Here is a 141,059-nt window from a genome sequence, read left to right on the forward strand (position 1 = left end):
GTATAAAACTAGTACACCAGCTGATGAAGTCAGCATATGATAGATATACGTTTCCAGTTTCCGGAGTCCAGAGATATATACTGAGATAGAGGCAGACGATTCATATGATAGATCGATATAATATTTATTATATGGGGGGGGGTCAGTAACACGCGCTGATCGAGTCGCTCAGTGGGTCTGTGTAACTAGTAACTACAAAGCATCTAATTCCTCAGGATTGATGATCTTTTGCCAGATATAGATAAAAACGACTGCTGTCATATAAATAAGCGTTAACAGTCAGTAACCTCGCTTACCTAAACAGGAAAATTAAATGATGCAGATATGACGTACCAGTGCAAACAACAAACCCAGCTAGCCACCAATCTACTTCCTATTCCAAATTCCAAAATTCAATGCTACCCCCTTCCTAACCCCATATATAGCTATACACTGCTTGGTTTTTCCCACTCTCCTTTCCTCGATGTTATTTCCATCATGTAAAAGAAGCAATAATTGAAAACTCATGGAAAGTAAAAAAGCAGGAGTACGTACGGTTTCAAATTTTGAATTCAACTTAACCACTCTGTCCTGTTCGTCTCGTTTTTCGTTTTGCCTGTTTAAATTATACATATCTCTGGATATGAATCTGAAACAGTGAAACTGAATCTGATTCTTGAAATAATTGAACAGTACGTACTGTACAGTAAAAATAAATGAATCAGATGTTCGGGTCTTGAGAATGTATATTGTGGTGCACAGTTTTAATGGTGTACATGCGTGTAAGAAGTTAAGTAACTGTGAGAGAGATGCAAGAAGGAAAAGGACAATGGGGGTTGATTTCGTTGGAGATTTTCTTTCATTGATTAGCTATGGAGAGGAGAGAGAGAGAGAGAGACACACACACACACACAGTGACAGACACACAGACACAACACTGCTTCGTTAAACGATGACACAGAAAGATCGAAATCGAGAGAGAAGAATTGTCTGTCTCTCCATCCATCTACAGTACTCTACCTTTTTATTTCTGGGGTTCTTCCATCTTTGCTTTACGACTGAAACTGAATTTACATTTATTATCATAACCAAATGGGAAGAAAATGCATGTCTCTACTCTACACTGTTGAATTCAAACTGATCATGAGTCATGACGTAGCAAAGCTAGGTAGCTCAGAGCTCCCTCTTTAAACAATTGAATTATTTTATTTTCTGGGTGTACCTAAATGTTTCTGGTTCTGAATTTCTGATCAATGAGCAAGTAGAACAGAGCAGGCAGGTGATGGTACACACAGAGAGGTCCCACGTGCGCTGGAGACCCCCTCTGCTGGTTTGCAAAGAAAACAAAACAGGTCCAACGGTTCATGGTCCTTTTGGACTCACCACCGTACCATCAAAACCCTGTCGTTTACTCGACAAAGCTCCTAGACATGCATGTGCTGAGTAGTGAGTACTACTGCTTAATTGCTTATCATACATGGTAATAATATATTCATCGCGTTCTACTTTTAATAAGTTCACCTTAATCGGTACAGAGATCGGTTTTGCAGCGGACCTTTTGACCTACACAAAATTGTTGCACCGTTTAAACAGACCTGCATTTCTGCCGAAGTTTACATGTCCGATCCGAGCCTTTATGCAGTTATACTAATCAATTAGTGGCCGCTTTTTAACTGCAGTTAATTGTCACTCCAAATCAAACTACTTAAAGTCTTAAACGAGAAAAGATTCAAAGATATCATGTTGATCATTAATCTTCAGAACTACTACGAGCATTGATGTGACCCTTTAATCAGTAGGCTAGTGTTTGACAAATGGGAAGACTAGCCAAGGACCTTACTATACACTATACATCCAATTAATGGGTTTTTCGATTGCAGATCCGTGCAGTCATGTAACATTTCATATCAACATATGGCTAGCTAGCTAGGGTTGATGGATAAAGTAATTATATAGTACACACTCTAAGTCTGGGGTGTTATATATCGGATTGGTTGGACCGGCTCATTATGTCTCACACATAGTACGTATCGTAAACATTAACTAATTTAACTATTCTCAATTGCGGAATTTCAATAATTGGATGCACTATAAAATTTTGGATTTTTGGTCACATTCCTGTCATATTATCTCTCCTCCACCGCTCTACGGCTGTACCTAATCTCATACATCATTAAATTAACAGATCATCTGCGATAAATAGTAAACACCAGAAACCACACATTGTTGAGACCCACCAGCAAAGCAAACTATGTGAGTGATTAGTTACTATCACATATATGCCTTGCTTTATAATGATTGCATCAAAACCACATACATAACTGCTTTCTTTCTTTCTCTGTTTCTAAACAGCTAGCTAGCAAGCATGCAGATTTGTTCTGCATAATGCAGAATGGCCAGTCCAATCCAATCTAAATCTAATCCCAAGCTAACTTAACGATATTTGTCCATAATTGTTAATGCTGGCTATTGCGCATGTATCCTCTTACAAGTTCCAGTAGCAACACTGGTCTGGTTCACAGGCTTAAAGTTTCTTAAAACCAGCAAACGAGCTAGCCAGTGCTAGGCTAGGCTAGGCTAGCATCAGCGATTGGTCATTTCAGAGAATAAATAAAGGCTCTAAACTTTGCGCAGTAGAGTCGGATAATGCATCATAATGTGCATGCATGGAGTGATTGGTCAGTGATTCAGAAAGCTGAATTAACCTCATTCCCAAAGAGGTTCTTGAGCTGCTTGCTTTTTATAGACAAAGAAGAACCGCCCCTAATTTAACAAATGCGAATGGGCCACTCGTGTGAGAGTGCAAGCTTAAATCCGATGGACAAATAGGTGCTTTTTCTCCTAGCTAGCTTAGCTTGTTCTCGGTAGCAGCTGGTTCCTTCTTCCATCTTTTTGGTCAGTGTGGTAAATTGAGTCTTCTGCAATCAAACCCTAAATAATTACTGCAGTTTGTGCTTTCCATATTTGTTTTAGACGGATGGATTGTCCAAGTCTATTGCTTAATACCGCCAAATCAATGAGTTTGATCATAACTTCAGATGCCTCGGATTTTCACGAAATTACAACAATGGAGTTTGCCCTTTTTGTTTTTTTGGTGAATAGACTTCAATTAAAAAACACCCAAGGAAAAGCCCAAGGGGAAGGCCCAAAAAGACCAAATACACAGCAACAAAAGAGAGGAAAAATCATCCCTCCAACCAGTTCGACATGAACAAGACAAGGAAGGAGACCCTCAAACCAACCAAAAACCAAAAGAAAGGGACAGAGAACTCATGGAAGACCAGGCAACCTGTCACTTCTGAGGACTCGTAAGAGTGAAGGTGGTGGTCGATCGACCCATCTTTGCAGACCCACCTCCTTCTTGGCAATTAAGAGAAGCCGTCAAGTGTGATGGAGTATGCCCTTGGGTCGAGCCGTCGAGGACATAAAGCTTGTTTATTTACTCTGATTTTATAGTCGTGACATCATCCGTAACAGTTAAAGTGACAGTTATGAAATTGTTATGACTTTGAAACAGTAAATTATTCATGTAAGATAAAGAGAAAAATTCAGTCACCGTCTCCAAATTATGCTGCTAAGGCCAATTTGATATCCGAACTCTCAAAAGTATCAATGTGATACCCAAACACGTATTTTGACATCAAGGTGATACTTCCGTAAAAAATCCCTAATGGGGCCGTCTGTTTGCTGACGTGGCAAGCACGTGGGCCTAAAAAAAAGTAAAATGACCAATTTACCCTTTTTCAATTTATTTTTTTTCTTTTCATTTCTTTTTCTTCTTTCTCTTCTTCTTCTTCTTCTGGGATCCTTTAGCCAAACCGCCGCAACTTCCGCTGCAAGCTCCACCACCACATTTCCTTACTTACCTAACAACGTCATCAGCCACCAGCCACCCACCCCAATTTAATGATTTTAATCATACAATAGTACAATACAAGCCAATACAATTCGATAGCTCGATCAATCTAATCACGGTGAAATTGCTAAGCAAAGGCAGCGCCCAACCAACGAACTGGTCAACCAAGTTCCCAAGCATAACATGGTTCTGTCTTCCATTTGAAGTTATAGGAATTGAACAAACCACAGCACAAAGAGCACCGTATGCCACCGCAGCCTCTTGCCTCACCCCATAACCTTTGCAATTCAATTTCCAGACAAACAACATAACAAAAATAATTTCGGCTAGATTACATACATGATTTTTGCATGACTCGAATCGAAAGCAAAGCCATTTTAAAATCTGATCCCTAAATATAAATTGAGGCATAGTATGAAGCTACATACTTCCAATTTCAACACAGTAACTCACCAAGAGTTTCAGAGAGAGACTTTAACCTTGAAGAATCAGAAATATAACTAGAAAATAACCAAGAGTTTCTGCTTTGATGCTTGAGGAAGAGAGCAACCAAGAGTTTGAGGTTCTTCGATTGAAAACCCAGAAAGTAATGGAGATGTTCATAAGAGATCGATTAGAACATTGCTTCATCGTCTCCGATCTTGTCTCTGCCGCCTTCTTCGAGCCTCCCGGCGGCTGGTCCTCCCTCCACAAGCTAGCCGTTCTGCTTCTCTTCAATGTGAACACACCCAATCACAATCACAAACCCAATAACCATAACATCAACCATCCTCAATATCACACACCTAGAATTTACCACAAAAAAAAAAAAAAAAAATCTAATCTTTACCCAAGCTGTTGATGAACGCACGGCCACCGCCACCATCAAGGCCGCTCGACCACTTCCGACGCCACCTCCGCCAGCAGCTGCGCATAGCCCTCGACGTCGTCGTTTAATCTGAGTGACGACACTCCCCTCTGCCCCTGGTTCACAATTCGCCATTGGGGAGCAGCTGCGAGTGGGAAAACAACGGCGTCGTTTTGGGGATGGTGATCCTTGTCATCTTCGAAATCGACGGCTGCGGCGGCATCGTCGTCGTCGATGTTGGTGTCCGGATTGGCTGGTCGTGGAGGAGTACCAATAGGTCCTATGGATATGGAGGCATGGTGGATAGTGAAGAAATCAAGGATGAAGTTGGTGAGAGAGAGGAGACGGGGTCGAGAGAAGGAGAGAGAGCGAGAGACTGATAGCCTCCAAAGCCACAAAAACCCGAAAACCAGAACCGAGTGGGGGGGGGGGGGGGGAGAGATGGAGCTCTGTGCTTCGTTTTTATTATTATTATTATTTTAAATTAGTTAATAGTAAAAGACTATTATGCCCTTGATAAAAATATCACATAGGACCCCACGTGCTTGCCACGTCAGCAAACATACGGCCCCGTTAGGAATTTTTGACGGAAGTATCACATTGATGTCAAAATACGTGTTTGGGTATCACATTAGTATTTTTGAGAGTTCGGGTATCAAATTGACCTTGGCAACATAGTTTGGGGACGGTGACTGAATTTTTCTCTAAGATAAAATCTGCCCCTTTCTTATATTCAACAAACCTTGGCTGTCGCTGCTATCATTGAGCCTGCCTCCCCATATAGGCAATCACATATACCTTAGTCATGCAAGTCTAATCTAAATATCTAATCTAACCTTCAAGAAAAAATGCATAATTTCGCTAATTTACTATCTTAGATTTTATTTAACCAATTTGCTACTCTTCCGTCAAATTTACTACTTTAAACTTTCAACATTAATTAATTAAGCACCCTAAATTTTCAAACCTAGCCATTTGCTACAATAGGTATTCAAAATTAATTAATGTTTGGACGAAGAAATAGACGAATTAATATGACGAAAAAGTAGTAAATTGACTAATTTTAAAAACATAAGGTAGACAAGCAAATTGACTAATTGTCAAAATCTAAGTTAGCAAATTAACACTAAAGTAACAAAATTTTTTTTAAATTTGAAAAGAATTTCATTAATAATAAAACGATTACAACGAGTTATGGAGCTCAAATACTATTTATTATCAACTTCCAACAAGAAGATGATAATGAGAACCTTGCCCAGACGAGACTTCACACTCGAAATCTATACTGACAGTCCGACACACTAGACTTCACACTAGGGTAGCAAATTGGCGGCTAAACAAAAAAAAATGCAAAAAATGGAGTCTAAAGATTTCTTATCTTTGGGGCAACGGGAAGGTTTTTTAAGAGTAGGTGGTAGCCAACCCAATAAGTCTGGCCCATTTCGCCAGTCAAGGGGCCCATATCCGCATCCAATAAGTTACAGAAACTTTTTTGCATCGCTGATTGATTCGCTGCCACACCAGATTACTCATTGATTCACATCATGAAGACTCATGGGTATGGAGCCACAAGAGCCCACAAGTCACAGAAAAACAGTTCAGATTCAGAACAACGAGGCGCAGTGAAACAGTTGATGAACAAGCAGAGAAAATTGCATGGACAGCAGAAAAGCCGAGGAAAGACCTATGAGCATGACAGAAAATATAAACGGTAGGCAACCAAGCCTGCCGACATATCAAACTTGTCCACATTATTACAGAAGCTTATATTACGGTCAAGCTCAAAAACTAATTACAATGGCATTCAAAGGGCACTAGTCACAATTGTAGTGCGTTCGCCCAGTTTCTGTTGCAGATGATAAAGTATACGGGAAGATCTATGAAGAGCAAACAAAACGTAAAAGGATGTATGGCATACAAGCCCCTCCACTACTTTCCCTGCACCTATAGTCTAATGCACTCAGGAAATTGAATAGTCTTCAACTGAAGCAGAGGGATTAAGTACCTAAACAATGCTGACTGCTACAATATATGTAGCTGTATCCAGATCATAAGTACATTATATGCTTCAATTATGATTCATCATAATCATAGGCTACAAATCCAGAGTCCAACAATGAACAGAGTACAAGTAAATGGAGGGATCACAATCATAACCATCGTACAGAATTAGTTCAGCCTCTCTATCATTGTTCAGATTCTATGAACTTTTGATATCAGAAAGGTACTATTTGTAATAATGCAGCAAACACTAAACATCACTGGTCATCAATATATAAAACATTGAATTATAGAATCTATATCATAGAAAACATGTCCCATTTTATTCCACTCCACTCAGTCATATTCTTTTCTTTTTCGTTTTTTTTTTGGCAAACACTCGGTCATATTCTTTGACTCCCAATGTTTACATATGCTCCTAGAGAGTAACAGATACAAAAATTCAAAGGAACCTCTACAAACCTCTCTCTCAAACTTTCACACATTCATTATCTGAAATTTTTAATCGCAATTAGCATTGATCCATATCATCAAGAAACACAAAGTCTCAACTCATTTTTTACAAAATTTATATATTCAAATCACTCGATCATTTAGAAGGACAGCAAGGCAGGCAGCAAAAGAGAGAGGATATCAGGGTATCATACAGTAGATTTACTCAGCTAAGTTTGAGAACAGCCCTAATTTCAAACTGACCTCTTCAATCCCACATCAAGGACCTGGAATCGAATCAGAGGACGTGAATTCCAAATTTTGACTTCAATTCTGATCCTCTAATGATCACTTTTCAGTGCTAACATAATCTCAGATGATGAAGGATCTAGTTCCAAAGTAAGGTCCAGTTTAAAAGAGAAACAGCAATCCATCAAATTCAAATAATATGAGCAAGGGGTTGAAACGAGTGTATCTATATCATAATAAGTTCAGCAACAATGTCCTCGGCCCAAGAATGCCATAGAACTTGAAAAGAATTGTTCCCAAAATGTCCTAGCCCATATATGAAATCTATAATTACTCTACGAAACGTCAGGCCAACACATTTATCCAGAACCAGTGACACTATGCACAAAGATAACACAATGCCAATATCTGAATTACCATTGAAAATCATGTTAATCACGATTCTATACTTTGCGCAAACACGCACTTGATAAAACATGAGCAGACTGGGATGTAATTGATAATGCACTACCCTAAACCACCGCATACAGAATCATCTGAATATATATAGCTCTAGTCTGGTATGTTCACCTAGCTTAAACACAGGTAACAAAAGGGGGACTCAATGGTATGCAAATGCAGATCATCAAAATTTGACTATCATCATTTCCATATACAAATTTCAAGTTAATGACTAGAAGCCTCTGCAATCCAATCGCATCTCAATCAACATAGCATTAAACTCGCCATCACTAACCCTCAACATGTCCCTCAACGGAAGCGAAAAGCCGTGCTCAGCCAACAATCTGTGCCTAGGCTTAATCTTCCCCTCCAAACTAAACGAAAAGTACTGAGGAAACCTCTTGAGCTCCTTCACATCTTTCTTCATCTCTTGCACTAAATACTCGACTTTCGGCATGAAATTGTTGGGTATGCTTAAAGTCAACAGCGCCGGCGACCTTATCACCATGTTGGCCACCTCGGCGTGACTCAGCCCCAGACTCTGCAAATACTCAATCTTGGGCGAAAGGGTACCTCTAACGCTGGAGACCAATAGGACCGTGGTCTGGCACGTCACGCCCTTAAAACCTAGTTGGTGGGTCAGGAACTCCAAGGCGGGTCGGAGTTGGTTGCTGACGTCACAGACGAGGAGCCTGGGGCAGCGGATGATGGACTTGCGGATATCGTGGAAGGGGATATGGGCGTCGTGGAGGAGGAAGTCGAAGACGGGGTAGAGGTGGCAGTGGGGGTCCACGGTGAGGAGCTGGGGGTGCATGTCGAGGATGCGGCCCATGGCGGAGAGCTCGATGCCCATGGAGGAGAGGCAGTGCTCGACGGACTTGACGGAGGAGAGGGGGCAGGAGCGGAAGTCGGGGTTTAGATGGAGGGCTTTTTGGGGATTGACGTTGAGGTGGGTTTCGAGGTAGATGAGCTTTTCGCGGAAGAGGATGCCGGAGTCGGTTGGGTGGTGGTGGTGGAGGGAGAGGGAGGGGTAGATTGGGGAATTGAGAGTTGGGGTGAAGGAGTTGGAAGGGGTTTTGGAGGGTTTAGGAGATGGGGGGGTTAAGGAGGCTTGAGGGAGGAAGAGAGTGTGAGGTCGGAGTGTCATGGTGTGAGGTCGGAGGACGGTCTAGCGCGTACGCGGTGGAAGATCATCATGAGTCATGACCTTTTTTTTATCCAAGGCCCTCCTCCGATCAATTTTTTTGACATACGACACGTCGTCGGAATTATCTCACTTGATCATATGAGTTTTCTATTAAAAACCTTCCCTTCTTTGGTTGGTATGAGGTGTCACAAATCTTGTCAAGACACATCTAGTTAGTGATTTCATGTTATTATCTAATTTGTATCACTCATTTTTTAATCTTATTTGTTTGATTTTTCTTTTTCAAATGTTTGACTCGCCACTTACTTTTGTTTTATAATTCATATACATGAACCAGCATTGACCTTACATCGAATGAGTCAGCAATCATTATCTTATATTAATCGCCATTTAAAAATTCTTTTGAACATGCCAAATGATAAATTATTATGAGGTCTAAAATTGAAGGCTATTCACTTCGTTACGCCTCCATCCAACAACAGAAAAAGAATGTGTCTCCAATAAAAACTAATCTCATTGTAGGATTTACTTCCAAGTAAGTGCCTGGTTTTTGTTTTGCTCATGACCAAGGAACCAAACCAATGGAAACTTTACATCCAAGGAATTACAAGTGAGTAATTTAGTTAAACATGACCATACATTTCCATCTTTGAAATCCATTTCCCACCATTAGGTTGGTTCCTAAAATGACCTCAAAGGACTCCATCTTCTCAATTGAAACAGCACATAGAAACTGGACAAGACCGGAATTTCACAGAATTTAAGCTCCAAAACCCACCGACTATATATTAAACGGCCCGAAACCTCAGAGTACGAGGTTGCTCGGTGACACAGCACGGAGGCCAAGGGCAGAAATTAAAGACAATTGTTTGGTTGGTTTTGGAATTTCCGACGTTCCCGATTCTCCCGCGCTGTTTCGTTTACCGATTTTCGTGGCCACCCGGTCGTGTTATGTAAAGCTATTCGTAAGCTCTCACACACCCTTCTCTCTCTCTCTCTATGGCTTTTGAATAATCAATCTCCTATTGGCTGCCAATCTCTCTGTCCGAGCATTTCAGACGTTTGGATTTTCATTTTCTAATTTTGATTTCCCGGTAAGTTTCCCTTTTTGTGTTTTTTCATCTGATCCTTTTTCCCATTTACTATTTTTTGTTCATGGTTTCTTGGTTTAAGCCCGAATTATCAACAAGTCTCTGATTCTCTAAAGGGGTATTGGATTTTTTTGATCTGTCGGGTTACTTTGTTACCCCTTCTAGCTTCAATTCTCAAATGGAGTTTGGTTAAATTTTGTTTCTTTATATATCATGGCGTATACGATTTTAATCTCTCCGGTTAATTTCTCTGTACGATTGAATTTCTAGCCGGATCGGTTTTGCAAACTTGTCTGTTAATGCTTGATGAATTGTGAGCTAGAATTGTCAATTTTGTGGTGGATTGAATGTCATGAACAACAATATGTATGATTTTGTGGTAGGCTTTTGATTATTTTGGGATTTCGAAGAGGGGAATCACGAGTAAGGAAGGTGCAGAATGGGAAGGGTAAAGCTAAAGATAAAGAGGTTGGAGAATACAAATGGGCGTCAAGCAACTTATGCCAAAAGGAAGCATGGCATCATGAAAAAGGCTAATGAATTATCTATACTATGTGACATAGACATTGTCCTTCTTATGTTTTCCCCGACTGGGAAGCCTTCTTTATGCAGCGGAAAACGCAGGTATGCACATTTCATTCGAAGATTAACAATTTGTAGCATGAAGAGGATTATATAATCACACTAGTCTCTATGATTTCTTTTGGAAGCTATACAGGTTTCTCAGAATAGTTCAGACTTGTTAATCTAAAATCTTTCAGCTATTTGGGTTCCTTATCAAATTGTCTTCATTTCAATACTTACAATGCGGACCTAACAAAGCAAGGACTAAGGAGAAGGATGATTAAATATCTTTTGTACCGACTTCTAGAAGATGTGTGAGAAATAGAAGAGAAAACAATACAACATACCTTCGCATTTTAAATTTTCATGAGTTTTGAATAAGTCATACTGTTGTTCTTAGATGTAGAATAGCTCATATTTACTTGCAATGACCGAGATTGCTGTACATCACATACATGCACCGGCATATACATGATGTCTGTCTATCCTTAATAGCATAATGTTCGATGAGAAATTGAATATCCGCCTCCATCATCAGTGACTTTGTTCTTTTCTTTTTTGTTGTTGTGTTTAGTAGCATTGAAGAGGTTATAGCAAAGTTTTCCCAACTAACTCCACAGGAAAGAGCTAAAAGGTACAAAATATTTTTCACTGAATAAAAAAATCATTACTCCATTTGATCGAAAAGAGAATCCTCTCTAAGTTGCTTTTCTTTGGATTCAAACAGGAAACTGGAAAGCCTTGAAGTAAGTCCCTTGATTCATGCTGTTATCATCCTCTGTTTTTCTTTTTTGGATACGGCATATGTATCACTATTGCTATCTGTTACATAATTTTGTTCTTGTTGAGAGTTTAGGCACTGAAGAAAACATTCAAGAAGTTGGACCATGATGTGAATATACAAGAATTTTTGGGTACGAGGTATGTAGGCCTACAGTACAAGGTTAAAAATGTTTATCAAAAACTTTGTAATGAAAACTAATTTTCCTTTTCTTTTCTTGTTTGTTTCAGTTCTCAAACGGTTGAGGTAGGCATGCAAACCATTATTTTCCAGCATTAATTTTTTTTTTTTCAGACAAGTATCTTGATCTTAACTGTTCATGGTTGCAATTTTTTCCCCCGTCTCATATTATCTCTCTGCACAGGACTTGAGTAACCAATCTAGGTTATTGCAAACCCAACTTTCCGAAATAAAGAAGAGATTAAGGTGAATGCCAGAAAATTTGGGTCTGAGTTGTGTTTTCTGGTTACATTCACTTATATTGCTGTAGAACCCTGTGGTTAATGATCCCGTACTAATGTTATGCAAATCTTGAATTCTGCAGCTGTTGGATGAACCCTGATAAGATCAACAGTGTAGATCAGTTGGGGCAAATGGAAGATTCAATTAGAGAATCGCTTAACCAGATTCGAACACATAAGGTATCATACTGCTCCAGTTGTAGATCTCATTATAAGAAATTTAGCATGCCCTGTTGATATTAGGATTGCTGCTTAACAAGTATAGGGATTCAAACCACAGTATAATAAAAACTTGACACCATTTGACAATATAATGTATAATAACCTGAATATCTTCTTTTTTCATAGTTTCCAAATGCCATCAGATTGTGCTACTTTTACTTGCTTTCATTTACTTCTAGACCTTGTGATACTAGTGCTATGCTATCTATTGGCAGGAAAACTTACAAAAACAACAACTAATGTCATTAGAATGCACCAGTCAGGTAAAGAATTTCTTCTGATTTGAGTAAGCTCTTCTGATGTGTTATTTACATAATTATATGGTCCAAAGATTCAGTTTTTTATAATTCTCATCTTGCAGTTCCAAAATGGATTGCATATACCCTTCAGCATGAGTACTGAGCAACAACTCCAGCCTCTGCCATGGATTCCTAGTAATGAAAACCGGCATATCGTTTTACCAGAGGACCCGAACTTGCTTCCTCATAGGTGAGTTGTCTAAAAGTACATACTAGCATATAAGTTCTCCCAGGAATCCTAAGTTCACAACAAATATTAAAATAGACAAACTAACAGTTGATAAGAAAAGAATATGTATTTAATAACTTGTAACTCTTTACATGGATCTCGTTGGAAAACAAATGTAACTATCTGTATCAATGTCATTTTTTCAGGGATATAGAATGTTCTGCAAGTTCCTCCTTTGGCAGTTACTCTGGTTACCTTGGGACAGGAAAAAGTCCAGAGATTTCCAACTCTGGTCAGGAAAACGGTATTCTAAATGACTTGAGCAGAACTGCGCCACTGAGGCTACAGCTGGGCGGGCAGTTTTCCTCCTACCTTCCATACAATCTCAATATGTTGACCGATACAAAATTTCAACAACCCACAGAAATGAGTCCTCAAGAAAACCCTGTGGAATATCATGTTAATGGAAGCTTTGAAGCTCCTAGACCTGATTTTTTCGCTACCCAGCATAGTTGGGCATCTACATCTGGTCCCTGTGCTGTTACTATGTTTGACGAGCATTTATATTCCCAGGTCAGTTAATCTTGTATCTGGATTTCTTAGTAATTTTTTCTTGCTTGTTACTCTTATGGTAAGCCTATTGACTGATATCTGCCCTTCAATTTGAACTTTTACCTCCTGGAACTGTGTAAATGAAGATGTTACTTCTACCAAAAGATAAATTGTGCTCTTTTTCCTTTAGCTAAAATTAGTTTACTAGTTGTAACCAAAAAAAAAAAAAAAAAGTTTACTGGTGGTGTTAACCTTTTGTTAATATGTGTGGCTGGGGTGCCTTTTTCTCGCATAAAAATTGCCTATTGCGGAATGCTTTTCACATTTTATGACTATAATGTAATTGTTTAGAAGTAAACGGCAAAGTAAATATATTGTTTATTTCCCAACTCTTTCAGTAAGCACTTCTGCATTGTGCTGCTTACCCCATTCTTGTACGCTGTTTTCTGATACAATCTGGAAGTTTACTTTGCTCTACTGTAGTTGAAATCTTATAAACGTATCTTTATTGCTTGACGCAGCAGACAAACTAAGATATCCATGAGTGATTTTGTCGTTCATCCACTGATGGAGTTGCTGCAGCAGTTTGATGAGTGCTTGAGAAATGGAATCATATAAACGGTTTTCAGTTGTTATTTTTTGCCGTGGAAATATAGAAGGCAACCACCAAGCCTTGTCCAGCAGGAGCTCAGTTCAACAACCACATAACGGCCCTGTCATTCGTCAGTAGTCCCTTGCCATAAGGAAAGGATGGTGCTGATGCCTAGGAATGAGGCACCAAACTCTAAAAGTGAGATCATGTGTGTGTTATTATATATAATTATAGGTTCTATAGAGGTTTTTCTTTAGCTGCCTCCCCACTTTTCTTGGCTGCCAAGGTTGCTAGTGGCAGTTTAGAATGCTGCCTTCTCCTTGTTCCCTTTCAGTAATCTGAGCTTTGTAAATAAAAAGTAAATACATATTATATAATATAACAATATATACAATACAAAAAGCATAAACTCATTGGAAAAAAATTTCTACAACTTCCATGTTACTCTCTATATTAGACTGCAAATTGCCAAATTGTTTAATTCATTCCTCCTCAGAAGGATAAGCCTTTCTGGACTTTTCTAGTCTAGTAGGTGGACAAGGACTCATGAGATGCCCAGTGATTCAGGAACTTCCAGCGAAACATGAAAGTTGGGAATGGGTATCCTTGACTCTTCACCATTTAAAATTCACAGCTGAAAAAAAGATTTATTTTATTTTTTATTTTATCCAAGGCAGTGAAGAGGAACTTGGGAGTTGGGATTGGTACCTTGATGAAAAAAATTAACGAAGTGACTAAAGTGAATAACAGAGTTAAAGTTGAGTGACCAAGTGATATATTTAAAAAGTGAGTGACTAAAGTGTCGAATATGTAAAAGTTGAGTGACCATTTGTGATATTATCCTTACATCATATCTTTTTTTTTTCTGTTGTGAATGCAACTTTCCCCTCCAACCTTTTCCTTTCTACCTTTCCTATACATTGCTCACCACGTGTATTCCACTATCCATAAAAGTCAGATAATTAAGGGGCCGTGACCACTTACCCAATTTCAGCTTAAAAATTGGCCACTTACTCCACTAAGAGTTTTTTTAACCTCATTTACCCAATCTAACATCTACTGACAATTTTACCCATATTAATTAAATTGAAACTGCTCAATCTCTCCTCTCATTCTCTCTCTCTCTCTCTCTCTCTCTCTCTCTCTCTCTCTCTCTCTCTCTCTCTCTCTCTCTCTCTCTCTCTCTCTCTCTCTCTCTCTCTCTCTCTCTCTCTCTCTCTCTCTCTCTCTCTAAATTGAAACTGATCGATCTCCACTGGCGAAGAGCTGGAGCATCCACACCCGACCCGAGATAATCGCTAAGTACCAGATCCTCGAGCTGGTCTGATCCGGCTCCTACTCCGACGTCTACCGTGCCCGCCGTCTCGCCGACTACCTTAGCGTCGCTCTCAAGGAGGTCCACGACTACCAGACGACCTTCCGCAAAATCGAGGCCCTCCAGACGCTCCACGGCTGCCCCAACGTCGTCATTTTGTACTAGTACTTCCGGCTCGACGACGAGGACGCCGTGCTCATGCTCGAGTTTCTGGCCAGTGACCTGGAGACTGATCAAAGCGGCGAAGAAGAAGGTGGGCGGGATTGGCTGCGGTGAGGTCAAAAGGTGGATGCTGCAGATGTTGTCTGGGATCTACCCGTGTCATTGGAATATGATCGTGCATCTGGATTTGAAGCCGAGCAATTTGTTGATTGGGGAGGACGAAGTCGTTCTGTTTTTTTTTTTTGGTAAATTTGGCAGAAGAATGAAAAAAAAAGTTTTATTGAGTAGTTATACATGTCTATTGCGGGGCAATAATAATATTATTGGGAGGTAATAATATGAGTATTGAGGGGCAATAATATGCATATAAATTGATCAATTGTGCCTATAGTGTATTCATTTTGGTTTTGGGAGTTTATGCAATTCACTGAGGGCAATAATATGATTATTTGAGGCAATAATATGATTATTTGGAGGCAATAATATGAGTACTGGGGGGCAGTAATATGGTTACTGGGGGCAATAATATGATTACTGAGGGGTAATAATATGGTTATTGGGTATTTTTAGGGGGCAATAAATTCAGACGCCGGAATCTGGTTAACAGTCCGGTGGCAGGATTCCGGATTCCGGTCATCAGTCGCCGGATTCCGCGGCCAGCCACTGGTCACCGGAGCACAGCAAGGTGGAGGATGACTTTTCTCTCTAAGTGAGAAAGAAGGAGAGGGCAAAAAAGTCCCAAAAAAGAATAAAAAAAGAATTAATTGGGTAAATGGGAAATAATCTCTTAGAGTGTTTTGGGTAAATAGAGTTAAAAAAACTGTTAGTGGAGCAAGTGGGCAAATTTTAAGCTGAAATTGGGTAAATGAGCATTTCCCCGATAATTAATATACTCAAAAGACAACTTTTCAGTTTTCCTCTATACCCTTATTTAGTTTCATATACATTAAAACTCTTTACTTATTTCACGTTTATTAATTTCTTCAATTTCTTTCTAGGGTCCTTGACCAAAAGCCCCAAAATGAGCCAAAGTTATCCTACTTATCCCAGCAACAGATTTTTATTCCCCACTACCCAATTTAAATTAAAAAGACAATTTTACCCTCACTCAAATTAATAAATTACACCATATGCCATCTAGCTCTCTCTCCTCTCTCCCCTCCAATCTGACTCTCTCTCCTCTTCGATCTGACTCTCTCTCCTCTTCGATCTGATTCTCTCTCTCTCTCTCTCTCTCTCTCTCTCTCTCTCTCTCTCTCTCTCTCTCTCTCTCTCTCTCTCTCTCTCTCTCATCCGGCGATAGTCGTGCAGTCCAGAAGCCGGCGACGAGTTTGTGCAGCCCAGAAGACGGCGGCGAGTTCGTGCAGCCGGCGTCATCGATCGTACAGCCGGCGGCGAGTTCGTGCAGCGAGCTCGGAGCTCCTTTACGTCACCTCCGTGCAGCTAGGTCGGAGTTCCGGTTCGTGCAGCGAGCTCGGAGTTCGCGCCATCCATTGCCGGCGGCGAGTTCGTGCTGAAGACTGAAGTTACCGGTTGCTTGGCTTCGCCGATCACGAAATCAAAACCGCAGCTCATCTCCGGCGGGAATTGGCACTCGAGCTTGACCTCTGGTGCTCGACCCAGGCTCTCCGGCCTCGACACAGGCCGGTGGCAGAGGAGAACATGGATCTGGTATGCCGGTGGTGGAGGAGAACCACGATTTGGTGCCCAGAGCTTTTCTCTGGGTGCCCAAATCAACTTCTTTTTTTTTTTTTTGCTGTAAATTGGTTCAGAAGCCCAAAATGAAAAGAAAGAAAAAAAAAAGGTTCTATTGGGGCAATAGAGGCCTCTTAAAGATCTATTGGGGGGGCAATAGACGTCTATTGCGTCTATTGGGGGGCAATAGACGTTTTGAATTGACGTAATCTCCTCTTTTTTTTCTTTAATCAAAGTTTTATTTGTGTAATTTTAGGAAAATTAGTTCCCATTTCGGTAATCGAAACGTCTATTGGGGGGCAATACATGACTGATAGTCGTCTATTGGGGGGCAATACATGGTTGATAGTCGTCTATTGGAGGGCAATAGACGTCTATTAGGGGGCAATATACTATCGGGGCAATAGGCGTCTATTGGGGGGCAATAGGCGTCTATTGGGGGGCAATAGGGGGCAATAAAGGTCTATTGGGGGGCAATAGATATCTATTGGGGGCAAAAAAACCTTCCGGTGAGATTTTCAGCAAATTCCGGTGGGCGGAGGTCGGTGACCAGATTCCAGCGGCCGGTGACCGGATTCCGGCGAAATTTGACCGGATTCCGGCGAAAGTTGGCCGGATTCCGGCAACCGGTGACCGGATTCCGGCGAAGTCCCCTATGGTTTCTCTCTCTTCCATTCTCTCTCTCTCTCTCTCTAAGTAACAAAGGTGAGGGTAAAATGGTATTAAAAAAAAAAAAAAACAAAAAAAAAATCTTAATGGGGTATTAGGGAAGACCTCCTTAGAGTGTTTTGGGTAAGAGGGAATTAAAAAAACTTAGTGGGGTAAGTGGGAAAAAAATCTCTAAAAATGGTGTAAATGGACAAAAACCCTTCTTTCTATATAATCTGATTCAACTATAATTGATAATGTTCTTGAAGATGAGCACTTCGACATTGCTGCCTACAGTTGCCCAGTTGGGTTCGTAGTGACAACTTCTCCTAAGTGTAATTTGTAAAGGGTAGTTGTCTTCCCAGCATTGTCCAACCCAACTACCACAATCTTATACTCTTTTGGAAGGAACAATATGAAACAAAATCTGGATATGAATGCCCTCATCTTCTATCCCAAATCCAAAAATCAAAACTTCACCTAAAGACCCAAAATTTATGAGAAAAATGACATAACCCACTAACTTTGGAACCAAATAGCACCAAAAAATTGATACAGACATTTACATACATATCATTTCTAATTAACTAAATCAAGATTATTATCACAGAGCTAGTTAATAATTTACATGTCTTTCATCTGATCTAGCAGATTCATAAATGAAATTTGAATTTGGGGATTTGATTTAGAATACAAGTTTGGGGTTTTCACTGTTTTAAAAATCAGTCCTTAGACATGGGGAAATAGAAAGGAAAGAGCAGACTTTGCTTTCTTTGAGAATATAATTGAGTAAAAGTATACAAAAAGAAAAAAAAATTATGGAAAAAAAGAAGAAGAAGAAGAAATTGATAAAAGTGAAATAAGTAAAGAGTTTTAATGCAGATGAAAATAAATAGGGGTATATAGAAGAAAATTGAAAAATTGTCTTTTGATTATAATAATTATATGACTTTTATGGATAGTGAAATACACGTGGCGAGTAATGAATGTGAAATGTAGAAAGAGAAAGATTGGAGGGGAAGGTTGCTAGCATTCACCACAGAAAAAAGAAAAAAAGAAAAAAGAAGATAAGATGTAGGGAGAATATCACAAATGGTCACTCAACTTTTACATATTCGACACTTTGGTCACTCACCTTTTAAATGTACCATTTTGGTCACTCAACTTTAACTATGTTATTCACTTTAGTCCATTTGTTAATTTTTTTCATTAAAAAAAAATTATTTACCACAATGTCAATGATATTTTCGTCTAACCAATTGTGAAAAATTGAGAAATCTAAATTGGAATGATTTGAGAAAGTGATTAAAGTGAGACAAAATGCCATTGGGTGACTAAAGTGCTATATTTGAAAATTGAATAATAAAAGTGTCGAATAAGTCATAATTTAGTTACCATTTGTGAAATTGGAAGTATAAAGTTTCCTGTTATGGATTCTTTGGTTATTTTATTGTTGTTTAACTGGGATGAAATCTCGAGGCAATCGACCTTGAAAGGGCCATGAAGCTAAGGGACAATCGAAGAGACATTGAAAACTCGAAATGAAATGTCTCCGCAGATACGTTGTATTCAGTATCAACTTCCATCTCATCAAAAATCAGTTTACAGAAGTATTATTATTCCCTTTTGAAACATGATTTTACAGTAGCTAACTTGATCGAAATTTGCTTGCCTGTCACCATCTTGTAAAATACCCAATTTACCAAGTAGGGGATGAAAATGAAGAGTTTCACTCATGTTTTAACAAATATATATAATCTATTTGGTATAGGACGCTATTAGGTACAAGGTAGCTTACAGTTATATTTCTATAATTGACATTTTGATTTGATTATCCAACATTCTTTCATTCCAAACTAGTTGATTATTTACGTGTTTAGTAGAGATTAGTGAAACACTTTAGAATATCAAACTTGAATATGTTGAAATTTCTATAATGCTTCAAAGTAAGATTAGCCTGATGTATTTGATTGCCTTCTCCTGCCGCCAAGTTTTACTTTTGATCATCAAGCCTCAAATTATGTTCCTTTTCCAATGTGTCATTAAGATACGCTGAAATGCATAGACTAAACATTTGAATAACTTGCCAAAAAAAAACCATTTGAGATAAGAAGCAACAGATAATATAATTAGCACTTGATTCATTACTAGTAGAAAATGGGAAATATACATTTAGTCTCGAATAACAAAGTTCAAACATAGAGGACGACCTGTAATCAAAGCATGAGCTGATTACCATGGCCTTACTGTTAGTATAGGTTTGATGTATGTTGGCATTCCTAATACAAAAGCTAGAATCATAGGTCTACTAGAGTTATCAAGTGTAAACTGGAAGTGATATATGATCATACAATGCTCCAGCTGACTCTTCGATGCACTCCAGGTATGGGCATATGCATTTGCATTTCATTAAGGTCAATCTACATGCATACTGGGATTGCAATCTGTTCTGCAATCCCTATCAGATCAGGTTTCATTAAGTTCAATCTACATGCATACTGGGATTGCAATCTGTTCTGCAACCCCTGTCAGGTCAGGTTTCATTAAGGTCAATCTATATGCATACTGGGATTGCAATCTGTTCTGCAATCCCTGTCAGGTCAGGTCGTTGGATGTTATGTCTTCTTTTTCACGTTTTGTAAACATTCATTAGTTGCGTCTTAAAAGGATATTTCACTACATAATTTGTGCTGTTAAGACGTATCGTCTTCATTAAGGATAGAATCGGGTTTACTTGTTGAATATCTTTTTATGATTTGTTCCTTCCATATTAGGAGTTAATTAGGTTTTGGAGTCTTTATTGTCCAAGGTTTTAGGGGGAGTCTGATATACATATACAACGTGTTCAACCATTCATCTGTGACCTTGAGCCGAATAAGAATTTGTGCATCTATTGAGTCAAGATTTTTCATTTGTTTTTGTGACAAACCGTGTGCTTCAAATTCGAGTCTATGAACTACTTGTTCCATGCTTAAGTAGATCATTGAGTCAAACACATCCATCATTCATTACATTCTTCACATCAAGTGCTCTCGAGGTCAGTTGGAGTCGTTGATGTGCGTACAAGGTTGAAGGTTGAGGTCAGCACCTATCAACAAGTGAAGACAGTTCAAAGGTGGTAAAGATCTACAAGTACATGATCAGACAATCTACTAGTGTGTCTAGTAAGTAAGCCGAGGTCAGAGCTTTGGATTGTTTGTAAAGAACTTGTATTCTTTCATCTAGTGATTTGTTTTCATTAGGGTCTTTAACCTTAAAGGCCCCGCAGTTGTTTTCCTCATTTTTGAGGTTTTTACTGCGCAAACAATTCTGCTCTCTTGGTTGCTGTGTGTTTGTGATTATCTTGATTGCCTAGTTATCTTACTGCTATTTTGGGATCCATACCTGTGTTTCAATCCTGAGTATTGTCTGTTACGTTTTTGAATTGAAAGGAAGTGTGTTTTCTGCGAGAATAGCCTATTCACCCCCCCTCTAGGCATATTTGTTTCATCCTAGTATTTTCATTTGGTATCAGAGCAGGTTACTAAGGAATCTTAGTAAGGTCCGTGGGAAGGATGGAACGTGAGCGCGATCGAGCCTCGGGCTCGATTAATAGTCCTCCCTGGTTTGATGGGGAAGACTATTCTCAATGGAAAATCATGATGAGAGCTTTTCTTTACTCTCAAGATGAGAATATGTGGAATGTTGTTGAGAATGGGTGGGTTCATCCAACTAAACCTGAAAATCCTAAAGCTAGTGAATCCTCTGCTTCTAAAATGATTCCTAAACCAAGGGCTGAATGGAGTGAAACTGAAATTCGGGATTGTAATCATGATTTCAAGGCAAGGAATAGTTTGTTCACCGCCTTGTCAAAAAAGGAGAGAGTTAGGATCAGTCATTGTGAGACGGCCAAGAAAGCTTGGGATCTTCTCCAAGTTACTTATGAGGGAAATAAAAGGGTTAGAGCTCAAAAACTTCAGAGGTTGGTCTTAGAGTTTGAAAACATGTCAATGGGGACTGACGAGTCAATAGATGATTTCCATGCTAGACTTATCAATGTGACGAGTCAGTGTCATAGCCTTGGTGATCCGTTTGAGGAACATCGTATTGTTAAGAAATTTCTTAGGTCTCTTCCACCTAGTTTTCAGTCTAAGCAAACAGCCATAGAAGAAGCCCAAGACATTGACACCTATTCCTTAGATGAACTTGTGGGGAATCTCAAAACTTTTGAGATGAGGATCAATCCTGAAAAGAAGGTGAAAAGTGTTGCTTTTAATTCTGTCAAAAAGGAAGAAGACACTGAAGTCAGCACAGAAGACTTGGCCTATTTGACTAAACAGTTCAAAAAATTCTTCAAGTCTAGAAACTCTAGTGGTCAAGGCTCAAAAAATTCTTTTGACTCCAGTTCAAAACGCAGCTTGCCTTCTGAAAATTCTTTTGAAAGAAACTCCAAATCAAACAAAATTTTCCAAAAGAAAATCTTCAGTGAAAAACCTAAATGTTTTGAGTGTGGTGGGATTGGGCATCTAGCTGTTGACTGTGGAAATAAAAAGTATAGCTCACGTATGGGCAAAGCTTTGAAATCCACTTGGAGTGATAGTGAGTCAGATACTCACTCTGAGAATGAGGAAGAGAATCTTGCACTTACCTCAACTCTTCATAACGAATCCTCCCATGAATCAGACGATGAGGAGCATTCGGATGAAGAGATGGATGGTAAGTACAAAGAACTTTATGCAGCGTCCAAATCAATTCTCAAGAAAAACCATTTGCAAAGTGAAGAGATTGTCTTGATCAAAAGAGAGAAAAAGAAAGCTGAGGATAGGTTGGAGTCATGTATCAAAGAGTGGGAAAGTGAAAGATCTGACTTGGTTGATCAGGTAAAGACTCTTCAGGTAGAATTAAAATCTCAAACCTCTCTTGCTAGTTCTTTAGCTTCGGAAAACGAGTCTCTAAAGCTTGAGTTGGAAGATGCTCAGCAAAAGTTCTCTAAGTTCTCAATCGGGTCAGACAAAGTGTCTAAGATGATTGGAATGGGTAAACCTGATAATGACAAAAAGGGGTTAGGCTATAATGCTGGTGAGAATTCTAAACCTCTGAACTTTGTGAAAAGTTCAAGTGTGAGACAACCTGAGAAAGAAAGACGTGGTCTAGGGTTTAGCCCTTACAATCAAGTTAGATGTCCTAGCTTTGATAGAAATTCTTTTGTGCGTCAAGTCGGTCATTCATCGTGGTCTAGGAACTTTACACCTGTTTGTCATTATTGTGGGACACCTGGGCACATTCGCCCTAGGTGTAATCTGCTGCGAAGAGAGTCTCAAAGGTTGTGGAACTCAGAAAAAGAGAATAAGAAACTATCGTTGCAGACTAAACTGAAAGAACATCTGAGAGAGGTAAACAGGATTGCTAAACTTGTTTCAATCCCAAACAGCCTGGATCCGAAACTGAAACAAGTTTGGGTGAAAAAGGAGTCATATAATTGTTTTTCTTCGTATCTGAATGATTCTTCAGTGGGTTCTGAATTTGTTGATGCAACTTGCTTGTTTTCTTCCATATATCCTGATTCTAATGATTTTGAGGTTGTTGAAGCAACATGTTTAGTAGCATTGACAGCACTTTCAGCCAGAAGAGCAGACACTTGGTATGTTGATAGCGGATGCTCTAGGCATATGACAGGAGACAAGAGTTGGTTCGTCTCTTTTTCTGATGAGTACACTAGTGGGTCTGTCACGTTCGGTGACGGAAGGAAGGCAAAGGTTATAGGAAAAGGGATTGTTAACACTCCAGGTATCCCTAATCTGAAAAATGTTTTGTATGTTGAAGGTCTTCAGGCAAATCTCATCAGTGTAAGTCAGTTGAGTGATGATTATGAGGATGTTAACTTCAATAAACAGAGGTGTATTGTTCTTGGCAGTGATGGTAAGAGTATCATGGGTGGTGTAAGGTCAAAAGATAATTGCTATTGTGTGTATGCTAATGAGTCTGTTGTGTCTCAGGTTTGTTTGAAAGCTAAAACTTCTGATAATGTTCTTGAACTCTGGCATCGACGTTTAGGGCACGTGAACTACCAGGACATGCTAAAACTTTCAAGCAAAGAGAGTGTGAGAGGTCTACCGAACCTAAGTGGGAAACCAGATAAGGTGTGTGCGGGATGCAAGCTGGGTAAGCAATCCCGAGCAGCTCATAGTGCAATTAATGTTACAACGACTTCCCAGCCACTAGAGCTTATGCACATGGATCTTGTTGGTCCGTCTCAAACTGAAAGCATGGGAGGTAAGAAATACATACTGGTATTAGTTGATGATTTCTCTCGCTTCACTTGGGTTAATTTTTTAAGAGATAAATCTGATACGTTTAGCAGTTTTAAAGGTTTGTGTAATAGAATTCTCACTGAGAAACAATCCTCAAATTCTTGCATTGTTAGACTTAGGACTGATCATGGAACTGAATTTAAAAATGCATCTTTTGCAAATTATTGTGATGAACATGGTATTACACATGAATTTTCTGCTCCAATCACCCCACAACAAAATGGTGTTGTGGAGAGAAAGAACAGGATTCTTCTTGATATGGGGAGAGTATTGCTGCACTCTGCTGGATTAACTCCAAACTTCTGGGCAGAAGCAATTAGCACAGCGTGCTACACTGCAAACCGGGTGTTTCTTAGACCTGGTACTGACAAAACCTCATATGAATTGTGGAAAGGTAAGAAACCCACGGTGAGTCACTTAAAAGTCTTTGGAAGCCCATGTTTTATTTATCGTGATAGAGAATACCTTGCTAAGTTTGACGCACGAAGTGATAAAGGTATTTTTCTTGGATACTCTCCAAACAGTAGGGCTTACAGAGTTTATAACAAAAGAACATTGTCAGTTATGGAATCCATTAATGTAACAATTGATGATTCTATTGTGAATTCAGTGAGCTTGAGTACAGATGATGAACAGAGTTTTGGGAGCAAGGATGTTGTCACAATCAAGGAAGAAGAAGAAGGGTTGGTGGATGATCCAATTTTCGATCCTCAACCTTTGATGAGAAGAGGGTTCAAACAAGTGCAAAAGGATCATTCAACCTCTGACGTGATTGGAGATGTGAATGATGGAATTAAGACTAGAAGACAGGCAACAAGTGAGGTAAGTAGTGATGCTGCTCTTTTGTGTTTTATTAGTGAAAATAAAGAAATCATTGATCTCATGACTCATTTTGGATTTGTTTCCTTAATTGAACCAAAGAATGTTAAAGAAGCACTAAGTGATGATGATTGGATAAATGCCATGCAAGATGAATTGAATCAGTTTACTAGGAATGATGTTTGGTATCTTGTCCCTAGGCCTAGTGATGTGAATGTTATTGGAACAAAATGGATTTTCAAAAATAAAACTGATGAGGTTGGGAATATCACTAGAAATAAGGCTAGACTTGTTGCACAAGGGTACACTCAAGTAGAGGGACTTGACTTTGACGAGACTTTTGCCCCAGTTGCAAGACTCGAATCGGTAAGACTTCTTCTAGCTATAGCCTGCCACCTACGTTTTAAGTTATACCAAATGGATGTCAAAAGTGCCTTTCTTAATGGTCTCCTACAAGAGGAAGTCTATGTTGAACAACCTCAAGGATTCAAAGATCCCAGCAATCCTGATCATGTGTATAGGCTTAAGAAAGCCTTGTATGGGTTGAAGCAGGCTCCCAGAGCTTGGTATGAGCGTTTATCTACTTACTTGTTGGGTAAAGGGTACATTAGGGGAGCTGTAGACAGAACCTTGTTTGTAAAAAGAGATAAAAACCATGTGATGATTGCTCAAGTGTATGTTGATGACATTGTTTTTGGATCCACTTCTGAAACATTTGTGAAGGAATTCACTAGTGTGATGGAAAGTGAGTTTGAAATGAGCATGTGTGGTGAACTGAATTTCTTTCTTGGACTTCAAGTTCGGCAATTGAAAGATGGTATGTTTCTATCCCAAACTAAATATGCTGAAAATTTGATAAAGAAATTTGGTTTGCAATCTGCAAGTGTTGTGTCCAATCCCATGAGCACAAGTGCTAAGCTTAGTGAAGACCTTACTGGTAAGTCTGTGGATCAAACTCTTTATCGAAGTATGATTGGAAGTTTATTGTACCTTACTGCAAGCAGACCTGACATTTCCTACAGTGTAGGAGTTTGTGCACGTTTTCAGGCAAATCCAAAAGAATCTCATCTGGAAGCTGTCAAGAGGATCATCAGATATGTGTCAGGTACTACTTCATGTGGTATATACTATACTTTTGAGACTAATGTGGAAATTGCAGGGTACTCTGATTCTGATTGGGGAGGAAACTTGAAAGATAGGAAAAGCACATCTGGAGGTTGTTTCTTCATTGGAAACAATATGGTTGCTTGGCATAGCAAGAAGCAAAACTGCATCTCCCTTTCTACTGCTGAGGCTGAGTATGTAGCTGCGGGTAGCTGCTGCACTCAGATGATTTGGATGAAGCAAATGCTTCGAGATTATGGAATTCCTCAAGGTAAGTTAACAATCTTTTGTGATAACTCGAGTGCAATCAATATTTCTAAGAATCCGGTCCAACACTCACGCACCAAGCACATTGACATGAGGTACCACTTTATTCGTGATTTGGTTGAAAGAAATATTCTTGAGCTTGCGTTTGTACCCACTGAACACCAATTGGCTGATCTTTTCACAAAACCTTTAGACAATGCTCGTTTTGAGTCACTTAGGAATGCCATTGGTGTGTGTTCTCGGTTCTGATACTCTTCCTCAATTGGTTCATCTGCTTTTATTGCTTCTGCATGTTCATTGTGTGTTTTCATTTAGATTAGACGAAAAAAAAAAAAAAAAAAATTAGTTTCAGCAGAATGCATTTGTCTATACTAGGATTGCATGTGAGATTTCAATCCTGAAGTGTTTGGTGGAAAATTGACCTTAGATTGAGATTGTTGACTCTTGCTCTCCTTTTCGATCATGGGTCCGGGCTGCAGGGCACTATATGTTCTTCTTTCTACCTCAGGTTTTAGTCAAAGATTATGGCTGGCTCACTCTCCCAAACTTTGCTATACGCACTTGCACACTCAAGTCTTTTGTGGGGGTATCATCTTGTTCTAAGTGATCTGGGATTAGTCCTTTACAAACTGCACTCTTTTTGGTGTTCGTAATTCTATGCTCCTTTCAAAAAAAAAAAAAAAAAATCATTGCAATATGGAGCTTGGCCAGGCTATTTCTAAAGTAAACAGGCCTCGGTCGTGACGAACGATATGAGGATTGGGAAGAAACAGGAATGGCTTGGTCTCCCGGTGGTTGATTTTGTTGCTTTTCAACGACTCGAGTTGATGTGTCCTTTGGAGTGTCCTTGTTACACTTAGTGCCCTAAAACCAACTGGTTTGGGAGCCACTGACATAAGGCTCGCTACATGAGTCGCAACACAAACAAAAAAAACAAAAAAAAATGTGTGTGGAAGGCTTCAAAAGAAAATATATGAGCCCACACGGTGATATAAGGAGGACTTGAGAAACGAAAAGTAGTGTTTGTCGGTGAACTCTAATTCTGGTTGATCCTAGGTTAAGTTGAAGCCCCATATTGACTTCTGATCACTTTACCACAAAGTTAAGAGGTGCTTTAGCCCCAGTTTGTTTCTAAATGCTTGTTGTTCAAGATTACTATGTAGTCTTCCTTATGCTTGGCCCATTGTTGTCTTTGAGAAGTCATCAAATCACTTTCTCTAAATGCTATGCTTTTTCTTCCCTCTCACTTCTGCGACTAATATTCTCACCTCATTGTGTGTTATCATGATCATGATCCATTTTTTTTATTATTCATTCTGTCCAGATGAATCGATTAAGGGGGAGTATGAGTACTACTTGTTAATTTTCACGTTTCTGGGTGATTCAAAATGAGTGTTGGATGAATGTTGATTGCGTCTCACCACCATGTTACTATATGAACTCCACCATATGGTTTATAGCTCAGAGTTTACTCTATGTACTCCACCATGTTATTTTCCATTGTTCATAGTCTTTCGCTGCATGAGGTGATGGTAATTCCATCCTGTTGGTGCCCTTTGTCATTCCTAGACAAAAAGGGGGAGAAGTTGGGCTAATTTTATATGTTACATGCTTTTCACTGGGTTGTTTGTTAAAAGTGTTTCAGGAAGGATATCATGCTTATGGAATAAGGAAGGATATATCATGCGTATGGAATACGGAAGGATATCATGCTTATGGAATATCATGCATTTGGAATTTGCTGTAACGATTGAGGGGGAGTATGATTCGTATAGGGTTTGATGAGTATAGGGTTGTTTTGTATAGGAATGCCAAAGGGGGAGATTGTTAGTATAGGTTTGATGTATGTTGGCATTCCTAATACAAAAGCTAGAATCATAGGTCTACTAGAGTTATCAAGTGTAAACTGGAAGTGATATATGATCATACAATGCTCCAGCTGACTCTTCGATGCACTCCAGGTATGGGCATATGCATTTGCATTTCATTAAGGTCAATCTACATGCATACTGGGATTGCAATCTGTTCTGCAATCCCTATCAGATCAGGTTTCATTAAGTTCAATCTACATGCATACTGGGATTGCAATCTGTTCTGCAACCCCTGTCAGGTCAGGTTTCATTAAGGTCAATCTATATGCATACTGGGATTGCAATCTGTTCTGCAATCCCTGTCAGGTCAGGTCGTTGGATGTTATGTCTTCTTTTTCACGTTTTGTAAACATTCATTAGTTGCGTCTTAAAAGGATATTTCACTACATAATTTGTGCTGTTAAGACGTATCGTCTTCATTAAGGATAGAATCGGGTTTACTTGTTGAATATCTTTTTATGATTTGTTCCTTCCATATTAGGAGTTAATTAGGTTTTGGAGTCTTTATTGTCCAAGGTTTTAGGGGGAGTCTGATATACATATACAACGTGTTCAACCATTCATCTGTGACCTTGAGCCGAATAAGAATTTGTGCATCTATTGAGTCAAGATTTTTCATTTGTTTTTGTGACAAACCGTGTGCTTCAAATTCGAGTCTATGAACTACTTGTTCCATGCTTAAGTAGATCATTGAGTCAAACACATCCATCATTCATTACATTCTTCACATCAAGTGCTCTCGAGGTCAGTTGGAGTCGTTGATGTGCGTACAAGGTTGAAGGTTGAGGTCAGCACCTATCAACAAGTGAAGACAGTTCAAAGGTGGTAAAGATCTACAAGTACATGATCAGACAATCTACTAGTGTGTCTAGTAAGTAAGCCGAGGTCAGAGCTTTGGATTGTTTGTAAAGAACTTGTATTCTTTCATCTAGTGATTTGTTTTCATTAGGGTCTTTAACCTTAAAGGCCCCGCAGTTGTTTTCCTCATTTTTGAGGTTTTTACTGCGCAAACAATTCTGCTCTCTTGGTTGCTGTGTGTTTGTGATTATCTTGATTGCCTAGTTATCTTACTGCTATTTTGGGATCCATACCTGTGTTTCAATCCTGAGTATTGTCTGTTACGTTTTTGAATTGAAAGGAAGTGTGTTTTCTGCGAGAATAGCCTATTCACCCCCCCTCTAGGCATATTTGTTTCATCCTAGTATTTTCACTTACAGAACAACCACAAAACGCTTCGAAAATCGGAATATTCCGGGAACAGAAAAAGAAGACTACTATTACTAATGGCGGGTGGTCAACAGACCACCTCTGCCCAACCTCTGGTTTACAACAGAAGTAAAAAGCAAAAGACCCAGCAAGGAGTTTAGGGTCCCAAGGATAGTAGGGTACCCTACCCTTTCAATGATATAAAATTAAAATCATGGAGAGCCCTTTTAAAATAAGCTCCTCCCCATTTTGAATTTCGACCCTAGAGGCCAATGACTCAACTGACCCCATAGTTATAGTATACTAACTAATATCCTAGCATACTAAGAGTCACACTAACCTTAATACTTGGTATTATATGTAGAAAATATATATAAAATCCTAGGAAACCGCTAAATATAGAGACAGCAGAAGGTCCCAAGTAGGAGGCAAAGGGTGAGAGTCCCTTAGCGGAACTGGGCACCACTGAAGGTCTGGCCAAAGGACCAACGAGCTGGGGCAGCATTGTAGGACACCACAGTGCGGCCATCACTGGTTGTGACCTTGAAGGATAGGGCTTGCCCATTCAGATATGAGTTGCTTTGCCAGTTTTGCCCCCAGTTTCTGGACATTGGTTGCCAACCGGTTCTGGACCCTTTGACTGAAACAGAGTGCACATCACCAGCACCACCAACGTTTGTGATCAAAACCAGGTTGAAGTAGGAGTGGCCATTGATGGTGAATCGGATGCCTCCCCTTCTGCTGCAGGGTACCCTATAAGAAAGAAAAACCCACATAAAATTAGTCACTTTTACACCTAATGTTCCATCAAGAACAGAAAATTTTAACCAAATATTCCATAAAGTTTGTGACTTTAACTTTAACTCCAATATGTTTTGAGATTTACCTTCTGTAAGAAACAGGGACAACTCCAGCTTTGTATTGAGCAATGTGCTGGAATACAGGTTGAGAGAGGTCAAAGTGATGCTGAGGAGGGTTGCACCATCCCCCAGCATTGTTAGGTAGGGCATTGTTTGGAGGGCAGAAATTAGTGGCTGTGACCACAATGGAGCCGGGAAGGCACCATTTTGGGTCATTCACACACCTAATTTCATAGCAAGACCCACATCCCAGCCCATTGTTGAACAGAGCAGTGCTCAGAGCAGCAGTGTTTGTACCATACCCCTGGCTGTAGAGGTTTCCATACCCACAAGCACCACCTGCAAAAAATATCACACAAACAAATGTTATTCCATTGTTACACTCATCAAACACATGGTATGCAACATAGAGTGACCAAGAAAAAGGACTTCTACTACTTACCCATTGTTCCAGAAGCATCACCACCACCATAGAAAGTGGCACGAGCGTTAACCCAACCACCACCACCACCATAAGCATGCGCACAGGTCACCATTGCAAGAAGACCCACCAAGAAAAACACAGCAGAAGCCATTTTCCTGCACAGAAAGAAGTGAAAGATTCAGCATTTCTAGCTAAAGATGCAACATTTTTCCAATGTGAGTGAAGAACACTAAAAAACGGGGATGTGAGAGAGAGGGACATGATAATTACATTATAGGATGGATGATGAGACTTCAAAGAGAATGAATAAAGGGCAAGAGAAAATGTGAGGCAGTGGTGTGAGGAATGTGGGAGGAAGCTGGGGGGGGTTATATAGAAATTGGGAAGGGGCCGGGGCTTATAGGACTGTTTAGAAACCATGCCCACTGACTACATTTTCTTTTTTTAAAAAACAATTGGGACCATAAACAGATAAACTGAAACCGGTTATACAGTAGTAAAGACAAGTCCTTTGTGAGCGTGGAAGGGCGGTTTTGAAGGGAGAAACCGAGAAAGCGCGTGGTTTTGTGGGTTTTTCACAGTGGGAAAATCCCCTAGTCCTGGTGAATCACGGTGGTTTTGGGCTCTGATGTTTGATGGTTCATCACCCACATGCAAGCATCTCCCATTTGCCGCAAATACCCTTTTATCTCTTTTGTTTCTTCTCTCTGCTTTTGCTTTTTCATTTTTTCCCAGTCAAGATTTAACCAAATATATCAGATACAATTTTCTCACCACAACAACCATTTTCAAAGGAAATAATGATTTTTGGTGAACTCGGTTTTTCTAACTTCACCCAAAAATCATAAAGCTCTGAACTTTACTGATGAATTGGTACAAGTTCTGCATTTGTCGTCTCTGTTCTGTTTCTCTGTTTTTCTCTGCCATGCCAAGCCAAGGGCACACATTTCACTGTTGGGCTGTAGATCTTTAATCACAGCCGTTTCATACGACTAGGGAAGGAAGCAGGAATTGAGAATTCAATGCCCAAATCTTTTGTGGTAAACGAATTGAATGCCATTTTTGACTCATAAATGTAAAGAATTTCATATTTCCTAGAGCTTCTTCATCTTCAATAAATGGTAAACCAAGACGTACAGCAGGTTCCGTTTGCAGCACATGAGCCCTATCAAATCAGAACAAGTGAGAAAAGAAGAAACCCTAAAGGTCCACACAGCACATGGGGCGATGACATTTTTAGCAGTTTATAATTGAGCGAAGCTTCAATCTTTTTATAACAATCCCAATTCTTTATCTTTTTCTCATCACCATCTACAATTTTGTGGGACTTAAAGAAAGAAAGAAAGAAACCAAGGGAGAACCAAACGTTGATACGTGTAGATAGATGTACTCATACAACAAACGCAAGGTGACAAAGCCTATGCGGCACATATTATCATATTAATTAATGGTGGTTGCTAATGACATTTTTAAGTGGGAAAATCTCGATTATTTATTAGGGATAAGATTTGCATGGAAAACGAAGGCCTAGATATGCTAATTTTTCATTGGCACCATACAAATAACAACCGCGATTCTCGGCATTAGTGTTCTCAAATCATCTTAATTAACGGCCAAAAAATCAGTAGAAAAATAGGCATGCTAGCTGGTACTCGCTGGTTTTTGCAGTAGCAGTACTAGCAGTGTTCATTGACTTGAAAGAATCTTCTGGTTTTTAAACTATACTCTATACCGTCTTCTTTGTACGGCATTGTTCTAACAAAGAAATATTTACAATTTGACAGAATTTAATAACAACTGAGATGGGATTAAACTGGGGAAGATTAATTTTTCAAGTGGAATTGCAGTCTTGGGAGAACCCTTTTTTTCCCAGCTTGTTTATTCTTGGATCTTGACCATTTCGGATTTCAACCCTAAATGTACGTGAAACGTACGATAAGATCTATACGTATAGTTAGTGTTGAAGTTTGAGATTTATATTTCTTGTGTAGACAAGATGTAAAAATTTACGTGCCTAACCAATATCAAACACTTTATTCTTATGTTTTTAAGAAAAAATAACAAAATATATGGATTCGGTGAATTATTATATAAGAAATATGAAAAATTGAGACAATTGTCTTCATTAACATGTCAAACTTCGATTATATGCATTATGCATCTACGGTTGAGAGTCGCCCCCTCAGCGCAAGAGACCGACCGTCCCTAGCATCTTCCTTTTTTGTTTCGTTTCTTAACTACACCTTGTGTGAACCTCACAAATAACTGATAATCTTTAAGGGGAAAACCAGAATAAGGGAGTGGAACAAGCAAGGCTCATGTGCTGTCTTTGTAAAATGTGGTAAAAATACCATTGTTGAGACAGTTGAAGTTATTTAACTAGGTTACCTACTTTTCAAGATATGTGCCCTATTGTCTGCTGAAAGTGACTTGTGGAGTCCTCAACGGCGGTCCTTTGCAGCTGCACATGCATTTGTTTGGCTTCATCCTCCTTTATTCAAACCCCATTTGGCTTCTCTCTCTCCAAGATTTCCTTTTTGTTTTTCTGAAAGATTTTTCGAGACCATGAAAACCCAGGTGAAAGAAACCACTGTAACAAACAGACAATGCCTTCGAAATCGAATCTGATTATCCCAAATCGATCACATTCCTTTCCTTCATGATAAAATAAGAGATATACTTTATTTGAAAGTTGAAGATTTAACGGTCAATAACCAACTTGCAGTTAGGATGGTCCAAACTCTACCACTCCCTTCCCTCAACTTGCTTTTCAACTTTGTATTTTATAAAACCCTAGCTCTTTTAGAACAGTTTATCTGCACCGTCCATCGTCCCGGAACATTTCTGACCGTAATCCAAATAATGACGCCGTCCCAGATTCTGCTACCTTTTGTGTTCTGTCAAAGCTTTCGCTGTTTCGAAAGGATTCACTGCCAACCTCTATTCCTATGCTATCATGTGAACTCTCCGTCCATGTTCAGGAATTGATACTCTGAAAACCCTGCAACCACAAGTCAAATACGTAAATAGGAAATATCGCATTTCCTGTTGACTAGCTACCATATCAACTCTTTTTTACCCTATCACATTAGTGATTCGACCAAGATTAATTTTAACTTCCAAATTTACTTGACACGCCGGCGGATCTTTTTAAGAGTAATTTGATTGATTAACCCTACCCATGCAAGATGCATGTTTGATAAAATCCTTTAAAAAGTGAAAAAGTAAGGTAATGAGTGACCCAATGGTGGTGATCATTAGAAAATCGGAACCCCCGTGAGGCTGAGTGTTTCCCAACTCATCATCTGCATCATAATCTTGCTCGTGTGGTGTGTTTTGGGTCATCATGTGCTTAATCATCATATCCTGCAATGACTTCAAGCAAAGTATCAAATTTTAACCCAACATGTGGACCGCCAATTAAACAAATATCTACCTAGAAGCCTAGACAAAGAAAAGGAAGATCTTGCCCCAATGGCAGTCCTCTAGGTTGACCTCTTGGGTCCAGAAGCAGAGAGAATTCAAAATAAAGAGTGGTGAAAAGTAAAGAAGATTCAACTGGGTGTGATTTTGAATGCTGTCCTGTCCCTTGTTATTACATAATTCAATTTTGAATTTAATTTACACATAGGAGGAAGGAATAAAGAGAACAGAGAGCAGTGCTCCAGGAGTCAGAAGAAGCAAAGGGAGGCAATGCAGGCCCGTGATCAAAGGAGTTGTTGCTTAATAAAGGGAGAGCTGTATCTTTGTGCTAGATTTCGCTTTCTTTTCAGCATTGCTTTTGTTTTGTTGTCTCTTCTGGCTATTCTCTTTTAAGTTATAAACTGTATTGGCTAACCAACCCAACTACCTCTAGCATTCTTTCAAACAGGTGCTCTAAAAGCACCTCCAACTACCCTTTGGATTTGGTGAAGTGCTTTGAAAATTTCAGGGTTTGGTTTCATAGTTTGAGTAAAAAGCATTTGAAATAATAGGGTGGTTCATTCACCGAGGGGAAGAATAGAAGTTTCCTTGTAGCAAAACGAGGAAGGGAACGAATAAACTATGGTTGGAATGTTAACAAGGATAGGAGAATAGTCCAAGGAATGGAAAGGGAAGAAAGAACACTATTAGAAACATCAAAACATTTGAAATTTTACATGTAATGTAATTTTGGATGTAGTTGTACGTTGTTCATCATTTCTTAATACAAAAATTCTCGCTTACATCGTCATGGCAATGATAACATGATTATAAAAAAAATTTGATAAAATTAAATTTAGACAGATATACCTCGAAACTTATATCTATTATTATTTTTTAATTACATGAATAACTGAGAATCTTGCGTGAGTCGAACTCATGGTCTCTTTATAAAATGAGAATTTATGTCACTAAATCAAATGATACCGGACCTCAAAACTTATATTCTATTTCTGACTTTCTTGAAATATTTTTTCAATAACTTTATTCGGGAGTGCATAGTTACTTGCAATATGAATGAATGTAATTTTTTTTATATTAAAATATATAAAGGGGTGTGATTAAATGAGTGGCTGTTATTTTTTTTTAGATTAAAATAACTGACAGTGCACTTACACTGTCGGTGCATACAATCATCTCCAATGAAACCTACTGAAAATCTTAATTAGTCCTAGCAAGTACTGATCGATGATGCTAATATCATTGGAGAAGAAGAAAGGTTGCCGACACCGATTATGCTTAAGATCTGCATGGATTTATTGTTGGTTCCTTTAATGATGGATCACTTCGATTTTTTTACATCTGAATGAAGAGTGATTCTTGCGTGGGGCAGCCGCACCGCCACGTGGTGCGGCAGGCCAATCATTCCCCTAGCAGGAGGGTATTTTTGGTATTTCACATTTAAAAATCAGGGACAATTTCGGAACAAAGACAAAAATTCCTGAGCTTTGATTGGGCAGCCGCACCGTACACGTGGTGCGGCTACCCGCACCTAAGAATTGGCCCTGAATGAACCCTAAAAAGTTATGCAAAAGTTTGCATTGGATCTTGCTTTGAATTTAAAAATTAAGTCCACCAATAAATTTGGAGTCAATCGATTACACACCAATACGCACTTACGGCCATGCATGTCCCATCTGTGGTTAATTATCCCTGAATTTCGATTAGCCAGCTCAACTCGTGTTTTGTCGTCCCTTAATTGGTTAATTAATCTTTTGCTATCACAATGGTCATTTCATGTTTTTTTTTTTGGCTATCACAATGGTCATTTCATGCATTGGATATGATTCTTTGTTGAAAAGATTGGGTTCGAAGAAATTTTATGTAATATAGCATTTAAAACTCTCATTTTCAAGCCAGTTTGTTTTTCTACGGAATCTGATTGTGCTGCATATGCAGGACCAAAATCGATGTGATCTTTAACTACATCACCGGCCGGTACTCCTCGATTTTTATTGTTGGAATCTCATCAACCTCTTTTGGTACACAAAGTGGAAATGGTTAATTGGTCGATAAGTTATAACGTACCCTTGGTTTGAGATCATGCATATAATTTAAGGGTGGAGTTTCCATAAAATGGTAGATCGACTTCATATATTATAACAAACCACCAAGTAAGAAATTAGTTTATCATTAATTACATGAAAGCTAGTTTACCGTTGCATGAAGTCGTACCGTACAACTTATCAGCACATCAATCATCTTCTGAGAGATTATATAAATTCGAAACAACCGACATACGTAATAAGTTTAAGCACATTCAGTGAGCTATAGGTGTTTTTCCTCTCCTTCCTACCTTATCGGCAACCAAACAAGCCATATATATCTTTTGTTACCTTGTTTAATTACTTTCCTAAAATCTTCAATCTCAACTCTCAAGTGGGTTCGAAAATGAATCTAAACTTTTGCAAGTTTAATATAATCTTACTAACAATTTATTAAACATATGGAAGTTGCAAGTGTTCGTATCCCGCAATTTGACCATGTGAATATTATCATTCAAACTAATTAACAAACTTTCATTGATTAGTATATTTCATTTCAAGTATCATATAAAAATTAACTTTCATCCATTACAAGCAACATTGAGGATCTAGGCCAGTCCATCTACTTAATTAGTATTTTACGAGTTTTAAAGAGACGTTTAATTAGAGTCACATTTAAAAGCATGTGCTTAAACTAGTTTTAGAAAATTTGCATGTGCAACATACTTACATTGCATGTGTTTCGAGTACTTAATTACGTACGTACGTACATGCATAGTCCTTAAATTGCTGCAAATTAATTAAGGTCTTTAACTTGTACGCTTGCAGAGTTCAAATTACCATTAATCACTTCGTCTTCTATTTCTGGTCGATAAACACTTCGTTTTTCTAGCTCGATCTTGTTTACTTGATCAATCACATTCGTTCTCTAGAACAGAGATCGAGTGACTTTACTATAGTTTCAAGAAACCTTGACTCAAAGCATCAAAATAAGCAAAAATTATCCTACTTTACCCCAGCAACAGATTTTTGTTCTCACATACACAATTTAACACCAAATGACCATTTCTCCCTCAATCCAATTAAAGAATTACAACCACTACCACTCAACATCTCTCTCTCTCTCTCTCTCTCTCTCTCTCTCTCTCTCTCTCTCTCTCTCTCTCTCTCTCTCTCTCTCATCCGCAGAAGATCCTCTACTCGATCGAGTGCGAGATGTGCTCCAAATCCCAATTCAGCGGTTCGAATCACATTTCTAAGCTCATTGGATTTGGAGAAGGGAGAGAGAGAGAAGATGGGATCGAGCAGCAGCAAAGCCATGTCGTCATCGTCGCCCGGCGATAGTGGTTGGAGGCGACTATCCAAATCCATCGCCGGCAGAGTGTTCCGCTCGTCTTGTCTAGTGATACACCTTAAATAGGCGTATAAATAAATCCCTGCAATCTCAATGGTTATCGATGGTAGTATAGGAAAGAGGGTGTCTCCCGCAGAGGATTGTGGCTCAACAATTGCAAAACAGACTCTAAAAACTCGAAACAGACACTAAACAAAGACGAAAATACAAACTATATCTAGACTCAACCAAAAATTATAAAATTAAATACATACTAACTAGATACACAGACGAAGACGCAAACAAAATTTGGGGGTAATCGAAGTTGAATTACTATACTAAATAAAATGAAGAAAACGAAGGACAGAAGACTAAAGAAAACAGAAAACGATTTGGGGATTTTGGTTTTGATCAAATATGAGAAAATTAGCTAGGAACTACTTCTCACCACTAGACAATGATTACACCTATGATGTATTACTAACAAGTTCAATTCATTCGGATATCCTTACTCAAGCTAAGCTAATGATGTGTTGTACTTAACCTATCAATCTTTCTTACTTGGTATGTTAAGAGAATGATGTTTTCAACTTAACTTAGCTTCTAGAATGGAACCTAGAGTGATGTTCTCGCACAGCTCTCACCTAGAAGTCATTAAGGTCTAAAATATTATGAATAAGGCTAGGCAATTTCGGTACTGATGTTGTCCTAATCTACCTAGACGTTGGTTTATATGAATGAGGCTCAAGTCATTCACTCGCTACTCTTAGAATGCAAATAGATATGATGATCATACAAGATACTCATAGCTTTACAACCCAGCATGCATACTAATGTTGCGCACCATCAATAGACATACAAAGTTGATCAATGAACAAACAATAAACCAATGAATATCCGAAATCCAAAGAACTTATTAAATAAACACCAACATCATAGTTACACCATGTCTAGGGCTGAAAGCAACCCCTAACTAAAAGAAAATTAGCTACTCATCTTCTTGGAAAACACACAAAAGAAATACATGAGGTTTGGAAAGAAGAAAGAATCAAAAAGATGGAAAACAGGGCAAACGATCGATCGTCAGATGCCAGCGATCGATCGTTTTTGGGCTCCGAACTTTACTTCTTCTCCTTGAGTTGGTTCAATGGTTTCTTGCTTCTCTTCTGCGTTGTAGCCCTTGATTGTGACTTCTAAAAGCCTTTTATTCCGTCTTAAAACTCTTCTACTTTGTTTCCTTGTGGATCTCTAACTCTTTGCTTCAAACAAAAGTCATAATCCATCGAAAATCCTTGTTGAATCAAAATTCCACGCACTTTCCTTCTTTAAGCCTTCTTTTCCTAATTTGCTTTGGAAAACCTAATAAACACAAAAACAAATAAAGCAACTAAAAATAATATAAACTAACAAAGAAAAGCATATGGTTAAATAATAATAACGTAGCATAAATATGCTCCTATCATCTAGGAATCAAATCTCGATCTTGCCACAGCGACGATGACGAGCAGGTCACTCTTTCTCCCTTCAATTCCCATTTATGGATGTGACGAAATGCCATGAATTTGTGCTAGATTTTGAAGCATGAATGCAAATTGGTTGGAATGGCTTTTTTTTTTTTTTTCCTTCTGAGATCGAACGTCTCGAGCACAATTATTTTTTGTTGTTGGTAAAATGGGGGCAGAATGCCCAGAAGGAAAGAAAAAAGAAATAAAAAAAGTTACTATTAGGGGGCAATAGAAGTTTTGAATTGATGTAATCTCCTCATATTTTTTTCTTTGATCAAAGTTTATTTTACTAAATTTAGGGAGATTAGTTCCCATTATGGTGTCTGAAAGTTCTATTGGGGGGGGGGGCAGTAGACGTTTTGAATTTATGTAATCTCCTCATTTTTTTTTCTTTAATCAAAGTTTATTTGTCTAAATTTAGGAAGATTAGTTCCCATTCCAGCGACTGAAAGTTCTATTGGGGGCCAATATACTCTCTATTGGGGCAATAGAGGTTTATTGGAGGGCAATAAACCTTTACGGCAACCTATGAGATCTCTGACGACCTATTTGGGGACCTCCGGCAAGATTTTTAGAGAAGTCCGGTGGGTGACGGTCGGTGACCAGAATCCGGCGACCGTTGGCCGGAATCCGACGGCCCGTGACGGGACTCCGACGAAGTCTCCTATGGTTTCTCTCTCTTCCATTTTCTCTATCTCTCTCTCTCTATGTAACAAATGGGTCAGGGTAAAAAAGTCTTAAAAAAAAAAACAAAAAAAAAACATAATTGGGTATTAGGGAATACCTTATTAGAGTCTTCATGGGTGAATTAAAAAAAACTTAAAGGGTAAGTGAAAAAAAAAATCCCTAGAATTAGAGTAAATGGTCAAAATCCCTAGTTTTAATCTTTGGTGTAAACTAAGTTTTAAACATCCTTTATATACTAGACTATACTAACCATTTACTGTATAGTCTCATAGGAAAAGCAATAGATAATTAAGGCAAATGATTGATGTATAGGAATTGATCCACATCGATCACTACTAAGAACATAACTCAAATAATAGTCGTGTTAATTCTTCCGGGTTCAAGTTGGCATTTAATTTAAAGTGTCAACCATGCATGTTATAAGTCATTTATTCAAATAAAAAATACAAAAAAATTCAGTTTGCTCCCCTGAACTTTGGGGTTAAAATCAGTTTAGTACCTCTTTATGAGAATTAATCTCGGCAATCCCTATACTCTCAAATGACATCACCTGAGTCTAAAATTTGAATTTGGCTCCAAAAGTGATGTCAGCTGCTGACTTGAAGATGACATAAGGGCCCACTTTTCAGACTTTAAACCCCACAAGGAGGGCAAAATAGACATTTCTAATTTAATCTAATTTCTAATTTTTTTTTAAAATTTTTTCTCCACTCTCTCTCTCTCTCTCTCTCGTTTCAGATGAAAGCCTCCACCGCCGAGAAGCTCCAGCATGCCATCCACCTCATCGAGTCCCAGCTCCGCTCTGAGAGGTCCTCATCCGCCACTCCGACCTCCTCTCTGAGCACTCCTCCCTCTTGCACGCTGACCACGCCCTCACTCTCCCAGCTCTTCTCCGCTCCATCAATGTCCTCACTCTCCAGGTCTCCAAGCTCCACGCCACCTTCGAGCTCCTCCACCACACCCTCCGCGCTCTTTGCCTCTCCAAGAAGCTCCACGACCTTGCCATCGACCCCAAAAAGATCGAGCAGCAACCTAAATAAATAATCACAACCAGCCATTCAATTCATAATTCAAGATTCATAGTATACCTTAAATTCACAAGCCCAACCAGGCATCTAGTCATGCTCCAAAACGTCAAATACAAGCCCAAAACCTCCTAAACATCTGCTGGAAAAATCTTAGTGAACCGTCGTGCACAGTGAACTCCGTCGGCACCAAAAGCAACCAAAAACCAATTCGTTCATAACTCAAGAAAAATAGAAAACCATGTATACTATCGTGTAGAGTGTGAAGAAGATATCGATTTTTATACCTCATGCATTGCCGATGATCGCCGGAGTCGCTAGAAAACGCATCGAAACTTCGCCACAAAACACCAATCTTCGCCTCCTTTGAATTACCGTCTAATTCAGCTAGAGAGAATACGGTGCCGGATTTGGTGTCATTGATCAGATTCTCGGGCGGCTTATAGGTTTGGGAAAAGACTCATTTGACGCGGAGATCCTTAATCAAAGAGTTGAGGAGGTCGTTGCCGTCGGAAGAATCGATGGGTCTGGGTCATTTTCGGTCCGACTCGGAGCTAGTGAGGAAGTTGTTGATGACCCGACCCGAGCGGATGCAATGGAGCTGGATCTGGGATTTGCTGCGGGTGCGAATTCCCAGAGGTCGCTTGGAAGCTCGATTTGCTTCCATGGCCGCTTCACAGAGAGAGAGAGATTTTTTAAAAAAAAAAAAAAAAAAAAGAGAAAAAAAATTAGAAATGTTTATTTTGTCCTCCTTGTAGGGATTAAAGTCTGAAAAGTGGACCCCTATGTCGGCTCTAAGTCAGCAACTGACGTCACTTTTGGAGCCAAATTCAAATTTTGGACTCGGGTGATGTCATTTGAGAGTATAGAGACCGCCGAGAATAATTCTCAGAAAAATGAACCAAACTGATTTTAACCCCAAAGTTCAGGGGAGTAAACTGAATTTAATCCTTAAAAATATATTGTAGTACCCCGAAAATTCATTATTATTTTCTGAGGATTTTCTAAAATTTAATTAGTGGTTGTTGGACGATTTTGTGGTTCATGGATGAGGCGAAAGTGTTTCGGACAAATTTTTATTAAAAAAGTATGGTTTTAGGGGGGCGCAAAGGTTGACTTTTCATACGTTATGATTCTCTGAAAACTTACTTTACGAAAGTTGTAGAGCGCGTCGATACGAGTTCGTGGACATGTGGAACACGAAAATCGAAATTCGTATGAGAAAGTTATGGTCAGCAGAAGTTTATGTCATTTTTGAAAATTACTATAAATAGAAGTTTCCGAAAATAATTTCATTTGTGTTATTTTTGGAAAGTTTCCATTTTCAGAATTTCCTTTTTCTCTCCGTTCTCTCTCCTAAACCCCGTGCGACCCGACCCGGACCCGCTGTTCCTACCCGGCCGCCGTTTCCAACTCCGGCAACCTTCGGCCTTGAAACCTGGACAGACCTCTTAGTCTCCTTGTTCCGGTCCTCCTGGTGGTGGCCTCTAGAGTTGATTCTCGGTCATGGTGGTGCAGCAAAGCGGCGAACCCTAGTGCAGTCGGACCCGGTAGGAAATCCTAGCTCCGGCGACGTCATGGCTTTAAACCTTCTGTTTTGAGTTCGTAGGAGCCTCCTCAATCGATCCACGGTGGTAGTTTTGATCGATTCACGATGGAATTGGATCAACTCACAGAGAACAGTGCGTGAGAGCTTGTGACGGCGATAGGCGGCGATCTAGGCTGAGTTGGCTTGAACCCCAGGTATTAAAGTTGCTCTACTTGGTATTCTTGACATTTTGGATAATTGGATTAATGTGGTTTTAAGTTCTGGCTGGTGGTGGTTGTACAACTTCCTGTGGCGGCGCTTTGGAGGTGTTCCGGCCATGTAAGGGACAATTTCTGGTTTTATATATTATCTACTCGTTGATACGAGCGTTTTGATATATAATATGTAATTTTTGGAAATCGTATGAATATGTTATGATTTTTACTGTTTTGAATCGTTCGATTATTCGATCCGTGAGGATTCGAGTGTTTGATCGACTTGTGGTTTTGACATATCGATCGTTGAAGTATTCCGGAGACTTTGGGTGGTCTCGGATGTGGTTTCACCTTGATTGGCGTCACTTTTGTGGTTTTAGTTCAAAACGGGGGTTTCGGACTTTAATCGCTTGTGATTCGTGTATTAAGTTGGAACAGTGTGTGATTAGGTACTTGACAGAGTTGTGTTGAGAGGATTGGGATGATTGTGCTTATCTTGGTTAGCGTGTGAAGACGCAGCGGGATTCAGAGGTGTGTAAATCTCACGATATTCGTTATGGGCATAATTTCCATATTGTCTTGGAGTTATTAGGTTAACTATGACTATAGTTGGTATTAGTGGCATTCCTGAGTGGATGACTATATATATATATATATATTTACGTGAAATATATATGTATTGGTGGCTTCGTTGTGATGTGAACAATAATTGAAATGAGTTCATTATTGCTCGAGAATGGTGAAATTGTGTATTGAGTTGTGATTGTAGAATTTCATGTGTTGAGATGCCAAGGGTCTAGTATGACCGTCTTAATCGAGATTTAAGATATGGTAGCTTCTGTGGGAATATTTGTGTAATGAATCGATGACATCAGTGTGATGAATCTTTGTGATGATTGTCATGTATAGCTTGTGTAGGAATATCTGTGTAATGAATCGATAACATCAGTGTGATGAATCTCTGTGATGATTGTCATGTATAGCTTGTGTAGGAATATCTATGTAATGAATCGGTGAAATATGTGTGATGATCAGTTGGATGATTGCTATCTGTGTGATGACCAGCGAAATCTGTGTGATGATCAGCTGGATGATTGCTATCTGTGTGATGACCGGCAAAATCTTTGTGATGATCAGTTGGATAATTGTTATCTGTGTGATGATCAGCTGGATGATTGTTATCTGTGTGATGACCGACAAAATCTATGTGATGATCAGTTGGATGATTCCTATCTGTGTGATGACCGGCGAAATCTGTGTGATGATCAGTAGGATGATGGCTATCTATGTGATGACCGGTGAAATCTGTGTGATAACTGCTCTGTAGCGGAGTTGAATTGTTATTAAGTTAACAACGATCGAGAGGACTGCTGTGATGGTCGGAGCTACCTACGGATGTCAGAGTGTGGGGTTATGATTATTACTATGAGTTGAATTGCTTGTCTTAATGTAACCTCCTGAACTAAACTATACGTAGGGGTTACTATGAATTGTTTCGCTTGTTTTGAATTGTGATTGCTTTGTTTTCTTCTTGATTGTATTGATTGATGGTTTGATTGATCTTAAAGGCCATAGTGGTGACGATTGTGCTCTGTGGTGAGGATAGGAAGGTGATTCATTGTTTTCACCTTTGATGTCATGTTGATGACAAAGGCTTCCGGTGGGAAGAAAATGAGTATGATCTTCGTGACTCGCCGTTGTGCGTCAAAAGATTTCCAAACATTACTTGAGGAGGTTTTGTTTGACTGGAATTTGTGTAATTGGATGCTAGGTTGAGAATCTGAGCATGTGATTTTAGTCACGAGTTGACCTACGTAAGCATGTTATGGAAGGTTATGAAACAGATGGTTGTAGTTGTGAGTTATGTTCTTATCATTGTTTAGGTTGAGGTGACTTAAGAATGTGTTTCTGCTTTGTGGTTTTTAGTTTACTCATACAAGCTTTCATAAGCTTACCGGGTTTGTTATGTGGCAACCCGGTGCATTATTTGATGGTGTAGGGGTTGATCCTGCAGGTCAGGGAAATCATGGCTGAAGCTGAGACCTTGTAGCAGTTGATCGGGTAGGAAGCTAATTTTGTGGTTTTACTGTTGTTAAGACTTCCGTTGTGTAGTAAGCTCTGACGAGCAGTTTCTTATTATGTTGTTAATGCAATTTAATTCGCAAACTCTGTGTAATGTAATATGTGACTCTAAAGATCGAGTCTGTATTCACATTGTGGGTTCGGGACATAGCTAGTTGCCTTTGTTTGATGTCCGAACCATCACGTCCGGAGTTCTTGTGTTTGATTGATTTTTTTCTCTTAATTGTGATTGAAATTCGGGGTGTGACATATATTGCCATTGTCAATTGGTTCAAGACTTCAAGTTGGTGTGTGTGTGTGTGTGTGTGTGTATAGGATGATGCTATTTACACACTCATTTTCTCTATTCACACACCCCTTCTATTTTTCTATTACTTTAATTCAATTTTTTTTATATAAATTACCTTAACTACCCTCTCTTGTAATTATGTTTCTTTTTATTTTTTATTTTTTCTATTTGGCAAGTCAATCATGAATCAAACATCATTATACAATAAATCAATTTTTTTTCACCTATATAAATGAAGGAGAAATAATACGTTCATTAAGTTGAATGACATGTATTATTAGACAAGGAATATGTTTCCCAGGTAATTACGTTCATCCAACTGAATCTAAATTGCAAATGTCAGTGAGTCATGACCTGTTGGTTAGCTAGCCTAACTAACACCATGGAGATCATGAGTTCAAATCTCACTGACATCATGAATGGGGTGGGGAAAAAACTGTCGTCCAGAATAAAAAAAAAAAAAAAAAACTGAATCTAAATTGCAAAGTTTGTCTCTTCTGCGTTTAGATTCTTCATTTTTAAAAGCATGCTTCATACACCTTCTATTTATATATTCTCAATTCAGAGACCACGTACAAGAAAAGAAAGAAAATAAAATAAGTTGGTATATATAGATAAGTTCTTCAACCATCCTCTATTTAATTAGGCATGAATTGCAAGTTAATTTTATTTATTCGAAGTGTGAATAAGCAATTTCGGAAACGTTTGGAGCAAGTTTTCTATCCACTAGGTAGGCTTGGTGATTAGGGCAACATATCCACATTATGTGGAAGTAGAACATTTCTATATCAAGGAAGAGAAGAAAAAGACTAGCTACTAGCTAGCATCTAACCATGCATTAATTAATACGATATGGAGCTCCAATTGGTCAATTGGTTGGCTCTTATAATCAGGTCCGTTTTATAATAACAACTTTGGGTTAGCAATGTCATCCAAAAAAAAAAAAACTTTGGGTTAGCAATAGTAATACTGAAGCATGATGCATAGTAATGGCTAGGTGCTTAATTTAGCAGAACGACTCTATCATATTCACCACCATAGTGCGTAGCACAATGGTCCTACACTTTTTCAAAGGGTGACTTGGTAAATGGGAGGCACATGCATCAATATAAAGGGATTTGCAAGCATATGAATATGAGGCATGAAATCGGAGGCCTCATTTGGTACATACTCGAACCAATTACGTACAAGCTAGCTATTTGTAATTACTTATCCAATATGGCACTCACATGCGTATCAGTCAAAAAAGTAGCTGGGAAAAGGTTTAGGATAAGAGTAATTGGAAAACAATAACACAAAACAAAATAAGAAAGAAAAAAGCCTATACGACAATCAAAGCTGAGAAGGCCAAGTCTTTTAGCAAGATATGTACTGGTAAGCCTTCCCGGTTCAAGAATTATTCGAGACAAGGGAACTTAATTTCGATTTTGAATGAGATGAAATATGTCTTTTTAGCACTCAAAACTCATATCATAATTAGTTTGCAGGTTGTTTTGCGTGAAGTTAAGAAGTTTATACATACACATTCTTAATTTATGAAAATTGTTTCTCTCTTGTTTTCGAAAACTATCATGACAAGACGAAACTACCTAAACAAGCGAGTACTTTGTAAAGCACCTCAGAGTTCAACTGCCCTAATATAAGTTCACTTTGTGATGTATGCTAGAAGCTCTTACTTCGCGCTTGAACTTGGAATAATTAGGTCATGCAGTTCATGACGAATTCGAAACCGGCCTAGCTAGTGAAAATAATTTTGTCATACGATGCTAAGAGAGTGACATAGGTGTGACCTGTTGGTGAGGTACCTTTTGCTGTGACAGAGAAAGGAGAGGCACATATATTTATGGATTAGATTGTGATCAAAGGAGATGAAAAACCCTATTCACTGCTAGCTAATTGAATCCAGCTTTGCAAGATATAACAGACCTGAGTCTGAGATAAATAACAGACCTGTCTTTTATTACTATACTTTGGTATAAAGTATTCCTCGCTAGACAAAGCATGCTTCAATGACAAGGTGATGACCGTACGAAGCACTAAGCAAAAGCTAGCATGCAATCCACTTCTCCTAGTTTCATCGAATCTAACTATATTTATACCACTTTTGATCAGGTTCAAGGGCTCTTGATCATCCCAAGTGTAAGGCTGGTTGGGATTCTTGAAGAAGTTAGGTTAATTACCAGAAGTAGAGCATGGATGCACTACTGTTTAAGTGTTTATTACTTGTTGGGAAACAATCCCATCATCCCATGTGTAATAAGACCATGCCAGCATTCTTGAAGCGCTATAGGCTTTTGATTAGGACTTCCTCAACTGATAAAGCTCGTACATGTGGACGCCCATCATCACATGGAGCTCATGTTAATCGGTACTTTAGGGTTGTGAAATCAGACTTTCGTTAGAAGTCTTGACCATTCAACAATAACGGATTCATGAGCTTTTCTTTGGGATAGTTTCACGAAAAAGAAAAAATCACCCCTCAAACATGTTTTTCTTAGCATTGCTCGTCTTAACCTCTTAGAGCTAGGTAATTCTTCTAACATATATGTTGCAAATACTTCTTTTACTTCTGTGGAAGGTAGTATGAGCGCCAAGATTAATTTGATTTCCAATTCCACGCTCTAGTAGTGGTCCGACCCATCAGGCAGTGTCATGCATAAGAAAACGAAACATAAAAGTCGCTTAAGAAAAGGAAAAGTGACAAGTCGTGGGATGGTATGCATCATGCATGCATGAAGAAGCTTTGTCAATAACATTCTATCAGTTTCAGACACCTTGAAATGTGAAGGATATTGAATGTGATGTATTTTTTTTGTTAGGGTTGGCAGCCATAGCTTTAGCTGAAAGGGTCGAACTGGGACATCCACATTTACCATTGTTGGCTACAAAATGATAAGGTTATGGATAAGTACACACCATAGTAAAATCGATGTAACATGATCGATTTTGATCGATGCTACTGCAGATCGAGAAAGATCATATGAGGAAGACAATTGACGATTTGACGTTAAGGATGAAGGAGGGTTTCTTTTTTTCAAAAAGCGAAATTTAATTAAACTTCTCTTCTTTAATTTTTTTATAAACCGGCATATTCAAGAATGCAAGTGTGAAAGTAATCACTTCTCAACTTTTATTTTTGTTCAGCCATTAACTACTCAATAAGTTTATATGCTTGGTTTATTTTTCCTTACACGTATAAGGAGAATTTGCCTCAAAAGACTTGATTAGGTAAACGAACAACTTTTTTTTTTTTTTTAAAGAAAAAAAAAAGAAGAGGAAAATTGTTGAGAAGTCACAAACTCACAATGTTTGCCATACGCACTTGATCACTTTCAATGAGAAAAAGATCTAACCCGAGCTAGACTAATCTAAGAGCAAGTCCACATGTTGGGGGTAAATGTCAAGGAGTCGACCAGTCAAGAAACTGTTAACTGCCACTGGACATGAGTTTCCACCCGTTCTATTTCTTGACCAGTCAGTTACTGTTTATTAAAATATTATTATTTTTTAATTGTAAAATTGAAATATATTTAATGTAAATAGATGGTAATAATGGAGATTTATGGATAATTAATGTCATAATTGTGATTACTATTTTTCTAATATTTTCGGTGGACAAATTATGAGCCACCTACAGTTACCTGTTATTTAAAATATAATTTGTGTAACTATGAAATATAATTTTTTGAGTGTGAGAGGTAAAATAAATGTAAGTATTTATAGGAAAAATTTTACAATTTTTTTAGTTACCGTTACATTAATATTCATACATATTAATTACAAGCCGTTGGATCCTCACATTAATTGAAACCAACGCTTCAGATTAATTAGTTGTAGAAGACGCGCCTTGCTTCTCGCGTCTCTTCTCTCCAGTCTCCACCGAAGACGCCGACGTTGCCGGCCAAGATCGGTCAAGTTTTCAGTCAAGCAGCTGCCCTTTTTCTTCGCCTGGGATGCCAGAAGCCATGATTCAGCCGGTCAACAATCAACCGGTGGAAGCCATTTTTTCTGAAATGGAGGTCACCACCTCACCTTGCCCAGCTGGAGACCGGTCAAGTGGGCACCGGTCTTTTGGACTTTGCTTTCTATCAAAAGAATACTTAAGTTTCTTTCTGATATCATGAATCATGGATAAGAAATTTATAGATGAGAACTACTGGGTTTAAATTCTGTTAAGTAGTGGGACAGGTGTCGCAACTTGAATGGGAGACAGGGAAGGAGATAGGGGTTTTGGGACACAGGATTTGATGCCGTGATTGCAACATAAGGTCAGGGGAGTCACAATCGCAGTACTTATCAAATCTTGTAGCAGTAACTTTTATGTGATCGTGGCAAATTGGTGCACAATTGAGGAGATCGAAAAGGACTGAGAACATGGCTAGTGGTTTGGTTGCGATGATTCAGCAGGGCCCAGTTGGCCCAATTGTAGAAAACAGTGATAAATAGACAGTGGTACAGTAGTTGCAAGAGACAGAGACAGAGACAGAGACAGAGAGAGAGATAGAGATAGGAGGAGGAGGAGGAAGAAGAAGAAACATTTAGGCAATGGCATTCTCTATGTTGGTATGTCACAATGTACGTGCAGATGTCTGGGCTATACCCGACGGAGCACATGATTGTGGGGACTAGACTATGGTGCCTTTTCTCTTTCTGAAACCCTAGCTAAGCTAGGCATAGCAAATATTCCACTACCCCATCATGTAAAATTTCAATGGCTAGGAATTTGGTCTCTGTATTAATCTGTGGTGGAGGTGAGACAAGCTGATCACATCGATCATAGTACAGAAAGCTATAGCTTGCTGGTCCAGGAATTGGTTAATTAAGATTGGAAATTACTTGTGGGTGTTGTGTAGCTATGTCGAGGACCAAACTTGGCGGTGAAGTTTAACTGTATACCCAATACGTGCAGGTTGATATTAATAAGAAAACAAATACAAGTGTGAGACAGTAAAAGAAAAAGATCAAATGCAGAGAGAATCCATGGAGGTAGAGGGAGCTAGCCAGCTAGGGACCCCATATGGATGAGACCAGCTAAAATGTCAATTTCAAGTCATCAATGGCTTTCTGAACAAGGAGCTTTCAGCTTTCTGTGTGAAGGCTCTGTTACAGTTACTGTACGGGCTGGGATGACCCCAGTGCGTGATTTCCTCAAAGGTAAAGGAGGAGGACGATGCATGAGTAGTGGTTGAAACTTGAAACCCACTACATGATGAGATATTTTCTTTGTGTTTGTCTTTTCTTTCCCAGCTTGAGCTTGTGTTTTGCAGGCTAGTACAGCCCATTTATCATTCAAGGAATTAAGGAACTAGGACCAATGTGAAATTGTGAATGGACCATTTTGACATATCAGGCTCCTTTCGACTTTGGAAGGAGATCGTGAACATTTCAATAGTCTCCACAGTAAGTAAGCTCATATCGGCCATCAAAAAAAAGTAAGCTCACATCGGGCTTCTTTGGGTTTCAGAAGTTTTTTTTTTTTTAAATAAGAGCTTAAGTAACATACTAAAAAACTAATGCCGCGTTTGGTTCGCGGAATGGAAAAGTTGAGAAAAGAAAGTTAATAATTTTCTGTGTTTGGCACACTCAAGGAAATAAACAACTTTCCTGCATGAAGGGAAAATGGATCCTCCCACACCCCATGGGATTCATTTTCCCTCATACTTTCCTTGCATTAATTGCACATTAATTACCTACTCTCAAGATTATTTTAATGGTTGTTATTAATACTAAATTATCCAAGAAACTTTTGAATCTTGAATTGTTTATGTTTTGATAATAAGGATATTATTGGAAATTTGATGTTACTTACTTTCCTATTCATGCACAAACCAAATATTGGAAAGGAAAGTAAAATACATTTTGCGATTACTTTCCCGGTGTTTCCAAAAATTGGTAGGGAAATTTAGGGTGTGTCCTATAACGTTTTATGAAATTATTTTTGTAATACTGGATTGTAGAATGAAAATGGGGAATTAAACTACAAGTTTTTAAGATGTAAATACATGTTCGGTACAAGTATTTCAAAACTTGAAATATCAAAAACATATCTATCATTTAAAAAAAATAGCACTCTGTTTAGTTTTTCCTTAGTAATCATGAAAAATTGACTATTTTGTTTGTATTGATTATGAATCATTTATTGGTTGTTATGAGAAAAGAAACAGAGTATTGTGAAGGAGATTGAACAAGAAGAATCAAATCCCTCAAATTTGTTTATAAAATATATCATATGAAGTTGCAAGCTCTTGAATCTTTAGTTCAAAAAGATAATTCAATCAAATGTCTCAACCTTAGTTGTTAATTCCTCTTGCCCATGAGATAATCCAATTATATTGAAGCATAAAATACCGAAGCTTTCACCCTAAATCATCCGTATAAATTAGATCTGACACGTGAAAGAGGGATTTTCTAAATCCTTCATTCTTCTCTATTGCATAATTCTGCAAGTTTTAATTGATTGAAAAAAACGGGGAAGAAGAAAGTTCAAACAACATATAAAGTAGATGAGATCATGAGAAGAGATGATAAGTCTCAATGGAAATTGTGGGAAAGAAAGAGAGAAAGATCAAAAGTGAGGAGAAGAGTTTGTGGATCTATGTGCTTAAAAGTAAAAAAAAATTAATCACTTTCTCTAATTGTAGGGCAAGTTGTTCTCAGGAAACAATGAAAACGTCAAAAAGTCATTTCCCATATTTATTCATAGTTCCTGAATTGTTTCCTAAACTTTATTTTCATTGTTTTTCAAGTTTAATGCACCGAACGCAAATTCATAAATTTTTGAATTCATAAAACAAAAAACAGTATCGCAAAATGATACCGAACGGGCCCTTACTTTCCCATGTTTATGGAAAAGACCAAGGAACCAATTTCCTTTCCGGCAACCAAACGAGGCCTAAGAGTTTTAGGATGACCAATTACTAAAATGATGTCATGTAACATGAAGCATCATTGGTGTAAGGTAAAATTTTCAATTACTAACTTAATTAATGTTTTTTTTTTTTTTTTGGGTTACATGGGGCCAGAGGCTTAAACAAAAGCAAAACTGGGCTAAACTATCAGGCACAAGCCTGTTAAAAGACACATTGTCTATGTCAGCAAGGATAAAGCTAGTTAGATGATCAGGAGGAGAGGTCAAGTAAGCCACTCATTCTATTTCCAAGCTGTGCTTCGCCAAGTTAATGTTTTTTAGCGCACTTCTGCACCTAACATAGAAAAACCATTAAGCTGTTCTCAAACTCATACTTCTCAACCATTCTATAACAATTTCTAGCAATTCATGAAACAGTGGATAATCATCGAAAACATTCTTCTACTAAAATTCATTCACAAACAAAATGCAGTGGTACAATAAACATGCAAACATGCATTGGTCTACTTTCAAGTTCCAACCAGGGTTTTAAAGTTTCAACCCACAATTTGCACAAGATCAAATCTATACAAGGCGACCAGGTTATCCAATCACTTCAAAAATAATTTCACTAGGACTAAACTGAGACTTGCAACCAATTAGTAGACACTTCAAGGAAACAGAAATAGCACCAGCAGAAATGTTGCTTCAGCTCTTAATACTCGGCCCTGCTGTCATCTTTGACTTTGAGCATCCAACTGCTCCCTGATCAACTGATTTTCCACTCAGATGTTGTGAATAGTAAGCGCCGCTTTTTCTCAATTTACCAGGAAATTCTTTGCTCGAATTGCTTTTCAAAGAAAGATTTTTCTTTATGCGACTCTTATTGAGCAACAGCATACTATTGCGTGGGGGAGCATGCAAAGCCCCTTCAACACAATCTCCCACCTGAGCGCATCCCCAAGGCCTGGATGGTCCATCATCACTAATTGGTCTAAGTCTTGGAAAACTAGCTCGCAATCTAGAAAAGCTTTGCTGTTCAGAGAGATTTTCCTCCTCAAGTCGGGCACATAGGGGGCAGGGAGGGTCGCTTTTGCGGATCTTCGGTGTTGTTTGCTCCAAGCACTCTGCATGGAAAACATGACAACAAGAAAGAACCCCAGTGATTGGCATATCTCCACTTCTGACTATGCGACGAGAACTCCAAGGTGATCTCTGTGAAAGGAACCTATCACACAAGCCACATCTAAACCCCTCAGACATATTACTAAAGTGTCGACCAGAAATTTCTGCCTCAAATGACTCAGAAACATCAGTAAAATCAACACTGCTGCTGGCACTGCTCCAGCGGTGGCCATCTCTCTGAGGAGTGGCAGCATCAAAATCAGGAAACCCAGCAACTGTGAAGTCAGAAGCCTCTCTGGGGGGAGTTTGTGGAGGAAATGACAAGGGATATATAGGTTTGGACATGAAAGAACGGCGACTTGCGAAAGTATGATGACAAGATAGGGATGCCTTGACCGTGGGTTCAGATTCACTACTGTCTGAACGAGATGACGTGGACCCCCCAGTATCTTGAATTTCTGAGGTTCCCTGCAAAGATACAACAAAGGATATGCTTCAATACAAGTCTTTGATTTGATAATCTACGAAAACTAAATTCTAAAACAGTACCTCCATGGTAGGTCTAAAGGATGACTTCCCAAAAGCTGGACCTAGCAAGCAAGAGGCATTGAAGTTGAGTTAATGAAAACATGAATATAGGCAACAGTGATGACAATCTTGAGATCACCCAACTTCTTTAATATTAAAAACTTTGAATGTCAATTATGGTAAATGTATAAGCCAAGAGCAATTCAAACTCAAATAAGAAAAAATACTTCAAACCAGATGATAATACAACCATATCCTTCAAAATGCAAACTTTGACCATCCATGAGGAATTGAGGATAACATATTGAGAATCACAAAGTTTAAATGTTAACCGAACTCAGGATCAGCCCGGGAATCTAATGGGCATAACAAAAGTTCACATCCAACATTCCTAACTCATTACATTATCTCTAAACAAATGAATTTTCCAGATCAGGTTAAATAAGTGCCTAAACATCTCTTAAGTATCAACCTGCAGTACCAATTATCAAAGGATAGAAAAGAGAAGATAAGTACATGTTGTAAAGTATAAGAGTTAACTAGTTAAGCATGGCACACTAGTAATTATTTTTGGATGGCATTTCTCTTGTATCAGTTAGTGTAATAAATAACATAGAAATACTTGCTGCAAAAATAAAATGAACCTGGTGTGCCAATGAATTCGGATAGTATACAATAGACCGATTTGTAAAAATGGTTAATACAAACAACAGCCACTTTTCACAAACAGGCAGGCACACACACACACAATAAAATGAACCTTCAGGTAATGGCTAACACTATAATATCTGTAAAAGAAGGTTTGATAAGAGTAAACACAGACTCAAAAGGCTAATGTAAGTGTTTTTACTCTTTTAGAGTTTAGGGTGACCAGTATAAATTAAATAGTACATTAAGAACAGAGACAACAGGTGCACATAAGTATATACTAATATACATCAACAATGCAAGGCCATCTGCAGTTAAAACTGAAAAAGAGATGCATTATCAATTGTATTACCTCTCCTTTTTGTAGTTTCATAATCATCGATACTGATTTCCTGTATTGCTGGAGGTGTCCACTGAGGACCTTGAGAATGGTCAGACGAACTACTTAAAAACAGCCCAGCACCATCAGATGCAGAGTAATGATGATTATAGAGATGATTCCCTCTCACCCATCCCCTACTTCCTCTACTGTTTGATGAAGTAGAAGACCCATATAGTTGCACACCATCATGCAAACCATATTGCAGTTCTTCAGATTGGAATCGAAAATCCCATCTCGAAGGAGGTGGAGAAAAGCTCGTATTAGTTCGCCAACAAGGCTCGTCTGGACCAACGGACCAGTCCCTACTGGCCGTATGTGACTCATGTGGCCTTGCAGCCACACAACAGAGGGACCCCGTTTTAGCTATTGTTTAAAAGACACTAGATGATTGACTCCCTCTGCTATCAAGCTTCCTGAATCCCACTTCACTAATCTACACTAACATGAAATCAACATTCCCGACACAGGTTAGGGACTTATGCCAAGTGCCACTCATCAAAACTCACAATCTTACTATTTTAAGCACTGTACTCCACTTGGGATTCGAAGCACCACACACGAAGATTGAACCTTGCAGTACAACTCCACACACAAAACTCTCAATCTTGCGTAAACAGGATCAAATTCTCTTCATCAACATTGCCCTATGTAAAACCACACTGCTTTACACCTCCAAATTTCCTCAGCAAGTCTGCAATTCTTCAGTTGTTATAGTCCCAACACTGACAAGAAGGCTTAACCAAATTTAGCTGATGGCTATGTTAAGTTTCTGCAGTCATCAAAACTAACAACAATCACAAAACTTGGAAAACTCGCATAAACCCACAAAGCAAAAGTAGAAGATTTTACAACCAAAATCAAGTGGGTGTTCAAAGTTACACTAAAATTTCAAAACTTGCGGAAAGTGCATTCTAAATGAGCAAATTATTCAACAGAAACTGATAGCAGATAACCAAAAAGATCAAATATTTAGAAACTGCTAAGCAACCACATAAACAAGGAACACAGTATGCTCTTGGAAACACCAATTAGACAGTAGTAAAGCCAGGCAAGCAGAGAAGATAGAAAGCAAAATTTTCAAAAAGCAGAGGAAAAACCCTAGCAATAATTAGAAACAAAACCCAAAAAAATTTCAATCGAGAAAGAGAAGAGAGAGCTTACAATTAGAGACAGTGACGAAACAGCGAGACTGGTCGAGTGTGTTTAAGAAATGAAAACCCTAATATATTGAGGGAGAGAAAGCAGGAGCAGATTTAGGGGGACTTTTTTGCATCAAGATCCTCCCTTTATTGTTCAATTCTATTCATTCCAAGTTCTTTTCTTTATTTATTTCCCTCTTAACAATAGTTTTTTTTTTTTTTTTTTTTTTCATTCAATCAATTTGATCCTAAACTTGGCTTTCTCTCAACTTTTGACGCACAACTTTTTCTTTCATGCTTTCCTCTTTTTTACCTTTCATGCTTTCCTCTTTTTATTTGAAAATGGGGAAGAGATTCACAGAATCGGCATCTACTTACACAAATAAAAATTGATGGCTGGATAATATGAAGTACTAAAAAAAAAAAAAAATGTTTACTACAAATATTAAGAGTTGAGATCACCTAATATGTGCTGGATCAATTACACTACTGGTGCATAAAAGAAATTTCCTTTAGATTTGAATACCACTAAAATTTGTTCTTTGAGTCAAATTAACGATCTTCTACTTAAACGAAAGATTTGTTTCATTGAATATATTCAAAGATTTGTTTCATTGAATATATTCAAAATCAAGACTGAATTATGACCTATATAATTTGTTTCATTGAAGTATGAGGGCATTAAATACTTCCTATTTTTGGAACTACAATTATTTCTTCAATTCACCATTGCCGTTAGCTTGTTTAAACTACAACTCCATGTGTGTTGTCACAGGTTTACTGTAGCACCCACAAGTAGACCCCCTTAATATTGGATTCATAATCACAGATTACAACAATAATGTAGGTGTAACAAACAACACTATGGGAATAATTGAAAATTATGAGCTCAAACTTGTCTTCAAGCCAAAGCGATTAGCCCCACAAAGCCGAATTATAATGCCACGCCTGCAATATCTTCCAGTAATAATACTCCAATCCAAGATTGTCGATTATGTACAATAATTATTCCTTCTGAGGAAAGCTTGTAGAAAATTAAGTAGCCTAATCCAAAAGAAACCACAGGGTCTTCTAATGTTTGTTCTAAATATCGGCTATATTAGAAATGAAGGACAAAACAAGGAACAAAGCTATTCAGGATGTTAGGACAACAAACAAACCGCAGGATGTTATTACTTGCAAGCTATTCCATAGATTTGAGGGTTTATAATTGAGGTACTGGACAAGGAGGTCATGCTAAGCTCGACGCCTGAGAAGCCGGATCTGGATATATTGGTTCCTGTTTCCCGGGTGAGATGACACCCATCGGCAAGGGTTTGTTGCAAAGGATCAAGAACACTCTGTATAAATCTGAGGGTTGTCCCATCTGCAGCACCATAATATTAGCAAAAAGTAGTTAGCAAGTGCATTACTCATCCAGTAAACCGGCACAACTTTTTGCTATGAATTAAGAATTTCAGCTCGACTACCTTTTGCAGCCACATGCTCCACAAACAAGTAGAGTCCACCTGGTCTCAGCACTCTCTTAATCTCTGAATACAGAATTGCAGAAATGACTTGTTAAAAGGATTGGATATAGATTAACAAGGTCTGTTGTATCCAAGTCATATGAAACATTTTCATAATGGTTGCTATTTAAGACACAAAGAGGTTCCTGGATGAGAAGATAAGAAAAGCTCAGACTTGAAGGAAACTATGGTTAAGAAACTTTCATTACCTTTTAGAGTCTTGTTGACATCTTTTACAGAACACAATACAAGGGTTCCAACAACTGCATCAACAGAAGCATCATCTAATGGTATAGCCTCCCCAACCTGGTTAGCATGTAAAAAGGTGAAATGTAAATTCTAGTATCACAAACAAAAATATATATTACAAAGGGGAAGAGTAACTAGAAAAGTCAAATTCCATTACAGGTAAAAGTATGCATTAAAATGACAAGTTAAAAGTTAATTTTCACACTCCAAACTGAAGGCCACAAGACTACTGATATAACAATAACCATCTCGGCATAAAGGTTCCATACCACTCAGTTTCAATATGAATTGCAATTCAAAACAATGATAAATGAACTCCAAATCTCTCAGAAACATGAAAACAGCTCCAAGTTTTGAATTATCCACAACTTCCACCACCGGCATTACAAGACTGACAGAGATTAGCTAAAGAAACCAAATCAACACCTACATATGTTTCCCTATACATTATTAAACAACCTAGAAGATTTCTTTACCACGAAGAGAACTGAATATATAAGAAGGTAACTTCAGTTAATGGTGAACATTATAAGCAATCATGCAATCACAACCAGTTTCAACATTCCAGCTAGCTGTGCCACAAGGGAAGTATGACATACTGCTTGTATAAACTCAAAGTTCGAAAGGGGCAGACCAGCAGCCACGGCCGCAGCCTTAGCATATCTTTCCATCTTTTTATTAGGATCCACGCCGAAAACTCGGACACCATCATCAGCACCATAGTATCTTAGATTAGGACCAGTCCCTATACCAATTTCCAACACTTGCTCAGCTTTTCCCTTCAACTTAGCAAAGAGCTCCGACTTGTAACCCGCAATCTTACCCCATGAAAATGAAAAATGCAGCCACATTCAAAAATGTAATAACACTGATTTCAGACCCCCACTGAGTTGAAGTCAATTGTTAAATGACTAAACTAACCTCGTCTTCGTAAGATTGCATGCCGGTGTTCAACACTGACGCATACAACTCTTCATACCAGTCTGGTCGAGGAGGGTGAACTTTCCTCAACGTGGCCTGTGTTAAGTGGAAATACCAATTATACCCTCAAACTTCAGGTGAAGGCTGAGACAGGAAGACGTTACGTACGTACGTACCGTATAATCGTCGAACTGCGACTTGGAAGCGAAGGAGGTGGAGGGGCAAATTGGGAATAGAGATGAAGTGACTGCTGCTTCGATGAAGCGTCTTCTTCCGCAAGAACATAAGCCGCTCGGACAGAACGAGTCCGGCCCGAGTGATCCGGCCGGTGAAGCGTCCGAGTTGACTCGGGTCGGAGAATAAGAAGAAGAAGAAGAAGAAGATGTGGTTTTGCCACGTGGCGTAACGCCGGATGAGAAGAGAGGACTGTAAAGGATCATGGTTTTCTCTCCGGTCTGGGAATGACCAGTGCCTTGTTATATCATGTCCTTATGGCCAACGACATTTACAACTCTGTCGTTTTTATCAAAATTAATCCCTTTTCCTGGTTGATTAGTAATTTCTGCCTTATTCTCATCACAAGCAAATCTAAGAAAATGTGAATGTCATAATTTGGTGCAGAGTAATACTGTTACATGATTCATGTTACAACAAGTACAAAAACGTTGCATGATTCAGTTTGCTTATTTGCTCTGGCACTCTGGTAAAGATCTGGGACTCGGGTTTTCTAATTTGTGAGCATGCAGGAGGTAGTTACTCATGGCGGCTCTCATCCTCAGTAGCGGTGTTTGTGCTGGTGTTGTTACTGCTGCTACCATCGGTTTCGCTGGATTGGACTTCCTCCTCCGAAGTGTTGTTATTGACGCCATCTACTGTAGCAAAAAGAAAAAGGAGTTCAGCAGTTGAACATGGTTATGGGTGGTGCTCTGGGAAATTAGGTATTGCTAGCACATACCTTCAACATCATCTGCGCGCGTATAGGAGGCGCGCCTCGAACGCACTTGCTGGTGTGGTGTAGGCTGATAAGACAACAAAAATGACACACAAAAGAAAAAAGAGATCAAAACCACTGAAATTGTACCATTACAGAGTACGAACAACATCACATATCTAGGCTTATGTCCAATATCTTCTACTCATTTTACTACTTTCATTAGGAGTTTAAAACTCATTATCGCAGCAACAAGTCACTGCTGATCTTGCTGTAATTCAAAATGTCACGCTCCTTAGCTTCACAGCTTCTTGGAGGGCATCAATGCAAGCATACTAACTTGATGTCTAAAGACTTGGCAAGGGATAACAGGGCAGACCAAAAATGTAATACATATCCCAGTTTTAATTTTCAACCAGTGATGGATGATCTTTCTGCCCCTAACAAGTGCTAGCTTAGCTTTAGCCACGGAAATTGACTGGTATCGTCAAACATACCTGCAGCTTTGGGCGGAGTGCTTCAAGTGGTCCTTTCGGCTTATGGGCTCCCTGCTATTTAGAAAACGGGACAAAAGGCAGGCAAAGAAATTAGGCATTTAAAGTTCAGAGATATAGCAACTACAATTTAAGTGAATCAAATACATTACCTTTCCCAATGCCCAATCAGCAGAATCAAAATAAGCCCGCTCATGGTCCTGACAGAAAATTTAACTTAGTATTGGATGGAAAAGCAGCTTCAAAGAGATAAGATGTGTGAGAATGAGATACAGTAAGGCCAACAGTCACCTTGGATATTAGTGGAGGCTTCCTAGGAATAATACCCCCATACTTTTTCTTAATTGTTTCCTCCTGCAAAAAACAACATGGTAGAAGTGAGCCTACTGCATAAGTTAATAGATAAAAGACACCTAATGAAATCTGTTGATCATAGTAAAGTTCATTCCCTGGGAAAGATTCTAAAGCAAAAGACAATTAACAGTTTGCATTAAATGACCAACTTTTAGATCGTAAATGGTTTCAAAAGTTTAGTAGAAAACACTATTTAGCATCTTCATAGAACTTTTCATAAGGTAGATTATTTCAAAGCGTTTGAAACTAAAAGCTAGAACAGTATTTAACCTCCTTCTGAACTGAAGGCATGGGATGTTCATCGCGGCTTTCATCTGAAGCTTTTATGTCTTGCTCGGCACTGTCACCGTGACCTTGGTTATTGAGAGCACTATCAGCAAGCTCTTGGTCCTTCACATCCTCCGTGTTTGTAGCCGACATATTTTGCTCTAGGCACAGGTGACAAGCTGCAAAATTTAACAAAATCACTCAATCAAAAATAGTGGGAGAGCTAAACCAATGAAGTCCCTTCCAATGATTGGCAAAATTATTAGTGGGAGAGCTCCTTCAAATTTGAAAATCTCACAACATTCAAATGTATAAAAATTGGTCCAGAACATAACCCCAATCGAAGTAGAACGAAATTATTGTTGTGAGTATCATATACATGCCACAAACCGCATTGAAGTTTTCATCTACCTACCTCTATAAAACTACACTCAGTCAGTCATGTCATACAACCATATTAAATCATCTCATTTCAAAATCTTTTCACTGTTTTTGGTTAGACATCAAAACCGAGGATCTTATTAGCTATACTGACAGTGAAGAAGTATCATCTGTCTTCTGACTGATATTTAATCTCTGTCCAAATAACTAGATCAGCATAAAAAAAAGTCAAGAGTGACAAGATTCAAAATAAACTGAAGCAGATCATCTCATAACACAACCAAAAAGCAATAGTCTATTTCCTATATAACAACTAAATTGATATACATGCAAGCCTTCACCACATCCAGTTCCCAGTACCTCAGTGGTTTCAGTCGGTAAAAACTTAAAACCACAGGCTCCATATTAGTTGCGTTCATCGAGAATCACAGTAGAAAGAACACACCGATTGGGATCATGAAACCTTTAGAACCGAAAGTCAGCAAAAACCAGAAGAGAGTAACCAGTGGAGTGATCGACTGGTAAGTTGTGACTAGGGAGCTGATTTGATGATATTGATGGGTGAAGATCAATAGTATAATTAGACTAGACAAGAGAGGGAATTGAAGTGAAGGTTGATGGGTACCTGATGAAAGATCCGCCTGATGAGAAAACCGGAGCCGAAATGCAGAGCAGAGATATGAGAACGAAGCTGCAGCAGTACGCTATTAAATAATACATGGTGCAGTATTGGGCTTTTCAGGCTTAGGCCTAGGAACCTTGTCTGAAGACCACCGGCTTTTGCAATTGGACTGGATTCAGTCTTGAATTCTTTCGGGCCTCATCTTCATCGGGATGGCCTTGTTTATGAACAAACTTTTTTTTTTTTTTAATCATTCTCTAATTTTTTTTTTTTTTTCTTATGAGCAAGGAACAAATAACATGATGGGTCAAATATAGACATGAATATGATGGTGAGTAGCACATATTGTTAGTGTGAATGGAATACTTAAGTATTTGCAGCACTGATTGACTAAACAATATCGTAGTTACAGATGTTTCAGGATTTTGATAGTTTCAAAAATTGAGATATTGAAAGAAATTAATATGTACGAGTTCGTGTCATTAAAATTTAGAGTTTAACGTATGTTATAGAGGTACTTTTTAAAAATTATCTATTTATAATGTCAACAAGTGTCCACTTCAAGCATTTCCTCTGCTTCAAAACTCTACTTCCCAACTGATAATAAAACAAAGTCACAATAAATCCAATTCTAATAAGATGTTTTCGTTAAGCTTTCTAGTCATTTTTTTGTTGAAAAATTGGTACCATTTGGGAGATTTATCCTCTTTTTAAAGAAAATATTTGGATTTTCAAATGAGTTTAGTTTTCACAGTTAGAGTTTGATGAAGAGCAATGTGAATGTTGTAGTAACTTTGCTCGTTCGTCAATGCACTTAGCCATACTCTCCATCAGAATGGAACAATAGCCGTCATTCCTTTGACCATGTGTTTGTGTTTTTTATTTTTCATTGTTGTTTTGTATTTGTTGTATTTAGTATTTCGTATGCTAGTTTTGTTGTTGTTAATAAAAAGTTTCATTTGATAAAAAGATAAAAATAAAAAATGAAAATAGTTAGGCTACCTGTCTAATTGTACATGGTTACATGTCTATCTCATACGTGTATGACCAATACATGATTATCAATCAATAACAATCACATTGCATACGAGTTATGACCCAGATCTATCTCATTAATTGCCCCACATAGTTAAGTTCTTAAACACGTTTAACAGTAATTTTGTACCTACTTTACTCTATCTTAACTTGTATTGTAGATTGGAATTTGAAATTTAATATTACCTGTAATTTAGATTATAAGTATCTCATATAAGCATGAGTCTCTTCCTCATGACTCATACATAATAAATCATCCTCTAGTGGCTTTTGTGATCATATTTATGTGGTGGCCCTAAGTAAGTTGGTAAAAAATGGCATGACTAGAGTATCTTTGTGATCATGCGAGGATTTTAGCATGAAATGGAACTTAAAACCATTTACCAAGTGTTGGCTGCCATCTTTGTGATCAAGTGAAGCATTTTCAACTATTTATTAAAAAAAATATAAAAGAAGTACTACTAAATAAGAAATGAATCAATCATTGAACAATTTTGCAAATGCCTGCTCACCTAAGGGACAGTTTTCAAGAGACTATAAGGGATAAGTGAATCTGATGGCTGAAAATAAATGCACAGTTTTAAGTTGTTATAATTTCTACTTTTATATTTAATACATGTGGTTGAGATGCATTTATCCCTCACAGTCCCTTAAAACTGTCCCTTAGATGAGCAAATCTGCAATTTTGCATCTATTGCTTAAAAAATGAATTTTTCCATTAGATTTTTTAGGAATGGTTGTATAATGAATTATCCCTTGTGATATTGGGAGAAACTAATGAGAGTGAAAAAGGATTGCACTCGTTTATGACAGATCAAACTTAAAATCCTCAACGATAAGCAAAGTTTTCTTTTGTTTATTTCAGAAAACATCAAACTAAAGTTAAGAATGATCATCAATGTAGTGGACTTCATTAAATAAGAAATGAATTTATCATTCTTACAAATAATTGAACAAATTTTGCATCTATTGCAGCATTCCTTAATTATAAATTTTTAATATCGGGAGAAACTAATGAGAGTGAAAAAGGGTTGTATTCGTTCTTATTGGTTATGACATATCAAATATAAGATCCTCAACCGTATATTAGAAGAAGGACTACTATAATTGTTACACTGTTGAAGAATAATATTTGTCTCAAAGAAATACCTTATATGAAATGGCAACGGTATGTTTTCATCTTCGGATTCTTGCAACTATTGATGCTAAACCACTCTAGTAGTTGGGAAAAGGAATTGATGTGTACATGCATTTTAGTTCTCATTTTTACTCTAATACTGTAACATTCATGCATACTATGCATATGCATGATATCAAAAAAGAGAAATTGTCCTACGAGCATAATATTTGGTTTTCAAACAAAATGCTACATAGGATCAAACTTATATCAGATATAGCCAAGCAGGTAAAAAGTAGATGACTCCACTAGCATACTTCTACCATGAAATTTGAGGGTGAAATATCTTAAAGCTAGTGTTATGTTTCTTGAACAGCTTCTAAATATAGGACGTTTCAACAATTTTATACATAAATAAATAATGAGGATATTGGAAGAAACTAATATCCCGGAGTGTTGTATCCAAAAATGTCTTGTGTTCTTTGTAAGCAGATTACAAGAACATGTTACAACATTAAAAGTCAATGCTAGCGCTGCTCCCCAACCTAGAGCGCAGAGACAAGGATGGCAAGAGCCGCCAATGGGATGGCTAAAATGCAATACTGATGTTGCCTTTGTTTTGCAAACTAGAAGGGGAAGTACGAGCTTGGCGTTCAGAGAACATGGGGGGCAGGTCCGAGCTATGGCAACACGGCCATTGCAGGCTATTGTTTCACCATTCCATGCCGAGTTTCTTGCTTTGTTTGAGGGGACAAAAATGGCAGAAGGACTGGGATATAACCGACTCATCTTTGAAACTGACCGCTCTGTGCTGGCAGCAGTAGTGAACCAAGCAGAGGGTGATCTATCCATGTACAGAACCATGTAGAGTTTAAGGTAGTTTTTGCACCTCGTGAGGCAAATAAGGTAGCATATATATACTCTTGCTACTAAAGCTCTAAATGCTAGTGTTAGCCAACATGGTTTGGTACTACTCCTGAATTTGTAAGAGATGTCATTCTAAATGAATGTACTCGTTAATTGATTCAATGAATTACATTTAAAAAAAAAAAAAATCCATTAAAAGTCAATGCACTGCAACCCACTACAAATATTTTACAAATATTTTATGAAGTGAACTGTACCTTAAAACATCACACTAGTTCAATTATATTTTTGAGATATAAAAGTGTCTCAATACTTGAATTTCAAATTCGTTTATTTGCTGAACATTTCCAACTAAAAGTAATGATGGGCCGGATATGCATATCTCTTAAACATAAAGGGATATCGGATATACATAACGATCATTCAAAATTTGACCCTTATTTCAATCAACATCGAGTACTTGGTATATACTTCAATCTAACATCTTAACTACAAGTATTTTAGAGTCATTGGTTGCCATAAATTGTTAAATACTCATCATAGCAACAATACTTTTAAGAAATATGGATTTTGTAAATTTAATATTTATATTTTAATTCGGATGTGAAGAGAGTCAAACATTAATTGTATAATACATATTTTCACCATCTTAACCACACATAATGAAAGGTTGCTTCCAAATTCTTCTTTTGTCATTTATAATGCACCTTGATTAATAATTATGCAGAAAAAGTGCTCGTGGTAATTTGCTTGTACTCATGGTAATTTGATATCTGGTGTCATCGCCAGTGGTCCTTGGGCCTAAAGCCACCTTTTCCTTCATTTAAATGTTCTCGATCATCTTCAACCACAAACATAAGAAAGCCACCAAACCCACTAAAACGGTGACTGCATTCTCCACAGCATTTAGATGACTTCATCTTGCAGTGACTTCATACTTCCCATTGGCCAATTTCCTATGAAATGATGCATTATGCCATTATCTGTTCATTGTTGGAGTTGGAACAAGGCTTAGCTCATGATTCAACCTTAAAGATGGAGCCAGTGGGAGCAGGTGGGATTGCCATTGTGAAAAAATTAACGAGTTAAACTAAAGCTTTACCAATGAAATAAGCTACTAATTGAAGTATGGTATGCTTTGGTGTTCCGGTTGCTTAGTATAAATTCATGAGCAGTATCACTAAATCAGATACAAGCACGCTTCAAGCTTCCAAGAGCATCACACATAACTAAGGGAAAATGAAGGCAGCAACAGTAGCAGCAGGACCAGAACTACTCGAGGGTAGCGAAGCCCACAAACCAATCCCAAAAGTGAGGGTGAGCAGAGTGCTCTCTGTTATCGATTTCATTCTGCGAGTAGTTGCAGCCGTCGGAACACTAGCAAGTGCCATAGCCATGGGAACCAGCAGGCAAACACTTCCCTTTGTCACACGGTTTGTTCGATTCAAGGCTAATTACAAGGATCTTCCCACGTTCACGTGAGTAGTACTAACACACAAGTATATAATTTCTATTCTGATTTGAAAACATTAATGGTTAAGTGTCAAATTTTTCATGTCGCATGCAGGTTCTTTGTGATTGTCAATTCAATTGTATGTGTCTACCTTGTGCTTTCACTTCCGGTGTCTATTGTCCACATAATCTGGACTGGAGCAGTGAAAAGTAGGATCACCTTGGTCATCTTAGACACGGTAATTGTTAATTAGAACTAGGCAAAACTTGAATGAGAATGATTATCCATGAGTTTCTAATGAAGTGTGTTTAAACTAATGTGTTGTGAAGGCAATGCTGGGTCTTTTAACTGCTGGTGCATCCTCAGCAACAGCAATAGTGGCCATGGCACACTATGGCAGCACCCTTGCCAATTGGTTTCCATTCTGCCGCCAATTCAACAACTTCTGTCAGCGCATTTCAGGCTCTCTGATCGGCTCGTTCGTCGCCATTGTTGTGATCATACTGCTAATCATCTTGTCCTCTGTCGCAATCTCTCGCCGCTAGCTGGTCATGTGTGGCAAGAAACTGATACATTGTGATGGACTAATTAATGTCATCTTTTCATGGGGATAATAGGGTTTGTGAGGGAGTGATTTAAAAATTTGCCTAGTTATCACATACAGAACAATCTTTCATTTACACAGCTTCGAGTTGCCTTTCTGTATCTTCAATCTGCAATATATTACATTTTCTTGTGCCATGATGCAAAACGTATTTTACACTAAAACCGACTCCTCTTGCAATGAATCTAGGACAATTCTCCTAAATTCTGAGAGTTCCATCTACAAAATATAATCAAAATATATGTCGAATACATTGTACTAGGCCAGCAACAACACCAGATCATCTATTGATTTTAACGTCTTCTCATAAAATAGGTATGATTCATACACCTTTGGCGTCCGAATATAATAATCCAACTGCATCATAAACATAATTAAATTGCCATCAGATAATCAACTCTGTGCACAGTAAACAAAATTCCGATTGATCATGTTTTAAGACTTAATCATCTTGTAAAAGTGGATTCTTATTTGAATGTACAGTCCAAATTGTGAATGCCACAAGATCTATGCATTGTAAGTTGTAAAAGAAGAAATGGCATACCTCTGCCATGTTATCCACCAACTCATTGGCCGTCTTGGCATAATCTTTTCGGTTAACTTCCGGCACCAAAGTCATTGCATTCTTCAAATCTTGAGAAAGATAAGCCGACTTTAAGCGAATGTAAAAGATGAGGTACCTCCAAGCCATGGCCTCCAACATGTCCCTAATACTATGTAACCCTTCAGCAGTTTGCCTAATCCGAAGCACCGCATCTTCCGGAGACAATCCAGGCTCAAAGAAACGTTCCCTTATAAATGAACGAGTCCCCCAATTCTGAGCTAGTCCTAGCGGAGTAGCAATGCCATGTTGAGCTACCCCAATCCCCAGTGTAGTAGCCAAAAATGTTGTCACAACTTTCCTACGACTCGCCGCAACCTCCTCTCGGGGAAACGATGCTCGGATGACCGAGTTCCGGCAACGACTGGTTCGGGGCTTGGTAATGCGGGCATGGAGGAGGGTGGTGGTGGTGGTGGTGAAGCTGCCGCTCATTGCTTCTGATGCAAAAAATGTGAACGCATTGGGGAAGGTATGGTGGTTGATGAAAGTGGATACTCCAACCTGCACCTTACCTTTCTGCCACGTGGCATTCGTTATCTTGTTTAAATCATCGCCGTTGGTTTTGCAACAAAAACCAACGGCTCAGATTACGAAAGTGGAGTCGAGTCAGAGTCAAAGTCAAAATCCCTGGAGTTAAAATTCTAGGGATTTTGAAATTTTTCTGGGGGATTCTCAAATATGGGGAAGACTGGATTGTTCGACCTTGAGAAGCACTTCGCTTTCTATGGAGCTTATCACAGCAATCCGATCAACATTGCGATACATATGATCTTCGTCTGGCCCATCTTCTTCACAGCTCTGTTACTCCTCTATTTCACGCCATCCATATTCAACGTGGAGTTTTCACTGTTTGGGAGCCATGTCTTTCTGGCTTTCAACGTCGGCTTCTTGTTGACTTTGATCTATTCCGTGTTTTACTTCTTTCTGGATCATAAAGCTGGTTCCTTGGCTGCTCTGCTTTGTTTTATTTGCTGGGTTGGCAGTAGTTTCCTTGCGAGTCGACTCGGGTTTTCGCTCTCTTGGAAGGTGATTTCCCGAGTTGTTATTGGTTTTTGGTTGAGAATCTGATCTGGGTTTCGTTTATTTTTGCGGAATTTTGATACTTTAGTGAAGTTGTGTGTTATAAAGGTTTAGTCTTTTGACTGCTGAGTTTAGTTGTGAATGAAATATGCATTTGATGTTGGGTCATCTAACTGTGGCAAACTTGTTATTTCAGGTTGTTCTGGTGGCTCAGATAGTGTGTTGGACCGGACAGTTTCTTGGCCATGGGGCCTTTGAGGTATTGAAAACTGTTGGTTTGAATTATCTTTGTGTTGATCTTGTATTAATGCACTTGAAATTTGATTCAATATGTAGAGACGGGCACCGGCTCTATTGGACAACCTTGCACAAGCATTTATAATGGCTCCTTTCTTTGTTTTGTTAGAGGTAATTTTGATGGATTTCAACTTGTACAGCTCATGTTTAGATGGCTTTACTAGCTTGACAACCATGCTGTATGTGTTTTCTGTGTTTTTATTGCTTCAGGCTCTGCAAAGCTTCTTTGGCTATGAACCATACCCAGGGTTTCATGCAATAGTTCAGGCAAAAGTTGATGCTGAAATTACTGAATGGAAAGAAACGAAGCAGAGATTGGTCTCGTAATCTGCATTTGGATTTCTGTTTCAGAGATGTGAATTTAACTGTTGTTTCTGAGAATAGGAAACAGTATAGTAAAGAATAATGTATGCCTTTTGTGAGTAGAAGCTTTGTAAATTGAATATACTACATAAATGGAGAAGGACCCTGTTTTATGATAATTTTTCTTCTCATCTCTAAAGCTTTAAAGGGCAAGAGCACTTGGAAAAATACATTTATTTGCTTTCAATTATCTTTGACACTTGTGAACTTATGGCTCTACAAGCATCATGCATCTGATGAGCGTCTGGCTACTGTAAGCTTCAAGCCATGCTTCATTGATAAAATTGTCATCATCCTATACTCAACTGGATGACCGGGAACCAAAGTGAATGTGAAAAATCTGCACAGAATGGCCAGTACCATCTTCATTTGGAGGTATGCAGAGTCCTTCCCTAGGCATATTCTTGGTCCTGCCTGTAAATCAAAAGGCCAAGAATATCTTTTTCAGTTTATGTTTATGATTTATGACCTTTTGCTTTCATGGATATATTTTTATATACTGTTAATATTGCTTGGTTGAGTAACCTGAAATGCGGTGAACTTAAATGGCGATGCATTTAAGAAGTAACCGTCTTTGAGCCATCTCTCTGGCTTAAATGAAGCGGCATCAGCACCCCAATTGTACTCCATTCTACCCATCGAATAGGGAACGTAGGTTACCATTCCTCCTGCTCTGACTTTTGTTCCATCTGGTAGAACATCATCTTCCAATATGCCTTTAGGGTCCTGGAATTGTATACATTTCTGGTTCACTAGGAATGTTTTCTGGAAAGAACTTATAGACCAATGAGGAAGATGCATACCTGAGGGACTGCAGGGTACAGACGGAGTGTCTCTGTGATGACTGCATGCAAATAATAGAGTCTCCCCAATGAATCATAGTTCATGAGTCCTGCAAATTGTTTCACTCTTTGATTGAATGATTCAAGGTCCTCTTTGTCATATTGGAGTAATGAATCTTTCTCTTCTCGTGCTTGTTCTTCTTCAAGAGTCTTAAGCTCCGTATATAGCTTCTCGGCTACCTCGGGATGGGTCATTATCATGTAAATCGCCCATGAGAGAGTGGTTGCTGTTGTGTCCCGACCAGCTATTACGAAGTTGAGGACAACATCCCTGAGGCTTTTGTCAGTTAAGTTGCTTTCTGGGTCTTCACCTAACTCGATGAATCTTGACAGTATATCATGCTTCATCTGTATAAGATTTGGGTTATTTAAATGATGCATTTGCTTTAATATATAAGAAAGAAGTCTTTTTGTTACCAATTTACCAGGTTTTTATCTGAACTCTGTTGAGCTTCTTTTATCTCTGATTTCCTTTTCCGAATTACAGAATATGTAAAATCATCTATGGTTTTCATGCTCTTGTCAAGTAAAGCTTCTGATCCCCAATTTAAGAATTTCTTTATTTTCCATAGTGGATCAATGAATCGATATGTGACAATTATGTTTGCAGTGTCGAAGGCCTGGGCAAACTGATTATCTGGTAGATCTGGAGCCAGGGTTCCAATCTCTACACCAAATCCCACCTTACATATGGAGTCCAGAGTCATCCTCATCAGCAATTCCTGCACCAAGAGAACATATTCAAGCTCTCTCCATTTATATAAAAATCAGGATGGACAAACTTATGTGGGGAGTCACCTGCATGTCTACTTGTTGCCCTTGAAAAGATGCTTGACTCAGAATGCCATGGAGCTTTAGGCTGTAATCTCTGAAGACAACAGTGCTGAAGTCCCTCAAATTCTTGGATGCAAATTCGAAGCTTGCAGTCTTTCTCTGTTTCCTCCAAACTTCTCCATCTGAATTGAAGATTCCATCTCCGAGCAGGACTTGCATGTACGATTGGTACACTTCACCCTTAAGTTAATCAAATGAGTACGAGATTAATAGAGATTTGGAGAAAAACAACCAAACGCGACCAATGTTATGCCAAGACTGAGATACTTACCTTTGGGTAATTCGCAAAGTTGGTCTTGAGGACATGTTCTACATTAGCTGGATCTGCAATGTAAGTGTAAGTTGTGAACGGCATTGGGACGACAACAGAGTTTGATTCGGACAGGTACTTGACAAGCCAATCATGCATTCTGTTATAGTTCATGAGTTGTTCAATTGCTGCTCCTACTAACGGCCATGTTTTGGGACCTTTTCTGTTCCTCTGGCTCCATCTATAGATAATGATCCATAACAAAACCGTGCAAGCTAGCATCAACCATCCCTTACTGCATCCATCTTCTGAAGAAGAATCCCATAAAAGATATCCCATTTCCGGCGTAAAACACAGAGAAGGTATAAGAGTGTGTGATGAACTGCTGCACAGATAATGCAATTCCGGGATTGATTTATATTACTGTGAAGTAGTTAAATTTTAGCATAGCTAGCTGGTTAATTACTGGTGAGAGTTGTATATTAGTGACAACTAGTTAGCGCTATGGTTTGTTAACAATCTTGGTATGCTCTAAGGTCATTAAGGATTAAAATAGAGCTTCACCTCCTTTGTGCCCTTAACCTAATTCTTGTATGCAGGTGCTTTAACTTATATGTAACCCACCTACTCTTCAACTTTATCGGATGATCCAAAATCTATAATATTGCCGAGTTTGCATGATTCCACCTCAGAATGAGAGGATTTAAATATGAAATAGACATGTTGAGTTATCGTATTCTTTGATAAAACAGTTCAACTAATTGATGATGCTTGAAGTGTCGAACTGGATTAATTAAACTAATTAGGATTATGTCAATGACTTAAACAACCATTAGAGTCTGAAATGTCATCCTCAGCAGCCGCCAAGTCTTCCAAACAAGCTTTCAATCATGACCCCGTGCCATTAGTCCACAGTTACGTCATCCCCTGATTGGTTTCCACGCGGTATATTTGACCGACCCCCATACCCATCTGAGTAGGTCATCTTTTTGGATAAGACCGTATGTTACAAGCAACAGTTTGCAAGGAATCTTTTTGTTAGGAAGAACTGCCATAGGAATCACACTTGGGAAAGGATTTGGGTTTGATTCGTAAACGGATTTAAATAATACAATTGTTATCAGGAAATCTCTCTACGATTTTTATAAAATACATAACAACTTTTTAGATGTGTTAATCATCTCACTAAGAACTTGTTAGATTTTTTAACTCTGACCATATCTGAATTCATTTTTATTTTATTTTTATGAATTTTTCATTGTTAAATTGTGATTAGCTAGTATGATGTAAGAACTTGACATAAGAAGTTGAACATTATTAGGATTGAAATGAATTCATTTTCACAATTTGTTCAAGATCCAAATGCTCTTTGCCAAACCTATCTTACAATGTTTTATCACATGATTCCAATCACAGTTCCTAATTGAACCCGAATTCCAATTCGTTAGAGGTTCAAACCATTCATGTTGTTGTACGCCGGATTCACAAATAATGGTTGGTTAAAGGTGCTACTATGATTCATCACTTGGAATCTCGCAGAGTCTGCGCTTTGGTATGGGATTTGATCACCAAACTGAAACGTCTGGCCATTTAGTCCTGCATTATTGGCCAGCATGTTGTGGAGATCATAAGTTGGATTGTCATTCAAAAGCTGGGAAATTGGTCCCAAGTAATCCATGTCCAAAAGGCTACTAATGGAAAATGTCCTTGGGAAATTCAGCACTTGTTCCTCTTTGACATCATTAGCAGCTGTAAAATGCTCCATTTGGGGACTTGAATCTTCAAGTTTTGGATCATCCAAGTAAGCCTTGTTGACATGCCTCTTCTTATAGATCCTACACAGGACCCAATCATCCAACTACAAATGCAACAAGCAATGGTCAGTTTAGCATATGCAGGTCATAGGGTCCGATAAAATGCCAAATCGAAATGGTAAAGATGCTTACTCTCATGGACCCAAGTTGCTTGCTGGCCTGTCTTTTCGAATCACTTAACCGATACTCATGCATAATCCAATCCGTCTTGACCCCCTTTGGTGGTCTACCCTTGTAGAAAACAAGAGCCTTCTTCACCCCCACATACTTAGACGCACTGTGAATTGCCTTGTCTGTGCCGGTGGCCTTCCAATAACCTGACACGGTTGCGCGATTGGGCCGGACTCCGTTCGGGTACTTCCGGTCCCGGGGGGTGAAGAAGTACCATTCATTTTCTCCAAACTCTGCTTTCTCTGCACAACATTATTAACAACAATTAGTACTACTGCACATGTGAATTCAACTATACTCCTACTAATTCAAAATTTCGAAACCCGATTCGGGTACCTAATAATCATACTAACCAGGCAATTGCCAAGGATCAAACTTGTAGATATCGACTTCTGGGATGATGGAAACAGGGCACGGCTTTGAAGTGGCTTGGTTTTTGAGGTAATACACAATGAGTTCCTCATCAGTTGGGTGGAACCTAAAACCAGGAGGAAGTCCAGAGCCATTATTGGCCTCCATTGTTGTGGTCTGCAAAAAAGCTGGATCAAACCTACTGCTAGAAGCTAAACAGATAGTTAGGGTTTTAGAGAAATGAAGTGTTTGAAATGTTTGAACGGAGAGGGCTCCTCCTTTTATGGTTGGGGGAATTCGTCGTTTTGTAGCGTCACAGGGGCTGTGATTGGTCATTCATTTGACTTTGGGGACCTCGTATGTGATACTCGCACAAGAAAACAAAGACTCTTTCAATAATTTGGGTTTGTTCTTTGGTTCTATGCACTTGATCTATCTATCAAGCTTTCGCCAACTTTATCCGGATGGGATTATGCAGTGGGAATATCCCGAATAATTTTCCACACTTTCACACTACGTTCCAAAATAGAAAAAAAGAGATGGTAACATTACACTAATAATGCGAAATCTTTCTAAAAGAAAGCTATGTTTTGGACCAAAGTCAATTTTCAATTCAAGATACAGTAATATAGTCATTTATAATTATTCTTATTTTCTTAGATATCATAATTAGTGGATAAGCTTGAGGGTCTACTTTTTTTTTTGTCATCTAACCTCAAGGGGTTGGTGAGTTAGTAATTCAGTTTGGTTGTCACCTAAGTTCGGTTTTTATATTTTCATAGACTCCAAAAATCAGTCCTCTTATCACCAGAGGATTTTAGTTGGTAAAACAATCGCAGAGTGAGCTGTAAAGTCATGTATCAACAAGTCGAATTCATGTATACTTTAGAGGCAAAGTTTTGAAAGAAGATTAAAACTCTTATGAGATGGGTGAAGACAGTGTGGTACCACTAATAAATAAAAAGTTTACGTACCTTATTTTTATTTCACTTTTTTTGTTTTTGAAAAAAAATCGTCCAAACAGCATCCTGAACTTTGTTCGACTGTTAACTTTCGTACCTATGTTTTTTCAAATATCAAAATGGTACCTGACCATTTAAGCCCGATCCAATTTTCGTACCTAGCAACAGTAAAAACGTCAACCCTGTTAACTTTTGAGGGGTAAAATTGGTACTTTATGTATTGCAGTACAGTAAATCAATTTTAACTTATTTTTCTTTCCATCAAAAATCAAAATATTGAAAATACAATGACTCTCTCTCTCTCTTCTCTCCTCTGTTTTCTCTTCTCTATGCCCTCTCTCTCGTCTTCATTAAGCATTTATCAATAACCCCTCCCAAGTCCCAGCCCTTGCCATCGCCGGCCACCATCACCCTAGCTCTCTTCAGCTTCGGAGGAGCCTTATTGGCTGAGTCTTCCTTATCGCCAGCGTCCTCATTGACCTTGTCATCTTCAACCATCAAACACCTCCCAAATATGTCAAGGATTTTGGCATCGATTTCAGCCTGTGGAACTTTGGGGTTTATTGTCCTCACTCCATCCGATAGAAGAAGGATCTTAAGCAGCAGAACATAATCTCACTTGAGGAACTCTTATCCATCTTCTTGCATCAATTTTATCAATTGGGTATCAACAAACTGGACTCTTTCTCTCTCAAATTTATGGGATTGCAACTTAGACTTTGGTGACAGAAGGCCAAAAATTAAGGAAGCCAAATCGCCCCAAACTCAAGAGCATTTGACACTGAACACGCTCAACTTCTTTGATTTGCTTTTCGTCAAGTTTGTCACCAAAGCACATCAAAACCAACAAGCTAAATACAACATACTGAAAATGGTGTACTTCTTTAAGGCCTTCGGATTGGGGTTGCAACTCTGATTGGAGGCGGTTGATGAGGATGTCCAGAACCCTTCTGCGAGCGCCACCATAACCCTTCTGCGAGCGCCACCATAACCCTTCTATGTATTGTTATTTGTTGATGACTCAATGCTGCAAGTTGAGAATTACCACATGTGCCCACCAATTTGTACTTCTTGACTGTATCAATCATGTTCTTGCTGACGCTGGTGAATGGATCTAGACATCTGGTCGTTCTCTTCCGCCACCCACTATGTGCCAATCTCGGAGAAAAATCGTGATTGAGATTTCCAGATAAACATTATATATGGGAGATAAAACTGAAAATAGAATCATTTACAGTGCTGTTCAAAAATTCGATCCAAGCAATTGGTAAGTAACTGCTTTAAGAGAGGAACACCAGTAAACCAAAGACCATTCCAGGGCTTAAAATGGTATTGGAGCGGGTGATGGATTGGGTTGGAGATATAGTATCAACTGCGGTGCATAAAAGATTCAAGAAATAGTAAAAGTAAAAGAGTTGAAATTGAATCAAAATGAATGTCACAATTGGGGAGGAAAAAGATGAGGGAGAGACTATGATGGAGAAGATGAATACTGAAAATACAAAAATATCCCTCAAAAGTTAACGGGGTTAACCTTTTTACTGTTGCTAGGTACGAAAATTGGGTCGGGCTTAAATGGTCAGGTACCATTTTGATATTTGAAAAAACATAAGTACAAAAGTTAATAGTTAAGCAAAGTTTGGGTGTTGTTTGGACGATTTAATAAAAAAAATTGTTTTCTTTTCTTTTTATGTAATTGAACTGCATCAATTTTAGCTTCAAAAAAATTAAAATTTTATAATAGTCAACATTGTAAATCGGTAGTATAAACTAAATGTGAATTAAAATCATGTAAGGGCTAGTTTGAGATTGCTGTGACTTTTAAAAAAAATTGTTGCTGCTGTGTTGTGAGAATAATCAGCTGTGAATTAAAACAGTTTTGTGTTTGGTAAATAATATTTTTAAAAGTATTGTCAGTACATAAAACAACTGCAGAGTGTGTTTTGATCCACAACAGCTTCTAAAAGCAACCTCTAGGCTACTTCTAAAATCTGCTGCCAGTGACCTATAACTTTCAATTAAAGCTGCTTTTTATTTATTTATCAAACACAATAAAATCTAAAATTGTGAACAAAAACTGATTTTTAATTTGGGTTCTTGACCCAATGCCCAAATTTCAGCCCAAACATCCTCACTCATCCCATTAACAGATTTTAATCCCCACTTACACAATTTAGAACTAAAAGATACTTTTAGCCTCCGATTAATTAAACAATTACCACTGCCACCCAATCTTATTTCTAACCTCAATCTCCGATCTCTCCTCGCGTCTCTCTTTCCAAACGACGCTGATGAGGACAACGTCGACGACCTTGACCTCTACGTCCTAATCCTCCGATCTCCACCCCGCATTCGAAGTCCGCGAAGCCAACCTCCTTTTCTTCTACGCCGGATTCTCCAGCTCCGGCGCCGACCTCCTCCGCCTTTGATTAAGTCATGATCTTATCTTTGAGCAAGAACTCGTCTCAGATTCTCTCTCTCTCTCTCTCAGAACGCCTCCACCTTCTCTTCCAGATCGGCCGGTGAACCGCCATTTCCGACTTCACAAGGTGGCTCGATGTTTTGACCTTGATGTAGGGGCTCCAATTCGCAGCGAGTCCACACTCCCTGACGATTTTGATGAACAAGTATGAAGACGGCGAGGGCAGTGATTGAGAGGTGTAAAACGGCGTCGTAGCCGTGGGTTGTGGCGGCGCGGAGGAGTTGATCGAGAAAGTGAGATCATAATCAACTCCGCAAAGCTGCGAAGAGACCTGACCAGGTGTTGGTGAAGAGGATGAGGGAGATGAATTCGGCGAAGAGACCATAATCAACTCCAGTTTTTCAAGCAATTGTTTTATGTATGGAACCCATTCATTGGATTCTTCAAGCAATTACCTAACCCAGGTTTTTCCTTACATGGAAGTTATTTGCCACTGATGCCTGGAAAGTTTTATGGTGTGGGCTATTTGTCCGCCACTGATGACTACAAAGTTTTGGTAGCCTGCTAAAAAATGAGATCATCACCAACACAGAATAGTAGTCACCATCTAGATTCTCGTAGCTGAGATCATCACCAACACAGAGTTTTTTTTTTGGTAAATTTGGCAGAAGGCTTGTAAGGAAAGAAGAAAGAAGAATGAAAAAAAAAGTTTTATTGAGTAGTTATACATGTCTATTGCGGGGCAATAATATGAGTATTGGGGGACAATAATATGCATATAAATTGATCAATTGTGCCTGTAGTGTATTCATTTTGGTTTTGGGAGTTTATGCAATTCACTGGAGGGCAATAATATGATTATTGGGAGGCAATAATATGAGTATTGGGGGGTCAATAATATGATTACTGGGGGCAATAATATAGTTACTGGTATTATTAGGGGGCAATAAATTCAGACGCCGGAATCCGGTCACCAGTCCGTTAGTCGGATTAAGGTCATCGGTCGCCGGACTCCGGTCACCTGTCGCCGGATTCCGGTCACCACACCAGAGTCCGGTCACCGGTCGCCGGAGTCGGGTCACCAGTCGCCGGAGTCCGCCACCGGAGTCAAGCAAGGTCTCCAATGACTTCTTTCTCTAAGTGACAAAGAAGGAGAGGGCAAAATTGTCTCAAAAATAAATAAAAATGAATTAAAAAATACTTAATTGGATATTAGGGAAATAATCTCTTAGAGTGTTTGGGTAAGTGTGCAATTTTTAGTCTAAAATTGGGTAAATGATCATTTCCCCTTTTTTAAAAGCAAAGCAATCACAAACGGGGCTTAAGTGATTTTAATTATAATTATTGAATCGTGTTCAAGTCTTTAGCAAAAGTATGAATTAGATAATAAGTTACGTTACATAAAATCATAATATAGGTGTATCTAACAATGACTAATAGAGATTTCATGTAAAATGTATAAATTCACATTATATATGTATCTAAACAACAACTAATAGTGATTTCATGTACGGTTAGTTTATTGGTTATAAAAAATATAGACGACTTATTACCACACGTGTTTTTAATAAAATAAAATAAAATAAAATATATTAAAACATACGTGATGGACTCCATCACTTAGGGTTGAAGCACCAATTAGAAAGAAACAAATAACTCAGCTAAATATCTTTTTTTTTTAATTGGCTTTAGCACCCTATGCGATATATATCCCAATAACGTGGAAAATGAGAATTAGTTAAGCCCGAGGCGTAAGGAGAGGGCGAGTAGGCAGGTATTTCCCAGTCGCGGATGTGGCGGAGCAGGTGGGATGTGATTCGGTCTACGAGGTAGGCTAGACCGCTATCCTTTCTATTTATAAATATGACGCGTGTCTTTCCCCGAAATGGAATTATGGAAGGATAAGCATTGAGATAAATGTAGGCGGAGAGGCCTTTGCTTGTGGCGCTTATCCAGCCACGTCACTGTGGGGTCCACCGTAGCAGCCCCCTTTTTTTTTTTTTTTTGGGAGAATGAATGATTCATTTATTCAAAACAAAACATGAGTGGGATTGACCGGCGGTGAACATAACGTCTTCACTCTTCTCCTTACTATCTAAACCAGTTACGGGTCCACTATTCTAATCAAATTGTTTTTTTAGGTGGCACTCAGAAAGAGAAACTATGCATGGTCCCCCTGGGGGATTAGCTTCAAACACACCGCGTGGCATCGTTATTGGCTGTTGTGGTAGGATCACCAAATTTATTGAAAATTTTTCTTTCTGAAGTACAAGTAATTCAGTACCTATTATGTGATCTCAATTTTTAATATTGGTAGTTAACTGTTTTTCCTCAATTTTTAATATTGGTAGTTAACTGTTTTTCTAAATAACTAAAAAATGTACTTAAAATCACCTAGTTGTCAACTCTTATTAGTATTCGTTTGAATTCTTTTATCAATTTTGTCTGACAATCTATTTATCGATCGCAAATTCAGCACGTATATAAATTTAAAGTAAATAAAAACAACTTTGAACTTCCACATGCCTATTGTGTTTCGAATATAAAAATTCGTGAATGTAACGTGACATCTATCTCATTGGAGATTTGGAATGGAACAAATTCAACGAGATAGAATATTCTCTTTTTTTTTTTGGAAAGGCGAGATAGAATATTCTATGAATAGTGAATCTCTGCCGACTTTACTCTGTAGTAGAGTTACTGAGGCAGGCTCGTTTCCATTAGCATGCATGACCGTGGTGGAGGTAGGTAGGTTGGTGGCTTTTTATTTTTATAATTTATTTTTTCTTAATTGAAGCCTTTTGAGTAACATAGTTTTACGACTAATTGAGTTATGGTTTTGTCTTCATGTTTCGAAACGTCTGATTGAAGAAACCGTTATCACTAATAGTGGTCTTTCCCATGATGAAGACAAAGAAACCCGAGTCATTGTGTACGTGTATGTTGCATGACCGCCTCCGTTGGAATGTTGGACTCGGCTAGTTCGATTGAATCTTAGACCTTTCTTTTGTTTTTACTTTTTAGACCAAAGAATAGACTATTTCGTTTTGTATTAAGGTCATGTATTAGGGTGCAAACGACGACTTTTGTATTAACTTGGTAAATACAGCTCGTTCTCAAATTTCAAATGAGATCAAAGAAAAAATAAGATTGAATTCAATTTATTATTCCGAACTTTACACTGAAAGTCATGTCAATTATTAATATTTTAATGTTATCTGCAACACTCATATGATTTGATCAGTTTAGTTCAATCTGTCAATTGTAACCGTTGAGTATTAATATGACTCAAATATAACCCACATTTTTTATGACGTGATGATGACTTGGAATGCCTAATTTGGATATAGTTAGTAAATCTGGAGATTTGGCTTTATTTGAGACCTAATCGCCATTATTCAATCCCAAGTCATCACCACATCATCAAAAAAAGTTGATCATACTCCAGCCATGTTAGTTAAAATTTAATTGGACTCAATTAATCAATTGGCAAGTATAAAAGTGTTGTTGATGAAATTAAAACATGAGGGATTGAGATGATTTTCAAAGTAAAATATAAAATTCAGAATAATACACCGACTCTAGTTCCCAAAAAAAAAAAATGCAATTTCATTTGACGTACAAAACATGAATAGATAAGAGAGAGAGCCAGGTAGAAAATGCTCCTATGTCATTTGACTCATTTCATTTAAAAGTACATCTTTTCATAAAGCGAATGCTTTAGATAACGTCTATTTAAAACCATTTAATAATGCTCGATCCATGATGAAAGCTTTTGATAGGGCATCGCCTATGCAATGATATAATGATCATCCATTAGTACTTTGTCTTCAACGAGAAGTTGATGTAATCAACATCTAGTAACATTGCGTGGATTGGAAAACAAAACCCAATATTAGAGGCGAAAGATTTATTCAAACATGTCATCTCCATTTTGCGCTCTAGTCGTTCACATCAAAATTATAGCTTAGCTTTACAAGTCACTCAAGGTAAGGGTCATAAACAATATTAAAAAGAAAATCGTTATTCACCACGGGCCAAAAGTCAATTATATACTCATTATTTCATTTATATATATCTTGCGTGTATATAAATAATAAAATTTGAATTACAGAATATTGATCAATCTTTTAGGAGTGCGGAGTGTATGATAGACACCAAAAAGTCGAAAACATACATAGTATGTAGTAGTACTCGTACCAAACACATCGAATCGAAGACCAAAATGTTTTGTTTCGAAATTTGGCCCTTCAATCCTCTGCTTTGGTGACTTACCCATGTTAGCATAATCAATTGACAGTGTTTAAACCACAATATTCACCATATCAAGAGGAGAAAAATGCACCCTTACAAAATGGGGTGAAAAAAAAGAATTTTCTGTTTCTCATGGGCTCAAGGATCCAATCAGGTCATTCATTACTGCAACCCGGGCCCAATAAGGCCCAAGCTGGGTCAAACCGCGGCACCAAACTCATAGATAACCAGAGGATTTGAGACTTTGCATGTCTTGGAAGCCAGTTCGGGGAGTTTAGGGTTTTCGCATGGTCAAACTGAAGCCCTCGCAATCTTTCGTAAGCAATTCATCTCTGTTTAATTAGGGTTTTTTTTTATTCGCTCAATTTGTGATTTATTTGGTTAAAGATCAAAACTTTGAAATCAAAATCTCGTCTTTAGCTCGGATTAGAAAACCAGGCACACTTTCAGAGCTGTTTTTTATTTAATTTTTTTATCTAATATTGTTTGATTCTGCGATTGGATTGCAAATAATTGGTTTCTGTTTCTGGTGGTATATCAGGTTTTTATGTGAAATAATATGTATACGTCCAGAGGGAACAATGCGTATGGACAACAGTCATATGCTGGGCAATCTGCATATGGCCAAAATGTGAGTCTTTATATTTCAAAATTGCGTTGTAATTTGCAGTTTTTGTTGATGTTCGTGTTGGTTTAGTTTCGAATTTTGATAATGTTATGTTTAGTGGTTTGGATTTTCGTTACGGATGTGTTTGTGTTAAAAGAACATAAATTTTCTGATTGTTTTGGTTTTGTTTATTGGAATGTTTATAGTTGGGACCGGGATATCCTGCAAATTCTGTCGGAGGGCCCGATGGGAATGCGCAGCTTCCCATGGTTTCGCGGCATTCAGCAATGTTAGGGGGTTCAGAGGAAGTAGATGCCAACGCGTACAGACCACTTCCTGCAGCTGCAGCTCATTATGGGGGACAGTATAGCTCTCTCTACGGTTCAGCTGCTTTGAGCACTGCACCTCAGGTCAGTGGATTTGTTGTGTAGCCTCTATCATTTTATTGACCTAAAAGTTTGTAGAACAATCATATCGTATTGGCTTGCATTATAATTTTTGTGCTCTGCATAGATAGATCCATGAAAAATCTCCTCTTCTCTCCCTCTTTCTCGTATGGTTCTTTCAGTGGTTCCTATTTCATAATTCACATTGTGGAAAGCATAAAACTTCCAGTTTTTGGTAAACCTGTATCTTTTGATCACTCAAAATATGTAATGTGTCTCCACTTTTCACATTAAAATGCAGTTCGGTGGTTTCCACACTGTCAGTCATAGAAAGTGCTGTTTTTGAGTTATGCGGCAATTCACACATCCAAGTCTTGGGCTTCATGTGGTGCTTAATGTGTGTATTTTTGTGTATAGGCTCCACCCATTGGTGCCAAAGGTTCAGGACCATCGGTTTTGGAAAGTCGTGGCGGCTATGCTTCAGCTAAACAAGATTCGCCAAAATTTTCATCTGGGGACTATATCCCATCTTCAAGTCATGCACAACTGTATGGTGAAAAGGGTCCTGATTATCCAGCAATTGACAGAAGGCAGTTTGGTCGTCAGAGTGCTTATATGGGGAGGGACTTGCAAAGTGAACCAACCAGTCGATTTGCTGATTCTGTTGGTTTCGGTCCTCAGCATCAGGTTTATAATTTCATCTTTTACTCTAGCATGTTTATTTATTCTTTTCTATGTTTTGTTTATTATTTTCTTACATCATCTCCTGTAACAGGCTGAGATTTATGATCGCATTGATAAGGCGGTGCTGCTTCGGCAAGAACAGTTGCTGAAAGCTCACTCTCTGCAATCTGCTTCTCTTGAAGGGAGTGCAAGGTACTTTTATCAGCTGATTTCATATCGCAGATTTAGCTGAAACTTGGTATCCAGTTCTTGGTCAATTTTTATAACTTATAGTTCGTCTTCCTTCCCCATTAACGGTCATTCCTCTCTTTCTCAATAGCTAAATAGTCCTAATATAGACATTGAGTCTGTGTACAGCTATTGGCTAGTAGTTATAACTTACAGTTCATCTTCAGTCCCTATTAATGAATGGCTAAGGCTGTTCTTACCTTTCTATGTAGCTAAAGAGTCCCAATGTAATATTGAATCTGTGTTCAGCTGTGTTAGATGGTGATATATTTCTTATTACACTGAGTAGCAACACTTTGTGGCAGACAAGCTGATTATCTTGCAGCAAGGGGTGCCTCTAGTCGTCATCCCACTCAAGAACTTACTTCTTTTGGAGGAAGAATGGATGGTGATCCTCGCAGTTTATCGATGCTTAGTGGTTCTTCATATGGGGAACAACCTGCTCCATCAATATTAGGGGCAGCTCCACGGAGAAATGCAGATGACCTCTTATATTCACAAAATTCTTCAAATCCTGGTTATGGAGTCAGCCTTCCTCCTGGGAGGGACTATGGCAGCGGAAAAGGGCTCCATGTCCCATCACTTGAGTCAGATTACCCAATTAGCTTGTCTCATGGTGGTCATCCAAGGATCGATGAACGCAAGGATGACAGGGCTAGCTATCTTCAAGAATTTGAACTAAGGGAGGAGGCACGGCGTCGAGATCGTTTACGTGAGAGAGAGAGGGATAGAGAAAGGGAGAAGGAATGGGAGCGCGAACGTGAACGCGAGCGAGAACGAGAAAGAGAGCGTGAAAGAGGCATTTTGGAGCGGCGGTTGAAGGAAAGAGAGCGAGATCGCAAGCGTGCACTTGACACCAGGCGGGAACGAACTCCACCAAGAGTCTCTAGGGATCGTCGCGGTTCGTCTTTGGTGAAGGAGGGGAGATCTTTACGACGGGATTCCCCACATCATGAAGCTGCGCATAGGTGGATGTTGTTTTATTTTGCGTCCTAGTTGTTAAATAGCTGCTTGTCTTGCAGCCTTTCTAACTTGGTGTTCTGTTATGCTGAAGGCGTCATTCACCCGTTAAAGATAAGAGGAGAGAATATGTCTGCAAGGTAAAGGGACCACTGCAAGAGCTTACCCTTTCAATGCTTTTTCCAATCTGCCTTTAGTTCTGGTGGGATTTGGAATTAGTTACTGGTTTTTATCATGCTTTTAGTTTATACTTCCTGGATATCCCAACCTTTCTCACTCCGATTTCTTCATTTCTCTTCATTATTGCTTCCTCTTTATCTCTTGGTTCTGCGTTCCTTGGCTTCATACTTTCGCTGGGTCTGCCACATTTCTTGGCTCCTGCCTTTTCTCAGTACATCTTCTTTTTTCTGCCTCATGGCCTTTTTCTTTTATTTGTTGGATTGAATTGCACATCCCTGCCTATGGAGACTTTTGCTAACTGTTGAGTGTCAGGATTATATAAATCCTAAACTTCCATCCAACCTGTTATATAGTATTCTGGTTCTTAGTTGAAGGTGAATGGTTTTCAGTTGTGCTTGTTGTAGCTGTTGCAGTTGAAGAAACTCACTTTCTGAACAGGGAAATGATTGAACTCTGGAAACCCAAAACACAGTCTATGAAATTTTATCTATGTGGTGGGCTGATTAGGCAATGTAAATTGCTGAGTTTCTTGACGACTAACAACATCATCTTTTTGCAGGCTTACTCATCCAGCCTGATAGATGTAGAAAGGGATTATCTTTCAATGGATAAACGATATCCCAGGCTCTTTATACCCTCAGAATTCTGCAAGGTTTGTCTCTATTTTTCTTTTCTCACTTCTTAGATGGTTAAGTACATAATATTTAAATGGTTAAGTACATAATATTTAAGTGTGACATTTTGGTGTCTTAGGCTGTGGTGAACTGGCCAAGGGAGAACCTTCAACTTTCTATCCGGACTCCTGTCAGGTACCATGATTCTGAAGTTGTATTGGTCAAGTTATTTTCAAAAGATCTTATTTTGCTTCAGGATATGGAATCCTTTAGCTTTTTTTAAAAACACATATTAGTGCTTTGCGTATTATTATTATTATTAATTTTTTTTTCAAAGAAGTGTAAGCCTAATATGTTGTCACAGTTTTGAGCATGATTTTGTGGAAGAAGAGGGTGCAGTTGTAATGAAAGAGCCAACAACTAAAATATTTGCTGAAGAACCTGCAAAATCAGGAGGTGGGAATATTGTGTGGAATGTGAAGGTAGGTTACTTCTCTGACCTTCCTCCTTGCGTTTCCTTTTCTTTAAATTACCCAAAAGTTAGGTAACTAACCAGTGTCAATTCCTGGAATAGAGAAATATTTGGAACCTTCTTCAAATTAGAGGTTACATTCAACATAATTGAAGATTCTAAGCACGATCGTTGTTAGTTTTGTTTCTGTTAATACATAGGATCCTGATATTTTCGGTTTTCTTTCTGTTAGTACAGAGAATCATGACTATCCTACTTTTCTATCCCTCTTTCAGATTATCTTGATGAGTGGGATAAGCAAGAATGCTTTGGAGGAGCTGTCATCTGAAAGAAGTTCTGATGATCGCATACCCCATATCTGCAATATCATTAGGTTTGCCATTCTTAAAAAGGACCGCTCATTCATGACAATTGGTGGTCCATGGAATTCCACTGATGGTGGTGATCCATCAGTTGATGATAGCTCTTTAATTCAAACTGCAATAAGGTTTGTGCTGCATGCTATCTATTATTCAGTGGCAAAGACAATACTGCTTTTGGTATTATACTGAATGATCTTATCTCTGTAGATATGGAAAGGATGTTGCGAAACTTGATCTGCAGAACTGCAAGAACTGGAATCGTTTTCTTGAGGTATAGCTTTTTCCCTATAATTATTGTGATGGTTAAGTAGTTGCAAGTCAGTTTGATTTTTCCGGGTCAAATTGACTAGGTTTTCATTATATTTGGCATGTGCAGATACACTATGATAGAATTGGGAAAGATGGATTCTTTAGCCATAAAGAGATTACTGTCATATTTGTCCCAGATTTGTCTGAGTGTCTCCCTTCATTGGATGCATGGCGAGACCAATGGCTTGCTCACAAGAAAGCTGTTGCAGAAAGAGAGCGTCAGCTTTCTCTGAGAAAAGAGGTTGGTTGTTTTATTGTGTTATACCTGCAGTTTCCCTGGGTTCTGTATGATTTTATTCCAGTATAATATGTTCTCTTCCTTTTATTTATCGTCTCATAACTTTGAACATCAAACTTGGCTTGGTTGCTGTTTGTTTTACCTGCTTTAATAGTAGTATATTTGTTTTTCAGAGATCAAGGGAAAAGGAAATGCTCAAAGGTAAATGGAGCCATTGAACTAATTGTACATGTGTTGCATCTTTTGTCTTGATTTTCATTGATGGTTATGCTTGTATCATTCATTTCTGTTTGTTTCTGATTTAGATAAGGAGATTGAATCCTCAAAACAAAAAAGAACAGACAAAGAAGAAAAAAAGAAAGAGTCTGCATCTACTGGAGAAGCAAAAGAAGTTAAGAACAAGGGACAAGATGGTAGTAATTCGAATGGGAGTGCATCTGAAGGAAAGGGTGATATGAATGATAAGAAGATTGAGAAAAAAGATGACAGTGGTGGTGAGAAAAGCAGTGAGACACGCAGCAATGAGGAAAATAAGGAACAGGTAGAAGCTGCTGAAATTCAGACACCTAGAAGTGCGAAGTCTGGGAAGAAGAAGATTGTAAGAAGGGTTGTCAAACAGAAGGTTGTAGGTAAGTTAGCCAGTGATAGTACAACCAAGCAACCTGACAATGTGGGTGAGAAGAGTAATACTGAAGGGGCAAAAGAAAATCCAGAGACTCCAGGTGAAGAGGAGTCTTCAGCTGATCCTACTGCGACCAAAACCTTTAAGAGAAAAAGACTTGTTAAAAAGGTTTTAGTGGTGAAGGCTGCTCAGAATGAAGATAATATAGACACAAAGGTGAAAGTTGGGCAGGAAACTGGCTGCACTGAGGAGAAAGCTGAACCAAGCAGTGGTCCAGCCATGCAAGATACTAATGCAAAAACTGTAGTCAAGAAGAAAATAATTAAGAAGGTTGCTAAAAGAAAGGTTGCTGATGTGGAACTGAGCAAAGCGATTGATGACGATGAGAAAAATGTTGTCGGAGATGAAACAGAAAGTACACAGAAAAAAACAGCAGGTGTGGAAAAGCCAGCAAGTGAACTTACAGAATCAGGAAGTAAAGTGGTTTCTAAAACAAAGGGGTCAAAAACAGAAGTATCTGAAAAGCAAAATGATGTGGTCAGTTCAATTAAACCAGAGACAAAAGATGTTAAGGAGGATAAGAAAGATGAGAAGCGAACTGGTGACAAAAGTGGCTCTGTTACTAAAGCAGAGAGGAGCAAATCAAAAGATGCTGAAAAATCCAAAGATGAGAAAGACAAAAAGGAGAGAGATGGAAAAGCTGAGTCTAGGGCCAAATCAAATAGAGAAGTGAAAGAAACGAGAAAGCCTGAAGAACCACCTCGACACCCTGGATTAATTCTACAAACAAAATTCAGCAAGGAATCCAAAGTAGGCTGATTATAACTTGACTTGCACAGTACTGTATATCACATGTAGTCCATATAGTTTGCATTTTCCCTTTATCCAGTAACCCCTTCCTGTTCTCCTAATTATGTGGTAATTTGCTGCAGCTGCGTTCATCATCACTTTCACTTGATTTACTATTGGACTATACTGACAAGGATATCGAAGAATCAACATTTGAGGTATGTCTTCTGTTCTTCATGTCTGCATTGATAATATTAATACTGGTCTCTACCGTCTGGTTCACCTGAATTTTTTTTTTGTTTGAGGAAAAATAGAGCTAATTGTTCTGTGCAATCTTTCCTTATATCTCCCATTCTCTCAGCTTTCAGTATTTGCTGAAACATTCTATGAGATGCTCCAGCATCAAATGGGATGTCGTCTTCTAACATTTCTCCAGGTTGGTTTAATATTGTTTATCTGAATATGCATTTGGTTAAATTTTCTTTTTCTTTAATAGCTGATGCATCTTCTTGGAATCCTTTTTTTCTTGTATAGAAACTGCGAATAAAATTTGTGACAAAAAGAAACCAACGCAAGAGGCAACGAGAAGAAGAAAATGTTGAGAAAGCAAATGATGAAAACTCATCAGCAAAGCGCCCGAAGACGGATGAGCTCCCGGTGAAAGATCAGCCTGCTAAATCATCTGAAACTTTGAGTGCAACTCAGCCTGATGTCGTGAAACAGGAGGAAGAAAAAGCTATAACTATCTCCAAGGAGAGTAGTTCTGTTGATCATGTTGATGAGGTGAAAATGGAGCAGGTAACAGATGATGAGGAAGATCCAGAGGAAGATCCTGAAGAATATGAACCAATGGAGGATGGACGTGCTCAACATGACTCCAATGAAAATATTGAGGAAGAAGGGAAAAGCAATGTGAATGCTGTGCCTGGAAATGAGAAGGATGAAGTCAATGTTAAGGAAGAAAAGGACGTGAAGGCCGAAGAAACAAAGGCCAAACCAGAAGCAGATGCATGTCAGAAAAAAGAGGAGAAAGTTGATACAGACAAGAAAGAAACTCCCCGGGCAAAGGAGGTTGTTGACAAGGAACTACTACAGGTATATTCTCAGAGACTGGGAGACATTCTTGCAACTTTGGTTTATTTTAGTTTTGGAACATTTGTGTTCTCTGTTTATCAATGAACTTATGACAACCTTGGCTTTTCTTGTTTTTTCTATCTAAAACAGGCTTTTAGGTTCTTTGACAGGAATCAAGTCGGCCACATTAGGGTAAGAAGCAATCTTCTATGTGTATATTTGTTTTGTGAAATCAATACAAAATTTAACTAGTTTTTTGTTTTATTTCTAGGTTGAAGATATGAGATTGATAATCCATAACTTGGGAAAGTTCCTCTCACACAGGGATGTCAAGGTGAGAATCTGTAAATTTGCTGTTTCTTTTCTCCTTTCTATTCTTGGCATCTTTGTTCATACTTTGGTTTATCTGCATCAGGAACTCGTGCAGAGTGCATTAATAGAGAGCAACACAGCTAGGGATGACCGCATTCTTTACAAAAAGCTGGTGCGGATGATTGACATTTGAGATCTGAAGTAATGAAGTATACTTGAATTTTCCTTTGGAAGTCATTTTTCTTGCAGTATTGTATTTCCCTTGAAAACTGAAAGTCAAGGGTCAGGTTCAATGAACTTTAGATAGAGGGCTAGAATATTGTATTGCATCATTGCCCCTGTGATTGCAGTCTGTCTATTTACTGATTAAAATGACATGCAGCAGTTGTATGGTCTGGTATAGGGATGAACACTATTTTGCTATTCAAATAAAAAAGTTCAGATTTTGGCATATTCTCTAATGAGTTGCACCGGAAATCTTAAAAGTTCAGATTTCTCTCTTCTGAAGAATGGTTTTGCTAAAAACATTGAAAAGTTCTGGAAATCTTGTTTATGACTCGCACATAAAATGAACTGACATTAGCGAAATTGTGCGCGTTTCTTGCACAAGTCTCAAGTCTGGTTGAGAGATTGAGTTAACCCAAAATTTAATCTTACTATTGGAAATCTTAAAACATCTTATCAAAGCTCATGACGGGGAGGATGAAACAAAAATAAGCTCAAAGCTCTTCATCTCTTGTACAAGTCTCAAGTCTGGTTGAGTGATTGAGTTAACCCAAAATTTAATCTTACTATTGGAAATCTTAAAACATCTCATTAAAGCTCATGACGGGGAGGATGAAACAAAAATAAGCCCAAAGTTCTTCAGCCAAGAAGGAGGCAAACACCCAACTCTGCCAAAATTTCTGCAAATTAATCACGAACTATACATTGTAAATGTGAACAAGAAAAATGATTAAACATGAGATTAAAAACAATAGAAAATTAGCTATTAGTCAATAGCTGGGTTCAAGAATGCCAAGGCCAAGAAGACTCTTCATTGCTTGCTTCTTCATTACTTTTCCATAAACTCCTCTTCCCAACTTCAAAGCTCTTTCTATTTCCACCACTGAACTGCCACCATTACCTTTCTTTATCTTCTCCACCACCATCTTCAACACCCTCTCATCACTTCCCACAGCTTCCACAATGCTATCAACCACGGACTCCATCATTGGGATCCGTCTTCCCCAACTTCTCATCAACTTCTCTGAGCCATATGCAGCCCAAAATGAAGCTCTCAAGTACCCTTTTTCCTTTTCCTTCACCTTCCATTTTCTCATGCCTTCCTCGAGCCTATAGACCGCAGCACCAGAATCCATCCCTCTTTCGAAACCCATCTCAATCTCTCCAATGCCTTCTTGTCTCGAACATAGTTCAGCCTCAAACTTACACCTCCTGCAGTTGCACCTAAACCCCCAAGTCTTTGACATTTCGTTGCGCTTTTCCAACGGATTCAGCACATCGAAATATGCAAATGTTAGCTCCTCACCAGCCTTGACATCTCTTGAAGCATGAACAATCACATAGTCCCCAACATGCAAACGCCTTGCATTGGGAATACATGAATGGTTGATGAATGAAGCAAGTACCCAAAGCCCAACACCATAGTAATCACTGTTCTTCCCCAAAACCTTAGACGAAATGGAATCCTCAACAATAGAATTGACATCCAAAATACTTAAAACCCTACTCGCATCAAGCTTCTTCTCATTTGAGTACCCAATTAAGTGCTCCGAGTCAGGCTTAAACAGATTAATCTCAGGCACCTCAAGCCCATCCTCATCTTCACCACTCGACAGAGTACTAATCAAACCACATGTTCTCGAACATTTGGCCACGGAATCCATCACTTTCTCAGTAAAAGTCTTCCACATAACTAATTGGGCATTCTCATCCAAATCTTGACCCGGCAAAATACCTCTCTCCGTTGCAACAGCTTTATTAATCAGCACCAAACTCCCAGCTTCCATATTCTTCGTCGCAAACAAACCACGCCCTCTAATCCCCGACTTCCTCATCTCCACTGCCCCTCCAATGTACTCAGCCGGCTCCGGAGGCTTAGCCCGAAACCCATTGATCACCCACTCAGACATATCGAAAGCTCCAGTTTTCGACATCAGTTCGAGCTTCTTGCATTTCTGCAGGTACCCATTAAGCCCAACCGAGCTCCCATTTGCCTGAGGATCAAGCTGAGCAGTTCTGAAGCAAGTCAATGCCATGGAGTACCTGTTCAAATTCAGCAAAATCTTACCTTTGCAGATGAGAGTCTTGAAATGGGTGCTCTCAATTTTCAGTGCCTCATCACAATCCTTCAAGGCTTGTGCATAGTCTCGGAGTCTGGATCGCGCTTCGGCTCGGTTCGATAGGGCCAGGCAGAGGGACTTGTGGAGCTTTGGGAGGTTGTCTGGGGTGGTTTCATAATCATTGATGTGGTGTTGGCAGAGATTGATGAACTGAGAATAGACTTGTATGGATTCGCTCCATTCTTCTCTGAGTAAGAGCTCTGTGGCTTTGGATCTGAGCTGCTGCATTAGCTCTTCTGCCATTTCTAGCTGTTGTTGGGTTTCTCTCATTTCTCACTGGGATTGTTTTGGGTTTAGTAGTGAGGTTTCTTCTTCACTGTAATTTTTGAATATAAGAACAGGTAACGGTCACGAGGCCTTTTTTTTTTTATTTTTTTTTTTATTCGACCTTTTCGTAATGCCAACGGCTATGTCAGTCATTTTTTGTTTTTTTTGAATCAGTCTTCACTGTTCACAGCTTCTTATCTAAACAGACTCACCTCCTTTGAATCCATAACCAACAACCAGTCAACCACCCATTAACTTATCTCTACGGACCATCTTATAAGTTAATATGCATCTTCTAACCCATGGGAATCGATTCCGAAAAACTTTTTCCACAAAAAATTAAAAAAAAAAAATCCAACTACGATTTTTCACCTAAAACTATAGTCTATGCAGTGTGCACACGATTATTTAGCCAAAATTGCAAGTTCTTATTTTCGCATCATAATTTTTCACTATCACATCATGATTTTTAAGCAATTCTCAAACCGTCAGAATTTAAAAATATCAACCCGATTTTTTTTGTTATGATTTTTCAAAGTCAAAAAACGAGAAAGTTTATTAAAAAATATCATATCAAGATTCTTGAGGTCTATTTCTTTGAACAGCTTCTAAAAATTATAACTTACTAATAGTGAGATTATGACACGTAAGAATTTCAAGAAAAATAAAAAAAATTGTTGTTAAGGTTCAGACAGGTTTCGACAGACCACGAGTGTCCTTATTATGACACTTCCAAGAGTGCAGAGCAGTAACATCATATATGAGATGACTATGTTGAAAATGCTTTGGATTATAACTAATCCCTAATTTCTATGGCAAAATGGAAAGTAGCAAGTACCACTATCTTATACTTGGAACAGTTTTCTCTAGCCTAATCTCCCCTGCAATCCAGAGTTTCAGGCATGTCTACCAAATAGCAAATCATCATTTTACATTAAGTACATTGAAAAATGAATCCTCTCCACTATTGGTTCATGCAAACCTTCCATAAACCTCTCCATCTCACTACAAATTATGAATTGTGAATTAGCGTCACCATCAGATTACTCACATGTCTAACCTGCAATATTTAGCAATCTCTCCTATAGGCATTTCTTCTGCATCTTGACCTTGAAACAATACAATGGGTGAATGAATAATGAATACATTCTTCTCATTCACTTTCCAAACTTGAAAGTAAATCTCTTTTGGTGTATTCGACTACAGTTTTTAACTTGAGGATACCTACTGATCGAGTCTGTCAGGTTTATTACTTCTTCAAAAAGTACATGCCATCTCTTAGTTCTAATTTCTCTTCAGAAACTAGACCTGATAAGAAACTTTGCAGCTGTTGGAGGGTTTTGTCATAAGTAGGATCAGCTATGCAGAACATCTGCAGAATGTGGTGAAAATCTATAAGAAAGAGTAATATGACAAATATTTATCCGCCCATGTCAATTTTCGTAAGCCAAAGACTACGAGGAATGTTTAAGTCATGCTCACCTTGAGAGTATTATGAATACGATCCAAAGCCATGCTTCCAAAGTTTGTGAGCATCCCCAAAATAAATTTCTACAATAAACCAAAAACCCTTTAGAAGAATGGAGCCATGCATTTAGCCAATTACAGATTTAAGATTGACACCGGAGACAATCAATATAGTTTCTAAATTTCCAGAGGCATCCATGCATGTTTTAGTTTTTGCTATTTCCCCCCTTCCCATAGCTAGAAATCTGATTAAGACTACTGTACTTCGTTGTGTATCTAACACCAGAAGATTTTCAACAGATGCCCTCTGTAGTTAGACCAGCAAATTTGCCCCCTTTGCTCTTTATTCCGAAAAAAGGAAGAAAAAGTAAAGAAAAAAGAAGTAAAGTAAAAGTAAAAAGTTACGAGATCCTCTCAGACCAGTTTGTACAAGATTGGTCATTTCATATGCATTGCATACCTCATACACAGTCATTTCCTTGCGCAGTTGATCCTCTACAGAGGCTACAGAGCTCTCTCCTTCCTCATCACCAACTATAAGATCCTCGCAGTTCCCATCATTAGCAGTGTTTTTGCCAGTGTCAATCATCCCTTCCATTAGTGTAAACACATGGTCATCAGTGTCTTCCCCAAGTGATTCTGTAAGAATTCCCTTCAATAGGAAAACAGAGGCAACCGTGAGAGCTTTAATCTTGATTTCCAATGCTTAAGACTTCAAAATATAACGATAGAGATGACTTGAATTACTGGGTCTTTCCAAATGTAAGTTAGAGTATTGTGCTCAATGTCTAATACTTATTTTCTCATTCAATAAAACAGATAACTGAAATCACTAGGGTTTGTCACAACTAAGCAAAGAGTGTATGTATCGAAAAACAAAAAGTTCATTATGAAATATGAAAGCATGAGTCCATCAGCGTACCTTGCTTATCCAAAAATTGATCCTCCGATTAAGTATATCTATTGGAACCCCAACTGCAGCTGCAAGATCTTTGGAGGTCCAGCTGAAAGTAGGCAATATCAGTAAAGAGAGAAAATAATGAACCAAAAACGATATACTAAGATATTCCTCCTATTACCTTTTCTGATCTTGAAATTGCATTATGATTGCTGCATGAAGAGGAGCAACCATGAACTGCATTTCTCTATCTTCAAATTGCAATTCCAACTGAGACAGCATCAACCATCAATATATAGTGTCAATCTCATATTATCGGTAGTGATTCATGAAAAATAGAACAGCTAAACAGGTCAATCATGCTAATTAGGGGGGCATGAAACTGATCATGCTGCTGGAGGGGGGAAGGGGACATGAAATGACAGTGTAACACTTGGAACTCCTTTACCTTGACAGTACCAAGATTCTTCTTCCACAATAGCTTACGAGGGGTCTTGATTTCATTAAATCTCTTTGCATAATCAGAGAGTAGTTGGTCAACAGGCCCAGGTACATTTAGGGACTCCTCCTGGAATTTGTTTTAAAGGTCAATCAAAGAGCTAAGGAAGTTTGTTATGAAAAAAAGAAGAAGAAGAAGAAGAAGAAATCATGGGAAAGGAAGCACTGCAGTTAAGTGATCTGCAAGAAAAATGACAAAAACTTGAGGTGCTTGCAGCAAACCACAACTGAGGAGGCCTTGAGGAGCATTAACCTATTCAAAGCTCCTCCCAAATCCAAATGAGATAATTAAAACAGTTAACATCACATCCAGATGTCATGTTTGCATGTATGGTATATGCAATTGCAGAGAATGCAAATGTGCTCTCTCAACCTTGAGACTCAGGAATCCAAGAAGATATTTCAAACTATGAGAATGTAAATATACATCCTTTCCCTTCAATAAAATTTCACAATAAATGAAATTACCACAGGTAATGACTGCCAACCTGGATTGGAGGCCAAAAATTTGAAGAGATAATTGTAGCATCAAGAATATCCATGGATACCCTGTTATCCCCCAGCTCACCGCCTGCATCTACATCCACCCACAGTTAAAGGAACTTAATAAATAATTACAGTAATACGAGAGCTAATAGCCCCAAAAGTAATAACATCTGTAGGGAAAAAAAAACATATACTTCCAAAGCTACCTGTATGAGATGGCTGAGCTATGGTTGCTTTAATATTAGTGTTGGTCCTCTTAGAACCAATCAGATCATTGAGCATAATTTCACATTTCTGCATGCTGTTCTCTCCAAAATGTATCTGAGGAATGATTTCACCAAAATGAACATTAAGGTAGACAGTTTCGAGACTACAAAAACAAGTCCCAACCGCACTCAATAGACCCAATTAAACAAAAAACCACTTGCCTTGAGGAGTTCAAGAGTACGTATCTCTGAATCAATGTCATAATCAGATTTGTTGAGAAGCTTTTCGGCCAGCATAACACGGTATTCATTAACAAGTTGGTCTTGTGAACCAATTATGCCAACAATCATTCCAAGTATGTCAACCTTCCTTTGGTTCCTGCTACCTTTCAGGGGGTCAGCTTCTACAGGGTCAGGCTCCCAGCTGAAAAGCAGAAATCATTCAGATGAATACTTTGGCTGAGTATTAGAGTAAGCAAAAAAATATAGCATCTAATTGGCCCTAACATGTACTAAGTTATACTTATAACTTGCAAACAACTGAATTAAAATTCACCCACAATGCTTATGCGCATACCGTGAAGCATTTATCCAAGCTTGCTTATCATCAGTATGAAAGTCATCCTCAGGAGCAATGTTCTCTTGGCTTTCTTCATCTCTATTTAATTCTTCAAGAAGGCTATCGCCAGTGTTTCCGGATACATTAGAATTTGCACCAGTCCCATCGGTAAGCATGGTCACAATGCACTTTATGGTGTCTTTCCTTCCCCTTAAATAGTCCCTTATTGGCTCACCGACTGCTTCAAGGAAAACACCTGCTGGATCTATTGTCCGGAGTGCCTTGATCGTTGAAACATATTGATGCAAAATGTCATTTGTTGAGGCACCTGCAGTGAGCAACCGGTACTGTAGTGCTGAAATAAATGACTCCACAAGCTTAGAATGTTGTCCAGTGTATTCAAGACACTGTTTCAAATCTTCAATCGCAGGAGAGCTGGAAAACCACACGATCAAAATTGAGGTTGTTTAAGTGACAATCATCATTACAACTCAGATCTCAAAAGCTACTATGTTCTTCTGAGAGGGCCCTCTACACAGAAGCAATCACATAGAAGTGAAAGTTTGACTACCCAATCAATTATCATATGGAACTTACAAATTAAAAACCAACGAAAAGACCAGATTAAAGTACCTGTCAGGATAATCCACAATAATCTCAAATAATTTTGCTATTCTCAAATCTTGCAATGTTTCATAAGCAAAATACTCTAGTCGCAACTGCCATCTTACAAGACCTTCAGATGGAGTATCGATTCCAGGATAGAATGAAGCAGGGCATTTAGCCAAAGGTGACTTGAGACCGGATGATGCACTTTCATAACTAACAGAATCACCAAGATAAGCAAGTAGAGCATGCAAGAACTGAAGAGGCACAGCCTGCACAATACACCTTCAAGAATCAGGAAGGAATCATCAGTAACAAAAGAACGTATCCCTCACTCAAAAGGTAGCATGAGAAGAAAACAAATTTAAGTAAAATGAAGGCAATAGATGGCCTTAGAACTCATACAGAGAGAGTACAGGAAGACAATTGGGCAACGCCACATAAATGGAAAACCGAATACAAGATATACTTTCATATCCATATATCCAGTTTTGTCAAATGAAATCAAGTGCAAATGAACACTAATTTAATAGCTACTGTAGTGTTCCAGGCAATCATCCATTTCCTTTCATAGTACACCAAATCTATGCATTTCAGTGCATCATACAACAAAATGGACGAGGAAACATAAAGCCTTAATCGGTTGGTTAAACCATTTCACATAAGGGAATATAAATGGAAAGGAAACACAAGCACAAGCACAAGAAAGCAACCTGTATCCACCTCTTAATAGACTCCAAAACAGAAATCCGATAATCATCACCAGCAAGGTCATGAACTTTGTCCTGCATTCAAACAGGAATTTTAGAAGTTACCGAGACCTATGAGATAAAAAGTAAAAGCAGGACACATATTAAACGCAACAGAACAAACAATGATCACCTTAAGAAACAAAAAGATAGCAGATGCATATGCATCTTCAGTCATAGATGTAAATCCAAGACTCCTCAAATCATGTACAACCCGCCCTATGTTGTTGACCAATTTATTATTATCAAAGAACCTCCCTTGGGGATAACATTCATCAATCTCCATTTGTCCACTCCTGTATGACACTCTGCATTTCTCATCCAACTCCATATCATCCCTATCATCTTCATCCTCATCGCCACGAGGCTCGTCTCCGGCCATTATAGTACTCAGTTCCTCCAACCTTCCCTTAAAATACCAGTTGAGTATCTCTAAGAATCAACAGCATAGAAAACGTACAACAATCACAAACTAAAACTAGTCAAAAAAATTCAAAACGAACTAATCGAAAAGCTAAGATAGTGAATTCCCCAATGTACCTGGAAATTGCCGAGGAAGAGTGGCCATAAGAACCGAGGACACTGATAGTTGATACTTAGCAAAGAGCTCCGGGCTGACGTCATCGGAATCACGGCTTCTTCTTCCTCCATAAGTCTGTAAAGCATGAACCAGCATCAGCAAGCACTTCTCCTGGTACTGCTTTTCCAGTGAGATTTCCTCCAAGGCGTTGTAGAACACTTGCTCTCCGATCGAAACGTCGTCGTGTGCCTCGAAATGCCGCCAGAATTTGGAGGCGCCGTTTTTCTCGAAGGTTCTCTCTAGCGCGCCGAGGAAGTGGTCGCGGACGAGAGACTCGAGGCCGTGGCTGCAGAGGCGGTGGACGTGGGAGACGAGTTGCGGGCCCACGGAGAGGTCTCCGGCGCCGTTGAGGAGGGTTTCGGTGGCGGCGCAGAAGGCGGAGTAGCTTTCGACGATTTCGTGGATGGAGGTTTCGCTGAGTGTGTCGAGAAACCCTAGATTGCAGGTTGATGGAATCGAATCCGCCATTGCTAAACCTTCCCGGAAAAAAAGAAAAAAAAAAAAACCTCCAACTGAAACACTGGGACGGTTCAAACTTGAAACTTCAGAGACTTCTGATATCACACGACACAGAAAAGACTGCCGTTCGCGGTAAAATTTTAGACAAAATTGCAGTTATGGTCTCGTAATTTGGACTATTTTCATCTTGTAAATTATAATTATGCTCCGCATGTTCGGGCTAGTTTGAGATTGCTGTGAATTTCAAAAAAAACTGTTGTTGCTGTATTGTGAGAATAATTAACTGTGAATTAAAACAGTTTCATGTTTGATAAATAATATTTTTAAAAGTGTTGTCAGTACATAAAACAACTGCAGAGCATGTTTTGATCTACAACAGCTTCTAAAAGCAACCTCTGAGCTGCTTCTAAAATCTGCTGCCAGTGACCTATAACTTTCAATTAAAGCTTCTTTTTATTTATTTACCAAACATAATAAAACCTAAAATGTTGAATAAAAGCGAAACAATCCCAAACGGGGCCGAAGTTATGAACATATGAATCTGGACAGAAATATTGGTAAGATGAATAGTAAAGAATATAAATACAAAAGTATGAAATTATAAATTGTGATTTTGATTAGATAAATAGACGGATGGAGGCGGAGTTCCTCTTCGTCAACGTGCTTCTAAATCTGTCGGACTCTGCTTTCGACTTATTTTCCTGGTCATGCTTATCTGCGGACCTGTTATGGCTTTGGTCTCCGATTCGATGGTGGTCGGTTGCTACTGGTGGTTTTGATTGCCAGTTTTGGCGGGTTGGTATGGCTTTGCCGTTCCATCAGGTTGGTGGAGGCTGTATGGTGGTGGTTGCGTACTGTAACCCATCTACTGGGGTAGAGGATTGGCTGTCTGGGTTGAGTCGGATCATCGAGTCACCTTGTTACTTAGCTTCCGGCGAGGGGTGGAGATCTGGTAGGACGGTTGCCGGTGTTTTTAGTTTCGCTGGCATCAACGTCTCTCTGACTGGAGGTTTCGATAGTGAGGGCGGTGTCGCTATTGGCGGAGGCAGCTTTAACGGAGATTTCGTCGGCGACGCTGTGGTGCTGTTGGTGGCTTGCAGCAAATTAGGTTTGGGCCTTAGGCTTGTTTTGCTGCTAGTTTGGTTGTTCTGGATTTGGGCCTTGAGTCTAATTGTTGAGGTGGACGGATTGGAGAAGGAAGAAGGCATGGAAGGGGTGATTTCACCTCCTTTTCCGAATGTTTTTTTAATTTTGTTTTTAGGTCGCAAAGATCAAATTCTCTGAGGGTCATTTTACTTATTTACTTCAGAGGATTCTGATTTTTGTTTGGAATAATGGTGCGTGGATTTCCCAAAAGGTGGGTGTACTAGGGGTTTCCTGGGTCTTATTCTTGTTGCAGAATAGGTTTTAGGGTTCCCTAAGGAACGATTCTTTCTGTCGACCCCATAGGGGTGTTTCGTTTTTGTACTGCTTGCTCAATCTATACAATGGACTGACCTCTTTTCATAAAAAAAAAAAAACAAGAATCTAATTGCTATCAAAATAGTTTACTTGATTGCAGTTAAGTGATTATCATTTTTCAATTAAGATGTTCAATAGAATAAAATATATATTAGAGTCGTCTTTTAGAGACAATCTAAATGGTGATATAGAAAATGGATGGTTCCGATCATGAGATTATGCTACAGAATGTGAAGGAGAATGAGGAAGGTTGGTTGGAGAATGATGACATTGTCTTGGTACCTTAGGACAACAAAAAAATTTGGGGAAGAAGGTTGCTAATTTAGACATACTACTATAATGCAACCTACTGATACCTTGCGTAAACTCATGAATACTCTAGTCAACTCATTAGTACTTTTAGTACAACTGACAAGTACATTTAGTAAAACATACTAGTTCTTTGAAAATAATAATACCCTAAAAGTAATTGACATTTCACCTGAGTTGAACTAAATAATACAATACTTAATTTCTTCAATTTGAATGTTTTGAGTCTTTTGACCCCTTCTTGATGAAGCTTCCAATATAGACCTTAAACTCAAGTGATATCTGATGCATGTTTGATTTTGTTCCTATGTACAACTACTATGATGTGATGATTTAAATAGATTTATAAAAAAAAAAAATGGGAATAAAAAAAAAAAAATAGGACTACGTACACCTACATTTACTGATGTGCTTCCTGCCTGCAACATTGATCTATATCGACATACGAAAATGTATACATGTGGAATACGTTTATTAAGTGAGAGAATATTGAAGAAACAACAGAGCTGAGGAGGCCAGCTGATACTTGATAATAGATGGGATCACCATATATATAGTACATGTATGATCGATACAATTAGTAGCTAATATAGCAGTTGATCGATCTAGGCCAGGGCTCACCTATGATGTACATATAGCCTCATAAATTAATACATTCTTTCTTAATGCAAGTAGCTCAACCTTGATATAGATCAAATGGCTCCAGGGGTCCCCCCAAACACTTCAGTAGGGAAAGATCAGAGGATGATCGAGTACTAGCCAGTACTCCCCAATGAAGTGTTTCAAGGAACTCTAGGGGACATCTGATGTTTTTAATTCATGGATATGCTAGTTAGCTAGCTGTGGTTTGCTTGGTAGAGGGAATGGTTACCAATCCATCCCACTATTTATAGGGAGTTTCTATCTGTGTTTGCACTGAGCTGATATGTTTTTTCTGTTCATACAAGATCATAGCTAAGCCATCCTGATTGATCGACAAGTGTTATCAGTGAACCTAGACGTGACTCTGGGTTAGATTGGGAAGTTGGAACTACTAAGGAATCGATTTCGAGTAGCCACATTATTATGCATTCTTCCATATTTACAGCTGTGTACAGATAGAAAGCAATTCCAACTTATATTCTCGAATATGCTAGCTACATTTCCAATTAACTAAACACAACTAATTAAATGGTTTTCTGTGATGTAGATATATGCTACATTACAAGATAGAATAGTTTCTTCAAGTACTGGATCTTATGAGCTAGCTGAGAAAGCGCATGTGGCCTATTCTTTACCACAAAATAAATAGTCCTAGCATATCATCTGAGATTCTGGGTCAAACTTACATGACACGATGTTCCTAATGCAGATCAACCAAGGTTTATCAATCTCCATGAGAAAGATGGAGGATCTAGCTAGGACAGTTAGCTAGCTGGTATCTATTCTATTACTATTCACCTTACAAATAGTTCTGTCCAGATTCAAATTTTCATAAGTTGTCAATTTATATAGGGGGAGTGAAATATACTCGGTGAAGTTAGAGTAGGGCAATTATTATTGACCACATGCATCTTAGCTAATAAGTATGGGAAAACAAATGGCCAGTTACACATATAACTAATAAATCAAGCACATCAGAAGAACCAGCTGCTAAAGCTAGCTTCAGATTTTGAAATTCCTACAAATCATTATGACATATGTCGTTATTGAACTTCAGATGTTTAGTCACAACAAAGTCTGTCACTATAGTTAAAACTTCAGGACCAGCCATGTTAGTCATGAAATGTAATGCAAGTGTACGTGTTATGAAAATATTATGATTTAATCACAGAAAATGTGTTTTCTTTTGTGACTAACAGGCTTTAGTTTTGGAGTTGTTGTCAAGTATATGAATATACTACTCGCTGTGACTAATATTTATTATTAATTAATTGGTGAGTAAGAAGGTATGAGTGACTAAGAAGACCTGGTTTTTTTTATCTGGGAAAGTATACTCATATGTTTCTTGCTGTTTCAGTACATTCTTAGATGCACATTCTAATATTATCAAAAGAAGTGGAATTAACGCATTAAAATTGGTTAGTAGTTATTCAAAGCCTTAAACATATATTATTTGTAAGCAAATGCAGACATGAATCGCAGAGAACTTTATAGAATTCAATGGGCAAAATTAGAACTTACTGAAGACTGAACCTAGTCAGAATTGCAGTCAGATGAAGTAGATATATAGAACAAAACTAAAGTGAGTGGTCATGCTCTCCCACATACCAAACCCTTTTGTTCTGTTTCATCATATGTATCTAAACCGGTATATTCCTTTCAATATTTTCCAGAAAGCACATAGCAAGTAGCCACAGCACATATGAGAATGAGTGTGGAGTGTGGAGTGTGGACCATGTATATAGCACGTACAATAACCATGCCCACAACACAACCCAATTACTTTAATTCTAGCTATATAGCTAGTCAACCTGCACTGAATGAATCAGAAGCCTTTCATATATGTGCCTGGCAGTGATTAAATAGATTTGAGTATATATACCAGATATTTGTATGAATGAACAAAAAAGATGAAAAGGAAAGATCAGCTTCATATTAATTCATGGAGGAAAATGAAAAGTGCATGTGAACAACAGAATCGAAGATAGAACAGCACATGACAATAATCACCTCACCTCATCTTCAATGTTATTCCATCGCTATATAGCTAACTTGCATCCAGCATCATATGTCGTCTACATTCATCAATGCTAACAAATTTCACCACAGTATTCTCTCTCCCATTGAACAAGGACAAAGAATATATTCAGGACCATGCAAGATCTATACAACTAACTGCAAAGAGTAGTACTACTAAATGCTATATATATACAGTAGATCGAGTTGGTCACAAATTCAAACAAAGAAACCAAACTAAGTTTGGAGGTGAGAATAGAAAACAAGGAAAGAAAGGAGAAAGAGGAATATGTCAGGTGTCCTCTAGAGTTCCCTTGACCACTTCATTGGGAGATAACTTGATCTATCAATTCTCCCACTGAAGTGTTTGGGGGAACTCCCGGTGGCATTTGATTTTACTAAGAATGAGATGAACATACAGGCTTATGAGCAATATATTGAGCAGCCTTCCACAGTTCTTCCTTGTTGCGGTTAATATTCTTAATTTACTGTATATATGAAGCCTGCCCTGATTGATTCTAGTTTGCTACATGTTCTCTTTTGCAGCTAAATCATCAACTAGATAGTAAGTACCATAACATTCTTCTTCTTTTTATGCTTTACTTGATTTGTCATTCTGCTGTAAGCATACCAGACACTTCGATATGTGGCGCTACTCGAGAGTTTCCGTAGCTATGTTCAGCTATTAATAGTTTATCATTATAATCACTATTTCACTTTTGGTTTAAATTCATTACGGAGACTGATCTTGATCTTTCCCTTTTTTGAAACTAGAGATCCAACCACAGAAGAAGACAACCACAAGCTAGCAGCAGATGAGCAGAAACAAACTAATTGAAAAATGAAAAAGCAAAAGTACAGATGTGGCTTAAACAATCTAGTGATTGAGAAGAATGCATACCACTCTTTTGTATACATAGCAAAAGTTCAAACTTCAAAATGTACATCACCTGCTGGGTTAAAAGAGAACAGATCAAATGGACAGGATTAATTTCTACGTAGAAGTTCATGTTGTCTAGGGTCTACGGTCTACCAACTTTAGTTGCATAAAATTGCAAGGAAATTTTTCTTCATAGCTTCCGTTATAATATTTTCAATGACTGTTTCTATATGCGAAGAAATAATAAAAACGTGCCACAGCCATTGTTACCTTATGATCGATTTAGGCAATCAAACTGCAGTGTGAAGCCATTGTTAGCCTGCTACGCTACGCTCGCTCTATATTAGGATTTTGCACTAGACTAGAGAGTAGAGAGAAGCGGGAACTCGGGGAAGAGAAAGAGTCACCGTACGGAACAGTGACACAAAGATGGATCTAACATCCAATCGTTAAATAAATGGGCCCTTGAGACGGGTCAGAGTCCAACTAGCTAGGTTGGACATTTGACTTTGCTAATTAAGAACGTCAATATGAACATAGCCTCCATTTTCTCGTAAGTTCTATAGTACGTGATATATTTATGGACTTTACTTCGCTAACCAGTTGCTGACTTCAGCCACAAACTGATCGACACGTGTCCATTTCAAAAAAAAAAAAAAAAAAAAAAGAAGCCTGACCCAGAAACCCCTTTTCCTTCCAAATTGGGTTTCCTTCTGCATTCTTTAGTAAAATTCATAGGGATTTGAAGCGATAGGTATTGGTTTCGAATATGAGTACTGGATTTCTTCAGTACCCATAGGAATTCAACGATGGGTACTAGATTTCAATCAGTTTTGTTCGCTTTACGGTACGATTCGACTCTAAACCCGACGAAGATGGAACAAGAAGCAGCGGCTCAATGATTCAGATGGGGCGCTCAGAAGGGTCGAATTCGAATAGCTCATACGGGTCAGACCCAGCTTACTCGGATGTCGTGAGGTCGTGACCCGCGTCAAGAAGCTTCTTTTCCGGCGAATGCTGGTTGGGATCAAAGACGGGCCCTTTTTCTTGGGGTTTGCATTGACAAAAGGGGTAACATCATTCTTCAAGACTCGATGGAGTATCGGAGCACTCGCTAAGGAATTCGCCTTTTGATGGACCAACGATCGATGCCGTGGTCTGATTCTGATGATTGGCTCTTGTCGTATTTGTTGCTGGGTTGCTCCATTGAAGAACAAATTAGTCTACTTTCAGTGTTGCTCCATTGTTACTGGCTCTTGTCGTATTTTTTTTTTTTTTTTTTTTTCTGGAATGGACATGGGTCGATTAGTTTGTGGCTGAAGTCAGCACTTGCTAACCAGGGCTGGTTAGCGAAGTAAAGTCCTATATTTATATTGAAATAAGTAGTATGTTAGAGATGCCCTTTAAATTAACTTTTAGTATTAGTTTTCATCATAATGCTATAATTTTATAACTGTTTAAGGATATCTCTATTTGTGTTTGGCCCAAACTCTAGGTTACTTGACCTAGTGGTAATAGGGTTAAATTAGAAGGATCTAGATTCCTATTCAATATACGATTACTTTCCTTGTATGATTGAGATTCTATACATTGTAATCCTCTATATAAAGAGGCCCCTATTATCAATGAGAATACACAGCGATTTCCTCTCAAATATCGTTTCCCTAAAACACGTTATCAGCACGAAGCCCTAACCCTGAAACAAATAGCCAAACCCTGATTCAAGAAGCTAAAAACCTTGAATCCGAATACAAAACCTTGAAGCCTTTTCTGACTCCACCTCACACCTTGAAGAACTCGATTCCAGGAATCCAGAACCGGCGGCGTCACCCCAAGAACCGGCCGGAAACCTACCGAACCGGCCACCGGAAGCTCCATACAACTCGCAGCAAATATTCCACCGGTTCACCATCTTCCGGACCTCCAAATTCCACCAAATTTTGATAGCAGAAGCCCACTGATCTGAAGTTTCAGGAACCGGAAGAAAACGTTCAAAAACCGGCCTAAAAATACGTGAACCGGCCATCTGAGCATCTACGTCTTGAACCGGCAGAAAAGAAGAAGAGAAGAAAAGAAAGAAAAAAAAAGGGGAAAGGAAAAGAAGCCCAAGGCAGAGGCCCACTGCCACGTCAGCTTCCAAGACCCACTGCCACGTCAGCATCAGACCCCACTGACACGTCAACTCGTCGGCAGTCAACGGTCAACGACCGCCGGCCAGATTTCCTGCCATTTTCCAGCGACTTTTCCGGCCACTTTTTCCGACCACTTTTCCTGTCAAATTTTCCGGCGACCTATTTCGAGGTATTTTTTACTAAACGTTCCCGTTTTTTTAGAGTTTTTTAATTCAATTTCTCTTCTTTTTCGGGGACTTGCAACCTCCCTTCTTCTACCCCCCTTTCTTCATCATAGGGGAGACCAAATTAAGCCGAACTGTGGGGGTTCGTTCTCACTCCAAGCTTAGAGCTTGTTGAGATCTCCAAACTTAGAGTTTGTAGAGAATTTATGATTGACCACTTACGTCATTGTTTCGATCTAATCTAATATCTCTTGGAATCGAATTTCTTGGAAGCGACTACGCTCGGAAATTCCTAATTTCTTGGAAGCGATTACGCTCAGAAATTTTGTATGTTTTCGTGGTAGCCTATTGCGCTCCGAAACTAACCCTAATTTCTTGTTCTCTTTCAGGATGAGTAACCTGAACAAATTGGACTTTGCTCCATTGGGAACAACTGGCTTTAAATATCACAGGTGGGTTCGTGATATCCGCCAGCATCTCAAGCCGATGGAATCTTGAATACGATTCTCAAGCCTAGCCAGAACGTGCTAACTGTTGAGCAAGCTCAAGCTTTGGAAGCAAATAGAGTAGCCTTAGAGGCAAATAAGGCGAAAGCCATCATCCTAATGACTCGTCATATGGATGATTCGCTCCAGTACAAGTGTATGAATGAAGAAGACCCCAGAAGGCTGTGGGTCTCACTCGAAGAAAGATTTGGCAACGTCCGTGACTCCCTGCTTCCTGACCTAGAAGTGAGATGGCATAGCCTCCGCTTCTGTGTTTTCAAGTCAGTTCTTGACTACAACTTGGAAGCACTTCGCATTAAATCCTTAATGGAATTCTGTGGTAAAGAGATCACAGATGCGATGTTGATTGAGAAGACTCTCTCTACCTTCCCCGTCTCTGCATTGATGGTTCCTAAGAACTATCGAATCGATGTTACTGCAGGACGGATCATAAGGTTTCATGAGCTCATTGGAGCTATGAATGTCGCTGAAAAGCATGACAACATCCTTGTGAAGAACTATAATTCGAGATCTGTGAAAATAGAGCATATTTCGGAATCCAATTATAGTCGCGCCCCTAAGAGAAGGCGCCAAGAGCGAAACCCTAACCTTAGGGATACTTATGGAAGTTCTGGTCCATATAATCGCTCTACTTGGGAAGGTAACCGCCAATACAGGCGAACACGGAACCGAAGAGGTCAACGTGGAAAGAGAGAGGAAGGCAACGCCTCTGGCCATGGTTGTGGCCCCACCAACACTAAGAGCCATCTAAATGGCACTTTCAAAGCGCCTCAATCAATGGAGTTTGAGCAAAGAGATATATGTTCTCGATGTGGAGTGTCTGATCATTGGGCACACATTTGTAGAACTCGTGAAGAAATTGTCACCGCCTACAAAGCATATTGTGAAGAAAGAGAAGCTCACTATGTGGAACAAGAAGATCAAGAAGATGATCTAGAGTAAAGGGTTGAAGACTACAAATATGGCTGGGATCAATAGATCGCCAATTCTGTTTAAGTCTTTATTTTCCAAGAGATGTAATAGGCAATTGCCACACTATGTAGTAAATGCCATTGGTTTAGTTTTTCTTCACATAGGCTTATCCAAAATGAGTGTGATGTCTAGGAAGGTTTTGAGATAAGTGGTACTTAAGCGAGCTTTGCTCCACCGACATCTCTCTACTCACTTGGTCATATTTATTTTGGAGTTACCGAAAGAAGTCAAACGATTACCTTTGTTTTGCATTAGCTAGCATTTGGATTAGATTCTCCTAATGGTTAAGAGACAATGATGTATTTCGTTGGATTATGAATAAAATTTCGAGTTCTTTTCTTTATGACTCCATTTTGATTCTGAGCATATGACCTTTGTGACTACGATGGCTGGGCCATCAATATTAATTCAAGGACATGGAATAGCCCAAATTCCACTTGCGAAATGGCACCTTAATTACTGTCACAGAAACTCTCTACGCTCTTAGGGCAAATTGCCCTATGAATAGCCAACGGATCCCATGCGAAAACGCATGTAGAGAACGAAAATGAGTTCCTTTGCAATGCCTCTAATGATTGCGAACAAAGGCGCATCTTAGAGAAGTCTATGTGTCTCTCTAGTGGACTCTATGTCACTATTCGAGCCATTAAATCCAATAATGTTATGAGAGAAGATCTCTTGGATTTAGACACATATTGGCTTTGTCACGACAGGATAGATCATCCTAGTCATGACATGATGATCCGTCTACTGAAGACTTCACACGGACATCCATCCTTTTGAGCAAAACGAAGCAAGAATCTAATGACGCCATAAATGGCGCGAACCATGAGCATAACGCCATGGTTGTTCCTCCTATTGGCCATGACGCCATACATGCTAATTTCCATGGCTCCAACGCCATGATGGGAGATGTAGTCACACATTTTGCTTCTAATAGCGCTACAGACGCTCAGGCCCAACCAAAATCTGAATTGGTTGTTTCTACGGCCCCTCGCTCATTTTGCAAAGCCTATTCCTTCGGGAAATTAGGACTGAGACCGTCCTATGCAAAGGATATGAAAATACTCATTCTGTTCTTACATAGAATCCGTAGGGATTTTGTGGACTGTTTCAACCAACCTGCGGACGTTTAAATATTTCATGATGTTGGTTGACACGCAAACACGCTGGTCACGTGTTGTGCCATTGTCCACCTATAAATGCTGCTTATGCTCCACTCCTAGCACATATCATATGACAACGGGCTCACTCCCCAGATCATCTTATTCAGTCAATTGGATTTGACTATGCTAGAGAGTTTACATCAAAGACCCTCGATGGTTATTGCATTGGGACTGATGTTGGACATCATATTCCCATGTACACACCCAAATGGTCTTGCGGAAACGACTACGATGGTAGTCCGGACATTGGTAATGCGCACCAATCTCCTTATATCCGCTTGGGGTAATGCAATATCGCATGCAGCTATGCTAATTCGTCTAAGACCCACCGCCACTCAATGTACCTCCGCGTTACAGCTAGTGACTGGGTACAAGTATCGTACTTATGCATATTTGAGTGAGCCATTTATGTGCCAATTGCGCCACCACAACGCCCTATGATGGGTCCTTACAGATGAATGGGCAACTACGTTGGATTTGAGACTCCAATAATCGTCCGCCACTTAATGCCCTTGCGAGACGATCTCATTACCGCTAGATTTGCGGGTTGTCACTTTGATGAGACAGTCTTCCGGTCTTTAGGGGGAGATAAGAACATGAATGTTCAGCAGGAATGACAGGAATTGTCGTGGTCTGTCCCCACTAGGGCTGGACTCGGGTCGGTTCTACAAGTTCAAGGACTGAACCCGGAACCGGAACCGAAGTCTGATTATCGGTTCGGGTTTTCTGTTTTTTGTATCAAGAACCGATCTAGAACCGAACCGACCATGCTCGGGTCAGTTCCTCGGTTTTTCGGTTCCATCTCAGTTCGGTTCCATTCTCGGTTTCTCGGTTCCAAACTCGGATCGGTTCCAAAATAGGATCGGTTCCAAAATCGGTTCCTCGGTTTTTCCATATAGAAACAGTGCTTTTCAGCCGTTTCTAGTTTCCAGTTTTCAGTTTTCCTGATTTCCATACATACATTCAAATGATTCAATAGATCACAATTTATTCACTCATTCAAACTCAAAACAGTATCTACAATCTACATATTCAACAATCAACATCAACATAGCAAATTATCAATTTCCTGCAAACTCCCAAACTGTCAAAGCATGAAAGTGATGAAAGGATTGAAAGCATTAAACTCTCAAACTGTCAAACACAAACACTAAAGCACTTTCCAGCAATACAACTACAAACTCAAAGTCTGCAGACTACAGAACTGCAATAAATTCAATAATACACATTCCCAGCAATACAACTACAAACTCAAAATCTGCAATATACACATTTCCAGCAATTAAACTGCAAACTCAAAGTCTCACATGCAGCAAATAAAAATAAACAATAAATTGACATATTGAGTGAATTGAATCATTTTTTCTGCCTTTTCTTCTTGGTTGTAGGGGCTGAAGCCGAAGCCTCAGAACTCTTGGTTGCTCTACCACTTGATGCAGATGCAACAACAATAGCCTCAATACATAGTTTCCCTGCAGATTAATCGATCAGGTGACAGAATTAGCTATAGATCAGGTAAAACATTAAGACTCTCTCCATGCATGTAATGTTAATAGATTAGTATTACTCGCTAGTTTCTGTTATTCTAGCATACTATATATGATACTTGCAAGAAAGGTTTACAATATCAATCCACCAACACTTGAAATCACAATAGAATAGGATGCGAAACACAAACGCAAACGCAAATTTCACAAAAATGAAGCTATAATTTGCCTTCTTTGCATATTACCTAAATCTTTCTTTGCTTGTTCAGTTTTTCCCTGCTCCTGCAACGGTGCACCCACATGTATCGCTCATGAGCCTTTTGTTTTTCAATCTCCTCCCTGCAAACAGATAGACATGAAGCCACATTCAGTTACCCTTGAATCACTCAAATATTTGGTACAAAAGACAACACCAATTTGATAATATTGGTCATGCAACTTCCGTATTGTGAATTAATGTCATAAGTAAAAAACTGACTACTTGTAGTCTTATACCCCCTATATCATGGAAAGTAAAGCAATATGTATCAGTAAGATTCATTTTTGCATCAAAAGTTTACGAAAACAAAATACTTAACATTTACAAACAAAATCAGAAATCCTAATGAATCAATATAGCACAGTAATACAAACAATTGAGCTTGATTCAGCAATTTGCCTAAATCTCCCAGTGCTGAAGACGAACCCAGGGTGGAACCAGGAACTGAAATCTGGCTGGATTCAACCTTAAAGCGTCTTTTCTTTTTTTAAATAGAAAACTTACAGTCCCAGGAATTTTTTGTTTGTTTCATAAAGCTATTGATAAGGATGTTCTGATCGACCATCATTCCTATATTCGAAATGAGCAACAATATATGCAAAGCATAATAACAATACAAACAAACACAGAAAAAAGTTAGAAATCTAGTTCAACATATCCACTGCCAGAGAACAACTGATCGAGTTACTGAGCAATAACCCAAAACCAAACCCAACAATCAACAAGCTGCCTAGCAGCAACCAATTTCAAGTGATTTGAATTAAACTCACGGGAAATTGCAGAGTGATGAGAGTATAGCGAGAAAAATGAAAGGATTGAAAGCTTACATTGACCAAATCGCAGACGGATCTGCATCAACCAAGTCCCAGGCGGAGCTGCATCAACCAAATCGCAGATGGCCAACACAAATCGAAGACGAGATGTTTCTGGGTTCGTCTCGCTCGCTCGCTCGTCTGGACTGAGAACCTGAGAGAGTCAGAGTCGTCTCCGAATCTGAGATAGGATGGAGATTGAGAGGGTGAGAGACTGAGAGAGTGATCTAGGATGGAGAGTTAGAGACGAGAGTGAGAGACTGAGAGTGTCTCCGAATCTGATCGAATGGACTATGGAGAGTGAGAGACTGAGTTTGAGGGAAGAGATAATTTAGGGTTTTGATCGAATGGATAGGAGATTATGAGATAAAATGGAAGGTTCTGATCGCATTTGGAAGACCTGATCACATGAGAAAGGGTATATTTTATAGAAATAAGCTCGGCCTTATTATCCAATTATACAATGACATGTGTATTTCGGTTCCAAAGAGGTTTTAAAACCAAGAACCGAAACCGAACCGAATAGACAACTCCAGGAACCGAACCGAGAAAAATGCAAACACATATGTCGTAGAACCGAACCGAACCGAGACTTTCGGTGCGGTTCCTACGGTTTTACGGTTCCAAATCCCAGCCCTAGTCCCCACTATGTCTCATCTCGATCCCTATTAAAGTGACGAGATCACACAAATATGCTGCAAACATGCCTGCAAGGAAGGACGTCCTACGAGAGGACGTAGCGCCACCCTACACGGAGGTAGGCATGGCGCCAGCGCCAAAGAGAGTGGCACTCTGGCGTTACAGGCCATGGCCCCAGCTAGGATGCGTGGGAGGCCCGTGGGTTCGAAGGATACCTTGGCACAAACCAATCCTTGGATCATCGACACTCAAAATCCGTCTCATGAGTATCTTCCGGGTTATGGTTATCGTTGGGGGACGCCTCAACGTCAGAACCTATTCCTGAGAATATAGAGCTCTATGAAACTTACACTAGTGTACATGAGATGTGGGATAGAAACTCGATCATAATTGATGATGTAGTTGGGCATGAGTTTGTTGAGTCTTATGATATCGAACCATGCTCCGTTGATGAATGAATGCCAATGTAGAGAAATTTGGCCTAAATGGAAAGATGTGATCCAGGTTAAGTTGGATTCTCTAACGAAGAGGAAGGTTTTCGAGCTAGTGATGCCAACACCTCCTAACATAAAACCTATTGACTAATGGGTCTTCGTTAGAAAGCATGATGAGAAAAAGAAATGGCAATCTCGCCTTATGGCGCAAGGCTTCTCACAAAACGCCCTGGAATCGACTACGATGAGACATATTCTCTCGTAATGGATGTCATTTGCACTCCACTACCTTGTCAGTTTGGTAGTTTCCGAATAACTGAACATGCAGCTTACAAATGTGGTCACTACATATCTCTATGGGGATCTAGATATGGAATATACATGAAGGATCATGGTGAACTTCATCGACCTAAGTCAAGTGGCTCTAGACCACGGAGCGCGTTTACAATAAGATTGAAACACTCACTAAAGTGACTACTTGATTGGGAAGGGATATGCCCACGCGTTTCCATAACAAGTTTCAGATTCTATCGCGGTTCATGTTGGACATGATCTTCATTAGAAGCCCTTAAAGAGTTAAGGGAAACCGCTGAACACTTGAAATCCGAGTTTGAGATGGAGGATTTTAGGAGAACATGATTATGTCTCGGTTTGGAACTTGAGCATCGTGTTGATAGATGCTTAGGCATTTTGACAAGGTCAAACCTTCAAGCACCCCCATGATCATCCGTAGTCTTGATCCTGAAAAAGGATCCTCTTCGTCTGAAGGATGATGGCGAAGATGTGCTAGAGGCGGAAGTGCCCTACATAAGTACAATAGGCGCATTGTTGTACTTAGCTAAATGCACAAGACCAGACATCTCGTTTACAATGAACTTGTTAGCTAGATATAGCTTTGCGCCAACGCGACGCCATTGGATTGGTGTAAAAGATATCTTTCGATACTTGAGATGTATGATTGATATGGGCTTGTTCTATCTCTACAAAAAGATGATGGATTCGGACCCATCACACACCAGGAACGCCGCCAACACTGGCCTGCATCCATTATCCCCATCCCAAAACAACATGTGTTTGAAAGGTTTTGCTGATATTGGGTATCTCTCTGACCCACACAAAGGTCATTCCCAATCTGGTTAAGTGTTCACCATGGGAAAAGACCGTGATATCTTGGAGGTCTACAGAATAGACCCTAGTCGCTATATCTTCGAACAATGCAGAGATCATTGCTCTTCACGAAGTGGTTCGTGAATGTATATGGATTGGATCCATAATTACGCATGTTCGAACAATTGTGGTTTGAAGTCTACCACAGATGAGCCTACGAGCATTTAGGATAATGCTGCTTGTTTTGAACAAATGAGGCAAGGCTACATCAAAAGCGATAACACCAAGCATAATCAGCAACAACAGACTCTCCTCAAGATCAAAGTGAACTAGGTTCAATTTGAGGACAGTGTGGCAGACTTGCTCACTAAGTCATTGCCTAAATTCCACTTTTGAGAGACATGTTGGTAGCATCGTTTACGGAAGTTACCCGAACTCCCATGACCGTAGTCATCAGGGGGAGATGCAGACATCAGGGGGAGATGTCTACATGTATGGTCTCGAAACGTGAAGGGTGTGTTGTGCTCTTTTTCCCCTTCGACCGAGGTTATTTTTGTCCCGCTGGGTTTTTGTTACTCGGCAAGGTTTTTAACGAGGCAACGAGAGAAGCACCGCGTTTGGACAACACAAGGGGGAGTGTTTAAGGATATCTCTATTTGTGTTTGGCCCAAACTCTAGGTTACTTGACCTAGTGGTAATAGGGTTAAATTAGAAGGATCTAGATTCCTATTTAATGTACGATTACTTTCCTTGTATGATTGAGATTCTATACATTGTAATCCTCTATATAAAGAGGCCCCTATTATCAATGAGAATACACAGCGATTTCCTCTCAAATATCGTTTCCCTAAAACAATAACATGTTACTTAGGCTCTATTTAGTATTTTGATAATTAAAAAGTAAGAAAATTAACAAAAAAATCCATTCAATATTGTAGTGTTTCGCAAGTTCTAACTTATTCTAAAAGTCATGCTCTACAATGCTAAGCTCATGATACATGTGAATTCCAAATGACACTATAGGTGAGGCGACACCATAAGCTACTTGATTTGCTTCTTAGGGTAACCATTTCCGACGAGTTTTGAAAAAGAGATCCAACCTTTGATGAAGTTCACAAATGAAACAATAGAAAAACAATTGCTGAGACAGGTGTTACCCTCGATAGTTTTGTAATTACATGTTTGGTTATATAAAACAGACAGGATCAGACAAAATGAACTTTGATTACATTTAGTTAACATGTGTGGTTTGATGGTGGTCAGCCGCAAGTGAGGCGCCGAGTGGTCAGTCTGGTCTGATCATATAGATGCTTGGTTTGTAGAGGGTTGTCGCGAGGCGGTTGGGGATGCAAGGTTTGGTTTGTTCGATAGAAGTGCATGGTTAAAGTAGATCTGGAGGCTAGGGATTGGTTTTGGCTGCGCTCGACGGGTCACCAAAATCTAGGTTGATCTTGGAAGGGGACATTAGTTTTGGAGGGGATTGGTAAAGTGGCTGGTGAGTATATGGATTTGGGGTAAACTTTTGGGTGATCTGGAATTGATGTCCGGTGGGTTTAAGTGTCGGATTGTTGGTGGCTTGATTGAGTTCAAGATCTTTCCAAGGGGTTGGCGATGGATATTTGGTCTTTGGCCAATGTGTGTTATTATTAGAGTCGAGCTTACCAGAGCTAAGCCTTCTCACTCCTTTACGACTGAATTCGAGTTGCTGGAGCTGGCATCGTGGATGAGGAAAGTTGAGAGCTGCAGTCTATTTTGTCTTTTTATTAGGTTTTTATTTTGGTTAGGTCTATCAAATCCTTCGTCAACTAAGCGAGGGTTTGGATGTCTTGGTTTCGTGGTTGTGCCATTGTTATGGTGTCAATTCCAGGGACTAGTTGTTTTAATTTCGATGCTTTCTTATTGTCAATGTAATAAGGAGACGCCCCTACACGTATACTAGCGGTTTTGGTATATGGTGTCGGAACGGGATGGTTTCTTCTTGAGGTTGGCTATAACGATGTATCGGGACTCCTGAAAAAGGTTGATGGTTAGAGTTGAGCCTCTATTGACTCATGATATCTGTAACCGCTAGTTTTATATTTGGGGTATGAGTAGGTCCTCTTCTCTAGTTGGAGTAGTTGGGATTTTACAGAGTCATCCCCGTCGTTGTAACTTCTTGGATTAATGGATTTCTTCTATTCTCAAGAAAAAAAAAGTAGTTTGAAACTAAACTCTGAGTATTCTATCAAGTCCAAAACGTTAGCCGAATAGAAAAATTTTAAACCATAATTTAATTACGATTCATGTCTTAATTTTGTAGAAATTAAAATTCATAACCTGAAAAAAAATTTGAACAAAAAAAATAACTTGAAAAAATATTCTTTAAAACTATTATTTTTATCAAAAACAGTGGACTATAGCACTCTTTAGACATGTTTCTTATCTTTCACCAAAATTTTCTTACCCAATAATAATAATAGTTAAACAGTTTTTGAACGGATAGAACTTAAAAATCAAAACGTAATATTCTGTAATGATTTTTCATAGACATAAAACATTAAAATTTTTAAGAAAAAATTTGTCTAAAGTTTTGTTGTTCTATTAATTGAAACACGTGCTAAAAATCGAGTTCTATGAATAGTTTTTTTTTTTTTTTTTTTGAATAAGGGTCGGTACGGCTGCCCTCAAGCCTTGATTAATGAAACTACAGAAAACATGGGGGAGACATGGTGCCTATACCCCAGATTACAATGTGTATCAAGAGAACTTCCTGAAATAATAACAAGAGCCTCAACTAAAACAATGTATTCTAACAAGCACTAACTAGCGAATAGTGCACTACTGGCTACTCTGTTCGCTTCACAATTGTGGTGACATACCGGAAAGATAACTCTACCATGGAGTTACAAATAACACAGTTTTCCCACTATATTGCCACTGGAGTATACATCCAGCGGCACTTAGTTTCACCCTACCACTAGGAGGCAGTGACCATTTGACCAAGCAAGGAACTCGCTGCCTACCTAGGCCAGGCACATTACTGCCAGTAGGAGGTTGCGACCACTTACCAATGCAAGGAACTCGCCGCCTATCTAGAGCAGACAAGGCACACAAGGTGCATAAACCAGGACCAAGCCCACAACGTCCTACCAAAAAATGGTAGCAACTTATTAAATCAACTTCTAGCAAGAAAACATAATAGTAACTAATTGTCACGCCCCTGATTTTAACACAAATAAAAATCGATATATAATCCTATAATTATACATGCGTGATCGTTCAGCCATCAATACCAAACACCTGGAAACTTTTTCTCTTTAAACCAAGTACATACTGATGCCCTAAACCCTCAAAGTTAATATACACTCGCTCCACAGAGTTATATATTACACAAGCTTACGAATTAAATTGTCAACAACAAAATAAAACGTAAATGCCCCTCAGAGCTCACTACAAGCGGAAGTCTTTATAACGGTAAAGTCACAAAATTGGCTTCCTACCGTAATGCTGTCAGCACGCCACCTCAGGCTCAGCCACGATTACCCTTACCTGCAGGATTAACCCCTACACCGTTTGAATGGTGCACCGGGTTGCCACACAACAAACCCGGTAAGCTTTTGCAAGCCTGAATGAGTAAACTCAAAACCACAAAACAGAAACACATTCTTAAGTCAACTCAACCTAACCACGATAAACACATAACTCACAACTACAACCATCTGTTTCATAATCTTCCATCTCATGCTTACGTAGGTCAACTCGTAACTAAAATACATGCTCAGATACTCAACCTAGCATTCAATTACACAAATTCCAGTCAAACAAAACCTCCTCAAGTATTGTTTGGAAATCCTTTGACGCACAATGGTGAGTCACAAAGATCACACTCATTTCCTTCCCACCGGAAGCCTTTGTCATCAACATGACATCAAAGGTGAAAACAATGAATCACATTCCTATCCTTACACTGAGCACAATCGTCACCACTATGGCTATCAAGATCAATCAAACCATAAATCAATAAAATCAAGAAGTAAACAAGGTAATCACAATTTAAAACAGGCAAAACAGTTCATAGTAACCCCTGCGTATAGTTTAGTTCAGGAGGTAGGTCACATTAAGACAAGAAATTCAAGTCATAGAAATCATCATAACCCCACACTCTGACATCCGTAGGTAGCTCCGACAATCACAACAGTCCTCTCGATCTTTGTTAACTTAATAACAATTCAACTTCGCTACCGAGCAGTCATCACACTTATCATCACACAAATTTCATCGGTCATGACACAGATAGCAATCATCCAACTGATCATCACACAGATATCACCGGTCATCACACATATAGCAATCGTCCAACTCATCACACAGATTTCACCGGTCATCACACAGATAACAATCGTCCAACTCATCACACAGATTTCACCGGTCATCACACAGATTCACTGGTCATCACACAGATTTCGCCAGTCATCACACAGATAGAAATCGTCCAACTCATCACACAGATTTCACCGGTCATCACACAAATAGCGATCATCACACAGATTTCGTCAGTCATCACACAGATAGCGATCATCACACAGATTCACCGGTCATCACACAGATATTCCTACACAAGCTTTACACGACAATCGTCACAAAGATTAATCACATTGCTGTCATCTATTCATCACACAGATATTTCTACACAAGCTTTACACGACAATCGTCACAAAGATTTATCACGTTGATATCATCGATTCATCACACAGATATTCCTACACAAGCTTTACCATATCTTAAATCTCAATTAAGACTGTCATATTAGACCCATGGTATCTCAACACATGATATTTTACAATCACAACTCAATATACAATTTCACCATTCTCGGACAATAATGAACTCATTTCAAATATTGTTCACATCACAACGAAACCACTAATACATATATATTTCACACACACACACACACACACACACACATATATATATATATATATATACACACACGTAGTCATCCACTTAGGAATGCCACTAATACCAACTATAGTCTGTTAATGCTTTGATCCGTGGGGATCTAATTAACGATAAGTAAAGAGAGAGAGAGCGAGAGAACGACACAAGAAGTATAGTGGTTCATTTCCCGCCTTAGCGGGAAACTACGTCCACTTGAATGTTTAACTAGTGTGTTCGGGCCTTGCGGCCCAAAGGGATTACATGAGATGTAATGGAGTGTGTGAATGAATGTGTTGAGTTGTGGGAGGAGGCATTCCTTTTATAAGTCAAGGAAGCCATCTCCTCTACTTGTTCTTCGATGTGGGACAAGCAAAGCTACTATTCTAGTCTAGAAAAGCATGTAGAAAGCTATGTTGTGGTGGCATCTTGGCAAGGGCGGAAAGGTGGCTTCCCGGTGGCGGATTTGTGACTTCCGGATACCGTGGCGTAGCCTGAACATAGGGCTACACGATGCATGTCTCGGTTGGGCCTTGCCATGTCTCGTGGGTGTCCCAAAGTGGGTGTTAATTATGCTTGATGATGTAGCAAATACTCCATATTGTTGGAGGTATGTACATAGTCATAGTTAACCTAATAACTCCAAGACCATATGGTAATTATGCTCATAACGAATATCGTGAGATTTACTCACCTCCGAATCCCGCTGCGTCTTCACACGCTAACTAAGACAAGCACAAATTGCCGCAATCCGCTCAACACAAGCCTGTCAAGTACCTAGTCACATACGGTCTCAACTTAGTAACGATTCACAAACGATTTAAGTCTGAAACCCCTGTTTTGAACTAAAATCCCCAAAGTGACGCCAATCGAGGCGAAACCACATCTGAGACCACCCAATGTCTCCGGAATACTTCTACGATCGATATGTCAAAAGCACAAGTCGATCGAACTCTCAAATCCTCACGGATCGAATCATCGAACGGTCCAAAACCGTAAAAATTACAACATATTCATACGATCTCCAAAAATTACGTATTATATATCGAAACACTCGTATCGACGAGTAGATGATATACAACACCAGAAACTATCCATTACATGGCCGGAAGGCCTCCAAAACACCGCCACAGTCGGTGGTGCAACCATCACCGGCCAAAACTCAAAACTAGATTAATCCAACCGTCCAAAATGTCAAGAACACCAAATAGATCAACTTTAATACCTAGGGTTCAAGCCAACTCGGACTAGATCGCCGCCTATTGCCGCCACAAGCCGTCGTGAACTGTTCACCTTGAGTTGATCCGATTCTGACGTGAATCGATCAAAACAAACACTACAGATTGATCAAGGAGGCTCCTACGACCTCACAACAAGAAGCATGAAGCGACGACGTCGCCGGAACAAGGATTTCCGGTCGGGTCCAAATATTTCAATCTGTGCCGCCTCGCAGAGCCGCCGTGGAGGAGAATCGCTGTTAGAAGCCACCACAGGGAGGAGAGGAACAAGGAGGCGAACAAGCTGGCCAAGTTTCACGGCCGGAGCTCGCCTGAAAAGACAGGTCGGATCGGCCGGGTTCGGGTCGGGTCGAGCGGCTGATGAGAGAGAACAGAGGATTTGAATAGTTTCCGAAAATAGAAATTTCCCAAAATGAAAATAGTAAGTTTCCGAAAACGGAAACCCCTATTTATAGAATTTTTCCAAACTTCAAACACTCATAACTTTCTCATACGAACTCCGATTTCTGCATTCCACATATCCACGAACTCGTATCGACGCGCTCTACAACTTTCGTGAATGAAGTTTTCGAAGAATCTCAACGTATCAAAAGTCAACCTTGAAACCCCCCCTAAATCCACACTTTTTGAATATTTATTCGTCCGAAACACTTCCGCTCCGTCCACGAGCCACGAAACCGTCCAATAACCACAATTTAGATTCCGGAAAATCCTTGGAAAATAAATACGAATTTTCGGGGCATCACACTAATAACATTAAAATATAAAATAAACCATCTTGAACCTAGAGTAAAACCCCAGGCCCAAGATACATCAGGCCCAGACCAGGCCCACCACCGGATTAGGGCTCAAGAGCTCCAGCCATTGAGCCCGGCCCACGACATGTGCAACACACACAGCCTAGCCACCACCATCGTGATTCCAAGCCAGTCACGCCACCGCTTGCAGATCCCGACCTCCAACGAAGTCACGTCGCCGATCAGCACCTCAAACCGCCCTCCAATGCACGCACCGTATCCAGCCCATACCTGCCCTTCGCCGTCCTCCGCTATAAGCACTGAGATCGGTCCATGAAACTCCAATGGTTTTATGGCAAGATCTGAATGGATCAAATCATAGAAACCACCAGAACAGATACGAAGCCCAGCCACAAACTCGGTGATTGCGGCGAGATCCGAACGGATCTGAGCAGTCTCCACCATCTGTCGCGAAACCTCTGCCTGTGTCCACACCGCCATCAGCCAAAACCATGGCAAGAGGAGCCCATGCAGCCCCAATAGCCGCTCACTCACACCGTCAACCCATCCGGCCGCACTCGACGGACGCCGGCAAGGCCAGAAGTCATAGTCAGCGTCGAGTGATAGGAGCATTTTAATGTGACATTTTAATATCTAACTCTCCATATTTTGCTTAGTTATTTCCTTTACTTAATCATTTTTTAATAAAGTTTCTATTTTTAGGTACATCGGAGAAAATGACAAGGAAATGAGCTGAAATGAAGAAATGGAGTATTCCTGGTCCGACTAGGAATCCCAGTCAAAGTAGGAATCCTGATGAGGCTAGGAAACCTGAGAGCATTAGGAGACCATGTGGCTTCAAGATAGCTCAAGAATATTCTAGAAAACTTGGGATATTGCGGCAAATAAAGAGACTTAAGTATACTAGGGTTTCATGGATGCAAAAGGAAGGAATTTAAGTGAAATAAGTGTTTTTGCCGTGAGATATTCAAGGGATTCTGGAAAGTGACGTTTTTGAAGTTATCATGGAGAGTTTTAAGAGATTTACAATATTCAGAAAGGTTGGAAACAGGTCTAGTTACATTCCTTGAGCTCCGCCGAAATTAAGGAGATAAATCAGAAAATAATCATGTAATTAATTCAAAAATAATCTCCCTAGAATCAAAGTGCTAATTTTAAGGCTTCTTATTGGTTAGATGACACAGGAAGGATGATGTGGAATTATCTGATTGGTTGGAGCTGTGTAGATCCATCAGTTAAATCCTAGAAAATAAAAAGAAGAATTTTGAAGACTTGGAGACTAAGTTGCCATCCTTCTATAAATTGGACCACACCACTTCACACAACACCACTTCTCCCATAATTCTAAACATCAGAAAAATTCTCTCCATTCTCTAGTCTTCAGAAGCTCTGCGTCTCAACCAAAGAGAAGAAGAAGTCATGCAATACATCAAGATCCTAGCCGCCATCCACCCTTGTGTCGTCCCTAGAAGATTGCTTGCTTTCAAGGATCTCCAAGTTCTTCGTCTCAAGGCTTTATCATTCATCTTTCACGGTGTATCTCATACTTTCTTTTGTTTCCTTTGTTTGATTCATAGAGTTATGAATTCTAGTTAACATGACGTTAAGGGCCAAGTGTAAAGCCCGTTTATATGTTTTGAAATAAAGTTGTGATTTCTATATGTTGATTTATATGTTGCTTATGTGAGATTGTATGCATGTGATTGGAGTTAGATTTAGGTAAACAATTCACCTAATAGTTTTGTGACCCTAAATCATAAGTAGTAAAGGCTTTGGACAAAAGTCGAAATCAATTAAGGAGGATTGCAAATAGATGAACTTTTTCATACTAGGTTGTGCACTTTGGTTGACATCCTTTTTTTGTTCTTCATGCATTGAATGTGTTCTTGAGTAGCTAGCTTTCTAGACTATGATTGCATGTTCAATATGATTGATTTAGGTGCTTTCACTTAGATTAAATATTCAAGGAAAGTAAAAAATGGGAAATCGTTTGCTTTTTAACGTTTCACATGATCAACTTCTTTCGCACGACAGAGGAAATCAACTATAGGAATTATAATTGGATTTCATTCATATGGATGTGGTTTTGATCTTTGTTCCTTGCGTTCCACCCTTGTATGTGTGTTTTTACATTTTCTTTATTTTATTTATTTAATTTTTGATTTAATAATCCTAACACCCCCCCTATTTGTGTTTACTTGTATATATTTTTATTCTTTGTTTTATTTTTGTAAATAATACTTTATACTTGTATTAATTCTTTATTTGTTTATGCAATTACATGTGTACCCTCAATCCCCGGCTTGAACGATCCCTACTTATGCTATACTAACAACTACATTTTGTAGGGTTAAATTGCGCGCTTGTTTCTAGCGTATCACCGAGGCGCAGCCGAACAGGCACGATCGGCAACTTTTCTCTCAAAGTTTCCTCTAGGTTTGTCTCTCCGAGCTTCTTTATTCATACCCATGAATAGTTAAATTATGAGAACGTAGAATTTCAATATAAAAATAATATTTTGACATTTCATCATATTTTACGGGCGCCTCATTGATACCTCACAATGTGCCAACTATGGAAACCTCCATTATTATTCAAATTGTTATATTTTTTAGTCTCACTAGTAGTAAGCATGATCTTTAAAAGTGTATTTCAATTGACGAACTACCGAAATTTCTAACAATTTTTTTTTTTAATTGTTGAAAATCAAAATGTAAAAAAATTGTTAAAAAATCATTTTAATATTCTAAAAAAAAAATTTAATTAAGAATTTCATTGATATCAATGAGAAATATAGTTCGAGAGGGCATCCCTAATGAAATTGGGAACATACAAGAATCATGTATAGTTTGTGTCCACACTAGAAGTACTTTGAGCTACTGCATGAGCCACACTATTAGCTCTACTGCTTACATGGGAAAGTGAAAGATTAAGATATTACACCAATAATAATCTAACCTCCTCAATGAGAAATAATATTCTACATTTCTACTAGTTAAAAGTTATGTTGTACAAATATTAAGTTTTTTGAGTTGAATGTTGTACAAATATTAAGCTCAATTGTTGTTCACAAATTGCTAAACATGAAAAGAAGAGGACTAAATTGAAAAATGGCCAAAATGAACCTTAATCAAAATTACATGTCGTTTCTCTTCATCAATAATTGGTTAAGTCGCTCCCTAGCCTAGGGACACTAACAAATTCTAAGCTCAGTCTCGTCGACAATGAAACCGAGCCAAGAACATAGGCGTCAACACGCCCGCACAAAGATCCTATTGACCTCGATCTCAGCAATGGTGGCCGAAACAACGCCGTTTCCAATCGACCTCACAAAGACGATGTTGTATTCACAAAGTCTAAACAACACACCTCGAGTAAACTGGAAGTTCAAAGCTTGTTTATTCAAATGAAAGATACTTCAGCTTTATACAAGCCTTACAAAACAGAAATGCAAAAACAAAGCTACCACGATCCCATAGTCTAAAGACGTGGTCAATTCTGTAACAGGAAAGAATCAAACCTAAACTAAAGCCCTACAAACCAGGGAATTATTTAACAGAAGCAACAACTCAAATGTGACTCGGTCAAACAAACTTAGTCACCAAGTAACAACAATCCTAACAAACCCTCCCTTAAACTGACCTGCAATTTTGCAGTCAGTTTACCTCTGGTGCCGAACAAACTCCAAGTAACTCTCTCAATCTCATGAACACCTCGAGCCTTAATGGTTTAGTCATAATATCTGCTAACTGATCCTTCGAACCACAATGCTCTAACTTAACAACCCCATCCTTTGTTAAATCATGAAGGAAATGAAACCTGACATCAATGTGTTTACTCCTACCATGCATAACTGGGTTCTTCGACAATTTAATTGCAGAACTATTATCACAATAAACATCAATGCACTTACTTTGTTCATGGCCAAGTTTTTCAAGAATCCTACGCATCCACACACCTTGGCATGCACAAGAGGCAGCTGCTATGAACTCAGCTTCAGTGGTGGAGAGAGTGACTACTGGCTGTTTCTTAGAGAACCATGCTATTGCACCTGAACTGAGCAAGAAAACGTACCCGGAAGTACTTTTCCGGTCTTCAACGTCTCCAGCATAATCGCTATCTGAGTAGGCTACCAACTTCCCTTCTCCACCTCTTTTATAGAACATCCCCAACTCAGTAGTTCCCTTTAAGTAACAAAAAACCTTCTTCACTGCTTGATGATGCAAATCTGTTGGCCTCTCCATGAATCTGCTGATTAAGCTCACCACATAAGCTAGGTCGGGTCTGGTGGCAGTCAAATACATAAGACTGCCCACCATTTGTTTGTAAGCAGTTGCATCCATACCAGCCCCACCTTCATCTTTCACAAGTTTACAACCTGGTACAACCGGATTCTTTACCGAATTGCAAAACTTCATGCCAAACCTTTCGAGTACTTCGTTAGCATATTTCTTTTGGCTGATGAAGATCCCTTTACTGCCCTGCACCACTTCCACACCGAGGAAGTATTTCATCCTCCCAAGATCCGACATGTCGAACTCCTGTCTCATAGAGCTCTTGAACTCTTCGAACATTGTTTCATCATTCCCTATGAATATAAGGTCATCAACGTATACACTCACCACAAGCAATTTTCCTCCTTCACCTACCTTTGTAAATAAGGTATGTTCACTAAGACACCTTTCAAAACCTTCCTTCATGAAATAGGACTCAAGCTTGCTGTACCAAGCTCGAGGAGCTTGCTTGAGTCTGTATAGGGCCTTCTTGAGCCTATAAACTTTGTCTTCTTCTCCCTTCACTTCATAGACCCGAGGTTGCTCAATAAACACTACTTCATTCAAGTCCCCATGCAAAAAAGCGCTCTTCACATCGAGCTGGTACACACTCCATCCTTTGCAAGCAGCAAGAGCTAGAATCATTCGAATGGTGTCCCAACGAGCTACTGGTGCAAATACTTCAGTGTAGTCTATCCCAAGCTGTTGTGTGTATCCCTTGGCCACAAGCCTTGCTTTGTATTTGTCAACTTCCCCATTCTCGTTTAGCTTGGTCTTAAATATCCATTTCACTCCTATCTTTTTTGCTCCAACTAGTAAAGTAGTCAATTCCCATGTCCGATTCTTCTCAATGGCTTTGATTTCCAACTCCATTGCTTCTCTCCACTTCGGGCTCTTGGCAGCTTCTTCGAAGGACATAGGATCACTATAGGCAGTAACCATCATCAAATTAGTCTCTTCCTCCTCAGATAATCCCTCGCCACTTTCATAATCTGCCATCCAAATTGGCATTCTTCTTTCCCTCCCTTGAACTGGACTTGGAGGGTTGTGTTCAGCAGCTTCATTTGATGACGAACCAGAGCCAGTAGCACCATCTTCAACATGCTCTTCTTCATCACACACACTCTCTTCTTCAGTCCCTTGCAGCTCATCTTGCTCTCCCCACTCAAGAACCGCACAGCTAGCTCCTTCAATAGATTTACTCTATTCCCACTTCTTGTCTTCTTCAAATACCACATCCCTGCTTATAATCACCTTCTTCGACACAGGATCATACATCTTATAGGCTTTAGATTCTTTGCTTAAGCCCAAGAAGACACACTGGAGGCTTTTATCATCAAGCTTCTGCCTCTTCTTGTCGGGGATGTGCACTTGTCCGACACAACCGAACTCCCTGAAATGGTTCACTGAGGGTCTGAAGCCACACCATGCTTCCTCTGGTGTCTTATCCTTCACGGCAAGAGTAGGGCATCGGTTGAGCAAGTGAACGGTCCAGTTGACGGCTTCCGGCCAGAATTCTTTAGGAACAAGCATCTCCGTCAACATGCATTGCACCATGTTCATGATTGTCCGGTTTTTTCGCTCTGCAACCCCATTTTGTTTTGGGGTGTAGGCTGCAGTGAGCTGCCTTGCAATACTATTTGAGCTGCAATACTTATTAAATTCCAGTGAGGTAAACTCCCCACCTCGGTCAGTTCGAAGACAGCATATAACATTTCCGGTTTCCTTCTCTACCAGACTTTTGAATTTTTTGAACACAATAAATGCTTCTGACTTGAGATTCAAGAAATAGGTCCATAACTTTCTACTATAATCATCAATGAATGTGATTATGTACCTTTTATGGCTGTTGGATTCGGGTGTGATGGGGACACAAATGTCGGCGTGAACAAGTTGTAGCTTTTGAGTAGCTCTCCACAAACTCTTCTTAGGAATGATCTCTCGATGTTGCTTGCCTACCATACATACAGTGCATACTTTTGAAGGAGCATTGAGAGAAGGCATGCCCTTCACCATTTTTTTGTAGGACAGAGTTCTCAAGCCCTTGAAATGTAGGTGACCAAATCTACGGTGCCACAGGTCCATTTGATCTTCAGATGTGGTCTTGAAGCATGCAGGAGCTGGAGCTTGAGCTTGAGCTTGTGCTTGTGGTTCCATTTCAGCAAGAAGAATAAACATCCGATTAGCAGACATTTGTGTCTGCATAATCAACCCTCGTGTAGGATGATAAATCTTGCAAACTCCATACTGTATTAGAATGGCTAGATTTCGTTCTTGCAGCTGACCAATACTAAGTAGGTTATTTTTAAGTTCAGGCAAATAAAAAACCTCGGTAATCACCTGATTTGTTCCATTGACTTGCAACTTGATGCTTCCTTTCCCCATCACTGCCATTTTTTTGTTGTTGCCGAGTTTCACAACCTGCCTGAAAGTCTCATCTAGATGAAGAAACCACTGCTTATCTCCAGTCATATGGTTGCTGCAACCTGAGTCCAGGAACCACACTGCTTCTCTCTTAGAATTGTGGAGATCCACATGAGCCATCAGCAACATCTCTTCTTTTTCATCAATTTCGGCATAATGAGCTCCCTTTTCCCAACTAGGACACTCATATTGGAAGTGTCCTAGTTTGTGGCACTTGTAGCATTCTACAATTGCCTTGTTAAACCCCTGCCTGCCTCTACCTCTTCCACGACCTTTGAATGCACCTCGACCACCTCTGCCTCTTCCTCCTTCAAATGTGACTTTCAAAGCCTGTTCTTCACCACTAGGGCTTCGAAACTTCTGTTCATGCACAAGTAAGGAGCTTTGCAACTCATCAACAGAAAGACAGTCGATGTCCTTTGATTCCTTTATAGAGCAGACAATGTCGTTAAACTTCTCAGTTAGAGTTCGCAATATCTTTTCCACAATCTTCACATCTTGCATATCTTCCCCATAAATTCTCATCTTGTTCACCACCATCATCACCCTTGAGAAGTATTCTGTCACCCCTTCACTGGATTTCATCTCAAGAGTTTCAAATTCTCTTCTGAGAGATTGAAGATGTGACCTCTTAACTCTAGTACTTCCTTCGTATTTCTTCTTCATAGACTCCCAGATTTGCTTGGAAGTGTTTTCTGAAGTATTGTCTCCAAAATAGTCCGATCTATTGCCTGAAAAAGATAGTTCTTCACCTTCAGATCTTTGAGCTTCATCTCTTCTAACTTTCGTCGCTATGCATCTGTGACTTCTGCAGCATTCTCTGGTTCAGCGTATCCTACCTCCACAAGACCCCAGTACTCCTTCAATCTGAGGAAATTCTCCATCAGCATCGCCCAATGGTCGTAGTGACCATCGAACTTAATTAGGGATGGAGGGCTGAACAAAATTGCTTCCTTCAGTTGCCATCTCTCAATCACTCTTTCTCTCCCTTTTTTTTCACAAAGTGTTTCACTCGTTCTCTCCAAGTGTTTCACTCCTTCTCACCTTATTTTTTCCACTCTTTCTCTCTTGTTAGGATACAGCAGTTCGTAACTTCTCTCAATCAGGCCTCTTTGTAGGGCTCTGATACCACTTTGTTGTATTCACAAAGTCTAAACAACACACCTCGAGTAAACTGGAAGTTCAAAGCTTGTTTATTCAAATGAAAGATACTTCATCTTTTACAAGCCTTACAAAACAGAAATGCAAAAACAAAGCTACCACGATCCCATAGTCTAACAACGTGGTCAATTTTGTTACAGGAAAGAATCAAACCTAAACTAAAGCCCTACAAACCAGGGCATTATTTAACAGAAGCAACAACTCAAATGTGACTCGGTCAAACAAACTTAGTCACCAAGTAACAACAATCCTAACAGACGAGGCCTCCAGCTCCACGGCGAGTCGCGGTCTCTGGGCTTGAGCCAGCCTACCAACGCGTTCCGGGTGGCCTCAGAAATCGTGCGCCGGGAAGGCCCTCTGGGACTGTACAAGGGTTTGTCTCCGGCGATTCTCAGGCACCTTTTTTACACGCCTATTCGCATCGTCGGCTAACTCTTTGAAAACTGATGGTGGGTCCCTCTCTCTTCCGGCTAAAGCCCTCTCTCGCGTCATTGCTCAGGTAACTTGGCTTTCTTATTGTCTTGAGTTATTGGGTATTGTTATAAGTTTTGAATGTGTTTGGATTTTGGGAATTGGAAATATGAAGCAGTGCTGGGCTGTGCTTAGTAGGAATTTTCTGATGGAGAAAGATGTAAGCTTTTTACTGTTGCCATTGAAAAATGCAAGCTTTTTCGAATTGAGAATGAAAAAAATGAATGCTTGAGCTATGTGTGTGGTTCATTGTGCTGGAGTGATCAAACCATCTGGTTGGTTTTATGAGCTTTTTATGATACAAGAAACTATATGATAGACTGATAGTTCAATAGTGTTGTGCATATTGCGTAATGTCTCAAAGAACAAAGACCAAGCTGTGTGATTGATGATCGGACATTGTTGTTGTTCTTAGCTTCCTTGACTTGATGGTGCTTTGCTTATAATTATCTTTCTCCCTCTTAAGCTTGAGAATTATGAACAAACGCAAATCTCTGAACTGTCGTGGAGATTATCCTTGTTTAGTATATGAAGCAAGTATTATGCACCAATTATTTATTTTTTTCATTTTCTCTTTGTTTAAGTATATTGGTATTGAGAGAGAATTGTAGAGAGAAGATGTGTATTATTATTGAGAATAGGAGCCCTATATATAGGGATTACAAAGTACTAGTTCTAATGTTACAAGGAATACCAATCCGTGTAGGATTGGGAAATCTAGAACTTTCTCTCCTATTGCTACTCCTAGTTTGATAAGGCACACTAAATCGATATTCCTTCAACACTCCCCCTTGTGCCGCTTCAAACTTGGTGGTGACGCTTCATCCGTTGCCTCGTTAAAAACCTTGCCAGGTAACAAAAAACCCTGTGGGATAAAAATAACCCTGGTCGAAGGACAAAAAGAGCACAACACGTCCTTCACTCTTCGAGATCGAACATGTAAACATCATAACTCCCCCTGATGTCGATATCTCCCCCTGATTGCTACAATCGTGGGAGTTCGGATAACTTTCTCAATCCGATGCTCTTCACATGTTTCTCGAATGTGGATTTAGGTAACGACTTAGTGAATAAGTCCGCTACATTATCCTCTGATCGGATTTGATTCACTTCAATCTTTAGAAGTGATTGTTGTTGCTGATTATAAAAGAACTTAGGCGATATATGCTTGGTGTTGTCGCCTTTGATTGAACCTAACTTCATTTGTTCAATACAAGCTGCATTATCCTCATAAATGCATGTAGGTTTATCTGTGGTAGACTTCAAACCACAACTTCCTTGAATATGTCGAATCACAGATCTTAGCCATATACATTCACGAACGGCTTCATGTAGAGCAATAATCTCTGCATGATTCGAGGAAGTAGCAACAAGGGTCTGTTTTGTAGACCTCCAAGATATTGCAGTTCTTCCCATGGTAAAGACATAACCAGTTTGGGAGCGACCTTTGTGAGGGTCAGAGAGGTACCCTGCATCAGCAAATCCCATCAAAACATTGTTGTCGTTTTGATGGAGGGGAATAGGGTGAGGCCGGCCACCATGGGCGGCGGCGGTGCTGGAGGTGACAACATGGCCGACGGTCATGTTATGGACGGCGGCTCCATGCCTAATGGGGTCCGATCCCATTCTTCCGTCGTTCCTCGTCTCTTTGTAGGGATAAAATAGGCCCATATCAATCGTACCTCTTAGGTATCGAAAGATTGTCTTTACACCAATCCAATGGCGGCGTGTTGGCGCAAAGCTATGTCGAGCTAACAAGTTCACTGCGAATGAGATATCCGGTCTTGTGCATTGAGCTAAGTACAATAATGCGCCTATTGCACTCAAATAGGGCACTTCGGCCTCTAATGGTTCTTTGTCCTCATCCCTTGGACGAAACGGATCTTTTCCGGGCTCAAGACTACGGCCGATCATGGGAGTACTTGGAGGCTTCGCTTTATCTTCATTAAAGCGCCTTAGGACCTTCTGAGTATATGCAGACTGATGGATCAAAATCCCATCACTACGGTGCTCGAGTTCTAAACCGAGACAAAACCGTGTTTTCCCAAGATCTTTCATCTCAAATTCGGATTTCAAGTATTTAGCAGTTTCCTTCAACTCATCTAGAGTTCCAATTAGGTTCATGTCATCGACATAAACTGCTACGATTGCAAATCCGGAACTTGTTCTCTTAATGAACATGCATGGGCATATTTCGTTGTTAATATATCCCTTCCCAATCAAGTAGTCACTTAGACGGTTATACCACATCCGTCCGGATTGTTTTAATCCATATAGTGAGCGTTTTAACCTTATTGAAAACGCACTCCGTGGTTTAGAGCCACTTGATTTGGGTAATTGAAGTCCATCTGGAACCTTCATATATATCTCTGAATCTAGATCCCCATAGAGATATGCTGTAACCACATCCATAAGCTGCATGTCAAGTTTTTCGGAAACTACCAAACTGACAAGGTAGCGGAACGTTATAACGTCCATTACGGGAGAATATGTCTCCTCGTAGTCGATTTCAGGGCGTTGTGAGAAACCTTGCGCCACAAGGCGGGCTTTATATCTTACCACCTCATTTTTCTCATTACGCTTTCTAACAAAGACCCATTTATGGCCAACAGGCTTTACACTTGGGGGTGTCTACGTTACAGGCCCAAATACCTGTTTCTTTGTTAGTGAATCCAATTCAACCTGGATCGCATCTTTTCATTTAGGCCAATCTGCTCTTCGTTGACATTCTTCAACAGAGCGAGGTTCGATATCATCATATTCTATAATTCCTTTTGCAATATGATATGCAAATGCATCATCAATCGCCATAGAATTTCTATCCATCATCTCATGTACACTAGTGTAATTTATGGAGATCTCTCTATTCTCTGGAGTTGGTTCTGACATTGGAGCGTCCCCCAATAATGTCTCTTGGACATAACCATAATCCGGAATATTCTCATGAGATGGATTATTCACATCGATGATTAATGGATTATTTTGTGCCAAACTCGCTTTCTTTCTTGGGCGAGAATCCATCAAACCTATGGGCCTCCCGCGCTTCCTGGCAGGGGCCGTGGGCCTAGTCATAACGTCACCATCATTGAGAGATGGGACGTTGGCGCCATGCTCATGCATTCTTGAGTTGGCGTCATGTCCTCTACTTTTAGGGACTTCAATCCTTGCAGGCACGTTTGCAGCAGGTATGTGTAATCTCGTCACTTTAGCGATATCAGAAAACGCATCAGGCATCGATTCTGCTACGTTCTGAAGATCGAGAATTCTCCGCACTTCAATTTCGGACTGTGCGGTTCGGGGATCAAGATGAGACAGAGTGGGGACAGACCACGACAATTCCTGTCGTTCCTGTTGAACATTGATGTTCTTATCTCCCCCTAACGACGGGAAGACTGTCTCATCGAAGTGACAATCCATAAATCGAGCAGTAAAGAGATCGCCTGTCAAGGGTTCTATGTAGCGGATAATCGTTGGAGAATCATATCCAACATAAATACCTAATCGTCTTTGAGGACCCATTTTGGTGCGTTGTGGTGGCGCAATTGGCACATAAACTGCACACCCAAATATGCGTAAGTGTGAGACATTAGGCTCATACCCAGTCACCATCTGGGACGCAGAAAAGGGTTGAGTGGCAGTGGGCCTCAGACGAATAAGCACAGCTGCATGCAATATTGCATAGCCCCAAGCAGAAATAGGGAGATTGGTGCGCATTACCAATGCCCTAGCGACCATTTGTAGTTGTTTAATGGCGGCTTCTGCGAGACCATTTTGGGTGTGAACATGAGGAACAGGATGTTCAACATCAATCCCAATGTACATGCAATAATCATCAAAAATCTTTGATGTAAACTCTCCAGCATTGTCTAATCTTATAGACTTAATAGGATGATCAGGGTGGTGAGCCCTTAACTTAATTATTTGTGCTAGGAGTTTAGCAAACGCAGCGTTCCTGGTGGACAATAGCATGACATGTGACCAGCGTGTCGATGCATCAACCAATACCATAAAATATCGAAATGGTCCGCATGATGGTTGAATAGGTCCACAAATATCACCTTAGATTCTTTGCAAGAATGGTATATTTTCTTTGGTGTCCTTTGCATAGGATGGTCTCGATCCTAACTTTGCTAAAGAGCAGGCTTTGCAGAATGAATGAAGGGCTTTAGAAACAACCAATGAGGATTTTGGTTGAGCCACAAAATCACAAGTGACTTTAGAAGTAAAAGTTGGAGACAAAGGAGCCTTGGTGGCATCAATGCCACCCTGAGGCCCCAGGGGGAAGGCGGCGCCGGCCAAGGATGGCCGGATTTGGGGGTGAACGGCGCCGTGAGGCGCAGGGGCTCCTTCGGTGTCCAAAAACCGAGTTTTACTTCTTTTCGTTCTGAAAAAGGGATGTCCGTGTGAAGTCTTTAATATACGGATCATCATGTCACGACCTGGGTGTCCCAAACGGTCGTGCCAAAGCCTATATGTGTCGGAATCCCATAAATCATCTCTCATGAAATGGTTGGATTCAATGACTCGAACAGTGGTTGCGTACAACCCACTAGAGCGACACATAAGTTTCTCTAAGACTCGTTTATGTCCGTAGTCGTTAGAGGTGATGCAAAGGAACTCTTGTCCATTCTCACAATGTGTTTCCACATGAAAACCATTGGCTCTTATATCTTTGAAGCTTAATAGGGTTCTTCCTGCCCTAGGAGCATAAAGAGCTTCGGTGACATTTAAAGTCGTGCCATTTGGCAACATAAATTGGGCTGGTCCTCGACCATGGATCAATCGAGATGATCCAGCCATCGTAGTCACGGAAGATCGAGATGGTGTCATCCATAGAAATAGCTGTCTATTTCGAAGGATAGTATGTGTAGTTGCACTATCCACGAGGCATTCTAGCTCTCCAGGAAACATACTGAAAAATAATAAAGTTCGAAATTAAAACATGTCCAAGACATTGAATAAAATAAATCGATACTTTATTAATAATAGCCAATGATTACATCAAAGTTTCTTGACCAAAATCTAATCCAACATAAAAATCAAACCGTAGACAAATCGTAGTCACTCAATCCGTTCGGTAATTTCAATTTAGTTGTGACCAGGTAAGGTAAGGCGAGATTTTGGTGGAGCGTTGCTCACTTTTAAAACCGTTCTCTCATATCAAACCTTGCCTAGACATCACAAGTACTCTTGAGTACGCCTAGAGGGAAAAAGTTAATACAATAAGTCATTTTATTGATTTAAGGCATAATAGCCATTACATAATTCTTGGAAAAATAAAGGACTATACTAATCAAAATCTGCAGCATCTTTGTGCAATTCTTTGTCAGATTTGAAGTCCGCTATGGTGAGATTGACGTTGGCATCATCACCATCTTCTTCTATATTTTCGGCAAGATTGGCTTCATGCTCTCTGAAGTCTCTAAATGCCTTGTAATGCGCAGCTAATTGTTTGCTTGCTTTGCATTGTTTGAACCAGTGCTCACTAGATCCACATCGATGACACATATCATTGTGATTTCCTCCCTTTAATTGAGGTGCATTGTTTGCACTTGGGTGGCGTCCCTTATAGGAGTTGGCGCCATTCCCACGGCCTTGGGTGGCTCCTCCACGTCCTGGAGCCCCACGGCCTCCTCTCCCACGTTGCCATGTATTGCCACGTGATCGTCCTTCATTCTGACGAGTACCTTCCTTTGTAGGGCGGTTATATGGACCAGAACGTCCGTTGTGTCCTTTATTCTTAGGGTTCCACTCCTTGCACCCTCCTTTGGGTGCATTATTATAATTTGCCTCATGAACGCTCTTAGTTCCGATGGGCCTTGAATTATAATTCTTCACGAGGATATTATCATGCTTTTCAGCTACAGACATAATATTAATTAGCTGATGAAACCTCGTAAGCCGTCCAGTATTGAATTCAGTTCGGTATTGCTTTGATAGCAAAATAGCTGAGACGGGGAAGGTGGAGAGAGTTTTCTCAATTAGTTCTTGCTCTGTGACAGGTTGTCCACAGAACCCCAACATGGTTTTGAGGCGAAGAACTTCTGAATTATATTCAGCTACAGACTTGAAGTCAGCAAATCGTAGATTGTTCCATTGAACTTTCAAGTCAGGGAGGAGGGTATCCTTTACATTACCAAAACGCTCCTCAAGCGCAACCCATAATTCTCTAGCATCCTTGATTGCCATATACTCCAATCGGAGTGATTTATCCATGTGGCGCCTTATCAAAATAAGGGCGGTGGCATTATTCGTAGCCGTACGCTCGAATAGGAGATCTGGATTTGGTGCCTGAATTACGGGTAGGATCCCTTTGGAAGTGAGATGATTCTCAACATCCGTGACCCAACTATGATATTCCGAGCCAGTTGAGTCAAGGATAGGAAAGTCAAGTTTTGACATCCTGAAATAAGAAGAAGAAATATATTAGTTTCGGAGTTAAAACTTCCACGACAACTAAATATTGAGATTTCCGAGCTATGCTACCAAGAAATTGATTTCCAAGAAAATTGGATTAGACCGAAACAATGATGTTAATAAGGTCGTTAATCGATGCTTGCGGACGCTCTTAGTCCGAAGTCTTACGAACGCTCTTAGTTCGTTTATAGCGCGAATCCCCACGATTCCGCTTTCTCAAAATCGAACCCACGTTATAAGAAAGGTGGGATGTAGAAGAAGGGAGGTTTTCAAGTCCCCGAGAAAAAGAAGAAATATTTAAATTTCAAATTTTAGGAACTTCAAAACTTACTCTTTTGGATACTTACTTGTTGGTTTTGGATCACGCGCGTGTCGATGCAGGCGTGATGGAGCGAAGCAATCTGAGTAGAGGCGTGCAGCGAATGCGGGGCAACAGGGGCTGCGGTGGTAGTAGTGGTGCAGAAGCAGCGGAGGCAAACTGCAGGGGCAGGTGGGCTAGCAATGGGCTAGGTGCAGGGATGCTTTGGTGGCAGCAGGCTGGAACGCAGGGCTGCAGGGAGGGGGCAGCAAGCAGCGACGCAGGGGCGTGTGGCTGCGGGAGCAGCTCGCAGGGCAGCAGGGGCTACTGTGCAAGGTTGCAGGCGCACGGGCGCGCGGGCTGCAGCGAAGGAGCGCAGGGGGCGCGTGAGGGCAGGCTGCAGCGAAGGCTCGGCTAGCTCGGGCTAGGTGCAGGGATGCTTCGTGCTGATAACGTGTTTAAGTATATTGGTATTGAGAGAGAATTGTAAAGAGAAGATGTGTATTATTATTGAGAATAGGAGCCCTACATATAGGGATTACAAAGTAGGGCTGGCTTGAAATGCCGAACCTGCCGGAACCAACCGGAAACCGGCCGAACCGGAGGAGTCGGCGCCGACCAAAACGGTAGCCGGAGGTGCGGTACGGTAATGCCGACCAAAGTGGACGTCACCGGCTCGGCACCGGTTCACTTAAATCAGAGGTTCGGTTTGTACCGAACCGGCCGAGTTAAGTGATTATTCCAAAATGAAAGGAATAATCCGCCTTAATACATTCCCCGGACTCGAACCTTGCACCTTCTGAGTGGTAAGCACGTGCCTCATCCACTGGACCACTAGCTTTACTTGTCATAATTCATCCCCACATTAGTATTTAGAGGCTCGAAAATACATTTAAATAACATTTAAATATTTATATCCAATTCTTTCTTCTCTCTCTTCTTCATCCACAAAGTCTCGATCTTCTCTCTTCTTTCCCAGACCTCATCAAACTTCTCTCACTCTCAGCTTCATCTGTCACCACAATAGAATCAAAATTTTTCTTTATATCCTCTGGGATCCTCAACTCTGGTCTCTTTCTTCTTCGGTTCTTCCTCCTTTGTTTTTTCTTCTTTTCACTCTTCTTCCACCTCTGTAGTCTTCCTTCTTTCTGTTTCATCTGTTTCTTCTTCTTCCTCAAACTGCAATCCTCATCTCCTTCACTTGGCTTACCGATGATCAGACTTTTGAAATACCGGCCGAAACCGACCGTTAAAATCGGTAAACCGAACTTCCGGTAACCGAATGGTCCGGCACGGTTACGACTACGAATTTGGCGAAACCGAAGGCTTTCGGTACGGTAGCAGCTGAAGCCAAAAAATCCGGCAACCGTACCAGGGCCAGCCCTATTACAAAGTACTAGTTCTAATGTTACAAGGAATACCAATCCGTGTAGGATTGGGAAATCTAGAACCTTCTCTCCTATTGCTACTCCTAGTTTGATAAGGCACACTAAATCGATATTCCTTCAACACTCTTTACATTTTACCTACTTTTTCTTGGGGTGTAATTCATAAGTAATGTGGTTATGTAGTTCACAATGAATATGTCTGGGTGTCATACTTTTTGCTGGCGACTTTACCACATGATCATGTTGATGTGCTCTGCACTTCTTTGGCAATGTCTCGATGATTGATTAGGCCAACTGCTTTAGTTTTCTTTAAATGGAGTATTTGCTTCGAAAGTAATACAGTCCTGATCACCTGGTCAGTTGCTGACCAGGGATCATTTGCTCAATCACCGTCCGATTGAAATCGGACGGTTCACAACTCTCTTCTCCTCTCTCATCACTTAGCTGTGAACCGTCCGATTGAAATCGGACGGTGATTGAGCAAAAATTCCATGGTCAGCAGCTGACCATTGGAACGGGATCGAAAGTAATATTATCCTTCTGTTTACTGCTAGTAGTACAGTTGGTGGCAAGCCCGGCAGATCTTGGAAAGGTGAGGATGCAAGCAGATGGTCGTTTTGTGAGCCAAGGCTTTCAACCTAGGTACTCGGGGTGTTTCAATGCTTTAAACAAGATCGCCCGAGCAGAAGGTGTTGGAGGACTTTGGAAAGGGGGTTTTCCCCAATGTTCAAAGAGCTTTCTTAGTAAACATGGGGGAATTAGCTTGTTACGATCATGCAAAACGTTTTGTTATCAATAATCAGATTTCTGATCGAGGATAATATATATGTCCACACGTTAGCATCAATCATGTCGGGCCTTTCAGCGACTGCTTTGAGCTGTCCAGCAGACGTGGTAAAGACGAGAATGATGAATCAATCAGAATTCAGGGAAGGTAAGATTATGTACAGAAGTTCTTATGATTGTCTTGTGAAGACTGTCAAAGTTGAAGGTCTGAGAGCTCTGTGGAAAGGGTTCTTTCCTACATGGGCACGGCTTGGGCCTTGGCAATTTGTGTTCTGGGTCTCGTATGAGAGGTTTCGACAAATTGCAGGGTTTTCTTCCTTCTGATGATGAACCTTTAGATCGACTCTCACGTTACAGATTGTCATTGATTGTTTGTCGTGGCAGATGATTCGATGCCGAGGTACGGGACATTGTGATTTTAAATGTCATGGGTAATGGTGATTATCTGCCCTAATATGCTACATGAGATGACACAGGCCTTGTCTTGCTCCTCATGTATCAGGAGTCAGGACACAATCCCGTTTGTCAATTTCACCCCATTCACGACATAGGAAATGTCTGCTGAAGACGAATGCATAATAATGAATAATCTATTGAAGATGAATTTGTAAGAAATGAATACGGCATGCATAACGGAACACTTTCAAGGGTGGAGCCAAAGTTAAATGGAACCTCTACTAATGATTTGTTTAAAATATCTGACATGTTTACTTATTTGAATTAGTATTGTAATAAGAGAATTGATTCTTAAACATATTTTTCCCTGTGTTTATTAACACGATAGAGAATTGAAATAAAAACGGGTCTCATCACAAAATCAGGAACTTATTTCTTAGCAACTCGATTCCGGAGATATCGATTTATAAACTCAATCTCTTTTAGATTTTGAACTCTGAGTTGCTAAGAAATAAGTTAAACGTACCAAAATAAGAACAACAATGTACATGTTCAATTTTACAGCCGGCGCCTTATGCGTGATATGGTGACCACCTTCCAATCTACTTGATCAAGGGGAGAGTTTTCGATAAACGGCGTGAAGATACACACACCGCTAAGATTGTACGGATTTGAGTAATAATTAACGGACTCTACATATGGACGGCTGAGATTGCATAGTTAATATATGTGGACTTGCACCGCTGTGTATAGAATAATTTTCGTTGATGAATATTTCAAAACCCTTGTATGCAAGTAAACTCGACCTCTCGTTCTGCCAAAAGCGCGGTAGGGTTGAGAGATGAGTCGCTCCTCTTCAACCATATCTCGTCATGATATAAACTACAACGGGACGAGACAATAGTAGAAACATGGTAGGACATCAGTAACCAGCGTCATTTCGATATTTTCCCGATCAGAGCAAGCAAAGGTTTTGCAGCTTTTGCTAGAGAGATCGAGGATCGATTCTTATCTTATCAATAGTCTCTCTAATTGACGCAAAAAAAAAATAGTCTCTACAATCAGACAAATCAGTCTCATCATTCAAAGGCTTCGGAGTTCAGACCCACTTCATTCTGGCCCTCCTGCTTGTTTCATCATCATGTGAACACTTTTCAATAACGACAATCTCATCAATAGTATTATCATGTGCAACCGAATGAGTAACAGCTAAAAGTGCAGACTTGTTCCCATTTTCAGAATTGCCTCGGAAGTATCCACAATAGTATCAAAAACCTCTAACAAATTCATTGGATGCAGCAAGAATGGAATGGAACCCTGGTCTTATCGTGTTGCATATGAGTTACATTAGTTAAACTAACTAAGGGAATTCAATAATCAAACTTAGACCAACCTATAGACACCAAATCTGTCAAACTAACTAAGTTAGTTAAACTAATTACAGAGAGGTCCATGATATTTGATCATATTTTTAAAAGCAAAAATATGGATAATGCTTGTGCATATAAATAATGATTATGAAATCAGATACGTCAATAGCGCATTGCACACTTAAATATTAAAATGAAAAACGATTTCGACAATATGTCATTCATTGGTAGTCTTACTTGTAGTAAATGTCGGTGTGCTCTATAAGAGGCACACCGACATGTGAAATGTTACGTTCCGTATCTCAATTTACCCGTTTACTAGTCATTTGGAAGGTAAACGACAACTACTTTCACTTTTTACTTTATTTCGATACTTTTAATGACCCATTTTCATGAGCGGTACTTTAGTGATGGGCACCTCAACCGGATGCAGGATCTGTTCTAGAGTATTGTTTTTTTTTTTTTTTTTCTCTTTCTCAATACTTGATTTGTGACTAGCGGGGCTAGTCGGTTTTCTTGATTAGAGCTTCAATCGGTTTATGTTTGTCTAAATGCTAAATGTTGCATGTATCGAGTTTTTAAAGGAATAAATGTGGGAAAGCATAAATCTTTTTTCTTTACAACTACTTATTTTTGTCCACTCACGCTAACGTTTCATATGTTTTTCCTTGGGCTCTTTGGTTTCCAATACCTAGTTCGCAGTGTAGCTGTTCGGCTTTAGGAGTTGAGGCTTAGCACCACCGCTGCTATCTATCTTTCGTAGGTTACTTGTTAATCTACTTTGTATATTGTTTTTCTTTTGTCTTTAGAATGCTCTGATAACCATGAGACTCTTATATTAATATTGTAGATTATGAGGTCGTTGTAAACTTGAGATATTTGGATAATTTTGTTACTTGAGATTGTGGAGTCGTTCGGTTTTGGGAGCAAGGTGGCTACATGAGTTTAAGGGTGATTGTTTAGAAGTGTAAATTTATTTTAACAGGTTTTGGATTATCCACTTTTAAGGGAAGTTCCGCCTAATTTTCTCGAAAAGTGGACCCCACATGGCCATCTTGAAGTTTAGGGTGTGATTTCGGGGTGGGTCTTGTCATTAAAACTCCTCAATCTAATGGGAATAGAAAATTCTAAATTGATCATCAATGTGAAAACTCCATATAATAGGATTAGGAATAATGTATTCTAGTTCTTATGCTTGCGCTTTGCCGCAAAATTTATTGTTATGAATGTATTTGCAGATTGTGGAAGACAGTACTTCCTTGAATAGATGATAATACTGCTAATATTATAAGATTACATACCAAAATCTTTATGTAAGCCATGCAGCAAAAAACTGCAGAGGAATTGTTTTTTATTGAAATTATTCTCTGAAGTCAAGTACATCTTGGCAAAAAATTTGTATTACAATCATATATAATTGAAATTAAGTATGTTGCTAAAATACCCGTTGAGCTGAGGTATACTTATATTTAATGGACTTTTGTTTGGAGAGCATGGAGTTGTGTGCAGTCCTGCAAAATATTTTACTACAATAGCATTATTACGTTAGAGGGTAACTTTTATTAATCATAGAAATAAAATAGTTTAGACAGGAAAGTCAGTAAGGGAAACATGAATGATGGAAAGTTTGGATTTATTAATTTAATTTAATTTAATTTAATTTTTTTTTTTTGGGGGTCTTTGGTTAATATCCTGAGTTTTGTGCTTTTGATTGTCCTGAGTCAGTAAGGCAAATTTGCAGCAACACCCATGCACGTGAAATGTACATTTTTCACTTGTGGCAGACGTGAAATTGTGGTAGAAGATCAGGGGTAAAACTGTCAGTTACTGTTACATGAACAGTGTGAATAGTAACACATTTTTCATATATAGTATAGGTAGGAGATCAGGGGTAAAACCATCGGTTTACTGTTACATGAACAGTGTAAATAGTAAACTCATCTTTCATATATAGTATAATTTGCTTAAGATAGAAGCTAGCAATGACGCAACAAGGAGGTTATTGAGTATGATCACAAAACAAACAATGTGTCTTGTGGATAAATGGTAAACGCTCTATTAAGCGCATATATTATTATATCGGTCATCTATGTACTTAGTCACATAATTACCGGAAACGCTGATCTCTCTAACAACCCCCGATCCGGAAACGACTCACCCAATCGCGGTGAGTTCACGTCCACGACCCGGATCACTAGGTTGAGCGATCCCTTATTAGTCCTCTATCTAACTTGATGTTTACCCATTTGGTGTTCTTGAATCTGATGTTTCCTCTATCTTTTGTGACTCTCTGGCTTGGCTCGATTATCCTCTTCTTTTTATTTTAGGTTTTAGGTTTATCCTTTTTTTTTTAGTAGAGAATGGTTTATCCTCTTCCTTTTCCGAAAGAGATTTTTATCCTTATTACCTTTGAAATCAAAAGATAATAACTATTTTTTTATCCAAACAAAAAGAGATAATGAATATTTTTTGTTATTTATAATTTTACCTCTTTACCTATTCTAATTAATGAGGTTTTCATGGTATATCTATGAGGGATAATTATGTAAAAATAATTTTCTATTCTATTCACTATTTATTTTTGTCTCCATTGGCTTTATTTTATGTGCTTTATATAATAGAATATAGTGTTTTGTTAAGTCTTTTACCTAATTTTTTTTTTTTTTTTTAGTTCTTTCAGCCTTAAAACAATTAGCCCGCATTCGCCCTAGATTTAGTGACACTAATGACATTTAAGTAACAAAAAAATGCTCTCTCCAAAACCTAGCCGTCGGGGCTATGGTGTTCTAATCTGGCGATCGACTCCGATCTCCGCCCTAAGTGGAAACATGTTCTCCTACCTCTGCGGTTTTACACCCGCCCTCCAGCATCGTCCTTTTCCGGCGATCACTCGTCAAAGGCATTGCGCTCTAGGCATTGCCAAATCGTTTTCTCAAGGGCGCGACGATGAGGACAGAGGGATGGATCTGGTTGAGATCAGTGATAGGAATGCTTGGTTTCCTGGCTTCGTGATTCGACCACAGAGGGGAAGACTCAAACCTCTTGTTACTCGTGAATTTTTTTCGAAATCTCCATGGTCCTGGCATGGGGGTTTGGCCGGAGTTGTGTGG

General features: G+C 39.3%; 15 protein-coding genes and 2 long non-coding RNA genes across 26 annotated transcripts; 7 read left to right on the plus strand and 10 right to left on the minus strand.

Moving 5' to 3' along the window:
* Positions 1-7,790: 7,790 nt before the first annotated feature.
* On the minus strand, positions 7,791-8,999 carry LOC133710239 (transcription termination factor MTEF1, chloroplastic). Its single transcript, XM_062136261.1, has one exon. The coding sequence runs from the start codon at positions 8,950-8,952 to the stop codon at positions 8,038-8,040; it is 915 nt and encodes a 304-aa protein (XP_061992245.1). The 5' UTR covers positions 8,953-8,999; the 3' UTR covers positions 7,791-8,037.
* Positions 9,000-9,767: 768 nt separating this feature from the next.
* Positions 9,768-14,115, plus strand: LOC133710238 (agamous-like MADS-box protein AGL30). Of its 6 annotated transcripts, XM_062136258.1 has the most exons (13): positions 9,778-9,917; positions 10,011-10,046; positions 10,427-10,667; positions 11,182-11,241; positions 11,335-11,353; positions 11,464-11,528; positions 11,619-11,634; positions 11,753-11,814; positions 11,933-12,029; positions 12,287-12,334; positions 12,433-12,560; positions 12,746-13,112; positions 13,613-14,115. In XM_062136258.1, exons 3-13 carry the CDS (start codon positions 10,483-10,485, stop codon positions 13,622-13,624), a joined length of 1,059 nt encoding a protein of 352 aa, XP_061992242.1. In that variant the 5' UTR covers positions 9,778-9,917; positions 10,011-10,046; positions 10,427-10,482; the 3' UTR covers positions 13,625-14,115. The 6 variants fall into 6 exon arrangements, with proteins under 6 accessions (XP_061992240.1, XP_061992242.1, XP_061992241.1 ...); XM_062136256.1 differs by lacking the exon at positions 10,011-10,046 and having other exon boundaries at positions 9,768-9,917; XM_062136257.1 differs by having other exon boundaries at positions 9,911-10,046.
* Positions 14,116-29,103: 14,988 nt separating this feature from the next.
* LOC133709822 (expansin-A10-like) lies at positions 29,104-30,772 on the minus strand. Its single transcript, XM_062135716.1, has 4 exons — positions 30,615-30,772; positions 30,363-30,499; positions 29,947-30,259; positions 29,104-29,813 (listed from the first exon to the last, which is right to left on the minus strand). Coding segments are annotated over exons 1-4 (759 nt in total). The 5' UTR covers positions 30,617-30,772; the 3' UTR covers positions 29,104-29,506.
* Positions 30,773-52,010: 21,238 nt separating this feature from the next.
* LOC133711087 (uncharacterized) lies at positions 52,011-52,982 on the minus strand. The gene is made up of 2 exons (XM_062137257.1): positions 52,977-52,982; positions 52,011-52,895 (listed from the first exon to the last, which is right to left on the minus strand). The coding sequence occupies exons 1-2, from the start codon at positions 52,980-52,982 to the stop codon at positions 52,011-52,013; spliced, it is 891 nt and encodes a 296-aa protein (XP_061993241.1).
* Positions 52,983-55,907: 2,925 nt separating this feature from the next.
* On the minus strand, positions 55,908-58,257 carry LOC133708241 (uncharacterized). Its single transcript, XM_062133700.1, has 6 exons — positions 57,979-58,257; positions 57,803-57,898; positions 57,481-57,699; positions 56,842-56,938; positions 56,594-56,656; positions 55,908-56,490 (listed from the first exon to the last, which is right to left on the minus strand). The coding sequence occupies exons 1-6, from the start codon at positions 58,240-58,242 to the stop codon at positions 56,297-56,299; spliced, it is 933 nt and encodes a 310-aa protein (XP_061989684.1). The 5' UTR covers positions 58,243-58,257; the 3' UTR covers positions 55,908-56,296.
* A 134-nt stretch (positions 58,258-58,391) lies between these two features.
* LOC133708242 (uncharacterized) lies at positions 58,392-60,949 on the minus strand. Of its 4 annotated transcripts, none has more exons than XM_062133704.1 (7): positions 60,855-60,949; positions 59,852-60,027; positions 59,519-59,581; positions 59,380-59,427; positions 59,231-59,281; positions 58,758-58,821; positions 58,392-58,671 (listed from the first exon to the last, which is right to left on the minus strand). In XM_062133704.1, the coding sequence occupies exons 2-7, from the start codon at positions 59,999-60,001 to the stop codon at positions 58,556-58,558; spliced, it is 492 nt and encodes a 163-aa protein (XP_061989688.1). In that variant the 5' UTR covers positions 60,002-60,027; positions 60,855-60,949; the 3' UTR covers positions 58,392-58,555. The 4 variants fall into 4 exon arrangements, with proteins under 4 accessions (XP_061989688.1, XP_061989686.1, XP_061989687.1 ...); XM_062133702.1 differs by having other exon boundaries at positions 58,392-58,674; XM_062133703.1 differs by having other exon boundaries at positions 59,231-59,284.
* A 3,947-nt stretch (positions 60,950-64,896) lies between these two features.
* LOC133709184 (casparian strip membrane protein 1-like) lies at positions 64,897-66,064 on the plus strand. The gene is made up of 3 exons (XM_062134850.1): positions 64,897-65,348; positions 65,438-65,561; positions 65,653-66,064. The coding sequence occupies exons 1-3, from the start codon at positions 65,110-65,112 to the stop codon at positions 65,866-65,868; spliced, it is 579 nt and encodes a 192-aa protein (XP_061990834.1). The 5' UTR covers positions 64,897-65,109; the 3' UTR covers positions 65,869-66,064.
* LOC133709183 (photosynthetic NDH subunit of lumenal location 2, chloroplastic) lies at positions 65,955-66,994 on the minus strand. The gene is made up of 2 exons (XM_062134849.1): positions 66,472-66,994; positions 65,955-66,284 (listed from the first exon to the last, which is right to left on the minus strand). Exons 1-2 carry the CDS (start codon positions 66,958-66,960, stop codon positions 66,186-66,188), a joined length of 588 nt encoding a protein of 195 aa, XP_061990833.1. The 5' UTR covers positions 66,961-66,994; the 3' UTR covers positions 65,955-66,185.
* A 180-nt stretch (positions 66,995-67,174) lies between these two features.
* On the plus strand, positions 67,175-68,327 carry LOC133709182 (2-hydroxy-palmitic acid dioxygenase mpo1-like). The gene is made up of 4 exons (XM_062134848.1): positions 67,175-67,554; positions 67,745-67,807; positions 67,885-67,956; positions 68,056-68,327. Exons 1-4 carry the CDS (start codon positions 67,207-67,209, stop codon positions 68,170-68,172), a joined length of 600 nt encoding a protein of 199 aa, XP_061990832.1. The 5' UTR covers positions 67,175-67,206; the 3' UTR covers positions 68,173-68,327.
* Positions 68,244-70,473, minus strand: LOC133709185 (cytochrome P450 704B1). The gene is made up of 6 exons (XM_062134851.1): positions 70,156-70,473; positions 69,849-70,064; positions 69,476-69,772; positions 69,012-69,434; positions 68,734-68,934; positions 68,244-68,622 (listed from the first exon to the last, which is right to left on the minus strand). The coding sequence occupies exons 1-6, from the start codon at positions 70,471-70,473 to the stop codon at positions 68,434-68,436; spliced, it is 1,644 nt and encodes a 547-aa protein (XP_061990835.1). The 3' UTR covers positions 68,244-68,433.
* LOC133709186 (uncharacterized) lies at positions 68,442-70,701 on the plus strand. Its single transcript, XR_009846165.1, has 2 exons — positions 68,442-68,583; positions 69,661-70,701. It is a non-coding gene; the product is annotated as an uncharacterized LOC133709186 (long non-coding RNA).
* A 733-nt stretch (positions 70,702-71,434) lies between these two features.
* On the minus strand, positions 71,435-72,739 carry LOC133709647 (NAC domain-containing protein 1-like). The gene is made up of 3 exons (XM_062135456.1): positions 72,473-72,739; positions 72,081-72,361; positions 71,435-71,992 (listed from the first exon to the last, which is right to left on the minus strand). Exons 1-3 carry the CDS (start codon positions 72,636-72,638, stop codon positions 71,579-71,581), a joined length of 861 nt encoding a protein of 286 aa, XP_061991440.1. The 5' UTR covers positions 72,639-72,739; the 3' UTR covers positions 71,435-71,578.
* A 7,552-nt stretch (positions 72,740-80,291) lies between these two features.
* LOC133712900 (protein SHORT ROOT IN SALT MEDIUM 1) lies at positions 80,292-88,398 on the plus strand. The gene is made up of 21 exons (XM_062139010.1): positions 80,292-80,425; positions 80,650-80,739; positions 80,922-81,125; positions 81,519-81,788; positions 81,877-81,977; positions 82,319-82,981; positions 83,068-83,113; positions 83,713-83,805; positions 83,907-83,962; positions 84,132-84,249; positions 84,515-84,726; positions 84,809-84,872; positions 84,978-85,151; positions 85,322-85,349; positions 85,454-86,580; positions 86,703-86,777; positions 86,921-86,995; positions 87,094-87,654; positions 87,784-87,825; positions 87,905-87,967; positions 88,049-88,398. Exons 2-21 carry the CDS (start codon positions 80,668-80,670, stop codon positions 88,136-88,138), a joined length of 4,134 nt encoding a protein of 1,377 aa, XP_061994994.1. The 5' UTR covers positions 80,292-80,425; positions 80,650-80,667; the 3' UTR covers positions 88,139-88,398.
* Positions 88,399-88,670: 272 nt separating this feature from the next.
* Positions 88,671-90,606, minus strand: LOC133710867 (methyltransferase FGSG_00040). Its single transcript, XM_062137001.1, has one exon. The coding sequence runs from the start codon at positions 90,558-90,560 to the stop codon at positions 88,941-88,943; it is 1,620 nt and encodes a 539-aa protein (XP_061992985.1). The 5' UTR covers positions 90,561-90,606; the 3' UTR covers positions 88,671-88,940.
* An 856-nt stretch (positions 90,607-91,462) lies between these two features.
* On the minus strand, positions 91,463-97,136 carry LOC133710553 (anaphase-promoting complex subunit 2). Of its 2 annotated transcripts, none has more exons than XM_062136654.1 (14): positions 96,567-97,136; positions 96,160-96,458; positions 95,991-96,062; positions 95,305-95,549; positions 94,690-95,106; positions 94,335-94,536; positions 94,113-94,227; positions 93,909-93,991; positions 93,371-93,490; positions 93,104-93,192; positions 92,947-93,028; positions 92,485-92,676; positions 92,040-92,108; positions 91,463-91,929 (listed from the first exon to the last, which is right to left on the minus strand). In XM_062136654.1, the coding sequence occupies exons 1-14, from the start codon at positions 97,072-97,074 to the stop codon at positions 91,807-91,809; spliced, it is 2,616 nt and encodes an 871-aa protein (XP_061992638.1). In that variant the 5' UTR covers positions 97,075-97,136; the 3' UTR covers positions 91,463-91,806. The 2 variants fall into 2 exon arrangements, with proteins under 2 accessions (XP_061992638.1, XP_061992637.1); XM_062136653.1 differs by having other exon boundaries at positions 93,909-93,997; positions 96,567-97,135.
* Positions 97,137-101,732: 4,596 nt separating this feature from the next.
* LOC133708561 (uncharacterized) lies at positions 101,733-102,647 on the plus strand. Its single transcript, XR_009845891.1, has 2 exons — positions 101,733-102,058; positions 102,268-102,647. It is a non-coding gene; the product is annotated as an uncharacterized LOC133708561 (long non-coding RNA).
* Positions 102,648-126,904: 24,257 nt separating this feature from the next.
* On the plus strand, positions 126,905-136,974 carry LOC133711088 (mitochondrial uncoupling protein 3). The gene is given in 6 exon segments (XM_062137259.1): positions 126,905-126,934; positions 127,055-127,251; positions 127,253-127,322; positions 135,960-136,103; positions 136,105-136,209; positions 136,211-136,974. Coding segments are annotated over 6 exon segments (843 nt in total). The 3' UTR covers positions 136,508-136,974.
* Positions 136,975-141,059: the final 4,085 nt, after the last annotated feature.

This window comes from Rosa rugosa, chromosome 5 (genome assembly GCF_958449725.1).
Source record: "Rosa rugosa chromosome 5, drRosRugo1.1, whole genome shotgun sequence".
NCBI lineage: Eukaryota > Viridiplantae > Streptophyta > Magnoliopsida > Rosales > Rosaceae > Rosa > Rosa rugosa.

Bases quoted from the DNA above. Each gene is read 5' to 3' on its own strand.
- LOC133709182 (XM_062134848.1), top strand. From the start codon at position 67,207: ATGGGGAAGACTGGATTGTTCGACCTTGAGAAGCACTTCGCTTTCTAT. The intron at 67,555-67,744 runs GTGATTTCCCGA...TTGTTATTTCAG, and splicing joins GGTTTTCGCTCTCTTGGAAG to GTTGTTCTGGTGGCTCAGAT. The intron at 67,957-68,055 runs GTAATTTTGATG...TTATTGCTTCAG, and splicing joins CTTTCTTTGTTTTGTTAGAG to GCTCTGCAAAGCTTCTTTGG.
- LOC133709647 (XM_062135456.1), bottom strand. From the start codon at position 72,638: ATGGAGGCCAATAATGGCTCTGGACTTCCTCCTGGTTTTAGGTTCCAC. The intron at 72,362-72,472 runs GTTAGTATGATT...AATGTTGTGCAG, and splicing joins TGATCCTTGGCAATTGCCTG to AGAAAGCAGAGTTTGGAGAA. The intron at 71,993-72,080 runs GTAAGCATCTTT...TTGCATTTGTAG, and splicing joins AGCAACTTGGGTCCATGAGA to TTGGATGATTGGGTCCTGTG.
- LOC133710238 (XM_062136256.1), top strand. From the start codon at position 10,483: ATGGGAAGGGTAAAGCTAAAGATAAAGAGGTTGGAGAATACAAATGGG. The intron at 11,815-11,932 runs GTGAATGCCAGA...TGAATTCTGCAG, and splicing joins GAAATAAAGAAGAGATTAAG to CTGTTGGATGAACCCTGATA. The intron at 12,561-12,745 runs GTGAGTTGTCTA...TCATTTTTTCAG, and splicing joins CCGAACTTGCTTCCTCATAG to GGATATAGAATGTTCTGCAA.
- LOC133709184 (XM_062134850.1), top strand. From the start codon at position 65,110: ATGAAGGCAGCAACAGTAGCAGCAGGACCAGAACTACTCGAGGGTAGC. The intron at 65,349-65,437 runs GTGAGTAGTACT...TGTCGCATGCAG, and splicing joins AAGGATCTTCCCACGTTCAC to GTTCTTTGTGATTGTCAATT. The intron at 65,562-65,652 runs GTAATTGTTAAT...TGTGTTGTGAAG, and splicing joins CCTTGGTCATCTTAGACACG to GCAATGCTGGGTCTTTTAAC.
- LOC133710553 (XM_062136653.1), bottom strand. From the start codon at position 97,074: ATGGCGGATTCGATTCCATCAACCTGCAATCTAGGGTTTCTCGACACA. The intron at 94,228-94,334 runs GCAAGTGGTTTT...ATCATTCCTCAG, and splicing joins GTACTCTTGAACTCCTCAAG to ATACATTTTGGAGAGAACAG. The intron at 92,109-92,484 runs GTATGCAATGCA...GGTTTATTGTAG, and splicing joins AGGAAATGACTGTGTATGAG to AAATTTATTTTGGGGATGCT.
- LOC133710867 (XM_062137001.1), bottom strand. From the start codon at position 90,560: ATGAGAGAAACCCAACAACAGCTAGAAATGGCAGAAGAGCTAATGCAG.
- LOC133708241 (XM_062133700.1), bottom strand. From the start codon at position 58,242: ATGATCCTTTACAGTCCTCTCTTCTCATCCGGCGTTACGCCACGTGGC. The intron at 57,899-57,978 runs GTACGTACGTAC...CACTTAACACAG, and splicing joins CGCAGTTCGACGATTATACG to GCCACGTTGAGGAAAGTTCA. The intron at 56,657-56,841 runs GTAATGAAAGTT...TTCTGTATTCAG, and splicing joins TGTCAACAAGACTCTAAAAG to AGATTAAGAGAGTGCTGAGA.
- LOC133708242 (XM_062133701.1), bottom strand. From the start codon at position 60,001: ATGTCGGCTACAAACACGGAGGATGTGAAGGACCAAGAGCTTGCTGAT. The intron at 59,285-59,379 runs GTAATGTATTTG...TTTTCTAAATAG, and splicing joins CTGATTGGGCATTGGGAAAG to CAGGGAGCCCATAAGCCGAA. The intron at 58,675-58,757 runs GTATGTGCTAGC...TTTTTGCTACAG, and splicing joins GCGCGCAGATGATGTTGAAG to TAGATGGCGTCAATAACAAC.
- LOC133709822 (XM_062135716.1), bottom strand. The intron at 30,260-30,362 runs GTAAGTAGTAGA...TATTTTTTGCAG, and splicing joins TGATGCTTCTGGAACAATGG to GTGGTGCTTGTGGGTATGGA. The intron at 29,814-29,946 runs GTAAATCTCAAA...TCTTTCTTATAG, and splicing joins GTCCCTGTTTCTTACAGAAG to GGTACCCTGCAGCAGAAGGG.
- LOC133710239 (XM_062136261.1), bottom strand. From the start codon at position 8,952: ATGACACTCCGACCTCACACTCTCTTCCTCCCTCAAGCCTCCTTAACC.
- LOC133709185 (XM_062134851.1), bottom strand. From the start codon at position 70,473: ATGGGATATCTTTTATGGGATTCTTCTTCAGAAGATGGATGCAGTAAG. The intron at 69,773-69,848 runs GTGACTCCCCAC...CTCTTGGTGCAG, and splicing joins GGCAACAAGTAGACATGCAG to GAATTGCTGATGAGGATGAC. The intron at 68,935-69,011 runs GTATGCATCTTC...ATACAATTCCAG, and splicing joins TGTACCCTGCAGTCCCTCAG to GACCCTAAAGGCATATTGGA.
- LOC133709183 (XM_062134849.1), bottom strand. From the start codon at position 66,960: ATGAGCGGCAGCTTCACCACCACCACCACCACCCTCCTCCATGCCCGC. The intron at 66,285-66,471 runs GTATGCCATTTC...TTTATGATGCAG, and splicing joins TGGTGGATAACATGGCAGAG to TTGGATTATTATATTCGGAC.
- LOC133712900 (XM_062139010.1), top strand. From the start codon at position 80,668: ATGTATACGTCCAGAGGGAACAATGCGTATGGACAACAGTCATATGCT. The intron at 87,655-87,783 runs GTATATTCTCAG...TATCTAAAACAG, and splicing joins TTGACAAGGAACTACTACAG to GCTTTTAGGTTCTTTGACAG. The intron at 87,968-88,048 runs GTGAGAATCTGT...TATCTGCATCAG, and splicing joins TCTCACACAGGGATGTCAAG to GAACTCGTGCAGAGTGCATT.